The sequence below is a fragment of the Heterodontus francisci genome, chromosome 38 (assembly GCF_036365525.1).
Source record: "Heterodontus francisci isolate sHetFra1 chromosome 38, sHetFra1.hap1, whole genome shotgun sequence".
NCBI classification, from domain to species: domain Eukaryota; kingdom Metazoa; phylum Chordata; class Chondrichthyes; order Heterodontiformes; family Heterodontidae; genus Heterodontus; species Heterodontus francisci.
Window position 1 is genome coordinate 25,918,209 of NC_090408.1, and position 122,762 is coordinate 26,040,970.

A 122,762-nucleotide genomic window follows, 5' to 3' on the forward strand; every position below is an offset into this window, starting at 1 on the left:
AGCAATGAGGTTTCAGTAGCGACATAGGTCGGCCATGTCTGGGAACAGGATATAAGCAGTCTTGGCATTGAACTAGATGTAGAATTTGAAATTCAACTAAAGGTCCAACGGAACACAGAGATATTACATCATTGGGTTCAGTCTGAGCAAGCAGGCAAGGAGAAAGATGAATTTTTGGAAGCTGAGGTACAGAGTTTCTAACAGGAGCTAATCAGAATGGTAAAAGCAAAATACTGCGGATGCTGGAAATCTGAAACAAAAACAAGAAATGCTGGAATCACTCAGCAGGTCTGGCAGCATCTGTGGAAAGAGAAGCAGAGTTAACGTTTCGGGCGTCTGTCTTGATGATGTTGAACTGAAAAACATTCTGGCTCATTCAGGATTCAGTGTCAAATAGGTAGTCAGAAGATACAGTAACAGTGTGGATTCAAAGGTGGAGGGAAAGAAGCAGTTTTGGGCTGGGACTCATTGTCATAGAGTCATAAGCACAGAAACAGGCCCTTCGGCCCATCGTGTCTATGCTGGCCATCAAGCACCTAACTATTCTAATCCCATTTTCCAGCACTTGGCCCATAGCCTTGTATGCTATGGCGTTTCAAGTGCTCATCTAAATACTTCTTTAAATGTTGTGAGGGTTCCTGCCTCTACCATCTCTTCAGGCAGTGCGTGCCAGATTCCAACCACCCTCTGGGTGAAAACATTTCTCCTCAAATCCCCTCTAAACCTCCTGTCCCTTTCCTTAAATCTATGCCCCCTGTTTATTGACCCCTCCGCTAAGGGAAAAAGTTTCTTCCTATCTAAACTATCAATGCCCCTCATAATTTTGGATACCTCAATCATATCTCCCCTCAGCCTTCTCTGCTCCAAGGAAAACAACCCTAGCCTTTTCAGTCTCTCTTCATAGCTGAAATGCTATTCTAGAAATGTAGAAATATGCCTAGAAATGTATTCTAGGTACAGAGTAAACTAGATTGGGTACACGTTAGTTACTTTGCAAAGTAAACTGGGAATATTTTAGGTATATTGCAAGGTAGACCGAGTACACTCTAGCAGTGACTTTAATAAGAAGCTTTAGTTTTCTAGAGTTTCTACATAGCCTCCTACCTACACCCCAGCCAGAACCAACAGCAGACCAGCCATTGCAGGCACAGAGACAGTCGCATGAGCCTAGTTCTACTAATAAGCTCTACAACTGGACACAATTATTTCCCCTTACACGCCTTTGCAACCAAACTATCAGAAACAGACGGATGGCGCCTCATTTTAATTCCTTCTCTAAAGAAGAGCAGCCCTGACAATGCAATACTCCTTCAGTACGCTACTAGATTATCATTGTAATTAGTGGGGCTTGAACCCACAGCTACTGACTCAGATGTGAGAGGGTTACCAAGTGAGCAGGCTGATGAGTAAGTTATACATGTTTTATTGTCTAATAATATCCTGAGGATCTCTGATAATTCCAAACAAAGCAGATGGGAATGTCTATGCTGGTCACTAACTTTTGTCATCTATTCGACTGCATCATTAAAACAGTGGCCCTATTATAAGAGTGAAGCCTGTTAATAATGGACAACTATGATGGGTCTCTGTAGTCATGTGAACATAGTTTCACCACAGATAGCCTTCCAGAAAGATTATCCATTCAAAAAAATCTAAATACTGAAGTCATGATCGACCAGAAGTTTCATAGTTTCCATTGTTTTTGCCAGGATGTCAAAAAAACCTTGGGGTACAATCACTGCTCCCCCTTTCCCCCTTGGTCACCAGAGAATGACAAGTCATGAGATTCAGCAAGCAGTGGAGCGGCTGCACAGTGGCAGAGGAGCTAGAGCACCACCCTGTGGATACCAGCAGCACAACAGGTTGATCAAAGCAGAATCAGCACAAAAGCACAAGGCACTCAGCCCAGAAAGGCTGAAGCAACTGCTAGACCGACTGAGCTACAAGGCAGCAGAAAAAGCCAGCGACCAATGTCGGGTTCCACAGGGGAAACTCAGAGACATGGGCATCCTCAATTCATATGCATGGAAGGGATGGAACTAAAACATGGTTTGCACAGAGATTAATTGCATGTGCATTGATATGGATTGTCTCCCGCGATAAGAGCCAAATATCCTATAGAGTAAAAATGAAGCAAAATGTTAAAAATAAAATCATTCTGTATGTTTAAAATAAATTTGAAACGAAAATATTAAGTGTTTGGCTGTGACTGGAGTAGCCAATACTTGTCATGATGTCCAACTGCAACTATTACAACAATGGGCCAGATGTTGCACCCAGCTGCACTGTTCCTTACAGCTACACTGGAATTTGCTGCGATTAGAGAGTCCTTTCAGTGCAGCCCCCTCTACAGTGGATCTAGGATCTGAGTGATCAGGGCAAGCAACTGTATCTCCTCAACCAATCAGGTTGAAGAATCCTTACTGAGACACGCAGAGTCTGAACCAGGAAGTGTCAGTTAGAATAATTAATTCAATGACAAATCATGTATAGAAAGCAAATTAAAGGGAAGGAAAGAAAGATGGGATTAAGAGAGATAAGAGACCGAAAGAAAAAGTTAAAAAAAAAAGTTTGTTCCATTGTAAAATCCCGCCAATGTCTGAGATGTCTTTTGTTTGCTTTTCCCATTTTGCTATTTATCTGTGTGAGATACTCCGACCCTTACTAGCTCACCAGAAGCCCATATTTCAGGGTCAGCAGTGCCCACTTAGTTAACATGATGCTCTTGATAAGAATTCACCAGGAAGGCAGAACGATTCCCTTATGACATGTGCCGCAGCATAGTTCAGCAGTGTACTATAATGCAGGTGGAAAGGACAGAGCACATGATGCATTGAATGGAAACCGTGGCCACAGAACCTGTCAAAAATGTTTTTAAAAAATTAATAAAATCATTTTTACAGTGTCAAATGCATGGAAACAAGATTTTAAAGTCACATAAATGTGAACAGAATAGAAATTTGAACAAAAATTTTTTAAAAGCCAGATAAATGAGTAGAATCATTTTAAAAAGTCAGAAGTTTAACATTAAATTTTTAAAAGTCAGATAAATTATATCAGAATCATGCTAAAAAGTAATATATGTTTTTTTTCTTTTTTTTTCCTTTGGCCTCCTTATCTCGAGAGACAATGGATAAGCGCCTGGAGGTGGTCAGTGGTTTGTGAAGCAGCGCCTGGAGTGGCTATAAAGGCCAATTCTAGAGTGACAGACTCTTCCACAGGTGCTGCAGATAAAATTTGTTTGTCGGGGCTGTTACACAGTTGGCTCTCCCCTTGCGCCTCTGTCTTTTTTCCTGCCAACTGCTAAGTCTTAAAAAGTCAGATAAATATTCAGGATCATGTTAGCAAGTCATATAACTGTAATTTTAATAGGCAGATAAATGATATCAAAATTATGTTGAAAGGCCTTGTACATTTAATCATTTAAAAAGTCATAGAAATATTCAGAATCATGTCAGGAAGATAAATAAATTTAAGGAAAGTTGAATCATTTCATTGCACAGCCGTTATGAAAATTAAATCATCCTTCTGGTATCAATGTCCTCATTAAATACTCACAAACTGACCGAGAAAGCTCCTTCCATCTCAAAACACCAGTCCTAAAATGTTGTGATGAGTAAAGTTCATTATAAGGGGGCAATTAGCCCTAATTCACGCCAGTACCATTTTTTCCTGTTAATGTTAATCTTGCAGAGTTAAAGGGTGAACCCTCCACAGCAGCGCAGAATAGCCCATCACAACTTTGGGATGCGTGCGCTACAGTGCACAGCTCTCCTGCAGCTGCTGGCACTTTCACTGATGTAACAATGGCGAGTGCTTCACCATTCTGATGAAATTCCGTATTGTTAGTATGCTATAAAGCTATGTAGTCAATGCATAAGTGACTGCACACACAGGGAATTTAGATTCAATAGGTATAACAGAGATTAACAGATACATGTTCTGGTTGTAACTAGAGGCCCTTCTACCTTACTCCTGATGTCTTGTGTCATTGGGTAGATGAAAATAGGTACATCTGAAATATCTGGTACTTTAATGTTGCAATAAAGGTTACAACATTTTTAAAAGAAAGGCAAAGGCCTCTCTCTCAGTTCAATCACTATCCTGACGGAACTCAGAAGCTATGGTGGAGATTTTCCTCTTCGTCAGTTACATCTGAAGGAAAGCCATCAACATCAGAATTGTTGTCGGTTAGTGAAGCTGTGAGTTTGTTTTGGGATGCCTGCCTTTAGTGTGGACATTGACATTCGCCTGCAGCTGTCAATAGTACTGAATGGGGAAAGTTGTTCAGGTGGGAGCTGAGTGACATTTTGGAGATTTTCCTGGAGAATAGTAGTGGCAGCATTCGACATTTTGTGTCTTTGGAGTTTTGGTCAGTCGGAGTTTCATCTCCTCCCCTGTTCTTTGGGCATATTGGACTTGGCCTATATGTGAGCTCACAGTCAACATTCACCATGGAGCACTAACAGGCAGCCTTGGAATAAAGCAAGGTCTAACTTTGTCGTATTCACTGTATAATGTATAATTCACATTGACTTTGATTTGACCGTTAAATTAAAATACAATACTAAGATGAAACATTGCTTGTCAACTTTTCATTGTGGGTGTTTGGCGAAAGCTATTGTTTTGTTTGGTTGATCCCAAAGTGGATCGTAACACCTTCATGACCACCGCAAAATCCAGCCCGGAATGTTTATTTCAATCAGATATTTAACCTGGAATTTCAAGGCGCTATGAGGTTAAATTTTATATGAAATGACTGTAAACCTGTTACAAAATCCCAATAATTAATTTAAAGTCTTCAATATTAGTGTATACAAAAATAAATGAAAACATATCTTCTCGTTCATAATTATCCATCATTATTCATGCTAAATATTTTAACATAAGCCTGGAAGTTACTCTGAATGATATCATTGTATCAAGTTCCTCTCTCTGTTATTTTAACCCATCTGAAATAAATGGTTAATGCTTTTATTGGCAGTGCTCCAAAGATAGAAGGGCAGTCAAAACTCTGCAAAGATCAAAGCTTAGAACCTCACTGAGATCCTGAGCAAAGACTAAGTTCCTGGTACAAAGACATCTAGGGTCACCCCGGGTGGAGAATGCATCAAACAACTGTAATAACTCAATGGTTCCTGATCTTGCCATTGGCCATTCCCTCTGTGATTCATCACCCAACTCTCTCCATAGTATCAGCCTAAGTTCAAAACTTTACATAACGCTTGACGGCGCCTGTGCAATTAAGCCAGCTCAATTCCATTTTTGTCGCTCTCACAAAATTAAGATCTACAACTCAATTTTAAAGTAGAATTTTGCCTGCAGTTTTAGACAGTGCGATACAGTAAACTGCAAATGTACGATGCATGTGTAGTGTAAAATCGGGTGGTGTGGGGCAGAATAATAGAATGCAGTGTAGTAGCGGGAAGCATTTGGGCGAGGCACTACATCCCAATGGGTTTTCTAATTGATGGCATGTAATTATGACATGGAAAATATTCGCTGCTGGAATTAATTTTGTATGGATAGAAATTGGATTGCCCCACTGCCGTCTTATTGCTTGAGAAGATTGGTCACTGTGCTGATTCTCCGTGATTACTTGAAATTTGTCATGTTTAATAAAAGCCTCGTCAGCCCTCCTCTGCTGCTGCTAAGATGCAGTGCAGCTGTTTTTCTTTTACAGTCACCAGTGAACATTAAAAAATATATTGCCAATGGCAATGAAACACAGCGAAGTGTCAAATGAAACACTGGTGACCTTCAGCTGTGGCAACACTGAGGGGGAAAAAAATCACATCCGCGGTCTGGAGATATTATTTGTGCTGACCTAATTGGTCAGAAATGACCAAGATCAGGAATGAGTCACGGCCATGATCCGTTCGGCATAAGTCTGCATTAAGCTGCATGTATGAATGTATAATGATGCCCTTTCTATTAATTATCCTCTCATGTTCCATGGAGATGATGGTGCAATTGTGAACACAAGACAATGTGAAAAGACACATTTGCCAACAACATCTTACAGCATTTCAACGTACTTGATAGTATTAGAAGTCTTTTGGGATGTTTCTGAGAGATGTAGTAAGGCACTATGTTACTTCATCCCTTTCTGAACCCCTCCCCCTCATCCAGTCCACAACCTACATGTCAACATATGTCGTGGTTAAAATGATTAGGGTGGAGTTTCCTTTCCCTGCTCCTAAAGTTATGGGATGGCCTGAGCACAGCAAATACGGGACGATCAGATGAAGAGGGGCACATGTCCCAAATGGGGAGCAGCAACCACCCCCAACAGGGCCTTATATTCCATACCTTCAGTTAAATGGATGGTCAAACAAGCTGGATTGGGTTCCTCTGCCCCGTTCGATTTCCTCTAGTCACTGACCAAGAACAAGAAGATCTGCATCAGTATTTCTAATTAATTTTAACCCTCATCTTTAATTACTGAAATAAAAACAGAAAATGCTGGAAATTATGGATTACTGATACGGGATAGAAACACAATACGTGATGAGGAACTATCTTGGCACAAATCATTACTCACCTGTAATTTTTAGCGCTTGTGATTAACAGTCCTGCTTATTTATGAGATAAAAATGGCTTTGCACCACATACCCTCTATTTATTTAAAATATAAATGCTATATCAATCGACTGCTGCCAGAACAATGTATGTGTAGTACACTTGTACAAAATAACACATCTGTGAAAGGTTTTTTTTAAATCATCCATTCCCTTTTGATTTCCTTCATTTGTATTTTTCAATGTGCTGTGGTTAAGCAGAAAGCAAACAATTATTTTTTTTTTTAAATATCAAGCATTGCCCACACTCTCGTTCTCAGGTCCAAGGCTGTTACATTGCACTCTTTTGCTCGGCTATGCTCCAAACCAGCCTCTGCGTCTATTCACATTCTCCAAATGTCACTGCAGCTATTAAAAATCACCAACACATGTTCTACATCACACTTGGAGAGTCAGTGATGTTATAGTATGATCAATCATAATGCAGAAGCAACAGTTATTTCCCTAGAAACACTCAGGAACAAGCAGAGAAGTTGGCTCCAAGTGGTATAGATTCCTGACAAGGGGAAATCGGGCTTACAATTTTGGAATATAAGAACAGGAGGAGTCCGTCCAGCCCCTCAAGCCTGTTCCACCAATGAGATTCTAGCTGATCTGCGACCTAATTCCAGATACCCACCTTTGTCCGATATCCATTAATACCTTTGGATAACAATAAACTATCGATCTCAGATTTAAAATTAACAATTGACCCAGCATCAACCGCCATTTGTGGAAGAGAGTTCCAAACTTCTACCACCCTTTGCGTGTAGAAGTGTTTTCAAACTTCACTCCTGAAAGCCCCAGCTCTAATTTTTAGGCTATGTCCCCTAGTCCGCGTCTTCCCAACCAGCAGAAATAGTTTCTGCCTATCTACCCTATCAGTTCCCTTTAATATCTTGCAAACTTTGACCAAATTACCCCTTAACCTTCTAAATTCCAGTTTGTTACAGGCCTAGTTTGTGTCATCTTTCCTTGTAATTTAACTCTTGGAGTCCAGGTATCATTCCGGTAAATGTACGCTGCATTCCCTCCATGGTCAATATAAGGTTTGGTGCCCAGTCCTGAACACAGTACCCCAGGTGTGGTCTAACTAGGGCTTTGTAGAGGGCTTTAGCACTGATGCTCACTTAAGAGCTAAGTGCAACAGATACAGTGTTTTGGACTTATGACCAATTGTTGAGGTTGTGGCCATTACTGAACTGTATGAACTGAAACCCACTTTGACCAGCTTTGATCCAGAACCCTGTCAATCAAGCAAGGAGCAATCAGAACTACCACTTGATTACAGCTGACCAATGAGATTTCTGGAAGCTAACACTATGACTGGAAATTTTCTCAGAACTGCTTCCAGTCCCCTCACTAACTTGACTGTGTGCAGTGGAAACACTGTTTACCAGTTTAAAGGGATTTCTGCCACACTTTTAATGAAGTTTCAATGGCAATTTTGAGGAAACTCCTAGTTTATACTCATTAGGAAGCAACACCGCAGTCATAATATTACTATTGATTAATAGCTGGTTCAAAACAAGCACAAGCTTTAACAGATACTGGTTAATTACCCATAATATTGAAATGGAAAGAAAACTTCATACAACATTTGCTGAAATGATGGTAGAGACTGGGGAGATTTGAACCAAGGCGCACATGGAATTCAGTCCCCATTTTAAAGTCGCACATTCTGGCCTTATTTTTCCATTTCCATTACAATTTCCTATGTTCACATTTATAATGCAAATGGCCTATGTAAACATTTCATTTTTGTAATGCTTCCATACTTTGCAGGTAGCAGATACAATTTCCTATGTTCACATTTATAATGCAAATGGCCTATGTAAACATTTCATTTTTGTAATGCTTCCATACTTTGCAGGTAGCAGATACAATTTCCTATGTTCACATTTATAATGCAAATGGCCTATGTAAACATTTCATTTTTGTAATGCTTCCATACTTTGCAGGTAGCAGATACTATTTGCTGTGTGTAGACCTTCCCTAGGCGACCAATGCATGGAGAACCCATGTAGAAACTTCAGGATGTGGTAACCCCTCTTTAAATACCTGTCACGTTTACAGTACACGACAACAAAGCTTAAACAGACTTTCTGTCAGACACTTAACACGTGCCTTGTAATTATCACATCGTAAGTTAAAAACTTCTATTTTTCTTTAATATTCTTGTGCCTTGCTACTTATTGCACTCAATAGACAACAGTCTTGTTATCTCTTCGGTTGCTAAGTAACAGGAGCTCAGTGGAGGAAACGTTTTTGTCAGCTATTGTTTGTCGCTATGGCACGAACTACATATTTTCTTTCAAATTGAATCCTTCAGGGTCTCGAGGACCTTTTTTGCAGCACTTTTTGGTATTTTGTTCAAGTACATCTGGATGTATTGGCGCATATTCCATGTTTCTCCACATTATGTTCAGTAATCTCCAGAAAATTACATAATGGAGACTATCATTTAAAATAATAAAATAGGATGAAATAATGTTCAGAAGTTCTAAAAGTTTCTAGCCATGCTTTTGGTCACACAAAATACATCAGCGATTTAAAAAGATTTTCATATCTGACAACCTCAGCATTTAAAGACATAACTCTTTACATTTATCGGCTTTTTTCGCCTTCAGTTTCCTGAAATGGCAATAATATTTCATTCCACATAAAAAATATCAATCAAAGGGAGGGTTGATACCTCAATGGCAACGGAATGCATGACATTTATGACTGCCAGTTATCACCAAGCACTCCCATCTTTTGGATCTCATCTTTCGGATCAAACACTAAACTGAGGCCCTGTCGGTGCTGTTAGGCGGATGCAAAAGATTCCATGGCACGAATTTGAAGAGCAGGGGCAGTTATCTCCAGTCTCCGAGCTAATATTTACCCTTCAACCAACATCACTAAAAACAGATTATCTGGGCGTTATTAAATTGCTATTTGTGGGAGCTTGCTATGAGCAAATTGGCTCCCTGGTTTCCTATATTACAACAGTGGCTATGCTTCAAAAGTATTTCATTGGCTGTAAAGCAATTGGAGATGTCTTGTAGTTATGAAAGGCATTATACAAATACACATCCTTCTTACTTTAGTTTCTCAGGTTGGGTATATTGAAATATGTAGATGCTAAAGTAACCTTCCTTTGCTTTGCTCCAACAACATGCATCAACCCCAACCTTCGAAAAGGACCAGTGTAATTTTTATTTTCATTTTCCCAACTCCATTCCTCACTGAGTAAAATTGACTATTTTGTGTCAAATTAGAGGCAGTTCTGCACTGCGGGATTACTAAAATCTGAATTGAGACTGCCAACCCTCACTTCACACAGAAACCTTACAACCATCTGATTTCCATCCCATCATTCCAGGTTGATCCTAGCAGGGAAAGCCCTTGGGTAGAAATTCTGTGGCTTTGGTGAGCCAAAATCCAACTCAAGTAGGCCGAAGGGTAGAAATGTAAGGCCTTCTCGGTTGCGTTTCCACCTCTTCCTGGCTTTTTTTTTAGGGAGGCAGGTGCTTCTGTTGCCCATCCCCTCCATTGTGACATCACTTTTGGGGTGGTACAGAGAGGATCCTGAGCTGCCCTAATTCCCAGTTCCCCTTTCCTGTAAGACCAGCTGCAAGTACACCGACATCTCATTAGTCATATAGTGTCATCTCTGGGCCTCAAAATGTCGTACCCAATCAGCAAGTCATCCAAGTGAGATTGATTGCCATTTCGACAAAGCTAGGCCAGTGCGGGAGCACCGTTTGAGGAGAATTTTCCTAAGTGTCGGCTGTGGCTCTGTTGGTAGCGCTTGCCTGAGTCAGAAGGTTGCGGCTTTGAGACACACTCCAGAGATTTCAGCATAAAATCTCGGCTGACACTTCAATATTTGCTGCACATTTCCTCACCTCTTTCATCATCTTTTCTGCTGAAAGGCTTGTGACACTAAATCCATTGTACGTCAATGTACTGTCTCAATTTGAATGGATTCAAACAAAAGATCCATACAGGTCCATTTTGGAAAATGAAGCAATTTATAACATCCTTTTGCAGATAATAGACTGAGTGTGAATTCTCGGAGTTCTCTGTAATGGGAAATTTGCGTGGCAGTGGTTCGAGGATTCCTGGCAGGATGTAATTTGGAGGGGGGAGGAATGTGATGTAGCACATGCTGCACACTTCTTTCACATGGCCATCCCCGCTTGAAATTCATTATGAATGATTTTTTAAATATATATATATTCCAGGCGTGCTCACTTTCTTCCCCACAGAGGGTTGCCTGGGGCAGGAAGTAAACAGGAAGTGTAAAATGCAGCAGTCACGTGAAGGCTTTTTTAAAATGCGGATTAAAGCAGCACACAATTGCAGTGCAATGGAGACTCCCAAATCCCACACAGGCAATGTTCCCTCTAACCTCAGTTTGCAGTGCGCAGCCTGCTCGTTGCTCTGCACGGTCCCTTTTAAATTGGCATGTGGCCGTGCATTCACTCATCTTAAAGGAATTTAGTTTGTGTGCAAGCCTGTTTGTTCCCTGTGAGGTATATTACTGATCGCCGCACACCCGCACAGCTTAGAGACAACATTGCATACAGGCACACTTAGAGATGAGACAAAGAAGGATTAGCCTGGTTTGCATTCAAGGGCACCCGGACCAGGGAAGGATCATCAAAAATGCTCTGGCAGGACATAGCTGACAGGATAATTACTCTCTACAACAACCAAGAGTTCAAGCTGCAAATGTGGAAGAAGATGGCTGAGCTGAGCAGCCCCACAGTTTTCCATCTACTAATTTAAACGTGTGGAGAATCAGGGCACCTGGGTTCACAATTTCTTGACTAGTGCCAGCTCACTGGTGGCACTTGCGTCTCTTAAGTCAGATCACAGGAACAAGGCCCAGTCCAGAAATTTGAGCACGAAATCTAGGCTGATACGTCTGCGGAGCACAGCGTTGTCCTTTTGTTGAGACATCAAACCAAGTTGCCAATTGCCTGTCAAGTTGAGCATAAACGATTCCAACTTTATCCCTTGACCAATGTCACTAAAACAATCTACCCGGGTAATTATCTCATTGCTGCTTGTGCGTAAATTGCCTCCAATGTTTATCTACATTACAACAGTGTCTACATTTTGCTCATCATTCTTTGGCTGTAAAGCTCTTTGGGATGTTGGGAAGATGTAAAGGTGCAATATAAAACTTTCTTTATTCTTTCAGTCCTCCCTACCAGTGCTGCTTCTCACATTAATCAAGAGTCCAGTCAAGGAATAGGTCCTATTAGACGCTCAGTAAAGATGCAGCACCTCAATATTACTTTCTGTTTCCAGGTCGAGGGGTCATATTAATAAAAGGGAACAAACCTGAAATGGAAGTGAATCCAATTTTCAAACCTCTGACTCATCAAGAAGCCATCCTAGACTTTGGGGTAACAGTGATTCAGCAGAAGTGTTAAACTCTCCCATCCCACCTCACTGTGGCATTGAGACACTACTTACTTCTGCAGAGAGAGCACAAAGGAAAAGTAACCAATAGCCTACATAGTTGAATGAATTGACTGTCACAACAATGCTGTTAATGTGGGAGAAGCACTACATGTATTTGAATGTTATATATACCTCTGATTGGCTGGCAGCTCTCCAAGGGCGGGACTTCTGGCAATGGGGTCCTTGTTGCTGCAGAAGCCTCACTGCTGTCCACTTAAGTGCCTGATTTTTTTTATTCATTCCTGGTATATGAGCATCGCTAACAAGACCAGCATTTATTACTCATCCCTAATTGCTCTTGAGAAGATGGTGGTGAGCCACATTCTTGAACCGCTGCAGTCCATGTGGTGTATGTACACCAACAGTGCTGTTAGGAAGAGAGTTCCAGGATTTTAACCCAATGCCAGTGAAGGAACAGCGATAAATTTCCAAGTCCAGATGGTGTGTGACTTGGAGGGGAACTTGCAGGTGGTGGTGTCCCCTTGCGCCTGCTGCCCTTCTCCTTCTAGATGGTTCGAGGTCATGGGTTTGGAAGGTGCTGTCAAAAAAGCCTTGACGAGTTGCTGCAATGCATCTTGTAGATGGCACACATTGCTGCCACTGTGTGTTGTCTGTGGTGGATGGAGTAAATGTCTAAGGTGGTGGGTGGGATGCCGATCAAGCGGACTGCTTTGTTCTGAATGGTGTGGAGCTTCTTGAGTGTTGTTGGATTTGAACTCATCCAAGAAAGTGGAGAGTATTCCATCACACTTCTGACTTGTGCCTTGTAGATGGTGGACAGGCTTTGGGGATTTAGGAAATAAGTTACTCAATGCAGAATTCCCAGCCTCTGACCTGCTCTTGTAGCCACAGTATTTATATGGCTGGTCCAGTTAAGTTTATGGTAAATGGCAACCACTAGGATGTTGATAGTGGAAGATTCAACGATGGTACTGCCATTGAATAAGGGGCAATGGTTAGATTCTCTCTTGTTGGAGATGGCCATTGCCTGGCACTTGTGTGACGTGAATGTTACTTGCCACTTATCATGCCCAAACCTGAATGTTGTCCAGATCTTGCTGCATGCCAACACAGACTGCTTCAGTATTTGAGGAGTTGCAAATGGTACTGTACATAATTGGTTCACAATTAGGTACCTCTTTGTGCTGGGCAACCTCCATCTTTGGAGAGCCAACTCTAGAGAGCATTCTGATCCAATAAATCTAAAACCGTGCTGCTCCCATGGTTGCAGGGGTGTGTCCATGAAACAGCCCATAGCTGAACTAGAATACATGCCAGCAATACTTGTCCAAATCCTAACAACTCGCTGTGTAAAAAATGCTCTCATCGCCCTTCTGATTCTTTTGCCAACTGTCTTGAATCTGTGTCATCTGATTACCAACCCACCAGCTAGTAGAAACAGTTTCTCCTTGCTTACTCCATCATCGTTTTGAATAACTTTATTAAATCTTCCCTTAACCTTCTCTGCTCTATGGAGACCAATTCCAGATTCTCTGATCTCTGCACAGAATATTGCTCATCCCTGGTATAATTTTGGTAAATTTTCTCTGCGTCCACTCCAATGAAATTATAGAATCATAGAACAGTGCAGCACAGAAGGAGGCCATTCGACCCATCTAGTCTGCACCAGCTCTTTTGAAGAACAATCCAATTAGTCCCATGCTCTTTCCCCCAAATCTGCAGTTTTTTTCACCTTCAAGTATTTATCCAATTCTCTTTTGAAGGTTACTATTGCATCTGTACCCCTGTTCTTAGTCAAATAGAGGAGTCAGATTGCTTACATCTACCTGAGAGGGAAGACATTGATTAATGTCTCATCCAAGAGTGGGGGGCAGCTCCAGCAGTGCAGTGCTCCCTCAGTACTGCACTGAAGTGTCAGCTCTGGAGCGGGGGCTTGAACCCACAATCTCTGACTCTGACTACTGAGCCAAGGCTGACACCTAATCTGCAAGGTTGCTGGATTTATTCTGTGGAGGAGAACAGAGGAGATGTTTTAGATTAGAGATACAGCACTGAAACAGGCCCTTCGGCCCACCGAGTCTGTGCCGAACATCAACCACCCATTTATACTAATCCTATATTCCTACCAAACATCCCCACCTGTCCCTATAATGCCCTACCACCTACCTATACTAGTGACAATTTATAATAGCCAATTTACCTATCAACCTGCAAGTCTTGTGGGAGGAAACCGGAGCACCCGGAGAAAACCCACGCAGACACAGGGAGAACTTGCAAACTCCACACAGGCAGTACCCGGAATCGAACCCGGGTCCCTGGAGCTGTGAGGCTGCGGTGCTAACCACTGCGCCACTGTGCCGCCCTTCTCAAATATTAAATGGGTTAAGTATGTTAAGAGTGAAATGCAACTGTTTTGTGGAGCAAAAGTCGCCCAAATGACCTTGCCTTTTCCATGTTTTTTAAACGTTCCTGATCAAAACCAAATTTCAAGTGATTTAAGGAGAGTTTGAAATAAAATGAACACTGCGTGATAATCACTGAAATTCTAAGCTCCCTTATTATGCTCTGATATGAATAAACTCTAGCAGGTTAATAAAGTGCTCACATTCTCTCTGTGAAAGTGGGAGTTCCAGCAGTGGACAGTCAGGTCAGGAAACGTGCACATTAGTGGCAGTAAGCTAGTGAGCTCTTCCACCAGCTTGCATTTCTCTTCTTAGATGTTGCTTGACGCATTGGCTGTCACACTTTGAACAACCACAAGGTGTCACTTCAGCTACCAGAGCTGATCTTGAGAGATTGAAGAGTTAAATTCCCCACTCCCTCTTTCCACTGTGAGGTACAGACATGCTCGATTACAGAGTGTCGCTTCTGCTTTCAACTCTTGCTCCTCTCCTTCAGTGGATCCTTTGATTCAAAGCTGCAGGGCAGTAACAACCTCAGGCCCTGCATTTATCTGAAGAGTCTATCAGTGCAAGTCTTCCTTAGATCTTTTTCAGCTTCCTAACCAGATTACAGTGCTTTCCTGTTCTATACGGCACAGCCCAGAGACTACAATCAAACACGCCATTTATTTTCTTAGTTCAAAGGCCAAGTATGGCAGAAACTCTTCAGACTTACATTTATATAGCACCCTTAATGACCTCAAGCCATTGCACAGTGCTCACAGCTGAAAAGCAGATTTACTGTTCAGAATCTAAATCTAACCAACCTCTCTAGCATTGTATACAAATGAAAAGAGGTTGTGAGTGTTATGGAATTAGCAGGTTTACAGCAATCACACAGCCAGCCAGTCAGATTGCCCTGTATCCGTCTAAATAAAAGTTGATGTGTGAAGGGGTATATTTTCCAGTTGCTGCACTGAGTTGCCTCCATGTAATGAATATAAAGAATTGAGCAGGGAGGATTGCAGACTCCTAATGGAGCCCACACAGCTTTCCATTGTTAATTTAAATGGACGGAAACTTGATGGGCTGCGTTAGGGGAATGTGCTGTTCCCTCCCTATCTAATTTCCCTGTATTCACTGCACTGTGTTGATCCAGTACATCCAAATCTATCTCTTCATATATTAGTTTGTAAAACCTTGCTGAAGAAGATTGTAGAGCATATTTCCAAATATCACAAAGTCAAAGCCAACTTGCGTTTTGTGGTGGATTTGGGAGTGGAGAGGTGGGCACTGCCATTTTATTCAGCAGTAAATCTGACAGGATTGGCTTGGCCTCCATTTTTACACCCTGCCTGGTCTCACTGCTCTATGGACTACAACCCAGCGGAAAATCGCAAGGGGTGTAAAACGGGCAGAAAAGCCGAATCCACCCGCCGAATTAGGTTAAAATGACCCATCGCCCCACTTTAATCTTGCGATAATGCTCCGATTTCAGTCCCATTTTCAAAAGGCATGGCTGCACCAATATCAGAGACCTGTGACATTTTACAGACAGGCACAGAGGCACATTGCCTGCTGCCAGTCTAACTCCCTCGGCTTTGTTGGCGAGAGGCCTCTGATGGGTGGTAGTGCTGTTCCTGAAGCCAGTACAAGGCAATTTTGGGAAGTCTCTGGTAAAGGTCCACCATCCAAGCTCAGTGAGTTGAGGCTGCTGCGACCTGTCAACTTGGCAGAACTCCCTGTGCAACATACCAATGGGGAGAGGGACAGATTGTAAATATTATGCTCTCACAGCACTTAGGCCATCATCTGTTTCACGTCGAAAAGTCTTTTGCAAAATGGATATTACAAGAGATTAGCAAAATTGCACGCTTTAAACAAAAGTCACAGCAAAGGAGAGTCTCACCTGTACTGTACCTTTGTGGGATAAAACATTGGGTCCCGAGTGCTCAAATATTTGCAAACATTGCTGTCTGGCACCATTTGTAAACACAGATTTCCATTACTTACACATAGAGTCCTGGGCAGTAATTGAGTGGCCAAGAGCGAGAATGGTCTGAAATTCCCCCACCCTCACAAAGATGCACCTACTGTCTGCACCAATGCACACAGGATCAGGGATAATGGACGTGCCCAACTCAACAGGCAAGCTCTCCATTTACATATGTATTTTGGGGCACGAATGGCCTGTTTACCATTTCTCGTCATCATAATTTGCAGAATGTCCAGTGTAAATGACTACCCTGTGAAATGAATATCCAGATTTGCTGGGCAGGTGTAAGTATCCTGGTGATCATGGAAAGGAGGCGATAATATAAAGTCAAGTATATTTTCACCAATTCTTCATTGGTTTTCTTTCCCTTAGTCTCTCACAGGGCTTGTGTGCCAGTTGTTGTAAATTACATTTTCTCCCCGAGAATCCAATATCTGTGGATTTTCCAATGTGCCTTGTGCTCTCCTCCCTTCCTTTCTGCTCGCAATGCAACAGCTCAAAACTCAAATTGTCTTTGCCAGGATTCCCAGGAGGTATTTGCAGCTTGATGTGAAAGAGGGCCAAGGACCAATATTGGGTTAGTTCTCTGTGCCCAGCTCACTCCAGCAGGCATCTGTGCATTATGTTCCCTGAAGTGGTGAAGTAAAGGACACTCTTCACTTTCCTCAAGTCTTCAAGGTCCCAGAACTGTGGAAACAAAGCCACTTATTTCCATATTCACAAGATCTCAAGAAACCGCTGCATAGCTTGCACCCTCATGAGAAACAAGGGTTATAAACAAAATACCACCTTGAAGATTTGTGTGATGAACATTGCCCTTTGAGGATAACTGTAGCTAACTCAACACTGTTTTCATTTATTAAGATGACAGTCTTCAGCCAATCCGATTCAATCCACATGATATCAAAAACAGTTGAAGGCACTGGATACTGCAAAGACAATGGGCCCTGACAATATTCTGGCAACAGTACTGAAGACCTGTGCTCCAGAACTTGCTGCACCTCTAGCCAAGCTGGTCCAGTACAGCTACAACACTGGCATCTACCCAGAAATGTGGAAAATTGCCCGGGTATGTCCTGTACACAAAAAGCAGGACAAATCCAACACGGCCAATGACCGCCCGATTAGTCTACTTTCGGTCATCAGTAAAATGATGGAAGAAGTTGTCGACAGTGATATCAAGAGGCACTCACTCAGCAAACACCTGCTCACTGATGCTCAGTTTGGGTTCTGCCAGGGTCACTCAGCTCCTGACCTCATTATAGCCTTGGTCCAAACATGGACAAAAGAGCTGAATTCCAGAGGTGAGGTGAGAGTGACTGCCCTTGACATCAAGGCAGCATTTGACCGAGTATGGCATCATGGAGCCCTAGTAAAACTGAAGTCAATGGGAGTCAGGGGGAAAACTCTCCGCTGGTTGGAGTCATACCTAGCACTAAGGAAGATGGTTGTGGTTGTTGGAGGTCAATCATCTCAGTCTCAGGACATCACTGCAGGAGTTGACCAGGGAAGTGTCCCGGGCCCAACCATCTTCAGCTGCTTCATCAATGACCTTCCCTCCATCATAAGGTCAGAAGTGGTGATTGCACAATGTTCAGCACCATTCGCGACTCCTCAGATAATGAAGCAGTCTGTGTCCAGATACAGCAAGACCTGGACAACATCCGGGCTTGGGCTGATAAGTGGCAAGTAACATTTGTGCCACAAAAGTGCCAAGCAATGATCATCTCAAACAAGAGAGAATCTAACCATCTCCCCTTGATGTTCAATGGCATTATCATCACTGAATACCCCATGATCAACATCCTGGGGGTTTACCATTGACCAGAAACCGAACTGGACCAGCCACATAAATACTGTGGCTACAAGAGCAGGTCAGAGGCTAGGAATTCTGCGGCAAGTAACTCACCTCCTGACTCCCCAATGCCTGTCCACCATCTACAAGACACAAGTCAGGAGTGTGATGGAATACTCTCCACTTGCCTGGATGAGTGCAGCTCCAACAACACTCAAGACGCTCGACACCATCCAGGACAAAGCAGCCCACTTCATTGGCACCTCTTCCACCACCTTCAACATTCATTCCTTACACCACCAACACACAGTGGCAGCAGTGTGTACCATCTGCAAGATGCACCAAGGCTCCTTCGACAGCACCTTCCAAACCAACGATCTCTATGATCTAGAAGGACAAGGGCAGCAGATGCATGGGAACACCACCACCTGCAAGTTCTCCTCCAAGCCACACACCATCCTGACTTGGAACTATATCGCCATTCCTTCACTGTCACTGGGTCAAAATCCTGGAACTGCCTTCCTAACAGCACTATTGGTATACCCACACCCCAAGGACTGCAGCAGTTCAAGAAGGCAGCTCAACACCATCTTCTCAAGGGCAATTAGGGATGGGCAGTAAGTGCTGGCCTTGCCAGCAATGCCCACATCCCATGAACGGATTTTTAAAAAGCACAGGAGGCTATGAGTAATCAGCCTTTGGACAGGTTTGTGCCTCTTTGAAAGCACAGGGTCTAAAGTTTGGGTGACTGTGAAGAAAGGAGTAATGTTTAACTTTGAACAAATATTAAAGTGTATTGATTATCTCAGCACTCAAGGTTATTTTACACCAATCTTTAAGTTTCTGAAATTGATCTGTGTCCCATTTTTGTCAAGATATTACTGCATTATGGATGCAGCTCGTGTGAGCTTGAGTTGAATAGCAGGTGACAGGAAGAGTCTAGCCACAATCCTGAACTCACCACCTGCAGAATTCACAGATGTGGATCTATGTTAACCAGAAGCACTCACCCATTTGTGATTTCTCAGCGGCCCTGCAAATCTGATGGGTTAAGTGCCTGCCCTCCCCTTCCATTTACAGATTATTTTAATGCAAATGAGCAATCTGAGAGTTGGAGAAAAAGACATTCGCAATTCCTCTGGAAATAGGATGGCAATTCCCTTATCTGCCCCACCTTCTGCTCACTTTGCCTTGTTGGTGCATGAATACCACCGTGCCAGTGCACCATTCTCAAACACAATTCTGACAGAAAGTGTCAGCTTGATTCTATCTCAAGTGAGCTGTAGTTGCCAAGCTTGAAACCAGCATGGGGAGACCCCTAAATAGTTCCAGGCTCGCACATACCCTCGCTGAGTCATAAATCTTTCTCACAAGGGTGGTTTCCCTTTGCTCCAAAGATTTACATTGAAACAAGATTTGTAGAATCGTCATGATTTGGCAACAGAAAATTTGGAAGCCTTGTTATGGTTTAATAAAGCCTGTTTCCCACCACCAAGTCACGCTGACATAGAAACATATTACTTATAAATGATGTCTGATGGCCCGAGATTATTAATCCTGAATCTGAAATTTTGCAGTGAGGTGGCAACAGCTGAACAGGTTAGTGCCTCACCTAAAAATCAGAGAGAAGACTTGATGTGTGAGAGTTCATATGTTGATATGCTGTAATGTAATTTCAGGGGAATCATGTCTAAATACTTTCTGATCGTGCTGTGCAATGAGCACAGATTGGGGTTTGCTTTATATCATTTAGAAACTGTTGCTTGACTTTACAAAAATGTTATTTCATTCCTATTCTTTATCCATGCCAACGAATAGTTTAAATAATTAATGAAAGGCCTCTTCTTTTATCTCGGAGGACTGGATGGCCTGTGACACAACTAACTTCATGGCTTGTAGGAAGCTCACATGATTGCTAATATTTCTCCCCTATCTAAGACACAGTATCCAGGCATCACTGCTGAACCAGTGAGTAGATGAGGAAAGGTTAAAGTTCAACTCCTGGCCTGTGCTGAGTTAGTGGATGTTACAGGAAGCAGCAGCAGGGTACTACACTTGCCTCAGTGCTCCTAGTCTGGGAGGGGAAATTCAGCCAGAATTCAGGCTCTTGACCTGCTTATGGTATATATGTAGATGGCAGGTGTGAACAACATCAGGCTCAGCTGGAGAGGCCATTAAAGTCAAATGGTCCTACTGAGACTCACAATCTAGGCTCATATACCAATGAATGAAGTCTCAAGGAACACCGGTGCCTGTGGAAAGTCAACAAGGTGAAGAGTAGGAATAAAAATAATTTTTTAAACCCTTGTAAAATTAAGCATATTTGTACAATTCTTAATACTGTTTAAAATAACTATATTTAGTTTTAAACTATTACATTTTGAAAATAGTTAACAATAAAATTGAGCACAAATACTATTGAAGAGATGTGTTGGAAGAATGACTACCTTGTGTTCAGTAATAAAGGTGGAGGTTTTATATCATTGTTGAGAGATTAAATGAACAATAGCATTATTATTCTAACTACCCAAATAATGATCGAGCTCACTGCCATCAAACTCCAACACTATTTGCATTGCTTGGTCTGCATTGTATTCCTCTGGCAATGTAATAATATGTAAATGAGAGAGATTGCAATCATTAGGATAATGGATTCGTGTTGTAGAATCATAGAATGGCTACAGCATAGGAGGAGGCTATTCGGCCCATCGTGTCTGTGCCGCTCTCTGCAAGAGCAACTCACCTAGTTCCACTCCCCCCTTCCTTTTCCCCTAGCCTTGCAAATTTTTTCTCTTCAGGTAGTTATCCAATTCTCTTTTGAAAGCCTCAATTGAATCTGCACTCTCAGGCAGTGCATTCCACTTAACCACTCGTTGCAAAAAGATGGGCTGATGGCAGTGTGTGTAATGTAATTCATTTACTGTAAAAGATACATGTAGCTGACAAAAAATGGGCTATAGCTTTAACAAATGAAAGGATACATTTTAATCGCCATTTTGTGATATAATAAATCATTATTTCACTGTCTGAAAAGATAATTATTTATGAATGTTCAGACATTCACATCCAGGAATATGGTCAACCACAGCCACATGATAAGCACCTAGTTACAGACTCCAATTAATTGTTCGCATAATTGAATGAAGGTCACCATGTGCTCAGCCCTTGAACTGACTGGCTTGAGATAGAACAGGAATGGAAGATTAATTGGCCTGGATGTTGTGGCAGTAACGCTGGCGAAACTGTCAGTGTTCGCTGCCATTAACTCCATTGAAACCAACAGCAACTTCTGAAGTTTGCACATGCGCAGAATAACGCAGAATTGCAGATGTTGCTGTCAGTGATTCTAAGCTTCCACATAGTGTGTGCTGTTGAAATCCCCCGAGATTGCAAACAATGGAAATTAATTGAATTGATGGGAACCTCCATGCTTACAATATTTGTCTCACTGCAAAAACCCTTGAAAAAGTTACACCTTGTTGAACGAAGTGTAACAGGGATTTTAACTGCATACTAACTGCGCAATTACTGTTGAACACCCTCACTAGCCCTGAAAAGCTAATTTTATATTTGTGGATGTCAAATTTCTCCATTATGATACAAAAATCCACATATTTTTAGAACTTTTTTTGAATGTTTGTTTATCTTTATTTTAGTTTTTATATTAAAACCAATCACAATCATTTATTTTGCTATCTGAACATTTATATTAAGAGCAGATTAAATGCTTTTAAGTTCCAGGTTTGCTGTATGTGAATACTTCAACATGATTGGCTGCTTACCTGCTTGCAGACATCACTAGTACTGCACACCAAGCTCTCCCTTTGACTTGAGGCCAGGTTTAAATCACCATCGGGAAAGAGAAAACCACATCACAGGGATCATTAGATCTTGGTGGGCCATTGCTTTCTTCGAGGTTGGCACAAGAGCCCTTACTTCGCTGCTGACTGCAAAATTTGGACCAATATGAGTGGGTTCCTCTGTGCACTAAATGCAGTGGAGATTCTATTATTCTATAGGCCCCCGTCTTACTTCAGTTGATGGTGACCAAGCATTAATGTGAGATGTGTCTCTCTGCAAGTAGAGGGCACCAATATCAAAGTCACAAGAGAGGACAAAACACTGCAGCTTATCACACAGCGCTGAAGGAAGCCATTTGGCCCATCATGCCTCTGATGGTTCTTTGAAAGAGCTATTCAATTATAACCCTGCTCCTTCCCCATAGCCCTGAAAAATTCAGCTATATATTGGAAGAAATATTGGCTTAACATTGTGTAAAAAGTACATGATTTTTAACTTTGATTTTAACTTTCAACCTTAGTTGAGTGCACATTTTGAATAAACTGAGGTACTGGAAAACCAAAGTGCAGCACTCCAGAGTCACAAATCCTCCAATTTCCACCACTGTGAATGACAAAACGATAGAGATAGTTAGTGTATTGTGCTCCTTGAGAGCTCCAGCGTCTCTGAAGTAGAGATAGCTTGATGAATAAAGATCACTGGATGTGTTCTGCAATCTCTTGACAATGTCAAGATTCCAACTAACAACCAAACTCATTCTCACTCAATTCTGATGTATAAAAGAAAAAGACATGTATTTATATGGTGTCTTTCATGATCTCAGGATATCTCAAAGTATTTTACAGCCAATGAAATACTTTTAAAGTGTAGTCCCCTTATTAATGTAATGTAATCCTGACATGTGGAGCAGACTCATGGGCTCCTACAGTTTGTCACCAATCAAAACTGGATGCCTTTGACCAAAGGTGTCGCAAGGAATACTTGAAATCTTCTCATAGAACCATCTGAGGAACGTGGAGATCAGAAGTCACACTCTCTGAAAACATCCATCCATATGGATCAGCCAGATGTGAACGTTGGTGTGGTGTAAAGCCCTGCAGGTAGCCCAGTTAAGGTCCCTCCAGATTGGGATTGACTTCAAATCTGACCAAGATCCACTTGGACCCATGCAGTCACTGAGGTCCTAAAATAGCTCCCCTTTAGCTTCGCCACTGCATGGTAGTGATTGTTGGCCGTCGGCTGGCTGTGGGGTGGGTGGTGGGGTGGCCACACAATACAGACAAAATATTGCAAAAGCACTTCCTCGCTCCCATTGGTGGAGTAGGTGATCTGTAGTAGTAGAATGACTGGTTGCAAATTGCCATTATGTGCTTCCTCCCTAACTTTATTATTTTCTGCCATCACTGGTTATTCCATCTAAGCCTATCATTCTCCAACTCTTAGAAATTTGGTTGTGCAGCATCCATTTTTCAGGCACTATATGGCCTACTAAACTTCTAATATGGTGGGCAGGAAGCATATGCACATTTCTAGTGGGACTGCTCCTTCCGCCATATTGGATAAGGTAGTGGGGCTGACATCAGGAGCGAAGTTCGGGAACATTCAAAGGTGGCAATATTTTATTTCAGTTAGGGTCTTGTGCTTCTTGCATGATTCATTCTTGAAGCCACAGCACTTGACATGAGCAAGCCCAGCACAATGTGGACTTGACATACTTTCCTGAGTGTGGAGTCGGAAGAAGCAGGAATATTCTTCGCAACCCCATATCTTAGGATCCTAGCATTCTAGGTTTCATTAATAGGGGCATAGAGTACAAAGCAAGGAAGTTATGTTAAACTTATATAGAACACTGATTCGTCTCAACTGGAGTTTTGTGTCCAGTTCTGGGAACCAAACTTTAGGAAAGATGTGAAGGCTTTGAGGACAGTGCAGAAAAGATTCATGAGAGTGGTTCCAGGGATGAGGAACTTCAGTTATGTGGATAGATTGGAGAAGTTGGGACTGTTTTCCTTGGTGAGGAGAAGGTTGAAAGGAAATTTAATAGAAGTGTTCAAAATCATGAGGGTTCTGGACAGGGTAGATAGGGAAAAACTGTTTCCATTGGTGGAGGGATGAAGAACAAGAGGGCACAGATTTAAGGTAATTGGCAAAAGAAGTAATAGCAACATGAGGAAAAACATTTTCACACAGCATGTGGTTAGGATCTGGAATGCATTGCCTGAGAGTGTGGTGGAGGCAGGTTCAGTCGAGGCATTCAAGAGGGAATTAGACTGTTATCTGAAAAGAAAGAATGCGCAGGGCTATGGGGAGAAGGCGGGGGAATGGCACTGAGTGAATTGCTCTTTCGGAGAGCCAGCATAGACATGATGGGCCAAATGGCCTCCTTCTGTACTGTAACAATTCTGTGATTCTGTGATTAAAAAAACACAGGCCTCTCCCACAATACTGCACCCCCTCCCCCACCCATCGTGGCCACCAGTCCCCCACCGATCCTGCCATCGATGCCTCTCCCCTTCAACCCAAAGCCCAATCACTCACTCCAGACTACCAATCACCCATCTTCTCCCTGACCAACAATCAATCACCCACCCCACAGCCAGCCGACGGCCAACAATCACTACCCCAGCTAGCGAAACCTTCCTCACTTATCTGAGGGCCATTGCAATGCTAGCTGTGGCCTAATCTTCAGTGATGCTTCATTGGGTGAGCTGTCTCTTCATGGAAATTAGGTGTAGTGCTCAAATCAGGGGTGCCTCAGGCCTCACCATTCAGGCTCAGGGACTGAACCAAAAATGGGCATTCCCAAATTTCTAGGCATTAGTCTTGCCAATTCTTCTCTTGTACGCCCCCGTTACTTTATCTGTACCTCACTTTTTCAATTGATTTCTTTCTCTTCAAGTACCTAACCCCATCTGTATAACTGTTTCCTGCACATCTTCAAAATTCCCATGAAAAGCATCATTGGAAAAAAGGAGCCCCTCTAGATCTCATAGCATAGGGAATATTAACATACATCAGCCCATCGCTTTCCTTATCATTGATCAATATAAGTTGGAAAAAAATTATGTGGAGCCATGTGGCTGGCAAACATAGAAACATAGAAAATAGGAGCAGGAATAGGCCATTCGGCCCTTTGAGCCTGCTCCGCCATTCATTATGATCATGGCTGATCATCCAACTCAGTAACCTGTTCCCGTTTTTGCCCCATACCCCTTGATCCCTTTAGACCCAAGAACTAGATCTAACTCCTTCTTGAAAACATACAATGTTTTGGCCTCAACTGCTTTCTGTGGTAGTGAATTCCACAGGCTCACCACTCTCTGGGTGAAGAAATTTCTCCTCATCACAGTCCTGAAAGGTTTACCCCGTATCCTTAGACTATGACCCCTGGTTCTGGACTTCCCCACCATCGGGAACACCCTTCCTACATCTACCCTGTCAAGTCCTGTTAAAATTTTATAGGTTTCTATGTGATCTCCCTCACTCTTCTGAACTCCAGCGAATATAATCCTAACCGACTCAATCTCTCCTCATACGTTAGTCCCGCCATCCCAGGAATCAGTCTGGTAAACCTTTGCTGCACTCCCTCTATAGCAAGAACATCCTTCCTCAGATAAGGAGACCAAAACTGCACACAATATTCCAGGTGTGGCCTCACCAAGGCCCTGTATAATTGCAGCAAGACATCCCTGCTCCTGTACTCGAATCCTCTCACTATGAAGGCCAACATACCATTTGCCTTTTTTACCACCTGTTGGATCTGCATGCTTACCTTCAGCGACTGGTGTACGAGAACACCCAGGTCTTGCTGCATATTCCCCTCTCTCAGTTTATAGCCATTCAGATAATAATCTGCCTTCCTGTCTTTGCTACCAAAGTGGATAACCTCACATTTATCCACATTATACTGCATCTGCCATGCATTTGCCCACGCACTCAACTTGTCCAAATCACCCTGAAGCCTCTCTGCATCCTCCTCACAACTCACCCTCCCATCCAGTTTTGTGTCATCTGCAAATTTGGAGATATTACATTTAGTTCCCTCATCTATATCATTAATGTATATTGTGAATAGCTGGGGTCCTAGCATCAATCCTTGCGATACCCATTAGTCACTGCCTGCCATTCGGGAAAAAAAAACATTTATCCCTACTCCTTCTTTCCTGTCTGCCAACCAATTTTCTATCCATCACAATACACTACCCCCAATCCCATGCGCTTTAATTTTACATGCTAATCTCTTATGTGGGACTTTGTCGAAAGCCTTCTGAAAGTCCAAATAAACCACATCCACTGGCTCCCCCTCATCAACTCTACTAGTTACATCCTCGAAGAATTCTAGTAGATTTGTCAAGCATGATTTCCCTTTCATAAATCCACGCTGACTCTGTCCGATTCTACCACTGTTCTCCAAGTGCTCTGCTATAAAATCTTTGATAATGGATTCTAGAATTTTCCCCACTACCGATGTCAGGCTGACTGGTCTATAATTCCCTGCTTTCTCTCTACCTCCCTTTTTGAATAGTGGGGTTACATTAGCTACCCTCCAATCTGTAGGAACTATTCCAGAGTCTATAGAATCTTGAAAGATGACCACCAATGCATCCACTATTTCTAGGGCCACTTCCTCACGTTCTCTGAGATGCATACCATCGGGCCCTGGGGATTTATCGGCCTTCAATCCCATCAATTTCCCCAACACGATTTCTCTACTAATACTGATTTTCTTCAGTTCCTCTCTCTCACTAAGCCCTGTGTTCCCCAACATTTCTGGTATGATATTTGTGTCCTCCTTTGTGAAGACAGAACCAAAGTATGCATTGTTCAGCCATTTCTTTGTTCCCCATAATAAATGCCCCTGTTTCTGACTGTAAGGGACCTACATTTGTCTTGACCAATACCTTCACATACCTATAGAAACTTTTACAGTCAGTTTTTATGTTCCCCGCAAGCTTGCTCTCATACTCTATTTTCACCTTCTTAATCAATCCCTTGGTCCTCCTTTGCTGAATTCTAAACTGCTCCCAATCCTCAGGTCTGTTGTTTTTTCTGGCGAATTTATATGCCTCTTCCTTGGATCTAATGCTATCTCTAATTTCCCTTGTAAGTCATGGTTTGGCTACCTTTCCGATTTTACTTTTGCGCCAGACGGGGATAAACAATTGTTGCAGTTCATCCATGCACTCTTTAAATGTTTGCCATTGCCTATCCACTGTCATCCCTTTAAGTAACATTTCCCAATCCGTCATAGCCAACTCGCGCCTCATACCTTTGTAGTTTCCTTTACTAAAATTCAGGACCCTAATCTCAGAATCAACTACGTCACTCCATCTTGATGAAGAATTCTATCATATTATGGTCGCTCATCCCCAAGGAGTCTCGTACCACTAGATTGTCAATTATTCCTCTCTCATTACACATGGCCTGTTCTCTAGTTGGCAAGAGAGAGTTCAACATGGAAAGAAAATGAAATGGAAAACTGAGAGCTAAAAGAAGAAGTAATTATATTCTTTAAGCTTAAAGTGACAGGAATTTTTAAAAGAATCTGAGACTGAATGCTGGATTATCTGCGAGGTAGGAAGCGGTGGGTACTTGGGAGGAGAGTGTACTGATCTTCTGCCGAGTCGAGTTACAATAACAACCTGCAAACTGGCCAAATTCACAGTGATGCCAAAGTTGGGAGGAGGAAGTGAGGTGGGGAAAGGAGGGGAACATCTGAACCTTGAAAGTCACCAAGAAACTATAAAGTAGGTAATTGGACAAATCAATGGTAGATGAAATGCAATAGGGATAAGTGTGAAGTATTGTACATTGGAAGGAAAATGGATGCCATAAGCAGTTTTTATACATTCTGTAGATGCTGTAGCTCTGGTTTCCCCACAGCTGGATGCCAAATGAAGGTCAAACTTCTATCTTTATTAGTCCGGCAGACAGGAAGATCCATTTTACCTGGAGTCTATCATTAGTCTAAATTAGCCTATTAATAACTACCATTACCACTGACAGTTTTTTTTATTCTTTCATGGAATGTGGGCACCACTAGCAAGGCCAGCATTTGTTGCTCATCCCTAATTTCCATTGACAACTGAATGGTTTGCTAGGCCATTTAAGAGTCAACCACATTTCTGTGGGTCTGGTGTCACATGTAGGCCAGACCAGGTAAGGACAGCAGATTTCCTTCCATAAACAGCATTAGTGAACCAGATGGGTTTTTAAATGACAATCTTCATGGCACCATTACAGAGAATTTTAGAATTGTATTAATTAATTGAATTTAAATTCCACCAGCTGCTGCCATGGTGGGATTTAAACTCATGTCCCCAAGGCATTAGCTAGATCACTGGGTTACTAGCTCAATGATATTACACTACACCACCATTTCCCCCAAGTATGATGAAAGTAAATTGCCTTGACTCTTCTTTAAAAAAAATTGCTCATATCAAATGTCTGCCCTTTTAACAGTGGCATGAACCTAGGAATCTAAATGATTTAATGTTTCTGCTAGGGTAGTGGAGAGAGGAATTTAATACAAGTAAACAAGTGTTCATAAAATAACATCACTTCATAAAGACTGAGAGCGGAGATAAAAGCAGAGTCGGACAGATAGCAAAGAAAAAATAGAACAGAAAAAAAGCTGTAAAAGAAACAGGAAGAGAGCAAAAGATAAAAGCAAGACTCTCCATTAAAGCACCATAAGGAGCAGAGGCTGTTCATTCAGCACAGGTGTGTCCTCTGGTACATGGTCTGTGCTGCATTTCCCATCAGCCACATCTACGGATCAAAGCATTCAACAGCTTGGCTTCCACAGGATATTATGTTTCTATCAAAGGTAGAAACCTGTAGTTTAATGGAAATTAATTCTTGCTGTCCTCCGTTAACAGCAAGATCCATGTTTGACTCCCAGTTTCATCTTTCCCACTTCCTTATGCTTATTTATTGCAGTTGATTTAGCCTGGATTAAGCTGCAGTACCTGCTTCCACTACCTGCGGTCACCAGGTAGTGGTTTTGATTCAGAACATCTCTTTCAAGATACCATAGCATGACCATTCTTAGGAGATTCCTGGAAATCTGCATGTCTCTAGGTGATTGTTTCAACTGTTGTGATACATACGGCATGTACCTGACACACTGCGGATTTGTAACATTACAAAGCTATGATTTAAATAGTAATTTGCCATTGGCTCTTGAGAAATGAATTGTTACCGATCCTTGTTGGGTAAGATTGAATAAAAAATTTCAGGTCAATGGTGTTTTAAATATAAATGCAATTAGAAATTATATTAAATAAGCCTGGGGCACATTTGTCATAAGGAAGTATCTGACCATCAGGATTCTATTTGAGAATCAACACATGAAATTTTAACATTCTTTTGTTTAGTTCTAAGGCAGGTGCAATGGGGAAGAGACCGTCGTTGGCCTCCTTTTGGAATGCGCCTTTGCAAAGAGGGTCCGGAAAAAGATCCAGTGGTTTTTGTCGAGGTTCATCCCGAGCAGCTCCACAGGACTCTGTGCTCTACGAGCTGTTCCCAGGGATGCATACCGAGATAAACATCAACTGCTGCTGGAAGACCATCAAATCGCTGAAAGACGCTCTTCGGTCTGCCCAAAACTTGCTGGTCTTCCAGTGCAAAGAGTTGTCCATGACCGAGTGTTGCAGACTGGCACATTCCAAGGTCCAGGACTATGTGCTGAGGGACGCACTAAAGCTTGGGGCAGCCGCCGCAAAGGCTCAATGGGGAAAGATCGCAGTATAAGGTCCCCCACCAAGCTGAACTGAGGGGCTGGAACCTGTGTAAAACCCCTCGGGCTGTATATACCAGAGAAGGTTTGACATGAAATGTATACTGTAAGTATAACCAGTAATTGTAAATGTAGTGAGGCACCTCAGAGTGGTGCATCTTGTGTTGAAAGAAATTGAACTGTATTGCACTTTATGTAATGTCAAATTTGAACTGTTATGTCACGTACTTTACAAATTTTATGAATAAAGGTTTCTTTTGAAAAAGAAGAGTTAATCTTTTTGAATGCTCTTGTTTAAAGAGTGGGCACTGATGAAACAGTTCCTCAGACTTAGTCATTAAACCAAAGGTACTTCATTACTGACTAGGTATGTTAAATCAGCTCCCATCACACTGTCTGCTTCCTCAACCCTTGCAGCTAACACTCAGGGATTGATTCTATCTTTGAGCGGGTTTTAGGCTAGTATGTTCGGGCCTCATCCACCTCTGTTCCTGAAAATTCTCCCCATGGTATTTATAGCTGGGTTCAGCAGTACCAGTGTAGAATGCTTGTGGGCACGGGGAATCACACGAAGAATCATTTTTGCCAGAACCCTGCCAGATTTGCACAGCTTACCATCTCCCAGCTGGCCATTTAGGCGATCGGAAACTGCTGTTGTCCAAAATGTGCGAAAATTTCATTTTAATCTTTCCTATGGATTCATGTACATGCTGATGAGTCCTTCCCCGACTCCCTGGTTTTCATACAGGGAATGCACTGTGCCCCTCAACCACCTTTTAAAAATGGGTGATGAGCTCCAGAGACATTCTGGCCCCACAGCAAATATGTGAAGTGGCTAGTTTCTCAGTGGGAGCCTCTTGGGATTGTGATAGGCCTGTTCCTCCTTGTACTGTGCCATGAGATAGCTCTGTAGCTGCTTCCACTGAACGCCTGGGCCTATCTGCTTTCTGGCAAAGGTACAGCGATTTGAGCTGCAGGGAGGGAGCTGGTTGATTCACATATAACATCAGCCCAAAAGACCTCCGTTTAGTCTGAGTCGACCCCAGTTATATTTCTGCTGCTGAGGACTCCCTCGACTTGTCCAATAATTTGTAATGGAGCAGACCTCTGGGCAGTTATGGGGGCAAAGTCCTGAATCTCCATCTGATCCCCTATCATCTTGAAACCAGAGTTTGAAGCCCAAGACCTCCACGAAAACAATGAGAACGTTCCCAAGAGAGGATGCCACTGTCTGAATGACCTCTATCACTTGAGGCTTTACAATAGAAGCCCTTCAAGTCACCACACAATCCACAGTGGGTGCAGTTCAGGGAAGCAGTCATGCATATGGGGGTAGTGATTTCCTTCACACTCACCATAGGGTGTTTGACAACTTTCTCAAATGGCTGCATAAAATGTTACAGCTCAGAACCCAGGCCTAAATCCCAGAGCTCTGGAGCTGAGACAACAGCCAGCAGTTTCCAGCTCCCCCTTTGCCATTACCGCATGCATGTGCTCCTTTGAGCTCAGTGATTTATTCAGAGCATTCTCCCCGAACTAACAACCTGAATTTCCTGGACTAGTGGTTGTGACAGTTGGAGCACTGACACATGATGCTGTAAGGCATTGAGTAGTTACCCAGTTGGAATGGTTCTTGCAGACTGTTTATAGAAACAGAAGAGAAGCATATGTTGTAATGATGGTTTCAAGCTACCCCTTCAAACAGTGCTTACATGGCTATATGGTACCAGCAACACAATGTCAGTCATAGCTCAGCTGGTAGCACTTTCACCTACCAGTCAGCAGGTTCCAAGTTTAAGTCCCACTCCAGGGCTTGAGTGAAAAAATCAAGGTTGGCACTCCAGTGCAGTACTGAGGGAGTGCTGCACTGTCGGAGGCGACATCTTTCAGATGAGATGTGAAACTGAGGCTTCATCTGCCCTCTCAGGTGGACATAACATGGAGAGATAATATAAAATAAAGGGTATAATTCTAAAGGGGGTGCAGGAGAAGAGGAACCTGGGTGTATATGTGCATTAGTCATTGAATGTGACAGGACAGGTGGTTAATATAGCATACAGTATCCTGGGCTTTATTAATAGGGGCATAAAGTACAAGAGCAAGAAGTTATGTTGAACTTGTATAAGATACTAGTTCAGCCTCAGCTGGAGCATTGCGTCCAATTCCGGGCACCGCACTTTAGGAAAGACATGAGGGCATTGGAGAGAGTACAGAAAAGATTCACGAGAATCCAGGGATGAGGAATTTCAGTTATGAAGATAGATTGGAGAAGTTAGGACTGTTTTCCTTGGAGAAGAGAAAGTTGAGAGGTGATTTGATAGAGGTATTCAAAATCATGAGGGGTCTGGACAGAGTAGATCGAGAGAAACTGTTCCCACTTGTGAAAGGATCGAGAACGAGAGGGCACAGATTTAAAGTATTTGGTAAGAGAAGCAAAAGTGACATGAGGAAAAACTTTTTCACGCAGCGAGTCGTTAAGAGCTGGAGTGCGCTGCCTGAGAACGTGGTGGAGGCAGGTTCAATTGAAGCATTCAAAAGAGAATTAGACAATTATATGAAAAGGAAGAATGTGCAGGGCTGTGGGGAGAAGGCAGGGAAATGGAACTGAGGGTGTTGCTCTTTCAGAGAGCCAGTGTGGACACGATGGGCCGAATGGCCTGTTTCTGTGCTGTAACAATACTGCGATTCTGTTTAAAAAGCAGAGGACCATAGAAGTCTACAATACAAAAGGATTCAGCCCATTGTACCTGTGTTGGTCATAGCATCCCACTGTAAAGGCCTGCTACCCGACCCGAGCCCAACGGGACCCGATGACATGTGTCGGGCTCGGCTCGGGTTGGGTCGCGCTCCCGGATCCGGCATTTGGGCTCAGGCCGGACACGCTCTATCACATGTAAATGGCTCCAATGTTAATTTAATTTTTGGACTAGAGAGGTGGTTTCGTTACAGTTATTTTAAGCTTGTGCAGCTCAGCAACAAAGTGAAAAATGGAAGGTAAGTTAACTGATGATCGTGTCGGGTGCAGGAAAAAAATGGAAGGACTTGGGCCGGGTCGGGTTTGGGTCAGGTTTTTTTTTACAGACCCGAGCAGGCCTTTATCCCACTCCCTTCTCTGATAGCCTTACTATTTTAAAGTCTTGATTTTGAGATCAGCATACTGTGGCTTGTCTCTTTCTGGCAACAAAGTCTTGTAGCTATAAATAAGGACATCCTGAGGTATATTAGGCACATACTCTTACGCATATCCTGTGGCAAATTAGAGCGTATTTTCTCTTCCTACAGAAATATCTCTGAAACCAACAGGAAATGACTATGATTCCTGAAGGAGTGTTTGTTTTAACTGAAAGGTAAGAAAACAGTTGGATGAACTTCATGTGTGTGTCTGTGTGTATGTCTGAGCCTCGTGTTCTTGGAACAACACTGACAGAAACAAACTAGTAAAATGCCTGAATACAACTGATCCTTGTATTTCCCTCCAAAAAATTAAGAACTACTTCAAAGTAAGCTAGGAAAGTAGGGTTTAATAATATATATTTTACGAGTGAAGAGTAAATTTCAATCATCAGGCTAGAAATACTCACCAGGTCTGGCAGCATCTGTGGCGAGAGAAACAGAATTAATGTTAAAGGTTGATGACCTTTCATCAGAACAGTTCTGCTGAGTATTTTCAGCATTATCTGTTTTTATTTCAGATTTCCAGCATCCACAGTATTTTGCTTTTGCAGCAAATGCAGGAAACACTCAGCGAATCAGGCAGTCTCTGGGATGGTATCAGGCAGGTTACAGGTTTGGGTGCAGACCTCGCTTTCAAACACATTTTGCAAAAAAAAATCAAAGCTGAAACATTAACCTGTTTGTTCTCTTCACAGAAGCTGACTGGCCTGCTGAGTGTTTCCAGCAACTTTCTGTTTGATGGTTTGATGGGAATGTAGTTCACTCGCAAGATGCATTTTCATGGGACCTTTTCTCATTCTTGACTTTTCTTATGATGCCTTTTTGAAGCCTTTTCTTTTATAAATGTGTGAGTAGAATATGGGACAAAAGTGCAAAAAGTGAAGTACAATGAGCAGATCTCAAAACTTACCGCGCAATAGATACGGACCTCCCGTGGCGTTGCTCACAGTCAGCCAGAGGAGGTGTGTTTTTTTTGTGAGGGGATTTTTTAAAAATTCATTCGTGGGATGTGGGTGTCGCTGGCTAGGCCAGTATTTATTGTTCATCCCTAATTGCCCTTGTGATGAGCTGCCTTCTTGAACCACTGCAGTCCATGTGAGGTAGGTACACCCACAGTGCTGTTAGGAAGGGAGTTCCAGGATTTTGACCCAGCGACAGTGAAGGAACAGTGATATAGTTCCAAGTCAGGATGGTGTGTGACTTGGAGGGGAACTTGCAGGTTGTGGTGTTCCCATGCATTTGCTGCCCTTGTCCTTCTAGTTGGTAGAGGTTGCAGGTTTGGAAGGTGTTGTCTAAGGAGCCTTGGTACGTTGCTGCAGTGCATCTTGTAAACGGTACACACTGCTGCCACTGTGCGTCGGTGGTGGAGGGAGTGAATGTTTGTAGATGGTGTGCCAATCAAGTGGGCTGCTTTGTCCTGGATGGTGTCGAGCCTCATGACTGTTGTTGGAGCTGCACCCATCAACTATTGGCTCCTTTTGTGGTAAACAAAACTAATTTCAGTGTTTTTATTTCTGTTCCCAATTGAAAAATGATTAAATAAAAGCTCGAAGTAATCAGCTCCAGAGAAGTACTGCAGGGTCTTAAGCTGGCATCAAATGAAACCCCAAACTATAACTTGGTGATTTATGGCACTATACAATTCGCAGTCATGAATTGTACGGTGAAGAATTAGTTGGCGTTGGAAATTAAGGAGGTGAAGTTTGGATCTGTAGCACCGCTGGAGGAGACAATTTACAAAAACTTCTGCTATTTCAAAATCTCAGGAAGTACTGTGCAGTGTTTTTGGAAGTTTTGTGATGATGTGCTGGATTTGGCAAGGAGTGTGGCTGCATTTTCACAGGGAGGGCAGAAGATCTGGTGACCTGTCCACACAAAGGCTGCAACCGGCGTGTTGCAGTGCGTCTGAGTCTGTAGCACGGCAGGGAGATGGAGTAGAAGCTGCAGAAAGGGCAAGCTCTGAATGATGCCCTCTGCTAAGTTGGATCTGGACTCCTCAATGCATCTTGACAGTGGCAGGCGGCTGTCTGACAGACCAACCAATGCACCCAGCATCTCGGTGCTCATCCTCATCAGCGCTCTCATGTATGCTGCTCCATTGAGGTCCTCATCCGAGTCCCCTGTAGCAGAACCCATCTGTGACCTCACCCTCTGGTGAGCAGGTCACAATCTATCCTTTCTCCCTGGCCTGGCTGCAAGCCACTCATGCCTGGTGATTCAACACGTGCAGATCGAAACTCTATACTTGGCTCTAAGGTATGTGTAGTGGCTTGGAGGTAGCTGGAGGCAGAGTGTCCTTTACTTGGAGAGCTCCCAGCTTCCATAGTGCTGCCTCCAGCAGAGCTACTGATCCAAGTGAGCTGGTGGCTGCAAGTGTTGGATCACGTGACAGCAGCTCTTCATCAGTGCTGTGCTATTGCTCTCTCTCGCCTCTTCCTGTGGTTTCTGTGGTTGAGCATGTGGCAGTTGTTGAGTGACTGAGAGCAGGAAGTTAGAAAGGGGAAGGTTGGGGTGAGGGAAGAGGGCTGGGCTGGAAAGCAGGAGGTCCATGGTCACATTGTCTGCAGCTTGCTCATCATGCCAAATAGCAGGATGAGCGTGAGCTGGGAGTAACAAACCATCATCCTCAATGTTCACAGCGACACCGGATGCCACGGGCTCTGGCACAGCCAGCACCATGACAGGGGGAACCAACCCCTCTGTAGGGCTCAGGAGATGCATACGTCCCTGTCCCCAACTGGTTCTGCTCTACTGCATTCTATTATGGGACATCTTGTCCTGAAAGAAAGAGGGAAGAATGTCAATGCTTGTGTTGCACTGTGTTTGGGTGGTGCACCTTCCACAGCTGAATAGATGGAGGTAGGTGGAAGCAGTGGAAGCTGTTGTGTGAGACTGGCATCACTGGAATGTGTGTGAGGGTGAGGTGGAGTATCTGGATATTAAGCCTGAGTCCTGAGTTCAGAGACTGCTGATGGGTGAGTGATGGTGGTGTGGAGCATTGAGCAGCATGAGAGGTCGGTGGTGCAGAGGGTAGGAGATGTGATGTGAAGATGAATTCACTGACCTTGACCTGTGTAAGGTTATTACTTCTTGTGACACTGCTTCCAGGTCCTTGGGGCCAAACTCTGGTAACTGACCTCCCTGGTTACCTGCTCCTTTTCCCTTCTGAGGTTGGTCCTTGAGGACCTTCTGGCCACCCACAGAAACATGGCCTCTCTCCTCCTGCCCACCTCCACCACTAAGGCCTCCAGCACTTCATTCATGAACCTGGGAGCCCTTTCTCTGCCCTTATGCTCCATTTTCCTTGTTTAGAATGGCAGCAATAACATTCAGTAGCAAAGTCCTGTGATTCAGGTTGGCTTCCCTTTGGGAGGGACAGACTGCCTTTAAGACGAGTAGGCCATCTCTACCATGTGCTCTTTGCAACCTCTGCTCTGTCCCCTGCTGAGCACTCAGGGCAGCCTGCAGCACAAGCCCTACTCTGGCTGATGTTACAATCATTTAAATGAGGAGGCAGCAGGAAATTTGTGTGCTGCCTACCACCATGGCAACAGGTATTGGCAGGTCGTGAATCGCAATCCCCTTGCTTTAAAAAACCATGCAGACCAATTTCTGCCCCTAACGGTCCATCCTTCCTCATTCTGTTAGCAGTGGTGAGTTTATTAGGATGCAGTCAGTTCCCATTAACTGTAAGGAGTCGGTGACAGATAAAGGCAGGTTTGCACTCTCATGAAGGCCAATTTTAACACGGGGCGGGATTCAGGAGTCCGTGGGCCAAAATTGGGGTAAACCATCTGTCAACCCTCCCTGGCCTCATTAGCATTTCCCAACTCTGACTGCTGCCTGATACTGGCAGGAATTATGTCACTGCCAGTGGGTGGGAGTTAAAATTGACAATGGAAGAGGGCCAGGTGCCATAGGGGACCCAGAGGAATGATCGCTGGCAAAGTAAGTAAGCATGTGAAGTGGGGTATTTGGGGCTGTGGGAAAGTCTGCAATCGGGAGGGGACGAAACCCAGGGCAAGGGAAGCTTAGGGTATCTTTATGAGGCGAGAAGGAGCACTCCTATTTCTTTTGACCCACAAGAAACGTTTCAAGCTTTATTTTTAAATCACAAACAAAATCGACCGTGCAACAGCGCATTGCTAAAACCGGCCATTTATATTTTTGAGTAATTGACTCTGTTGCCACAAATTGAGGTTCCAAGCAATTTCAGATCAACGTTTTTTTCAACAGCAAAATGATTTTGATTGACTCTGTTCCCTGGCGTTAAGCTCTTGTCATGTTCCAGCTCTCCATATCTTTTGCAATCCTTTCGCAATGTGTTCCTACTCCAGCCAGAGCGAATCACAGACGCCTGAGCAGTTTGTTCACGACCTTCAGGTATCAATAAAAAAACCTAACCAGCATCCAGTATCACTGGCATCCCTTAGTCTCAGACAATCACCACAGACAGAGCTTCGTGCAAAAGACCAGTCCAATTTATTTGTATAAAAGCCCTTTCTTTGCAGCCATGTTTTAAGTTATTAATCAGTAAAGTAAGGGGAGTTGATTTGCTTTTATTTTATTTTGCAGCCGGTTCAAGGGGTACAACTTGCAGTCTGTAAAGGGTAAAGGCCTTATGCTGAAAATGAACAACTGGGCAAAAGTATCTCTCCTCCTCTTCATTTGTGTCACCCTTAATGCCCGAAGTGGTAGAACCAAGGAAAAAGGTAAGGACACAGAGCCATGCTTCTATTCACAGTAATTTGAGCGTTTGCAAAGGCATTGAGCAGCTGGATTGCAAGAAGAATAACCAAAGGATTGATTCCTTTGGGTGAAATTTCGGTAAAAATACAACTATTTCTGGGCGCATTTTCTATTGTACTATTTGGTACGGAGGGCATAGATAGTGGATTTCTAGAGTGATAATTGAAGCACTCTCTGCATTCTTTAGCTCACAGGACCATTGGTTCTGATAAAGGGTCTTGCAAGACATTTTACTATTGGATTTTTAATCGAGTTTCAGCATAATACAACAAGACAGTTAAACTCAGTTATCTTTGCAGTTTTTGTATAAATGTACTGATTACATTATTTAGTGATACAGAAACAAAATTAATAGTGGAGTGATACATAACCAGAGATTATTTTGTCCATTTACCATTTCTCTTTGCCAATTATTGGGATCTTTCAGTCCATTAGACTAAAACGGATTTCCTGTGTGCATCGATATTTAAGCCATTGTGTTTGCCTGCTTCATGAATTGTGGCTGTTCACTTCTTACATTCATTAATAATATTAACACCATTAGTGAATCTCGTATTGCTTATTGAATATCTTTTAATTTGCTGTCCATGTTAGTATCATCCAGGAAGGCCTTGATATTTGAATCTTGCATTACACTGGAGAGTATTCTTGAAAGAATGCAGCCCTTATCTCAATCGACTATTTTAAAATGATTGGCTAGGTCACTATTCATGTGGAAGGTTTTGCGTACCCACCAGAATTGTTTTGATTATTTTCTGACCAAGTTGATAGTCTCATGACATCATCCAAAATTATTCTCCAAATGCCATTGAAAGCTGGAGTAAGATTAATAAAAGTTGCAATCAACAAGTATAGTCTTTCAGGCTATTTTTCAGATAATTTCTTGAACCCGTTCAGTTTTTCATCTAGAAGTGAATCAGCTTTGGGGGGAGGATTTCCTTTGATTGTCCAGGGTGGAGGAATAGCCGATAGTGGCCCACTGTCAATATGGTGGGTGCGCGCTGTTGGGAAATGGGGAGGTTTGAACATAGCAAATTCATTCCAATAGATGGTCAGGACTCAACCAATGAGCAACTAAGTAGCTATGGGCATGAGCATTTGTTTTAGCCGCTGACTAGGCAAAAACATCTTTAATTCAATTCTGCATCATGCAAAATCCTGTAGCGGCTTTAGGTCCAAGACGCTGCATCTGCTTCACTCATGAGGTCCTGAAGTCTCTCATGGGCAGCATCATGGTCAAATGGCACTTTCTCATCGTCAATTCACCAATGATGGTAAGGAGGCAGGGAGCAAGTGGGGCCAGTGGGGGTGGGGGAATGTGGGCTGCAGGGTCGCTGATAAATGGCAACTCTGCCCATAACCTCCCAGATTTGCAAAGATGCCTGAAGAGAGGGTTGTGATCTCTTTTTAAAAAAGGTCAAAAATAAGTCTGACCCCACCAGTGTAATATGTAAATAATCTAAATGTACATACACCAACGATTACAATTGCCAACTGTCAGCAGGAGGGAAAAGATGGGATGCTCTGAAAGATGGCCAGCACAAGTGCTTCAGAAAGTGTCAATTGTGGCGCATTCCAGCAGCAATGCTACAGTTATGCATGAAGATTGTTTATAATTGGACAGCTAGCATGGTCCATGAGGACCAAAATACGAACTTACTACCCCCACATCTGCATCATCGCATTAAATTCTAAGAACAAAGGAACAGGAACAGGTCCTTCAGCCCCTCAAACCTGTTTGACCATTTTTGTATTCTTTCATGGGATGTGGGCATCACTGGCAAGGCCAGCATTTGTTGCCCAACCCTAATTGCCCTTGGAAATTGAGTGGCTAGCTAGGCCATTTCAGAGGGCAATTAAGAGTCAACCACATTGCTGTGGGTCTGGAGTCACATGAAGGCCAGACCAGGTAAGGATGGCAGATTTCCTTCCCTAAAGGACATTAGTGAACCAGATGGGTTTTTATGACAATTGATGATAGCTTCATGGCATCATTAATGAGACTAGCTTTCAATTCCAGATTTTTTATGGTGAAATTTGAACCCACGTCCCCAGGGCATTAGCCTGGGCCTCTGTATTATTAGCGGAGTGACATTACCACTTTGCCACATTCTCCCCCTAGACTTGCATTCCTATAACATCTTTCAGGGCATCAAGATGTCCTAAAGTCTCGACAGCAAATAAAGTACTTTTGAAGTGTAGTTACTGTCGTAATGGGGGAAATGCAGCAGCCAGTATGTGCACAGCAAGCTCCCACAAACAGCAATGATAATGACCAGATAATCTGTATAGTGATGTTGTTTGAGGGATAAATGTTGGCCAGGACGCCGGGGATAATTCCCCTTCTCCTTCAAAATCGTGCCATGGAATCTTTTACGCCCACCTGAAAAAATAGACAGGGCCTCGATTTAACATCTCATCCAATAGACGATACCTCTGACAATGCAGCACTGCACTGGAGTGTCAGCCTAGATTTTTGTGCTCAGGTCAGAGTGGGAACCTTCTGACTCAGAGACAAAGGAGCTACCAACTGAGACACAGCTGACACTAGAAATGCCCGATCTGTACCTTGTCTCCATATAACTGCCCTTGATACCCTTAACTAAATCTTTCAATCTTAGTCTTGAAAATTTCAATTGACCCAGCATCCATTGCCTTTTGAGAGATCCAGATTTCTACTACCCTGTGTGTGAAAAAAATGCTTGCTGATTTTTCTCTGAATGCCCTGGCTCTAATTTGTTTAATAGGTTCTTTCCTGCTGGTAATAGCACATACAGGATGAAAGTCAGTTACTTTCAGCTAATCTTTGAATATACGTTACTCTCTGGCTGACGTATACACCTCAGAACAAGCCCTTGATATAAGTCAGTTGATTGTCGCTGTTGCCCATGGATGGGGACCTGGTCAAAGTGGTTGGAATTACCTTTCAGTACAATCTTTCCAAATCCTTATCAAAAATAATTGGTTTGATTGACAGCTACATCTGTACTGAAGTAGGTTTGAGAGATGAGTGGGGTCCAGATTCCTCGCAGACCCTTTGACCTCAGAAGCTGCAGCTTTCAGGTTTATAGTTGGTTCCCTGCACGATTCAATCTGAAGCTTGTCAGCCTAATTAGACCACTCTGTGGTTGTGAGTATCCATGTTAGAAGTAAGCAAGCATGTTGTGAGTGGCTGTCTGATGCTGAGGGTTTGCGCAGGGAATGTTTTGATATTCTGAAGAGATTAGTGTAAGTTTGAAATGAATGTAAATGCTGGAGATGATTTTCCTCTCAGATTGCTGATGGGGGCACTGTACCTGTGAGGAAAGGAGAGCCTCAATAGTCTTGGCCCAGGCGATTTGCATGGCCCTGGTAAACTCCCATTACACACCCGGCCTGCTTTATGCTGGGATGGAGGGTGCAATTTGGAAACAAGAGTCTAGCTGCAAACCTATGAGGCTGGAGAGCAGCAGGCAGAAGATCCTGAGGCTCAGAGAACAAAGTGGGGATGGTGGATGGGTGGGCGGGGGAACATCAGTAAATAACAATCTGTCGTGGAGTCGCCTTTCTGTGGGCATAATACAGCAAAGGAAATAATATCCTTTCCTGCTTGTGTTGGCCATTGGACCTATCATGGATGTACAAATAGCAACATGTGTGTAGTCTATGAGAGCCTAAACCCTGGGGAAGTCAGTAACTTGATCCAAATAGCTTTTCCTCAGCTGTAATTGGATTATGTCAATGTAAATAAATGTCCAAAATTGCACATTATCTCTGGACATCATTGTAACCGGCCTGTGAGTGCCAGGAATCTACCAGTCACAAAAGAATTCTGAATTGTTGGTATCTTTACTGCCACAGATGAAGCTGTGTAGAATCTTGTCAGGCAGGCATATCTCAATGAGAGGTTGCCGATGCAGTGCTGTCAGGACCAGACAGCTTCTCCAGGTGATCTTCTAATCAGTCTGGCACACCTTCTATACTTTTAACCCTCAACAGCATCCCTCTCTTCCTCCTGTTGCTCCGGAAACCACATTCCAGGAATGGTACTAACTCCTGAGTTATGATACCCTCACCCTGTAGCCACACTCGGCAATTACTCACCTGGCATTATGACCAGACTCGCTTAGATCTCAGTAGCAGCAGTTCATGTTGCTACTGCTTCAGTTGCAGAAGGAACATAGTTAAGGTTAAACAGGAAGTAAAGTTGCCTGACACTGTTTTCTTATAAAGCATCACTAGCACCATTTAAACACATTGGAACAGTGGTAAAAATGAACACTTTGCTGGGTATTTACTCTCTGATTTCCACTGTTACTAACCATTACATTCTATAATTTGTACTGAGATGAAATCTTCCTCCCTTGTTATTAACTCAGTTGGTAAGGATCGCAGTGATACTCAGAAGTCTAATGCTAAGGTATCTCTTGCATTCAAACAGCCTACAAAGTAATTAATGTTGACAACCGTGCTATGCTGCTTGCATTTTACATCTAGATTCAGCACACGATATAAACTGCCCTGAACTCTTAGTGTGAAGAGCGTAGGTTTCATGCAGCTGAGAGTAAGCTCCATGGGAACTGTAATGTAAACAAGACTAGAATTGGGATTGCGATGTTTGTGTCCCAGAATGTTAGCAAATCATCAGTGATTTAAAACATGCAGATGTAGAATGATATTGTGCCTTACCAATAACGGCACAAGGTTATGTGAACATGGGAGAGATGGCCTGTTAGATGTCTTCAATATAAATTGGCCATTCAAATAGGAATAACAAGAAATAATTTCAAGACAGGCTGGATCACCAGAACTGGTTTTAACTGCCTTGCTGAAACTATCTTTCAAAATACTCTTAAAATTTCCTTTTTGATGCCTGTCAGTCAGAATACATTACAAATAATGTTCTGCTTAACTAGCAAGTTGTGGTACCTTAACATCTGTAATGACTGTATTTGAGCAGAAATACTTGAAAAGGTATGATCAGCATGTTAGCTGGTATATACGCCAATCTGCTTCTTTATTGAATTAAACACTCATGTTCACTCCATGTTCGGGCGGCACAGTGGTGCAGTGGTTAGCACTGCAGCCTCACAGCTCCAGGGACCCGGGTTCGATTCTGGGTACTGCCTGTGTGGAGTTTGCAAGTTCTGCCTGTGTCTGCGTGGGTTTTCTCCGGGTGCTCCGGTTTCCTCCCACAAGCCAAAAGACTTGCAGGTTGGTAGGTAAATTGGCCATTATAAATTGTCACTAGTATAAGTAGGTGGTAGGGAAAGATAGGGACAGGTGGGGATGTTTGGTAGGAATATGGGATTAGTGTAGGATTAGTATAAATGGGTGGTTGATGGTCGGCACAGACTCGGTGGGCCGAAGGGCCTGTTTCAGTGCTGTATCTCTAATCTAAAAAAAAACTTATCCCAGTGGAATGTAACCGTGTCTGGTTAAAGTGAAGCGTTATCTAGGCTGCAAATCTACTTTGCATATAAATGCTTTACTGCCAATTATTAATATGGAGGGCCACTTGCTGTTATCAGCTGATCAGTGTTACTTCTATTCCATTCTTTTATTAGAAACTTTTCAACTTTTTTTTTCATCAAAGCTTAAGAGTTCCCCTTATTTTAAGGTGTTTTCTTCCCATTCCTCCTTCTTTTGATCCTTCTGCATCATGCAAGGCTTATAGCAGAGGACAAACACTCCCAACCCCCCTATTCTATGACCGGTTGCAAAGAGACAGGACATGACTCTTTCTCTAGCTTTCTTTCACCATCTTGTACCGAAATGCTTTTTTCTGCTTAACATCTCTCTGTGAAAGCATGACTATACTAGAATCTCAGTACACCGACGTCTAAGACCTAAACCCACATCTTACCTCTCCGTGACATAAAATACCTCAACTTCAAAATAAAGTGGGTGTAGTCTGAGAGCCTAACTGAAATAAAAGCAGAAGTTATTGAAGTGAAGGGACTCTAAAGGTTCACTTGCATTATAACGGTAATTCCAGTGCACTGCAGCTTCACTGAATGTCTTGTGTAAATACTGCATGAGTCAGAGCCTGACTTGTCACCAGGAAGAAGTCTCACTCCAAGTTGTTTCAAAGGTAGGTCAACCCATTAACAAGCAAATTACATTATACAAATTTCGTGTTAGTGTGAAGCCAAAACTGGTTCACACTGATACTAAACTTGTAGTTTAAACGCATCCAAAGGAGGAAGAGCAGGCTGCTCTAGAAATGATCCAACATTAAAAAGACAACCTAATGTGTGTTCTTCTGTGAGTTTATTCTTGTGGAGGAACATCATTCCCCTGCCCCTAAACAGTACCTAGTGACTGACGATAATTGGTAAATGGTACAAGGTCCCATTGTGAAGTGATACTGTTCACCTCTGTGAAATTAAGTTTCCTGAAATACTTTGGGCTTAATGATTAATCCTATTAGGACCTGAGAGAAAGGAGTATTGAGCGACTTTCCTCAGCAGGTTTTCAGTAATGACGATATTGACAAAACATCAGTTACCTGAACTGGCGGGGAATGGGAATGATCACCAAATTTACTTAATCCAGTAATGAACATGCGAGTCAGGGTAATGTGATGTATTGTGGACGGACTGGATGAAGATTTCCCCTAGTCTCTTTGTGTTAGCAACATTGTAAAGATAGTGGGAAGATTTCCCTATGTTTGTTCTTTCTTGCAATATCGTAGATGCTTCTAAACTTTTAGCAGAGTCACAAAGAGATGTATGTGGGAGTGGCCGCAGGCAACTCCTCTGGTTTTCCTCTCTTCCATGTGTTGAAATGCCTAATTTCCTATCCTGTTAAAGGACTTCATGTCAGGGATCAGAGATACAATCTCCCTCTGTATTAAGCAAGTTGAGGTATTGCATTGACAGTGTTATCTTCCCTCTGTAGGGCACCAATAGTGTGTGGTCTCTCCAAGAACTGTATTGTCTGCAGCCACACATTTCCATTTTATGCTAATCATGGCTTTCTGAGTGAAGTTGCCAGTTTGTCTCACTTTATAGAAAGGCTTTCTGCTGTGGGTCAGTGCTCAATGGGAACCAGGCTGTTTAGAATCATTGCACTTGATAGAAAGAAAATAAACCTTCATCACTTTGGGCCAGATTCAAACTTAAATCTCAGAAGCAAAAGGGCAATATTAAAAATCACTGTCTCTCACTCCCCACACACCTTCAGTTGTATTATTTCCTATTTCTCCATTCTTGTCACCTATTTCCTTCCCAATATCCTGAAATGATTCCATGTCTTAACGAAAGATTTGGAGAGGATAGTTTATTATTTGGAAAGTACAGTTTTAAATCACTTAAAACAAAGCAATCTAGAAACAACTGTTTGCAATTTTAACATTGAGACACTTAACAACTTTATATGACATTCTTCTCTCTGCTGTTTTAACAGAAACATCAACTCATTTAAAATAAAATGGGTTGGTACCTCAGTTGAAATAGTGCACGAAGGAACGTCACCTGAAAGCTTGAAGTATCTGTATGCTAATATTGCAAACATAATTTTTTTAACTTGTTGTTTTAAGAATGATTGAAGTGGCTTCTGCTGGTATATACTCATGGTATATGATAGCAGCATCCAGTTTGCAGCAACATTGAATAATACATTGGGATCAATGATTTTTTTAATACTGATTGCAAAGATAATCCAGTTTCTCTCAATCACCACAGTTCAAAAGTATTTTGGGACATCCTGAGGCTGGGAAAGGAACAATATAAATAAGTTCTTTCCAGAATTTCTGGAGTGACTATTTACAGCTGTACATCTGAATGGCACCAGTCAATATGATAATTATTCATTATTACAGAAAAATCCAGGCCATAGTTTCCTATACTCTATCCATCTCTCCTACACCTCATTATTTCTAACCCCTAAAATCTAAATTAGATTCTGGCATGCACACTCAAGTTATGCATTGCTCCCTTAGGCATTTGTTCTTCAAAGTGAAAAACATCCATCTCATATCTGAAATACCTTCACTGCACCTAATTTGCAATTCATTATTTTCGATTATGTATGTATATATTTATTACTAGGTTACTTTCTTCATTCTTCAATGCAGTATGTCCTTTGATTTTAGGCAAGGAAGATTCTATTTACTAAATGATGTTCTGAGCTCCAACCTCACTCTTGCACTAGTTTGTAGCAAGTAAACGTTCTTGCAAATAAAAGTTATGCCAAATAATTTGAGCGCATTTAATATAAGAAGGCATCTCAACAGCAGGGTGCTTTTCAATAGCTACAGGGAATTATGAATAACATTTTCTTTATTTCTGTCCAATACCTTTTGAATATTTTACACTGTTGGAGTCAGCAGATTTAGAAATTTCAGGAATATCCCATTGTACAAATACTTGGACATGAGAAATAAAAAGAAAAACTTCATTTATATAGAGCCTTAGGACATTCCAAAGTGGCTTACAGCCAGTGAAGCACTTTTTGAAGTGTCATCGCTGTTGTAATGTAAGAAATACAGCAGCTAATTTGCACACAGCAAGCTCCCACAAACAGCAGTATGATAATGACCAGATAATCTGCTTTTTGTGATGTTGATTGAGGGATACATATGGACCAGGCCATTGGAGATAACTCCCCTGCTCTTCTTCAAATTAGTGCCATGGGATCTTTGATGTCCACTTTAGAAAGCAGGCGGGCCTTGGTTTAATGTCTCATCCAAAAGACAGCATCTCTGACAGTGCAGCATTCTCACAGCACTGGAGTGACAGCTTAGAATTTTGTGCTCAGTTCTCAGGCAGTCAACTTGAACCCACAACCTTGTGACTCAGAGGAGCGATTGACAACAGTACCATAATTATTATTATCACTGTTATTGCTGAGGCTATTAGCACTCACTGTTATTATGGGGTAAATCAAATAGCAACTTCTGACATTCACACATGCACAGTTAAACTGTTGTCAGAGATACCCAGCTCCTCCACTAGTTGCACTCTTGCAGTCCTCACTGACAGACTTGGCACTGAAATGACTGGAACAGTGTGAACTTGCTGTACTTACTCACTAGCTCTGCACTAAAAATGGCTGGAAAAGTTAGGGTTGATGCATTCTGGAGTAAATGAGATATTAACTGTGTGATTAAATGGTAATTATTGGTGAACGACCTCTCTGACCCTGAAAAATTAATTTTGCAAGGGTGACGTCTCATTCCCTTAGATGAAAATTAGTGTTGGAGACTTGTAAAAAAGATTTTTTTTAAAAACTTTTTTGTGTATCTGTTATATCTCTCTCCTTTAATCCCATCTGTATTTCCTAGTCTTTCTTTTGCTTCCTATACATCATTTCAATCTAATTTATATTTCCTTCTTTATACTCCTCGGTTTGGACTCTGCATAATTTGATTGGTTGAAGAGCCTCGCTGTTGCTTGCCCTGTTCACAGACTCCCACTGATCCCCTCTAGAGGGCGGTGTGCTGGAAAACACACCCGATAACAGGTAGGGCTGAATTTTCCCAGCCTCACGGAGCTAGATTTGTGGGGGGGTGGGGGGGGGGGGGGGGTGGTGGTGGGGGGGAACGGGGATAGAAATGTATATGGAATCATGTTGGGCCAACTCTGCTATATGTTCCCACCTCCATGTGCTATTCTCAGAGGCAGGTTCCCAGCAGTGACAACTACCTACTTGGCAGCAGTGGGTAGACAACTAGGGTACTTAAAAGAGCAATCAATCCCTATTCCAGCAATGGTTTGAAATATTCCCAATGGCACACAGGCCCCTCCCACTGTATCAGAGCCCAGCAATGCAGAGGAGGTTCAAGATGTGCAACACTTGAGTCCTTTTGGTAATTTGCCAGCAGTAAATCGCAATGCTCAGGTCTCCCCAAGCAGAAGGCATGCCATTGCAGCCACATCAAGGTGACTGAAGTCTCCGCTAATGTTGTACCCGCTGCAATGGCTCCACTGACGCACCTACTGCTGGCCCCTCAGCTGCGCCCACACTGCGAAGGAGGCCGGCAGCCCAACCCAACCCAACCCACAGGCCACAATGAACAGACCTCCTGATGCTGGAACCCGGTCTCGTCCCTAATTGGACGAGGATCCTGGAGGCAGCTTTCTTAATTGGCCACCTCCGGAGAGATCGTGTCCTGCCCGGAATTGAGGCCGATGTCAGGATCATAACTCAACCGGGAAAATTCAGCCCAGAGTTTCTGCTCTGAAGCTGGCGAAATCTTTGTGGGCAGCTGCCAGTGAGGTGAATGGCGAGCCCCTTCATCACTGACCACAAAACCTGGGCCTATTGTACACATATATAGCTCTGTAACACAGCACCATTTCTGAAATTCAAGTAACTTACTGCTTATACCACACTATGGTCTGGTAGCTGTTAGACAAGTTTTATATTGACATGTTTGCAAGCCAGGAAAACATTGATTTCTCTCCAAATTATATTTTAACCATTTGGCATCAACAAGATGTCTTTGCCAGTGGTGAGATATGAAGAGTATTCCCGTTTACGAGACTAACAATAATTCTTTCTCGAATTTATTACTTGTGATATGAACTCTTAGCCTCACTTGTGGAGTTATTTATCGTATCTCAAGGCTATCCCATGGCATGTCTTCTATTTATCACATTTTTCTCATTAGTGCATTTGGGAGGTTTGTGTGGAAGACCATGAGTCCTGAGAGCACTGGAAACCAATAACTTTTGATTTATAAAAGTTATTAACAGCACATATTAGGATCCTGTGAGAACAGCAGTTTATGAGGTATTGAAATGATTGCACATGATTACAGGATACTGTATTTGGGCACACAAATAATAAGACTGAGTTTCTTTTAAGGCCTAGGGTCTGATTTCACCCACTCCCCCCTATTTCATTTTTCTGGTGTAACAAACTGTTAGCCTTTAATGTTTTATATTCGCTACACTATATTCCAGAAATCTAAGGTTCTTAGCTCTGGTGTGTGAAGTGTATAATTCTTAACTGTAATAAAGTTTCCTTTCATTTGTAACATCCCTGTAATATACGGGTAGACTTTGAAGCTTCCCCGCCAGCAGACGCAGACAGTAGTGTCTCAAAAATTGCGGTAGGAATTTACTGCCTCATTTACACCGTCGCTGAGGTCATCACCATTTTGCCAGTGTCCTCAGAATAGGCTGCCTAGCCAGCCGCCTAAAGCAAGCACACAGCTTTCAGGCAACAACTGGACAGAGCACGGGCAGCACACACTCTGCCTAGTATAAGATGGCAGTCCAGCTAAAGAGGGGCCCAAAGGTAAGTTCTTATTTATTTTGGCGGGCCCAGGAGGAGCAGGAGTGCTTTCCGGCGTCCACAAAAACGACCTGAGTCACTGCCGCACCAGGCCATCTCCCCAGCAATAGTAAAAGTCCCACACACCCACATTTTGCTAGGTTTGGGACTGGCAAGACAACCTGATGTTGTAGCAACCTAGAGCTGGTGAACTGTCCCCAGACACTCGTTTTGCACCCACAGCTCACCAGTGTCAAAGAGGTGGGTTTTAAGAAAGGTCTCAAAGGATGAGAGTGAAATGGAGAAGCAAACGGATTTAGAGATGGAATTCCAAATCATGGGGCCACCAGTGGTGGGATGAATGGAGTAGGAAGATGCCCAATAGATAGGAATACATCAATGTTACAGCATGGACACAGGCCATTTGACCCAATCAGTCCATGTTATTATTTATGATCCACACAAGCAAATAGTCCTAATCACATTTACCTGCCATTTTCCAATAGTCCTTTATCCTCTTTTCCTACCCATACAATGTAACCCTTAAAATTAATTCTACACCCACGCAAAGCGAGGGCAACCCTGGAGGAACTGGAGGAGAAATGTTGGAGCTACCCTTGAGCCGGGTTTCCCTCAAAACCAGGATGTCATGCAATTGTTCACAATGGGGTAGTGATGGTAAGGGCCTTTGTTCATCAGTAAACGGGTATTTCTGAGGGAAATAGAGAAAGGGGCGAAGGTCCCTGGAGATGTTGGGGAACAGTGTGGCTGCCTGGACGCAGCCTCCAGGTGGAAGACAAGGGGGCCAGCACTCCATGCAGGCTTAGGGGCCCTCCCTGCCTGCCTGGCTTCAGCTACAACCCCAGGCCAACCCCCAATGGTGGCCCTGCCACTGAGACCATTTTTTATTTTAAATTTTAAAATGTTAGAGAGAGGGCGCCTCCATATTGAAGAGCCCTCTCCCTCACTTATCTGTCATGGCAGCCAGCTGCTGCTTCCAAGCTGGAGAACCTCCTATTGACCCTCTAGCTTCAAGAGGGCTGTCCTTAATTGGATGCGACCCCGTCTTCTTGCCACTAATTGGCCAATTCGGGGAACATCACAGATGAGTGACTGCTCCCCACCAGTGCCACCTCCATTTGAGCCTGACTGCGGAGTCTTGAAGCCTGCAGGGAAAATCCTGCCCTTTTCAGGCCTGGACATTGCACGCCAATTTTCTGGCCTATACCAATATGGCTGGTAACAAACTTACAGCTAATAATAAGTGTCACTTCCTGTCCACCATATTGGAGATTTAGGGGGCAATATAGCACTAGAAAAATGTACGGCTGAATCTATGTCTGTATCTTTGAAGATTTGAAAGAAACTAAATTTTTATTATCCTATCAAAGGATGTAGGTGAGACTGAGATTGAAATTGAGTCATGGGTCATGCATATACTAAGGGTGCATGATTTTTTTTATTCTTACATGGGATGTGGGTGTCACTGGCAAGACCAGCTTGCCTATCCCTAATTGCCCTTAACAATTTGCTAGGCCATTTCAGTGGGCAGTTAAGAGTCAACCAATTTGTTGTGGATTTGGAGTCACATGTAGGCCAGGCCAGGTAAGGAGCATAAGGACGTAGGAGCAGGATTAGGCCACTCAGCCCTTCGCGCCTGCTCCGCCATTCAATAAGATCATGGCTGATCTGATTGTAACCTCAACTCCACATTCCCACTGACCCCCAATAACCTTTCACCCCCTTTCTTATCAAAAATCTATCTACCTCTGCCGTAAAAATATTCAAAGGCTCTGCTTTCACCACCTTTTGAGGAAGAGTTCCAAAGACTCACGACCCACTGAGAGAAAAAAATTCTCCTCATCTCTGTCTTAATTGGGTGACCCCTTATTTTTAAACAGTGACCCGTAGAATGGCAGATTTCCTTCCTTATATACTACAGGATGCTCCCATCTTGGCAGAGCTTGCACTAATTTATAGTTCAGCATTAATTATGCAGATATGAATTCCTGCTAAGACCATAATGATATTTAGTAAATCTTACTAGTGTTTAAGAAGAGGAGGCTGTGCTCTCAAGTGTACGGTCAGTATTAACACAGCTGCCCATCACAAGCCAGCAGGATCAGTTTCCCTCATGAGAAGCTATTTTGAAGTTTAGTCAGTGAGCTGGAAGGAGCAGTTCTTCTCTAATGTTTTAAACTAGTTTGGGAGTATTTGCCAGTGTCAGCTGATGGAGTATCCAAGTGACTAACTATTCTGAGGAGATTTTGTTCCCATTTGAAAGCTTTGCTGCCACAATTGGGATCGGGGACAGAGCAAAACATCAAAGTCAAGGCAAACAAATAGCCAACGACCCAACCATGGTTAGGCAACACCTGGTTTGAATTAGACATTTTCATTGGGCTTCAGGCACTTTGCATAAAAGTCAGTCCCTGTTCATTGTAACCTCAATGACTGGGTATCCAAGTACTGAGCAGGATAATAACCTTTGATACAGCAAACACTGTCACGCCACTTGGTTTACAAAACAAAAATCAGAGCTCTGCACACACTAACTACTGGGAAGCTCAAACTAGGTGGCAGTGACATTCCCACCCACCGATCAATAAGCATACTTCACAAAGTTATGGGCAGTAAGGTGAATTCCAGTTTTAACCCAATGGCTGCTCAAATTAAGGATAAAATCACCTGAGATCTGATTAATAACCCTGCAGTTTCATTGAAATCAGAGATCAATAAGCAGCTGTCTCGCATGAGCTTCATCTCAAACACACCATATTTAGAAGAGATTCTCCCAGTTAGAGGGTGTTGCAGCTATATTTGGCAATCTGGGCAAAGGAAGTGCAGCTTTTTCAAACTCTTCACAGCATGGACAGTCCTTCTACGATTCAATCATAATACTGCAGACTGATGTTGGGGAAAGCAGTAAATAGATTTTAGGATGCACAGCAAATTTTTGGCAGGAATATCGGTGTTTATCAGTGCTGACAGGGAGCAGATAAAAGTCCTTTGAACCTTCACCAGCCTTGGATATAGAATGTAGCGGTTTACAAACTCATTTTATGCCTCATACCATGAGATAATGGTGCTACAGCATGTCTGATGGGTTCTAGTTTGCAGCCACAGTCCCCTTGGTAGTGAGTCTTCAATCTCAATTATGCCACCAAGGTCAGGTGGTGTTCCTGCCTTTTCTCATGTAGAATGATGGAAGGGACATCAGCAGTCACTGCGGGTTGCTGTAATGCAGCTTCAACTCCCCCATTCTCCCACACAACCTCCAGGTTACATCGACACATAAACAACAACAAAAAAAACTTGCATTTATATAGCCTTTAACATTGCAAAGCATGCCGAGGCACTTCACAATGAACTCATCACACAACAAACACGCAAGGGCCAATTTTCCAGATGCGCAGGGTCGAATGTTTGTTCTGGGGTTGGGACCCCGATGTCGGGTGCATTTCTGGGTTCCACCCCCGCGTCCCGTCGACGACTGGCACAATTTTTGACAATCTATTAGTGGCCAGGGTGTGCACTCACCATCTAATTAAGAACAGTGGGTGGGCTCCCAAGGCTGGATGACCAGTAGCAGGCCCTCCGGCACTGACAGATCTGCAGCCCCACTGTCAGAGGTTGGCGCTGCCACATGTAGGTAGGAGAGAGAGAGGGCGCCTCAAGATGGCGGCACCGTCTGAAGTGATTTAAAAAATTGTTCACAGTAAAAATGGCCACAACTGCCAGGCAGCTCCTCCACTGGATGGCCAGTGGCTGCAGCCATAGCCCAAAGGCTATGGGAGGTGCGGGGAGGTTTGCTAGCAGGATGGAGCTCTGGCTCTCCCACCCCAGTATGCTGCTGGGAGGCTGCCTCCATCCCTTCGCTGTGTATCAGCCTGTGGGGGACCTGCATCCAGACCGGAAGATTCCAGTTGGCCTTTGGAGATTGGCCTAATAGGCTACCAGCCACCTGCGGGGGGGAAGCCGTCAACCCCACCTTCACACCCAATCCTCGGGGAACGCAAATGGTCTGGAGGTGGGACCATGTTTGGAGACCAGCCCACTGGCCAGTGGCGGGAAATTGCAGGCCCGTCCGCCTCCAATCCACCTACATGGCCATCAAAAACTTCAGTCCGCAGTGTGGTTTTACTGCCAGCTGGCTTTGCATATCAGGAAATTGTGAGCATACAAACTTTATGTTTGGGACGTACCCCTGGTACAGACTTCTATTCTGATTCCATTCGGGCCCCATAGTGTCGTGGTGGCAATGGATGTTCCAGCCATTGTTCCATTCAAACCCCTCCATGGTCTAAGAGTACTGCTAGCTCTGTGCTTGTTACTTGCATGTCTCATTAGGGAATGATAATCTCCAGTCTACCTGGCTTATCCAGATCAACCTTTCTTGTGAGTTTTACAAATATCCAAGTTTTTAAATCTCACAAACTGAAACCAGGTGCTTAACCCTGAACCACCTGCCCAATAGGGACAAAATTACAACATGTATCAAATGAATGATTGGCATTAATATTTCTCATCGACATGCACATGTGCTTATCACGTTTGCTCTTTTTAGGACTAGAGGATCCTAACTTCCTTTTTATTTATGATTGTTCCATTTCCACCATCACAATGAGTTGACTTCAGGAATGGACATTCACTGAAGGATGCAAGATTTCAGGAACAAAGTGTATCCTGATCCCTTTCATCTCCTCTGAAACACAGGGGACTCCCTAAGCCAATTGGATCATTGTTGATCAAAAAGTCTCCAATTCTAGTGTAAAATATAATTCAGAATAATGAAAGTTGACACATTCCAGCAAAGATAGTAAGAGTTACTATTTGCATTGGAAAATATTTTACTTTATAAAATCACTGATCTAAGTGACAGACCAAATGCAGCAAATTAGGGTCAGTGCACGAGAATTGAGGCCACATAGTTTTATATTGACATTTTTGTTGGAACTTGTTGAAATGAAGAGTACACCCACAATGGCAGCAGAATGACCAGTTGGCACCCATGTTATAGCTATCGTACATTTCAGAGAAATGTCAGAACAAAGATCAAAATCTGTTTTAAGGTGATCAACCCTCCAAGTATTCAGGAGATAAGTCAATCTGAATAAATTAACATGTGAAGAGCAAATGAAACAAACTGGACGTCAGTGCAGCTCGACAGTCATGTACTTTCTGGAGTTACTGTCAGTCACCTGGATCAGACACAAACAGCTATCAGAAAATATTTGGACAGTCTTGTCAACACAGAGGGGTCAGGAGGTTTAGCTAATTCCCTTTGGCTCAGCTGTATGCAAAATGATTTTCAAATTATGTGTTCAGGCAGAAAAGCCAACAAAATGTTGCAAAATAAGCAACTTCTTTCATTTAAAAAAAAAGTGCTGATGGAAGTCAGAAATGAATTTTGGGATGGATAATTGTGTAATTGTGTGTCTCGGACACAACTGCACATTGAGACAGCCACATGATCAGGGAGTGCTGTGATTATGGTGGGATGCACATAGTGCTGGTGCTCCAAGATGTGGCTAACTCCACTTTCCACAGTTTCTGTTTATAGATATTACTCATTTCTCTGAATTGGGAGAATAACTGGAACCTTAGAATTATACCAGCATGGTTGCTGCTGTTTTTCCACTTAAGCAACGGAATAGTTCTTTGTGTGAGATCTTTCCTCTTCTTTACATTTATTTTCCCTCCTCATTTTGTTTAGGTTATTTCTCTCCAGATCATGGGTATTAAATCTTTCCTTCATCAGGGAAAGCAAGACAGCCGACCATCAACTGCCTTGTGTAGACCTCCAGGAGAACCAACCATTGACTCCTCTATGAGCCCTCCAGGATTCCTATTCCACTCAACAGGACAGTTAGGAGAAGGATTCAAATTATTTTTCTGACATGAGTTTCCTCTTGACATAGCAGAAAGCTAAATAATCTCAGTGAAAACTGGCTGAGCAGCACCGCATGTACACTGGGTAGACTCAAATCTCAGATATTGCTGTACCGCAAGCCCAATGTGTGATACCATTAGGGTCTCTGGTAATTCAGGTTTAGCAGTTTGTTGTCATGGCCACAGAGGAGGCACAGTGGTGCATAGCACAGTATGGGGGGACTGACAGTTCGAGGCCCACCCATTGGTAAATCTATAAATAATTATCAATAGTGAAGGTAAATAATGAAGGCTATGTTAGGCACATCCAAACCAGATGCTTGAAGAAAAATGTACTTGCAGTGTACTGTTTGGCTCCTAGAGTGGAGCAACACATCACATGATGCACGTGCATACCCACTGACAACAGAACCTCAAGCCATCCATCAACACACCTGCTATAAATAATGGACACCAACATCAAACATCTTTCTTCCCCCTCTTCTTATATCTTGCAGTCCTTCCCTCCCTTTTGCTATCAATTTCCTCTGTATCACCTCCATCAGTCTATTTCTGCCACCTTTCCAACAAATCCTCAGTCACCAAGTTCCATCTGTTTCATTAAAACTGTCCCCTGGTAATTTCACCCTGTTCCACAACACACAGACAGCCAACCTGCTTCAACAGCCAACTCACTGATTGCCATGTGACCATACCACACAGAACACATAGGCATTCTGTGATGTTCAAATCCCTGCAAAATAAATCCTATGCTAATTAATTTTTTGAAATAAGCTGAATTAAATTCTTGGACTGAACAACTGCATGGTAACGGGAAACAAGAGGGCATGATGAGACCCAGTGATTTATGAAAAAAATAAACTCTCAGTAAATCAGACCTTCAGGTTCATGAATTGCTCAGTGGTTTATATTCTGGCAAGCCTTTGGACCCTGTCATATATCATCTATGCATGCATCGTAAAGTTAATTATCTTGGTATGAGCCTCCCACTATAACAGTGTCTGTGTACTTCCAAGAGTCTCCCTTGAACTCCCTGATTGCAATCTGTCTGTTTACATCTTATCCACATGCAACTAGCATGTTTATCTCTCCAGTCTAGCCTTCTTTTCAACTACTATCTCTCAATCTACCTCTGCTTATCCATCCTCGGCTGTGACTAGACATTCTCAATTGTGTCCCTTTACCTCTTTGCTTGCCAACTTGTTCCATTTTCCCAATATTGTTTTCCTTTTTTTACTATTTTCCTCCCCAATTGGGCTCTGTCTCTGCCAGCCTGAGCCTCTCCCACTATCGCTGCTGTTCTGACCCAGTCCATCACATGATATTGCTCCCCGATCATTCTTTTGAATTCTCAGAAGCAGAGGAGGTTATTTTAGTCAGAAATTAGGCCTTTGTTGCTCTCATGTTCTAGCTCTCCAGCTGCCTAATAACGTTTGTCCCAAATAGGAGAGTTGCTTTATTCTTTTGAAAACGGCACTAAACTCGCACTATTAAAACATAAATCAAATAAGCAATAAAGTGATAACAAAGAAATAAACTACCTCCTGACACCAACGTGGCATCACCCTTTGCTATTTCTGTACCCCCCTCCTGCCCTGCACTACTCCAAGAGCTCTGCATTTTTCCGACTCTGGGCTCTTGTGTACCCTGCACGCCCCTCGCCCCAACTATTGGCAGCTGTGCCTTCGGCACTCTAGGCCCTAAGTTCTGAAATTCCCTCCAATACCTCTACCTCTCCGCCTCTCTCTCTCCTTTGTTAAGAGCCTTCTTAAAATATACTTCTTTGATCAAGCTTTTCGTCACCCTCTTATTATCTCCTCCAGCTCACTGTCATTTTTTGCCTGATTACTGTTTTGTGAAGACCTTTGGGATGTTTCTCTATATTAAAGCCCACCAAAGTACATGACTGGGCCTGGCAGACTGCTGGGTTTTGAGACAGAATGGGGGAGAAAGTTGACTTCCGCCCATAATGGGCACAAAGTTTGTTGTGCAGATGCTCCGTTCCCCCTTCCCCCACCACTACCATGATGCCTGATCCAAATTTGGGATCAAGGTTCATTTAAATGGCGCTGGTAAACTGTACGTGCCAAACGGACACCTTGATGCAACTCACCAGCCCAAAATCAGGCAATCTGGAGGCCAGACCAGCCAACTGGAAGGTAGGCCCAGTGCCAATGGTGGGGGAGGGGGTAGGGAGATCCAGGGCAAAGAACAAAGAACAAAGAACAAAGAAAATTACAGCACAGGAACAGGCCCTTCGGCCCTCCAAGCGTGCGCCGATCCATATCCTCTATCTAAACATGTCGCCTTTTTTCTAAGTGTCTGTATCTGCAGCTGCAGTCCACAGCATTCCTGTGTAATTTTCAACTGCCAGCTTCCTATTTTTCAGGCCTAATCAGCCAGCAGTGAGTTGAATTTCTCTCCATGCATCGCCTTGTGGTTTATTTGAGTGGCATTGAACAGGACTGCTGAGCATTGAGATAATAAGCACCTTGTTGAAACGGAATTAACAACAACTTGTATTTATATAACGCCTTTAAGGGAGTAAAAAACCCATAGCACTCCATTGGAGCATTATCAAACAAAGCTTGACACCAAGCCTTAGGGGCTGGATTTTGAAAGGGCCGTGGGGTCGGGAGCTGGTGCAGACACAATGTAAAAATCGCGATCCCGGAGGCTGTCTCCAAAACCCGACACCTCCAGGACAGTCCGCAATTTTTAATGTGAGGGCGGGGGGAGAGGGAATGGGGAAGCTGCTAACTTCCAATTAAGGAGCCATTAATCTCCTTTAGGAGGAGTTCGTTAAGGGGATGAGGGAGGGGGGTCGGAATCGCACTGCGATTTTCAAAAAGGAATCCGGCCAGCCTGACCAGTCTGGTGCACGATACTGTACAGCTGTCAAGCTCAGGGCAGACGGGGGTGCTAACTTTGTTGTTTGAAGAAGAAATGTTTTCGGTCCAAGGGGATCTTGTACCAGGCCCAGGACAGGACATTTTTTTTTCGGTTTGTAAATGCTGCCTCACCTGTTCATTCTGCTGGTCCTCTGAGGAACTGTCTGCTCTCTTCGTCGAAGCAGCAGCCGGCCACATCGTGACTGTCGCTTGCCTTCGCCTTGGCACCAGGCAGGCAGCTCCCACCTCCTGCAGATGCTCAGCGCCACTAATTGGGCACCAAGCTCACTTCTTGCCCAATTAGGGCATTACCATTTGAAGATTGCGTCACGTTGGCAATGCAGCTGAGGCGAAGGGTCAGGACCCGAAAATCATCTGGGTGTCGGGTTCCTCATCCCACTTTGAAAATCCAGTCCCAGGAGAAGTGACCAAAAGTTTGGACAAAGAGTAGGCTTTAAGGAGTGTCTTAAAAGAGGAAAGAATGGTAAGGGAGGTGGAGGTATGGGGAGGGAATTCCAGAGCTTACGCCTAGACAGCTGAAGGTAAGGCTGCCAGTGATGGGTCGAAGGAAGTAAGGGATGCACAGGAGGCCAGTGTTGGAGGAATGCAGAGATATCAGAATTTTGGAGGACTGGAGCAGATTACAGGAGATAGGGAGGGGCAAGGCCGTGAATAATTGACCAGACTGCAGGCAGGGTTGCATATCTACACATTGAAACTATTTGTACTGAGTGAAGCCGAGAACTTCATGTGCAACTTTACAAATTAGTAGTAAGGATATCTGTTTCCGTTTTGTTCGCCTTGTTCAATTTGTACCGGAAGTTGGGAAGAGCCATGAATAAATTAATTAGAAAGTTGTACGCTGGTCGACACTGATAACATTTGTCTGAAAAGACTATTTCTGAAGGTAGCAGCTCTCAAGTATTTAGAGAGGAATTAAATAAAGATTAGGAGAAATAATCTCATCAAAGAGTTTGTAAACAGTGTGAGCCATTTAATGTCGTCTCAATCCTGAACTGAGATGATTTCATTGTAGTCACAAGCGTTCATTGTTATTTTTGGAAAGCACGGTAGTGAGTTTTTGCTTCTATGGAAGGGTTTTGTTTAGATGTGTGTGTATTTCAGACGCTATAATTGACCGCAATGTGCCTTCAAGTAGATGAGTGATAATGTCCCTCAGTCACAATTAAGTTTGCAACCTAATAACTGCAAGGATTTCAAAAACATGTTTAATTTTTCATGGGTCTCTGATTTTGCCGTCCGTGGACGATCACCTTCCCCAACATGACTAAATCAACGTCAGTGTGAAGCTTTTGTATTTGGTGCTGGGCTCCGGGATATTAACAGCCTACGCCAATTCCCCAGATCTTCATTATTATACCTGACTGCCAGAATGGGTGCTGCATAAAGTATCTTGCTACTGGGTTATTTTGAGGAGGAGCAGGAAAAGTATATACTGGCAAGTCGGAGCTCGTAGAGGAAGACAGAGACGTCTCAGCAGTGTCCAAAGCAGTGACTATCAACCAGGCACAGCTTCCTGGACCTCACCAAGGATCAGCATCTGAGGCAGCTACAGCTGATCAGAGAGGAAGTTGTTAATGTGTGCCATCTGCCTGAAGCAAACTGATAGTCGCAGAGTAATACCAGTGGCAGTTAAAGTGACCTCAAGATTTATTAAGCAGCATTATCCCAGACTGCAGTTGGTCACCTGCCTAGCATCAGCCAGTTTACTGTTCAATGCTGCATAGGGAACACAGCTCTCTCTCTCTGGTATTGTCTTTGAGGAGATAGACCAGCTGTCACATATGCAGTGGTTATGAAATAACCCGGATGTAATACCAGCATGAGAGCCAACCGTCTGTTGCTGGGATGTAGGGTGCATGTCAGCACTAAGACAAAGTCCTTCGAGCAGCTGCCCTTGTGGATGCTCAAAGTCATTCCTGGAGAGACAGGAAGTCAGCCATGACTGCTTCCTAAAGGGTTTTAACCCTATGTCAGTAGTTTTAACATTTATAAGAGATTCTCCCCACTGGCCACAACTGCAATGGCTGTGCTAGACCATGATCCATGCTAGGCTTGCAGTGCGCCAAACTGTTTATTAATGATTCTACAAATGACTCTGATAGTGGAGTCCTCTGCAGCCACCTCTAGATATTGCTGGTGTTTTCCATTGACACAAAAGACTGACAACATCCTCCTTTTCTGAGCAGGCTTAGATCTGAAATTTGAGTCAATGCAGCTTGACCAGCAAATCTGCTGCAGCTCGATACAACATCGGTTTGACTTTCTGGTGCCAATAACACTTCCCCTTTCTCACCTTTTACTCCATGTCTCATTTTGTATGTTCTCTGCTCTACATGAGAACTATGACAGTTGTGTGTGTGTGTCTCTGTGTCGGCCCTGGAATGAGTGTCAGTGAGACACAGGTTGTTGTGCTGTGGGTGGTAGATGGGGAGCGTCTGGCTTCAGGCTTCGCCTTTTGAGTACGTGGGCTCAGCAAATCCCTATTGCAGCACAGGCAGAACATACCATTCCCTGTCATATTGTGCTATTACTGTGCGTGCCCTGAGTAATGTTCCACTTACTGGAAATGTTGCACAAGCTGAGCATTGTAGCACAAACCTTGACTTGGTAACAACTCCTCTTGCTTCAACATTCCCTCCATGTCTGCCAGCCTATGATGTCATCCTTGAAGTAGTTTTGTTTCTAAGTTTAGCTTGTCCATATCACAGTTGCAGAATGCCAGCTCCACCAAGAGAAAGAAAGAAATTTTTACATTTATATTTTTACATTTATGCCCTTCATGACCTGAGGATATCCCAAAGTATTTTACTGCCAATTAAGTACTTTTGAAGTTTAGCCACTGTTGCAATTTAGGAAAAGAGCAAAAGAACAAAAGAGAAAGAGTACAGTGTCCATTTTTAACAGGGCACGTTGCATTGACAATGTAAGTGCATTACTGAGTCCCTCAAACATTGTATATAGTAGTGGAGGTAGATTAGCATTTCCATGCTAGCATCACATACTAAACATTATGGAATACAATGACTGTCAGCTGTGGATTGCCTGCCTGATTTTACAACCGCAGCTTTTGGTTAGCTGTGTGCTTGTATAGGAGTGCAGTCCCACATCAACACAATCTTTATAGTTAAATTCCTTTCTGTTCTCATTTGAGCAGTTGACTTATTCTCTTGTATACAAGAACTTTCACTGAGATGCTGAACAAATAAAGCAGCTTCATTTGTCCAGAAGCATAGTATGCCATGTTTTTGTTAGCGATGTTAATATTCATTACTTGCTGTTGTGGCTATCTTCAGATCAAACATCTATTCCCCTAGGTTGCTTCCATGTCTGCTAGTGTGATCTTGTGTTAAGATGGTGAGTGCTAAGACTTGCACATGCAACACTAACCTTCATTGCCACAGCTCCTTTTTTAAAAATTCATTCATGAGATGTGGGCGTCGCCGGCCAGGCCAGCATTTATTGCCCATCCCTAATTGCCCTTGAGAAGGTGGTGTTGAGCTGCCTTCTTGAGCCACTGCAGTCCATGTGGGGTAGGTACACCCATACAGCTGTTAGGAAGGGAGTTCCAGGATTTTGACCCAGCAACAGTGAAGGAACAGGAATAGAGTTCCAAGTCAGGATGGTGTGTGACTTGGATGGGAACTTGCAGGTGGTGGTGTTCCCACGCATTTGCTGCCCTTGTCCATCTAGTTGGTAGAGGTCATGGGTTTGGAAGGTGCTGTCTAAGGAGCCTTGGTGCATTGCTGTAGTGCATCTTGTAGATGGTACACACTGCTGCCACTGTGAATCGGTGGTGGAGGGAGTGAATGTTTGCAGGTGGGGTGCCAATCAAGCGGGCTGCTTTGTCCTGGATGGTGTCGAACTTCTTGAGTGTTGTTGAAGCTGCACCCATCCAGGCAAGTGGAGAGTATTCCATCACACTCCTGACTTCTGCCTTGTAGATGGTGGACAGGATTTGGGGAGTCAGGAGGTGAGTTACTCACCACAGGATTCCTAGCCTCTGACCTGCTCTTGTAGCCATGGTATTTATATGGCTACTCCAGTTCAGTTTCTGGTCAATGGTAGCCCCTAGGATGTTGATAGTGGGGGATTCGGCGATGGTAATGCCATTGAATGTCAAGGGAAGATGGTTAGATTCTCTTTTGTTGGGGATGGTTATTGCCTGGCACTTGTGTGGCACGAATGTTATTTGCCATTTATCAGCCCAAGCCTGGATATTGTCCAGGTCTTGCTGCATTTCTACACGGACTGCTTCAGTATCTGAGGAGTCACGAATGGTGCTGAACATTGTGCAATCATCAGCGAACATCCCCACTTCTGACCTTATGATTGAAGGAAGGTAATTGATTAAGCAGCTGAAGATGGTTGGGCCTAGGACACTACCCTGAGGAACTCCTGCAGCGATGTCCTGGAGCTCAGATGATTGACCTCCAACAACCACAACCATCTTCCTTTGCGCTAAATATGACTGCAGCCAGCAGAGGGTTTTCCCCCGATTTCCATTGACCTCAATTTTGCTCGGGTTCCTTGATGCCATACTCGGTCAAATGCTGCCTTGATGTCAAGGGCAGTCACTCTCACCTTGCCTCTTGAGTTCAGCCCTTTTGTCTATGTTTGAACCAAGGCTGTAATGAGGTCAGGAGCTGAGTGGCCCTGGCAGAACCCAAACTGAGCATTACTGAGCAGGGTATTGCTAAGCAAGTGCTGCTTGATGGCATTATTGATGACACCTTCAAATACTTTACTGAAGATTGAGAGTAGGCTGATGGGGCGGTAATTGGCCGGGTTGGACTTGACCTGCTTTTTGTTTGACAGGACATACCTGGGCAATTTTCCACACTGCAAGGTAGATGCCAGTGTTGTAGCTGTACTGGAACAGCTTGGCTAGGGGCGTGGCAAGTTCTGGAGCACAGGTCTTCAGTACTATTGCTGGAATATTGTTAGGGCCCATAGCCTTTGCAGTATCCAGTGCCTTCAGTCATTTCTTGATATCACGCGGAGTCAATCGAATTGGCTGAAGTCTGGTATCTGTGATGCTGGGGACTTCAGGAGGAGGCCGAGATGGATCATCAACTTGGCACTCGTGGCTGAAGATTGTTGCAAATGCTTCAACCTTATCTTTTGCACTGATGTGCTGGGCTCCCCCATCATTGAGGATGCAGATATTTGTGGAGCCACCTCCTCCAGTTAGTTGTTTAATTGTCCATCACCATTCACGGCTGGATGTGGCAGGACTGCAGAGCTTAGATCAGATTCATTCTTTATGGGATCGCTTAGCTCTGTCTATCGCATGCTGATTACGCAGTTTGGCATGCAGATAGTCCTGTGTTGTAGCTTCACCAGGTTGACACCTCACTTTGAGGTATGCCTGGTGCTGCTCTTGGCATGCCCTCTTGCACTCTTCATTGAACCAGGGTTGGTCTCCTGGTTTGATGGTAATGGTAGAGTGGGGGATTTGCTGGGCCATGAGGTTACAGATATTGGTTGAGTACATTTCTGCTGCTGTTGTTGGCCCACAGCGCCTCATGGATGCCCAGTTTTGCATTGCCAGATCTGTTCAAAATCTATCCCATTTAGCACGGTGATAGTGCCACACAACACGAAGGAGGGTATCCTCAATGTGAAGGCGGGACTTCGTCTCCACAATGACTATGCGGTGGTCACTCCTATCAATACTGTCACGGACAGATGCATCTGCAGCAGGCAGATTGGTGAGGATGAGGCCAAGTATGTTTTCCCCTCTTGTGGTTCCCTCACCACCTCCCCCAAACACAGTCTAGCAGATATGTCCTTTAGGACTCGGCCAGCTCGGTCAGTAGTGGTGCTACCGAGCCACTCTTGGTGATGGACATTGAAGTCCCCCACCCAGAGTACATTCTGTTACCTTTCCACCCTCAGTGCTTCCTCCAAGTGCTGTTCAACATGGAGGAGTACTGACGCATCAGCTGAGGGAGGGCAGTAGGTGGTAATCAGCAGGAGGTTTCCTCGTCCATGTTTGACCTGATGCCATGAGAGTTCATGGGGTCCAGAGTCGATGTTGAGGACTCCCAGGGCAACTCCCTCCCTACTGTATAGCACTGTGCCACCACCTCTGCTGGGTCTGTCCTTCCGGTGGGACAGGACATACCCGGGGATGGTGATGGCAGTATCTGGGACATTGTCCGTGAGTAGGACTATGTCAGGCTGTTGCTTGACTAATTTGTGGGACAGCTCTCCCAACTTTGGCACAAGCCCCCAGATGTTAGTAAGGAGGACTTCGCAGGGACGACAGGGCTGGGTTTGCCATTGTCGTTTCCGGTGCCTAGGTCGATGCCGGGTGGTCTGTCCGCTTTCATTCCTTTTTATTGACTTCGTAGCGGTTAGATACAAAGTTAGATCCTCAAAGTTAATCCGGTTAGATCCTCACTGCTTATTCCATATTGAAATGTGGAGGAACAAGCCTCCAACCAAAGTGTGTCTACTCTTTAAATCCAATAAATTACCAATTAAACTTAATAAAATGATGGTGGCTAATCTCTTCTATGAAAAAGATAGACACACTGAATGATATCAAGATACTATGTGGGAGCTTGCTGTGCGCAAATTGGCTGCTGCGTTTCTACATTACAACAGTGATTGCATTTCAAACCTACTTCATTGGCTGTAAAGCACTTTGAGACGTCCAGTTGCCATAAAAAACACTATATAAATGCAAGTCTTTTTTAACTACTTCAGATCCATTCTAATCCTAGGAAATGAAAACTTATTAGGTATTCATGACAATAACAAAAGCCCCTCCTTGGCAAGGACATTTCCTGTGATAAATTGAGCAGCACCATCTTTAATCCTGGCAGATGCCTGAATGTCGCAGACACTGACGTTCCAGTTGAAGAGCCTGCATTTGCACATGTGCAAGTACTGCGCCACCTAGTGGTTGCGTTGTCAGCAAACGCAGCCCCTTATTATATACGGAATACCTGATAATAATGAAATCACAATCTCCAGCCCTCCCACCACAGGATCACAATTTCACATGTGCATCGACTGAGGCAGCAATTTCTAGCATTTCCTGGCGATCTAATTTAATAATCTGTCATTAAATGCTTTAATTTGCACATTATTATGAAATATATATGGTTACATTTTGCAGTCTGGTTTGCAACCGTTTCTGGCTATGCCTGCCTAATATCCATTTAATCATAGCTGGAAAGTATAGTATTTTGATAGACTAAATTGATTAAGGCCAGTGGGTGCTGATGAAGGAACTTCTTGTCTGATGTTGTCAACTATGACAGGGTAGCAGCCAATAAATAAATCAATAACACTATATCTTGAGTTAGGGTTGAAAGATTGTCTGTGATTTTGAAAACACTTTGAAAGCATAAAGTGTGGATGTGACAATAAAGGGTGGATTTTGTCTAAAGACAAAATTTAAGCTTCCCTTCTTGTTGGTTAGCATTATTGGTTACTATTTTTTGACAGAGAGATGTGTGTACCAAAAGTGAAAAACTCTATTGTTCTGAACTACATCTATTCAGTCTTCTTAATAATTTCATGTAATTTGGAAGTTTGTAAAAGATCTTGGTAAATTATTTTTTGATAAGCCCCTTTGGAAAATCCTGACCTGGTCATGATGCTTGAGGCCTGGCCATTCCTCTCTTAATGGTTCTTGAAGTAATTCCTTTGACAATGTTAGTACCTCACATGACTGCAAAATCCTTGGAGTCCACCCTCATGATGTCGTTAAGCAAAACAAAAGGGGAGGAAGATTATTATACTGGGCATGTCATGAGTGCTACACAACCACTGGACGGTGGTGGCATGAGGTCCACCTGGGAAAGAGCACACTGACGACCAAAACAAAGAAGGATTTAATACAGGAAGATCAGAATACAATGAGAAGGTAAGAGTAGGAACTGGAAGAGGGAAAACACAAAAGCTTTTGTGAGATTTAGTCTACCCTCACAGAGACTTTAGCCCCAATTTTAACCTAATCTACCCCAGGAGCCCAGGCATGTTCATTCGAGTCAATGGAGCCTAATCGGACAGAGTGTAAATTAGACATCTGACCAGTCAGGTTAGGTTAACGTCAGGGCTTTCATGTACACAACTCTATGTGGGTTGTGATGTAACATAACTAAAGAACTCTGGTGCAATCTGACATTAGATGTAGATTCCATAGAATCCTAGAATGGTTACAGCACAGAAGGAGGACATTCAGCACATTGGGTTCATGCCAGCTTTCTTTAAGAGCAACTCAGCTGGTCCCATTCCCCTGCCTTTTCCCCATAGCCCTGCAAATTTTCTCTTCAGATAATTATTGAATTCCTTTTGAAAGCCACGATTGAATCTGCCTCCACCACACTCTCAGGCAATGCATTCCAGATCCTAACCACTCGCTGTATAAAAACGTTTTTCTTTATGCTGCCTCTGGTTCTTTTGTCTTTTGCCTTAAATCAGTGTCCTCTGGTTTTCAACCCTTCTGCCAATGGGAACAGTTGCTCCCTATCTTCTCTGTTCAGAGCCCTTATGATTTTGAACACCTCTATCAAATCTCCTCTCAACCTTTTCTTTAAGGAGAACAGCCCCATCTTTGCCAATCTATCTAGGTAACTGAAGTCTCTAATCCCCAAACCATTCTGTATATCTTTTATGCACCCTCTCCGATGCCTTCACATCCTTTCTAAAGTGTGGTACCCAGAATTGGACACTATACACCGATTGAGGCCGTACCAGTGTTCTATAAAGATTCACCATAACTTCCTTGGCATCCCATTGGAAATTAAATCTTGGACAAAGGAAATCAAAAAAGCCTCTTTCACAATTAAATAAAGCTGTCACTTATCTATAGGATTCAAGTCTTAGTTTACCTGCTCTTCTGAACGCCCTCATTCTCGTGAGCTAGCAGATAGGTTGATAGGTAAATTGGCCATTATAAATTGTCACTAGTATAGGTAGGTGGTAGGGAAATATAGGGACAGGTGGGGATGTTTGGTAGGAATATGGGATTAGTGTAGGATTAGTATAAATGGGTGGTTGATGTTCGGCACAGACTCGGTGGGCCGAAGGGCCTGTTTCAGTGCTGTATCTCTAATCTAAAAAAAAAACAAAGCCAACTATTTTTAACACCTGGATACACTCTTAAGCCTTCTTCTTTGCTGACCAAATACCTTACTTGACTAGTTTCAGAATGAAGTGACCTACTTTCCATTTAGTGTTTAGATGTATATTCCATTTACAATTAACATATAAAAATGTTGAAAACTGAGTGTATTTTTCCATTATATATAAAGTTGTATCATATCAAGTTCTATGACAGTACATAGGATAGATTCTGATCTGTCACAACGTTCATTGTATTTGGTCTTGTCGGTACCAATTGCTTCACAAAGGTGATGGCAAATCACTTGTTGAAATCATCCATAAGCTTGTCTGCTCAAAGACCTTTAGCTACTGTATTGTCAAGCTAAGTACAGAGTTGTTAGTTTATCATATCACTGATCATAGTTTGTGCGTACACAATAGTAGCTAAGCCCTTTGCCCTGTAATAGCAGTCACATTTCAGTAGATTTCCAATGCCAGGGAGTGCCATTTCTAGCTCCAACATGTCGGTTGTCCCTCATTCGCAACATTATTACTTAGTGCACCAAAGTCCCCAACAGAGTATGCCATTCATCACCATCCTATCCTCAGGGCAAAAGTCACCTGGATGATCCTGAAATGTGCTTATGTCACACACAGCAGATAAATGTTCCATCTCTATGGCTGGCAACTATAATTGTGAATAATTTACCAGCGGTGGTATGCTGGTCCAACTAATGGGAGCAAACAATATTTGAGGCCTTTATTTAGCCCCCATCCTGTAGCGAATAAGCAGTGCAATCCTGACTTGGACTGCTCAGTTATCCATGATGTAACAGAATGGCACTGCTCTTTCCAATATTGAGCAACCAGGGTCCTGCGTTTGTGTTCCCAGCTATGATTATCGGTGGCACAACATTTATTGATCCGCCACTAAAATTTCACTTTAGGACTTCACACCTTCAAGCCACCAAAGTGAGAATAGTTTATGCTAAACCATCTTCGCACTCTTGTCCTTCATAGAGAGATGGCTAATGATAAGATACAGTCTGCGGCTGCTGATTATTACACAGGTATTTGAGTGCTGCTACTCCTGCTCTTGGTGTGATTGTGGTTTAATTGGATCAGTCCTGTATTTTGACCTTTGCATATCACAGATACTGTACCAATGTCTTCAATTGTTGGTCTATCAGACTCCACTGCCAAATCTAACACTAGGCTACATTTACTCATAAAGCACAGGGGGAGCCTAGAAATTTGTTCAGCTGTTTGACCTGAGTTCATGCTGGTGAAAATGTGGAAAACAATTCCAACTGTTGCAGCTTACACTTCTGGTGTAAACACATTTGATTTGCATGTGCATGGATATTACCTATCACACTGAAAGACTTAAAAACCTTCTGTTTTAGTGCAATATTACTGTAATATTGCACCAAGAAAAGTGCCATTCCATATCGTCATTGTTTGATAATATTTGCTTAAGTTTGTTTAAAAGTATTACAATTTAGTACAATAAACTCAATACACTCGAAAACAACTGGTCTTGGCATAAGGCATAGAAATGCAAATAAAAAAAAGTACAAGGAATGTTTGAAGTTCTACATGCTATAGTTGGGTTTTTGAGTGCACAATGTCCAAGGTTATTTTGATGGTTACAATGTCCTGGATCACTTGACATCTGGGTCAAGGACATGGTGTGGCAACATCTTACTTGTAAGCAAAAGGTAACTATGCTTTCTATTAGCCCATAGCTCCTTTGGTTGCATTTCTATAATCACTGTCACATAAATGTCTGAAAATTATTTGTGTTTGACTATACATATGCAACGGTCTCACTTATTCAGCAGTAAAGACAATCCAGCAGAATTTTCCACCAGCAAATACAGATTAGTGGTCTAGAAATTGGTTGGCACCTGACTTTGGGCACAAACCCAATGGTAGACCTGAGCTGCTGTGTCAGAACCACTGCACAAGCAGATGCCATGAAATTAATCCTGTTGTGCCATCAGGACATGGCTGGTATGCTGGATATGTGAGTCAGTGCTTGTTCTCTAAGAGAAAATCAGTTAGCCCTACTCCCCCACCCTCTGCCCATAGCCCTGCTATGTTTTTTCTGTTCAGATAATTATCCAATTGAATCTGCCACTACCACACTCTCAGGCAGTGCATTCCAAATTCTAACTACACGCTGCATGAGAAAGTTTTTCCTCATGTCGCCTTTGGCTTTTTTGCCAGTCACCTTAAATTGGTGTCCACTGGTTCTCACCCCTTCTGCCAACCGGAACAGTTTCTCCCTATCTACTCTGTCCAGACCCCTTATGATTTTGAACACCTCTATCAAATCTCCTCTCACCTTCTCTTCTCTAAGGAGAACAGCCCCAACTTCTCCAATCTACCCACATAACTGAAGTCCCTCATCCCTTATGAATCTTTTCTGACCCTCTGTATTGCCTTCACATCCTTCCTAACATGTGGTGCCCAGAATTGGACACAATACTCCATTTGAGGCTGAAACAGTATTTTGTAAAGGTTCACCACAATTTCCTTGCTTTTGTACTCTTGCCCCTATTTATAAAGCTCAGGATCCCATATGCCTTATTAACCACTTTCTCAACTTGCCCTGTCACCTCAATGATTTGTGCATATATAACCCCCTAGGTCCCTCTGTTCCTGCACCCCCTTTAGAATTGTATCAATTATTTTATATTGCCTTTCCTCATTCTTCCTATCAAAATGTGTCACTTCACACTTCTCTGTATTAAATTTCATTTGCCACGTGTCCGTTCATTCCACTGGCCTGTCTATGTCCTCTTGAAGTCTATCACTATCTTCCTCACAGTTCACAATACTTTGAAGTTTCGTGTCATCTGCAAATTTTAAATTGTGTCCTGTACACCCAAGTTAACGTCAAGAAAAGCAGTGGTCCTAGTACTGACCCCCGGTGCACCCCTGTGTATACCCTTCTCCAGTCTGAAAAACAACTGTTCACCATTACTTTCTGTTTTCTGTCATTCAGCCAACTTTGTATCCAAGCTGCCACTGTCCCTTTTATTCCATGGGCTTTAATTTTGCTGACAAGCCTGTTATGTGACACTTTATCAAACGCCTTTTGGAAGTGCTTGTACGCCACATCAACTGCATTACCCTCAAATATTTAACCTACGTCGCCTCCAGTCCAGAACCAAGGCCACTCCAACCTCTGTCATCGAGCTGCAGTATGCTGACGATGCTTGTGTATGCGCACACTCGGAGGCCGGACTTTAAACCCTCGTCGATGCATTCATGGAGGTGTATGAAAGAATGGGCCTTAAGCTAAAGTTCCTGAAGACAAAGGTCCTCTACCAGCCTGCTCCCGCAGCGCAACACTGCCCCCCGACTATCAAGATCCATGGTGAACCACTGGACAATTTGGATCACTTCTCATACCTTGGGAGCCGCCTCTCAGCCAGGGCAGACATCGACGATGAAACTCAGCATCATCTTCAGTGTGCCAGCGCAGCCTTCGGTCATCTGAAGAAAAGTGTGTTTGACGACAAAGACCTCAAAGCTGGCATCAAGCTCATGGTCTACAGGCCCGCAGTGTTACCTGCCCTCCTGTATGCATCGGAAGCATAGAAACAGCAGACATCTCAAAGCCCTGGAGAGATATCACCAGCGATGCCTCCGCAAGATCCTGCAAATTCAGTGGCAGGACAGGCACTCCAATATCAGTGTCCTCTCTTAGATCAACATCCCTAGCATTACCTGCTGGGTGGGCCACATCGTCCACATGCCTGACACGAGACTCCCAAAACAAGCTTTCTGCTCTGAGCTCCATCACAGCAAGAGGCTACCAGGAGGACAGAGGAAACGCGACAAGGATGTCTTTAAATTCTCCCTGACAAAATGTGACATCTCCACTGATTCGTGGGAATCTCTTGCCCGAGACCGCCCAAAATGGAGAAGAAGCATCCGCAAAGGTGCCAGCCAGTTCGAACAACGTCAACATGCCCAGGCAGCAACCAAGAGCAAACAGCGGAAGGAGTGTTCGGAAATTCAAGCATCCCATTCACTCACTTCGCCAAACACCACCTGCCCCACATGTGGCAGAGTGTGCAGATCCAGAATTGACCTATTCTGTCACCTAAGGACCCACAACCCTGGAATGGAAGAACATCATCCTCGTTCCTGAGGGACTGCCTAAGATTACCCTCATCAACCCATCAACCCTCATCAAAAAACTCAATCAAGTTAGTTAATCATGATTTGCTTTTCACAAATCCATGCTACCTTTCCCTAATAAATCCACACTTGTCCAAGTACTTGTTAATTTTGTCCGGGATTAACGTTTCTAAAAGCTTGTCCACCACCAAGGTTAAACTGGCTGGCCTGTAGTTGCTGGGCTTATCTAACACCCTGTTTTGAACAAGGGTGTAACATTTGCAATTCTCCAGTCCTCTGGCGCCACCCCTGTATCTAAGGAGAATTGAAAGGTTACGGGCAGTGCCTCTGCAATTTCCAACCAAACTTCCCTCAGTATCCTCGAATGCATTTAGAAAAAATATTTGTTCTTGGGAAATGAGTATTGCTGGCTAGGCCAGCATTTATTGCCCATCCCTAATTGCCCTAGAGAAGGTGGTGGTGAGCTGCCTTCTTGAACCACTGCAGTCCATGTGGTGTAGGTACATCCACAGTGCTGATAGGGAGGGAGTTCCAGGATTTTGAACCAGCAACAGTGATATAGTTCCAAATCAGTACAATGTGTATCTTGGAAGGGAACTTGCAGGTGGCAGTGTTTCCATGCGTCTGCTGTCCTTGTCCTTCCAGGTGAAAGTGGTCGCAGGTTTGGAAGGTGCTCTGAAAGGAGCCTTGGTGAGTTCCTGCGATGCATTCTGTAGATGGTGCACGATAAACTGCAGCAACTCGTCAAAGTTCCTACTACAGCATTTCATTCGGTCCTGGTGACTTATCAACTTTAAGTACAACCAACCTTTCTAATATCTCCTCTTTTATCAATTGTTAGCCTATCTAGTATCTCAACTACCTCCTCTTTCACTTTGACTTTTACCACATCTTCTTTCTTGGTAAAGACAGATGCGAAGTACTCATTTAGTGCCTCAGCCGTGCCCGCTACCTCTATGCATAAATCCCCTTTTCAGTCCCTAACTGGATCCACCCCATCTTTTACTACCCTTTTACTATTTATATGCCTATAGAAAACTTTTAGATTCTCTGTCAGCTGCCAGTATCTTCTCATTCTCCCTCTTTGCTGCCCTTACTTCTTTTTTCATTTCTCCTCTATATTCAGCCTGGTTCTCACTTATATCAACCTGACATTTGTCATACGTACCCTCTTTCTGTTTCATCTTACTTTCTATCTCTTTTGTCATCCAGAGAGCTCTGTCCACTTTCCTTTCCCCTTCATGGGAATGTTTCTCTACTGCACCCAAACCACCTACTCTTTCAAGGCAGCCCATTGTTCCATTATAGTTTTGCCTGCCAATCTTTGATTCAGTTTACTTGGGCCAGTTGTGTTTTCACCCCATTGAAATTGGCCCTCCTCCAATTGATTATTTTTTACTCTGGATTCCTGTTTATCCTTTTTCCATAGCTAACCTAAACCTTATGATACAATGGACACTGTCCCCTAAATGTTCCCCTACCGACACTTGACCTTATTCCCCAAAACCCGATCCAGCAATGCCTCCTTCCTCAGGTTGTAAACATACTGATCTGGAAAATTGTCCTGAACACACTTCAGAAACTCTTCTCCCTCTCTGCCCTTTACACTATTACTATTCCAGTCTATATTAGGATAATTAAAGTCCCCCATTATAACTACTCTATAGTTTGCAGCTCTCTGTAATTTCTCTGCAAATTTGTTCTTCTTTACTTTTCCCACAAGTTGGTGGCCTATGGAATACACCCAGTGGTGTGAATGTGCCTCAATTGTTTCTTAGCTATAACCAAATAGATTCTGTCCTTGACCCCTCTAGGGCATACTCTCTCCAGTACTGTAATATTATCCTTAATCAATACTGCCACCCCTCCTCCTTTCTTTTCTTCCCTATCTTTTCTGAACACCTTTTATCCAGGAATATTTAGTACCCAGTCCTGCCATTTTTGAGCCAGCTCTCCATTATTGCCAGGACATCATATTTTCACATGGTTATCTGCACCTGCAGCTCACTAACCTTATTTACCATGCTCCATGTGTTTACTTACATGCACTGTAAATCTAATTTAGATGTTATTGCATTCCTTCTTACTCTGACCCCACCTAATACCTTACTATTTCTTACTCTAGTGCTATTTGTTTCTCCCAATCCTCCGTGCACTTTTTTCCCCCCTTTTTAATGTTACATCCCATCCCCCTGCTAAGTTAGTTTAAACCCCCCCCCAATAGCACTAGCAAACTGCCCCACAAGGACATTGGTCCTGGCCCTGTTGAAATGCAACCCATCCGGGCTGTACAGGTCCCACCTTCCCCAGAAGTAGCACCCCATGAGGCAATGATTTGGATGAAAGTCAGCTGGCAGGAAGCCCAGCACTGGACTCATGGTGAATCTGTGATGGGACAGGGGGGGCGGGGGCGGGCGACGACAGGAGGAAATCAGGCATTGGTGCGAGCAGGGCCAGCAGAGGCCTGCACTCCTACTCCTCGGCTCCACATTCAGATAAGTAAAACATATGAGTTCATTTGATATAATTGGAGAAAGCTGCACAGGGCTCGCGGTGCTGCCTGTCCCCGTGGAATTGACGTGGTCTGTGTAACTCCGCTTCTGCAAACAGATTTCTCTCCCATAGTATTTCTGAATTCAAATCAGTCACAGCTGTTAATGGAAAAGTCAAGTAGGTCAAACATTGCCAGTATGTAAACCTGACCAGCAGAAATGGGTCCAAAACTGGTGGGGAATTACTTCCTGCCCCTTTCCCACCATTGCTATGAACAAAGAACAAAGAACAGTACAGCACAGGAACAGGCCATTCGGCCCTCCAACTCCGTCGTTCCAGTGAAAACAATCCGAGTTTATCCAACGTCTCCTCATAGCTAATGCCCTCCAGACCAGGCAACATCCTGGTAAACCTCTTCTGTACCCTCTCCAAAGCCTCCACGTCCTTCTGGTAGTGTGGTGACCATGGTTATGGCGAACTATGGTTACCGCAATAACCCTCCAGGGTTGCTGTTGAGCCCGCTTGACTCAGGCAGTAGACCTGGTATCCTGGCCAATATTCCTCCATCAAAGACAAAGTTAACCAGCCATGCGTCTCATTTTCTCTTTGTGGTACTTGCTATGCATTTTTGGCTACTGTGCATGTCTGCAAAACAACAGCGACTGCACTTCAAATGTTTTGAACAGCTGTGATCAGCAGAATCCCTGGGGATCAGGGATCAGGTCATTTGCAATATTCATAAATAATCTGGCAGAATCTACTCAAAGTAAACACTTGGTAAGTTGAGGCCTGATACAAGCCAAAAGACTTGCAGGTTGGTAGGTAAATTGGCCATTATAAATTGCCACTAGTAGAGGTAGGTGGTAGGGAAATATAGGGACAGGTGGGGATGTGGTAGGAATATGGGATAAGTGTAGGATTAGTATAAATGGGTGGTTGATGGTCGGCACAGACTCGGTGGGCCGAAGGGCCTGTTTCAGTGCTGTATCTCTAAACTAAACTAAACTAAACAAATTGTTAGGCTGCTCTACATCACAGAATGTGACATACAGCTGAACAGTTATCATCAAACCCACTTAATTCAATCAATAAAACTTGTCTTTGCATAATAGTACAAAATAATGAATATGTTACACATTCCCATATTATTGGATCATCTTGCTTCACTTAAGCAACGTATCTTCTAACTACCCTCTTGCATGCTAAACTTCTGAGCCTGGTGAAAGATTGTCCTTATAGAAATCGGTTTAAAAACCTGACTGACGGTGACTACTTTGTCTCTTTTCTTGCACCACTAGGGCTGTAGGCCTACAGCAGGTAGCCCCTGCTGAATTGCGATGACCAGGGACCTCTCAGCATATTGGAGCCGGAATTTTCTCCACAAAAAATTTGCGGCAGCTGGGACCGTTTGCGGGTCCCAACCTTGCACATTTCCGTAGCGTGCCCACTGGCTTAACTTTACAGGAGGCAGCCAATTAACAGGCTGCCTCTGTGTTTTCCGTCCAATTAGGGACGGCAGGTGGGCTAAGGAGGCAGAAGGCCCAATCAGGCATGTGAGGGAGGAAGGCAGCCTTGACTGTGGCTGCATTGGGAGTGCAGCTACAGTGACTGGGGCACAAAAGGGAGCACTGCACTCCAATGAAAGGGAGGTGAGAAGTAAGCGGCCGAAATGATGTTCATCAGCCCCAGCAGTCTTAGTGGCAGCAGGCTACATGAGAGACTGCTGCAATTGCAGGTCTATGCCTGCCCTTGACTGCAGGTTTCCCGATTTTCGCCAATTATTCACCGATCTCATATACAGCTGAAGCCACTGGGTCTTCCTGCTGCGCACCTGCCTCCTGTGAGTTGGCGACTCATGCACATTATGGTGGTGCCAGTCACCTTCAGGAAAATTGGAATGGTGTGGAAAATGCAGCCTAATTACCTAATCAACTGGCTACCCACCACTGCCGGGCAAGTTGCCATTCCCGCTGTGATTCTGCTTGTGGGAAACTTGCGCAAAGGCGGGAATACATCGGGGAGCCGGCCCACGCTTCCATTTCTGAATTTCCCAGCTCTCACCAGCACACCTGGGTTGGGAAAATTCCGGCCTGGGTGTCAGTAACTGAACCGGACTAATGACCTCTTATTAATTGCAACATTTAGAGAAACAATTTCAAAAGCTTAGCTCATTAGCATTTAAACCACTCTATACCTCAGTGTATTTTTTTTTTTAACTTATATGAACGCAATTTAGGCGGTATTTAGTGAAGGCAACAGGAGTCTCGCACGCAACCTGAAGAGCCAGCGAGTGCCCTCTGTTGCCTCTTTTCAGGAAAGCCCACCGTATTACGTACCAATCAGGCACGTAACTGAGCAACGGTGGGCCTTCCCCAGGATTGAGCACGCTGGGGCAGAAGTCCCGCACACTGAGGGCTGCCAGCCAATCAGATGCCGGCAGCTCTTACTCAGCAGCGCTACCACGGAGCTGGTGGCTGCTGCTGGAAATGCACCCACCCGAGGCTTAGGTTCCTCGACGGACCCAAGCCACAGGTGAGTGATGGCAGGTGGAGTTTCGCAGGGTGGGGGTTGTGGGGGATTGGAGGTGGGGGGGTGGGGGGGGGGTCAGCAGCAAGGACTGGGGGGCAGCTCTCAGCGGGCCCCCCCTTCCCAATGCTGAATCACTTGATCAAACGCTAAGTGCCTGTGAACGAGGGACACCCCACCCCCCTTCCCCGCCCCACCCTGGAAGCCGCCAAGCAACCCTGCACGGGTTTAGTTGTCATGTGTGACAACAGGCCAGCCCGCCATTGGGCTAGTACCAGTGGCAGCAGGAAGAGGCCCTTAATTGGCTATTCATTATTAAGGGCCTCAATTAATGGTGGGGTGGGAAGGCTGTCCACGAGCCTTCCTGTCACGGACTTAATTGGGGTGGAGACGGGAAGGTGGCGGGGTCCCCACACATCACCACCTCGCCTGATTAAATCCTCTCCCGGCCTTCAAACCTGCCACAGAGGAAAACGTTAAATCCAGCCCCCTGTTTTAAAATACAAACGCTTACATGTATATTTTTTTCACAAAGCTTTGGCGAATTAATGAGGCCCCAATACTTTGAGGGAGTAAAATTTGTGTCATTCGAGATATAGTCATTAATATGGCAGTAGCTTTATGTTCAACTGCCGAGTTACATTCCCTCAGTCCAAACAAAAATCAAAATTTAAACACAAGTATACGTGGACTAAAGGAATATTAAAGCATCTTTATAACCGCTCATTTTAAAGGTACATTGGTGAAGCTTAAGACTATCCTTGTTGTTAATATTTGTGATAAATCTATAATGACCCTGATATCGTTTCATACATAACAGAAGGAACCTCTGTTGACAGAAGAACAGCACATGCAGCAGCCATCAAGTTTTGCCTTTACAAGGGACAAGTGTCCATTAGCGAGACCTGCAACATCATCCCTCACCAGACTGTTACATTGGAGACCTGCGGTTTCAACACTTCACACCCTTTGGTGATGATTATTCACGGATGGACGGTATTCCTGCCTCTTCCCATTATGGTTATAGAAAAGAGTTTTTTGTTGTACAGTAATAATCTTCTCTGTGGGAGAAATGAAATTAGTAGCAGCCTGGATATGAGGTGAAAGCACAAAATATGATCACAGCACAAATGTGGTTTAAAGCGACAGCCTCCCGTAGAAAGAGCAGGTCCTAGAATGCACAAAGCACCTCAAACCCTTACATCTTCAAACTGAAAGTGGCCACCAATGTATGTTCCGACCACCAAATAATCATTAACGTATCATTTAAGTATAAGATTGGTTTGCATTAGAGAAGAAAATAATAAATTTGGGCAACAGTTTGGCTTTCACAATGAAAATATATTAATTTTATGTAAGAAAAATACACAGCTTGTTGTTTGATCCAGATTAGCTTGTCTAATAAATACATTTATGATTATGCTTAACCATTTAAAAGATTTGATTAATGTAGTTTTCTACTCCTGGTCTGTAAATGAACATGCTGATGAGAGACAAATGATACCTACATAATGGAGAAGGGAATAAAAGGATATGCTGATAGTGTGAGATGAAGTAGGGTGGGAGGAGGTTTGTGTGGAGTGTAAATATTGGCATATACAAGTTTTTTAAATTTATTCTTTCATGGGATATGGGTGTCACTGCTAAGGCCTGCATTTGTTGCCCATCCCTAATTGCCCTTGACAACTGAATGGCTTGCTAGGCCATTTCAGATGACAGTTCAGAGTCAACCACATTGCTGTCGGTCTGGAGTCACATGTAGGCCAGACCAGGTAAGGATGGCAGATTTCCTTCCCTAAAGGACATTTGTGAACCAGATGGGTTTTTAATGACAGTCACGATCGTTTCTTGGCACCATTACTGAGACTAGCTTTCCATTCCATTTGTTTAAACTAATTAATTGCATTTATTAAGTAATTGAATTTGGATTCCACCAGCTGCCATGGTGGGATTTGAACCCATGTACCCAGGGCATTAGCCTGGGTCTCTGGATTACTAGTCCAGTGACATTACACAACGCCACCATCTCCCGAATGGCCTGTGTCTGTGCTGTAAATTCTATATAATGTAATGTAATATGCAGCATCTGCAAAGAGCAAAGGTAAGATGGACGGAGCAGTGGCAAATGGAATTTAATCCTGAGAAGTGTGAGGTGATGCATTTTGGGAGGACTAGCAAGGCAAGGTAATATACAATGGATGGTAGGATCCTAGGAAGTACAGAGGGTCAGAGGGACCTTGGTGTACTTGTCCATAGATCATTGAAGGCAGCAGCACAGGTAGATAAGGTGGTTAGGAAGGCATATGGGATATTTGCCTTTATTAGCTGAGGCATAGAATATAAGAGCAGGGAGGTTATAGTGGAGCTGTATAAAACACTAGTTAGGCCACAGCTGGAGTACTGTGTACAGTTCTGGTCACCACACTATAGGAAGGATGTGGTTGCACTGGAGAGGGTGCAGAGGAGATTCACCAGGATGTAGCCTGGGCTGGAGCATTTCAGCTATGAAGAAAGATTGGATAGGCTAGGTTTGTTTTCCTTGGAGCAGAGAAGGCTGAGGGGGGACCTGATTGAGGTATACAAAATTATGAGGGACATATAAAGGGTGGATAGGAAGAAATTTTTTTCCCTTAGCGGAGGTGTCAATAACCAGGGGGCATAGATTTAAGGTAAGGGGCAGGAGGTTTAGAGGGGATTTGAGGAAAACTTTTTTCATCCGGAGGGTGGTTGGAATCTGGAACACACTGCCTGAAGAGGTGGTAGAGGTAGGAACACTCACAACATTTAAGAAGTATTTAGATGAGCACTTGAAACGCCATAGCATACAAGGCGACGGGCCAAGTGCTAGAAAATGGGATTAGAATAGTTAGGTACTTGATGGCCGGATGGACACAATGAGCCAAAGGGCCTGTTTCTGTGCTGTATAACTCTATGACTCTAAGAGAACTTTCATCTTGGTATAATTAACAGGACAATTGATGAGGGAAGATACTGCACAAAGGGGATTCACATTTTTCCTTACACTCTTTGTCTTTTCAGGTTGATGGAATGTACGAAAATTGGATCTGGAAGATGGGGACTGCACTGAAAGTCAAACTAAAAGATATTAATGTGATCGTGGTTGATTGGCTGTTACTAGCACATCAACATTATCCAGTTGCAGCAAAGAACACACGAATAGTTGGACATGAGATTGCAAATTTGTTAGACTGGCTGGAGGTAAATCTATGAAATTGAGGTCTTCTAACAGTTTTTGCCACAGTTGTTGTTTATTTTTGATGTGACATTCGTTACCCTGTGCTCAAGGCGATACATTAGGTGCTCAAGGCGATACATTAGGTCCTCACCGAGTGGTTGTAGAATTCAGTTGTGTAAAACAAAACAAATTCAACGCAATAAATATTGTCCAATTAAAGACATGCAAACAGCAGCCACAAATCCCAAAACCACTTAGATTTTCACAGGCTGGAGAAGGAAAGACACATAATGAAATAGGATCAACCTTTTTCAGGTCAGTTAATCCAATTACTAGTTATTGTGGAGCTTTTCAATTTGATGCTCCCTGCCAATTTAAAGGCTCCAGTTTCATCTTGATCACCCCTGAAATCAGGGGGATTGTTCAACAATCAATCAAGACCTAAAGAAAGAATTGAGTTTCCAGTGTCAATGAATCTTCAGGCCAAGAGGTTTCTGGTGGGATTCAAACTTCCAGCCAATATGAATTATGGGGAAATGTATTTACTGTAGTGCAGAGAGCAATGAATTGATATTACAGACTGAGGCATGAGAACTGGAAAATCTCACTCAAACTAAAGAGAAGTGAATATTTGCTAATGGCCTCAAATGGTTACTCTGCCTTGTTCTTCTGACTATCTTTTTCCTCTTTCTTGCCTCTCCTGTCTATATGAAATGCCTTTCCATTTATTTAACTATCTTTCTCTTAATCCCTTTATTTTTTCTTCTCTTTGGTGGCTTATCTCAATTCTGTTCCCATTAAAGTTTTGCTTTTATTCTTCCTTTAATATACAAATGTTTCATCCATTTCTTTTTTGAATCTTGCTTATTACTTCATTTCCTTCTGTGGTTTTTGGCTTCAGCTTTTCATTATTCTGTTTTGTCTTATCCATTTTCCATCCTTTACTCTAGTTTTTTTTTCCCCCATCAGTCCTTTTCTCTGTATTTTCTGAGTTTCCTACATTACAGCAGTCACAACACTTAAAAAGTACTTCATTTGCTGTAAAGTGCTTTGGGATGTCCTGGTGTTGTGAAAGACGTGATGTAAATGCAAGTCTTCTTTCATTTTATTTGTCAGTTTGTAATTTCCAGTTTAAAAGATTTAAAAAATGTTTTCCATGTCCTGTGCTCTGTCTGAATTTCCTTTCTTGAGGCTGATTTCCATATCCTCTTTTCTCCTGTTCCCAATGATGTTGTACACCTGCATTCCACTTACACACAATGTGCGCCTGCTTCTAACCACAAGTGTGATTTGCCTACGGGAGCATTACAATTGGTTTCCATGCTAGTTTTAAATTAAAGCAGCATTGTTTTCTCAGCTGCACTGGAAGGAAAGGTAGTTGTAAAACTCAAGTTAGAGTCCAATGATTTGCTGGATATTCTTAACTCATTGGAAATAACAATATTTATTTTTTTAGAGATACAACACTGAACTGAGTCTGTGCCGACCAAGAACCACCCATTTTTATACTAACCCTACAGTAATCCCATATTCCCTACACTAGGGGCAATTTACAATGGCCAATTTACCTATTACCTGCAAGTCTTTGGCGGTGGGAGGAAACCGGAGCACCTGGAGAAAACCCACGTGGTCACAGGGAGAACTTGCAAACTCCGCACAGGCAGTACCCAGAATTGAACCCGGGTCCCTGGAGCTGTGAGGCTGCGGTGCTAACCACTGCGCCACTGTGCTGCCCATTATGGTAGCAATCGTCTGTTACATCAGGGAAGTTGGCGAGAGTGAGCTTTCACGACTTGGGGTTTATACTGAATGACTATCAGAGTTTTTAATGTGGTCTTTCTTTTATATTCAAGTCAAAACGGTTCTAATCTTACTCAAGAAAGGGTGTAACGGCAGTCTTAATAACTACAGGCCGGTTAGTTTAACATCAGTGGTGAATGAGTTTTTAGGAACAATAATCAGGGGGAAAAAATCAACAGTCACTTGGAGAGGTTTGAGCTAATTAAGGAGATGCAGCACGGATTTGTAAAAGGAAGATCATGCTAGACTAATCTAATTGAAATTTTTGATGAAGTAACAGATAAAGGGAATGCGGCGGATGTTGTCGATGCAGATTTTAAGAAAGCATTTTATAAAGTAACACATAAAAGGCTGGTTAACAAAATTGAGGCTCATGGGATAGGAGGGTTAGTGTTTGATTGGACAGAAAACAGCAATTCTCGGTAAATAGAGGATGGTAGACAGTGGTGTTCCCCAAGGATTAGTGCTGGACCACGTTTTTTTTTTGCTCTAAATAAATGACTTGTATCTTGGAATACACAGTAGAATTTCAAAATTTGCCGAACTTGGTGTGGCAAACAATGTGGATGATATGAACAGCCTGCAATAGGACATAGATAGGCTAGCAGATTGGGCAGACAGGTGGCAGATGGAATTTAATACTGACACGTGTGAGGTGATGCATTTTGGCAGAAGAAATAGGGAGAGGCAATATATACTTAATGACACATTTCTAGAAACAGAGGGACCTGTGGGTGCATGTGCATCAATGGCAGGACAGATTGAGAGTGGTTAACAAAACATATGGGATCTTGGGCTTTATAAAAAGAGGCATTGAGTACAAAAGCAGGGAAGTTATGCTGAACCTTTATAAAGCTCAATTTGTGTCCCGACATGAGTAATGCATCCAGTTCTGGTCACCGCAATTTAGGAAGGGCGTGAGGGTTCCTGAGAGGGTGCAGAGGAGATTTACCAGAAAGGTTCCAGGGATGGAGGATATTAGTACAAGTTAGGTTGGAAAAGCTGGGGTTCTTCTCCCTGGCGCAAAGGAGATTGAGGGGAAATTTAATAGAAGTGTACAAGATTATGATGGGCATAGATAAGTTAGACAAGGAAAAACTGTTCTCATTAACTAATGGTACAAGAACTGGGGGACACAGATTGAAGGTTTTGGGCAAGAGATTCAGGGAGTGTGTAAGGAAGAACCTTTTTTACACAGCGAGTGGTAATGACCTGGAACTCACTGCCCACAAGGGTGGTGGAAACAGAGACAATCAATGGTTTTAAAAGGAAATTGGATGGGCACTTGAAGAAATAAACTTGCAGGGAATACAGGGATTGAGTGGAGGAGTGGGACTGACTGGATTGCTCCGTGGCGAGCCAGCATGGACTTGATGGACTGATTGGCCTCTTTGTGTGCCGTAATGACTTTATGACAGTAAGTAGATTTTTGTTTACCTTGGGTGGTAATGCTGTGGAATCTGCCCCACTTACACCCTTGGTAGAATCCATAGCAAGGATAGCAACAGATAAGCAACTGTAGTTTCTTAACCTGAACCCCTTTGCCAAAAACAAGAATTTATTGGCATGTTGATTGTTCAGCTACCCAGGGTGGACAGCACTACCGACAGAACAGGGAGAAGACATCTCTTATAGATGGTTCTCTGCACCATTACCAGGAGTAGAGATGCCTCATTTACCGTACAGTAGTGCCACTGACATCAGAACTACTTCTGATGACTATATTGTAGAATGAGGGGAGCTATAGAAACTGTCTAAACTATACATTGCGTTCTGGTTCAGGCCACTTCCATCATGAAGCAAAATGTGGAGGAACTTGTACTGTACGGCCAAGAACCAAAATAAAGTCAATGATGACATCAGCCTGTGTTCAGGGGTGTTTTCACAGTGTGGATTGACGCTGCCATTAAAAAAGGGCTGTTTCAAAATGGGAAAACAAATTCAAATACGGCTGAAAAGTGGAAACAAACCTTTAAAATATTGGGACTGGGAATCTATAAATACTTCCTCAAAAACCAAATTATCTACCCTAGAAATCAAAATCAATTTCTCTAAGTGTCACCCAACCCATTAAAATAAGGCTTGTAGGGGATAGATATCTTGAAAGGACAACCTGCAGTTCTTTTCGTAACTTGGTTTTAAAGTTGTGAAGCTTCAGGTATGCTGACATTAGCATTTTTAAAGGAACGTATAATTCCTTGTTGTAAGCTATATTTGCTTAAATATTTCTGGGTGGCTCACTAACTGTGGCTTAGAAGGTAAGAAGGCAACCTTCCCAGGCCCCCTACTCTGTCGCTTTGTGCTGGTTACTCTGAGGTCCAGCTCCAGGGACTCCTCTCCTACCAACATAGAGTGTGGAACCTCCCACACATTGATCAGGCTGAAATGAGGAATCAGCAATGATTTAGCCTTATGGGGCTATTCAGACCAGTCAGCTAAACCTCGATGGTGGGAAAAATATTGGAAAACTTCTGAGGGACTGGAGAAATCTTCATTTAGAAAGACTTGGATTAGTTAAAGACAATCAGCACCAATTTGTTAAGGGAATGTTTTTCTCTGACTAACATGATTGAATTTTTTTGAAGAGATAACAAGGAGGGTTGATGAGGGTAGTACATTTGATGGATTTTATGGATATGGATTTTAGCAAGGTTTTTGATAAGGTCCCACATGGTCACAAAAATAAAAGCTCATGGGATCCAAGGAAAAGTGACAAGTTGGATCCAAGATTGGCTCAGGGAGGAAGCAAAGGGTAATGGTCGATGAGTGTTTTTATGACTAGAAGGCTGTTTTCAGTGGGGTTCCACAGGGCTCGGTATTAGGTCCCTTGCTTTTTGTGGTATATATCAATGACTTGGACTTGAATGTAAGGCGTATGCTGAAGAAGTTTGTAGATGATACAAAAATTGGCTGTGTGGTTGATAATGAAGAAGAAAGCTGTAGACTGCTGGAAGATATCAATGGACTGGTCAGGTGGGCAGAACAGTGGCAAATGGAATTCCATCCAGAGAAGCGTGAGGTAATGTATTCGGGGAAGGCTAACAAAGCAAGGCTATACACAATAAATGGCAGGATACGGAATTGTGTAGAGGAACAGAAGGGCCTTGGAGTGCATGTCCACAGACAGGTAGATAAGGTGGTCAAGAAGGCATATGGGATACTTGCTTTTATTAGCTGAGGCATAGAATATAAGCGCTGAGGGGTTTTACTGGAACTGTATAAAACACTGGTTAGACCACAGCTGGAGTACTGCATGCAATTCTGTTCATCTCACTATTGCAAAGATGTGATTGCACTAGAGAGAGTGCAGAGAAGATTTAAGAGGATGTTGCCTGTGCTGGAGAATTTTAGTTATGCGGAAAGATTGGATAGATTAGAGTTGTTTTCTTTGTAACAGGGGAGGCTGAGGGGAGCCCTAATTGAAGTGTATAAAATTATGAGGGGTCTATAGAGAGTGGATAGGAAGGTTTATTCCCCTTGGTTGAGGGGTCCATAACCAGGAGGCATAGATTTAGGGTAAGAGGTAGGAGGTTTAGAGGGAGTTTGAGGGGAAATGTTTTCACTCAGAGGGTAGTGGGGATCTGGAACTGAATGCCTGAAAGGGTGGTAGAGGCAGAAACACTCATAACATCTAAAAAGTACTTGGATATGCACTCGAAGTGCCATAACCTACAAGGCTACAGACCAAGAGCTGGAAAGTAGGATCAGGCTGGGTGGCAATTTGTCGGCCAGCACAGTCACGATGGGCCGAATGGTCTCCTTCCACGCTTTAATTTTCCGTGCTTGTATTCCATTTCTTGGGGTTCCAATATTGTGGCACATGCAGTATCATGAGTCAACAGCACAAAGGGCAAGCTGTTCTCTTGTCTGTGTCACAGTTGCTTAAGTATCACAACTTAATTCAAGTACCGAGTGTTGCCTTCTGCGCTAGAAAATAACTCGATATCCTGCATCATGTAGGTTAGAGGGGTCCTTGACCACATTCTCCAAAATGTCCCTTGTATATGGATGTGGTTTTGGTTGTTGGAGGCCAATCATCTCAGTCACATATCACTGCAGGAGTTCCTCAGGGTAATGTCCTAGGCCCAACTATCTTCAGCTGCTTCATCAATGACCTTCTCTTCATCATTAGTTCAGAAGTGAGGAGGCTCACCGATGATCGCACAATGTTCAGCACCATTTGCGACTCCTCAGATACTGAAGCAGTCCGTGTCCATATGCAGCAAGACCTGGACGACGTTCAGGCTTGGGCTGATAAGTGGCAGTTTATATTTGCACCACACAAGTGCCAGGCAATGAACATCTCAAACAAGAGAGAATCCAACCACCTCCCCTTGACCATCAATGACATTATCATCGCTGAAGCCCCCACTATCAACATCCTGGGGGTTACCATTGACCAGAAACTAAACTGGACCAGCCATATAAATACTATGGCTACAAGAACAGGTCAGAGGCTAGGAATTCAGCAGCGAGTAACTTACCTCCTGACTCCCCAAAGCCTGCCCACCATCTACAAGGCGCAAGTCAGGAGTGTGATGGAATACTCTCCACTTGCCTGGATAACTGCAGCTCCAACAACATTCAAGAAGCTCGACACCATCCAGGACAAAGCAGCCTGCTTGATTAGTACCCCATCCACCACCTTCAGCATTCACTCCCTCCATCACCAACGCACAGTAGCAGTAGTGTGTACCATCTACAAGATGCACTACAGCAACTCACCAAGGATCCTTCGACAGCACCTTCCAAACCCGTGACCTTTACCACCTAGAATGACAAGAGCAGCAGATGCATGGGAACACCACCAACTGCAAGTTCCCCTCCAAGCCACACACCATCCTGACTTGGAACTATATCGCCATTCCTTCACTGCCTCTGGGTCAAAACCCTGGAACTCCCTTCCTAACAGTACTGCGAGTGTACATACCCCACATGGACTGCAGAAGTTCAAGAAGGCAGCTCACCACCACCTTCTCAAGGGCAATTAGGGATGGGCAATAAATGCTGGCCTAGACAGCAACGCCCACATCCCGTGGAAGAAGATAAAACAAGGTTTTCATTGCAGCCTAACTTACTGAACCCCTTTAAATCACAGTAGAAGGAAATTGAGAGTTGTAGTTAGAGAGTTTGGGCATTGCAGACATTTCAATGGGGAACAGTATGGTTTATTTTGCAAAACTGAAAGCAGGTATAAAACAAATTATTAAATATTAAGATGACTTAGGATTTAACCTTTACTCATTCAAGAAAATATGAATTGTGGAATCCTTAATATATTCCATAATTCCTGAAGTCAATGCAGGTTAATATTCAAAAGCTAAATAGTGTGAATGCTAGAAGTTGGCCCATTATAAGCAGAGCCTGATCTTTAATTTCATTGACTGTAATGGAACTGAATATCTGTGTAGAACAGGTCGCCAATCTGATATTGCCAGTTTTACACCTCTGCCCAAGACGAATGTTTATCCCTTAAACTTTGCAATACATCCTTATTTTAAACCATTTACGAATAACTTGGACAAATATATTCAGAAACTACTGTTTCCATGTTTAAATTTGTTGAATACCCAGAGTTGGGATAAAACACTTTGGGTGAGATCTTGCCAGAAGGGGAGAGGTCCTGATGTTGGGGAGTTTTTCAGGTGGCCATCACACTGGGACAGGAGGCAGGACTCCCCGCGATATTGCCAGGATGAGGCGATCAAGAGCCGGTAGGCGGGGAAGGCGGCCAATTAAAGACAGTGGGCAGGCCTTCTCCATGCTGTTGGCCCAGAGGGCTGGCAACTGTGCAACCTTGACAGTGCCACCAAGAGAGGTGGGCGCTGCAGGGGCAGCAAGGGAAACGAGAGGGCGCCTCTATTTTGAGGCACCCTCGCAGAGGTGGCAGAGAGCCTTTGTTTTGCTGGAGCCAAGCAAGCAGGCCCGGCGATCGGAAGGGTAACCTGTCCAGTGAGGGCAACCTTTGCCACTGGTGGCTCCCTCCTTGGCCTTCTGCTCCAATGGCCCCATGGCCGCAACCCCTCCACCCCAGGAAGCTGCAGGGAGGCCACCTCCTTGCAGCCGACAGCCTCCACACGTGGCAGGGGACAGCTCCATCACTGGCAAAATGCCAGCAGCCAGGGAAAATAGCCCTTCATTGGGTCTTTAATTGTCTGAATTGGTCACCCGCCGTCGGTGGACAAGCAGTTGAGCCGCTGCCATTCCTGCCATTGGGCAATTTTCCTAGTGGCGGGACTGCGTTGGGGAGCTGTCCCAACATGGCTCCCAGCATTTTACCCGCCCTCCTCCACCTCCTTGCTCGCCATTCGGGAGCTGATAAAATTCCACCCTTTAACTATGAACATTAGACTGACATTATCAACACTTAGTTGAATTGTTCTACTTTGTGGGAAGCAAGAAGGATCTTGTCATACCAATCTAGGGTAGATGGCTACACCACCTTCTGATACATCCAGGAACTCTAGCCAACTTCAGAAAAGAAGTAAATAGAGAAAGTGCTGGAGAAACTCAACAGGTCTGGCAGCATTTGTGGAGAGAGAAGCAGAGTTAACATTTCAGGTCAGTGACCTTCCATCAGACCGTTCTGAGAAAGGTCACTGACCTGAAACGTTAACTCTGCTTCTCTCTCCACAGATGCTGACAGACCTGCTGAGTTTCTCCAGTACTTTCTGTTTTTATTTCAGATTTCCAGCATCCGCGGTATTTTGGTTTTATTTCAGAAAAGAAGTATCGCATCCATGAATCATTACAATGTATCCAAACCATTCCCATTCTTTTTCACTGTACAGAATTCCTGCCCTCTATAACTAAGTGTAAAACTTTGATTCCAGCAGAAAATATTACTTCATTATGCGTGCAATTCTCGAACACAATAAACCATTTTTTCCTCTTTCACGGGGTGTGAGCATCACTGGCTAGGCCAGCATTTGTTGCCCATCCCTAATTGCTCGAGAAGGTGGTGGCAAATGGCAAATTAAATAGCAATTTTAAGGTAGTAATGTCCCAAGACATGCCACACAGGGGAAACGGATACTCAGCAATTGAAGAATTAGGAGAGATGACAACAGGTTTGGCCATAAAGGTTTTTGAAGAAACATTTAAAGGTGGAGAGTGAAGTGGTCAAAGTAAAGGGAATAAAAGAGGGCATTCCAGAGAGTATGGTTGAGATGGCAGAAGACTCTGCCACAGATGGTGCAGTGGAGAAGGAGGAATGCTTAAGAGAATAGAGCTGAAGGAATGAAAGGCATTGCCTGGGACACAGAGCTGGAAAATGTTGCAGAGGTAGGTGAGGCAAGGTGAGGACATGGAAGGATTTGTAAAAGAGGACAATTGCATTGGGATAGGGAGCCATTGGAGGTCAACAAACACAAGGGTGATGGGCAGGACTTAGGACAGGACAGGATGTGCAGAGTTCTAGACAACTTGGGAGTTATCGTAGGAATGAGCGTGGGATGTCAACAAAGACGTGCTGGTGTGTTGAGTGTCGAGATAAAATTGTGGATAACAATTGGAGTTTTTTTTTAAGGGATGGGTTAGGTGATTTGCAGAGATGGAGGGAACTTTAGTGATGTTTAAGAAATGGTCTTGAAGCTCAGCTCAGAGTCAAATAGGACTCAAAGAGGTTATGCAACATCTGACTGAGTAACTACGGGGTGCGTATGGAGTTTATCATAAGCTGAATCAGATGCCCCGTCATCAAATTGCTGCAGGATCCAAGTTTACCATTTTTGGTAGGTAAGCTGTGTGCACCTCAGAGTTGAGCTTTACATTTTGCTGGAGCTGGATTCATTAATATCTGGTTGACTTACATTTGGGTGAAGCTTTTCAAAATTCTACTGGAATTTGGGTCAAATACATGATATAAATACTTGATATAAATTTCACAATGAAAAATCTCCAGATGGAACTGATTAGTGCAGGTACAAGAGCAAGTTGTTAGACTGTCCTTGAACTACTGCTGAGTATCATTTTATATAGATCATTCTTCCAGCGCTTTCCCATTCTCCGTTGTCTGTAGGTTTAGGAATTTTATCCACTGATCTATTAGAATACTACAGTGGGGAAGAATCCTCAACACTGTTACTATGCTGACCAAAAGACTGTTTCTTGTATACTAGACCTGAGCCACTCAACTAGCACAAGTGTAACTTGTAATAAAACAAAAGCACGAGTGCATAAAAGATTTCAGTTTCAAAGTGAACTCTAATTTTGTATACATTTCAAAGATTAATTCCTTGGATGGAAACTCCAGAAAAAGAAATGCATTTATACAGTACCTTTCACAACCTGGGGTCATGCCAAAGCACTTTACAGCCAATGTACTTTTAAAGTGTAGTCATTGTTGTAATGTAGGTAGCCAATTTACGCATAGTAAGCTCCCACAAATAGCAATGAGATAAATGAGATCATCTGTTTCAGTGATGTTGGTTTTAATTTAACATTTGATTATTTCATGTTTTTGGTTGAGAGCTATTATTTTATTTGAGTCAATGCGCATCCGGCCACTCACCTTTGCTGAGTCCTTATTTATTGGCTACAGGTGACAACGCAGGGCTATTATCTTTCTACCTGTACAAGTTTTCCATTAGCCAGTTGAAGATTACCAAAATGCTTCTGATGTAAGTGTGAATCTTATACATTTTCAGGAATCCTTTGGGTTTCCAAAAGGAAAAGTTCATCTGATTGGATACAGTCTTGGGGCTCATGTTTCGGGATTTGCTGGAAGTTATGTCACTGGACCAAAACAAATTGGAAGAATAACAGGTAATATTGAAAATGTAAAGAACGTATGAGGCTTAGTGATACTGCCTGGGATTTGTGTCAAATTCTCATGGAGTAAAGCACATTCTCAGCAATGGCACAAAAAAATCAAACCAAAGTGCAACACCACTTTTAAGTTTAAAAAAAATATATAATTCTAAATTCTATCATTCAGCATTGTTCAGAATCTACTTCCTATTTTTAAAGGATTCTGAACTCAAGGCATCTTAAATAAAGGAAATCTGAGTGATGACCAGAACAAATCAGATAATTGAAAACACGTTAAAGATGTTTTCTCTGTAAAAATGAATAGATCTCAGCTCATAAGATGACATGCCTGATTTTTGTAGGACTGTTTCATTCTATATTAAACATGACGGTGTGTTCACTGTTTAAACTATTTCAGTTGTCTCCTCTTTACCTATATAGTAAGAGAAAATTTGTGTGCTAAACAACTTTGGAAACGTGTAAGTAGGAGTAGGCCAGTCATCCCCTTGAGCACGCTCTGCCATTCAATTAGATCAAGGCTGATCTGTACCTCAACTCCATTTACCCATCCTAGCTCCATACTTTGTACCCTTAACTGACAAAAGTCAATTGATTCCAATCTTGAAAGCTCCAATTTTCCTAGCATCTATAGCTTTTTAGGGAAGAGAATTACAGATTTCTACTATCCTTTGTGTGAAAAATGCTTCCTGATTTCCCTCCTAAATGGCCTAGCTGTAATTTTACGATTATGTCTCAGATGAAACGATTTCTCTGCATCTACCCTATCAAATCCTTTTTAACATTTTAAACATCTCAATCAGAACATCCTTCAGTCTTTTATAACCACAGGAATACAAGCCAGCTTTCCCTTGGCAAAATGTTGGATTTTTTTTTTTATTCTTTGGGATGCGGGTGTCACTGGCAAGGCCAGCATCTGTTGCCCATCCCGCAATGCCCTTGAACTGAGTGCTTGCTAGGTTATTTCAGAGGGCAGTTAAGAGTCAACCCATTGTTGTAGGTCAGGGGTCACATGCAGGCCAGACCAGGTAATGACAGCAGATTTCCTTCCCTAAAGGACATTAGTGAAACAGATTTTTTTTAATGACAATCAATGATAGTTTCATGGCACCATTACTGAGCATAGCTTTCAATCCCAGATTTTTTTTTTTTTATCAATTAATTGAATTTAAATTCCACTGGCTGCCATGTGGGATTTGAACCCATATACACTGGGCACTAGCCTGGACCTCTGGATTATTAGTCCAGTGACATTACCACCACACCACCATCTCCTGTGGCTGTGGTGATGAGGGAACGAGCATTCAGATTCTCTCATGATACCAAAAATCCAGTCTGACTGGCTGTAAGCACTGTATCAAATCTGTAAAGTAACCACACACATATAGACATAGTGTATTGCCACCTGAACCTTCCCATCGAGGTCCACCCCATGTAGATAAGGGCAAACTTTTGGGTTTCCTCCTAAAACAACCTGACAGTGGTGGAAGGGGAATTGCACCATCCAGTCAATATGCAGCACCATGGAAAACAGCCCAGTACAAAAAGGGAAATGGGAAAACTGCCATTGTTGGGAATCTGAAATGAAAACAAAAAAGTGCTCAGCAGGTCAGTTAGCATCTGTAAAGAGAAAAGACAGGTTAGGATGCTTCAGGTGTGCACCCTTCATCAGACTCAAAATATAATGTGCTTGCCGGGGCTAAACAAGGAGAGTTTTTCTCCTAAATCTGGTTTCCATTCTTAGTTTATTTTCAAAGGCAGGTTAGCACAGGAACAACATCCCACATAGTCCAGGCAACACACACGAGAGGCAAACACAAACCTACTTATAGAATCATACAGCACAGAAGGAAACCATTCGGCCCTTTAGGCCTGTGCCATCTCTTTGAAAGAGCTATCCAATTAGTCCCCCTCCCCTTCTCTTTCCCCATAGTACTGCAATTTTTGCCCTTCAAGTATTTAAACAATCCTCTTTTGCAAGTTACCATTGAATTTGCTTCCACCACAACATGTTCTGCTTGACATAAAATCAAGCCATAACAATGCAGTCAAAAACAGACATCAACATTGCTGCAACAAGCAGTCACAGCAGTAAATGGTAGAGCCATACCTCAGAACCAGACTCCACACCTATCTGTAAACTGCTATGTAAGACTCGTTCATCACTCAATATCTCTCTTTTATGTATTCTGAACCATATACACTGCATATTACACCAAACATGTAGCACTGTATATTGTGACTAAAGACCATTGCATTGAGAAGAAATGTTCCCTTAGCAACTGCACTGTGATCAATGAAAAGGAACCTTAAACTAATTAAAATCCATAGCCATGGCAACAATGACAGAAGCAATAATTTTGTTTGCTGCCAGCATCACCTGATATCACTGTGTGCACACATTTATTACCCTTTTCTGACCTGTTCTAGGCTTGAATTAATGTTTCTTCTACTCCAATGTCATAAACAGGAATCACTCGGTGGACCATTTGGATATGTCACGTATCCAAGTAACAGATGCAACGTCAGAATGCGCTCCTCACTCAGTTTGCATATTGTTCAGTTACAGTTTCACTGCCAATTTGAACAGGTCTACAAACTGCACACTTCTTTCTAACTGATAGCATTGTATATAGATTCATCTCTTTCATAAAGCAGTTAATCAATCTTAAATTCTTGACGTTTCATCTCTTAATCCTTACCCTTTCGCAGTCACACAGGAAAGCGATGAGGACTCAAGGTAAAACCTGAGAATGAGGTTCCCTCCCCTCCCCCCTCGCCCCCAGTTGCAATCTGCAACAGTACAGTTTGCAAATGCAACCATGTTAAAAATTGATCAAAACTGAGATTCAAACTTAGGTCTGCAGTGAGAATGCATTGCTCCAATCTCTGGCTACCAGACTGTTGAGGAATTTTCAGTCTTCGCCTAAGATGCCTATTGTAACAATCTGACCAAGAAATAAAAACATTTTTATAGCAGAAATAAGATTTACATTACTTCACCATAGCATCATCATGCTATCCAATTAATAATCATATATTGATTCAATGTTATATTTTAATTCTATATGGGATCAGGTAAGGTCCTGGATTGATCTTAAACAAGTATCTGAATATGCCTCATGTTTCTATTGGGCTTTATCCATTTTTCACTTTATCCCATGTGTTGTTTTTCATATTATACTGGAAACCATACAGAAATTAAATATAAGGAGTGCACTTTCAGTGTTATTGTCCACGTTTTTTTAAATGCTTATTTTTTAGTCATTTAAAAAACAGTTTTCTCCCTTTAGGTTTTCCTTTGCTACACTCCATTCCTCAGCCAGTGGATAAACAAGCTATTTCTGTGTCTTTCCTGCTCTACAATTGGGAATCATACAATGCAGGAAATTGTGGATGTCAATCACGCACCATTACTACCTTGTGCAATGTGTTAAAAGATTAAATCAGTTGACTGTTTCATAGCATTGTTGAATAAGATATGTTACAGCAAATGGCTTGAATTAAGATTTTTTTCAAACTATTTAACTACATGGCTTTGAAGCTTTTCACGAAAAAGGCATCATTATAACATGGTTTCACTTAATACAATATCCTTGAAGTAGTGTAAGCTCTGCTTCAGGAGTGCAATATCAAACTGTTTGACTGATGCCTCAAGTATCAATGTGTGGAATCTTTAGACGAGCATATATGCTGAAAATAGGGTACACATAATGCATTATCCACTTGAACCCACAGCTATTACAGAAGTTGGGTATAAGAGACTTCAGCACAAATCTATGCTTATACTTCAGTGCCATACTGAAGTGAGTGCTACAGTGTTGAAGGTGACACTTTCTGATGAGATGTTAAACTGAGGACCCCATTCTGCCCCCTCAGGTGGTACAAAAGATGCCTCGGAACTATTTGAGCAAGAGCAAGGGAGTTCCGACAATGTTTTGGCTAATATTTATCCCTGAACAAAAAACTAAAAACTGATAATCTTGTCATTTACTTTATCACTTTTTGTAGGATCTTGCTATGTAAAAATTGGTGCCACTTTGCCTCAATTACAATAATGATCACACTGCAAAGAAAGGACTTAATTGGTTGTAAAGTGTTTTGCTCCATCCTGAAGTCATCAAATGTGTTAAACAAATGCATGTCTTTCTTTTACAAAAGCACTCTGTTCATTGTTTATTGCACAGGTCTCGATCCAGCTGGACCGCTGTTTGAAGGCATGTCATCAACGGAACGATTATCTCCTGATGATGCAAATTTTGTTGATGCTCTACACACATTTACTCAGGAACATATGGGACTAAGTGTTGGAATCAATCAACCTGTCGCCCATTACGATTTCTATCCAAATGGTGGCACCTTTCAACCTGGCTGCCACCTCAAACACATGTACAATCATATTGCCCAATATGGAATTCTAGGTATGACTTGACCATGGACAAAATGTTTGTAAACATTTCAGTGTATGAGAAAAATAGGTTACGCTAAAAGCCATATTGACAATGATATGTTTAGTGATTCAATTAATGTTAATGATGAAGGGATTTGGAAAAGGACATGAAATGTGGAATTAAGCAGTGGGCATGTCCAAGACGCTTGTTGAGTACAGCAGGAAGGAGAATTCATAGAGTGATGTATATCATTGTACAAAGACATTCCCTAATTTTTGAATAACTTTTCAGAAGGCTAATTCAAAACTAAAAGATAACGCGGGCATGACATGGCCCATTAGTCGAGCATCTATCAGGCCGTCAGTTTGAGTTGCAGGAATGGCCATCAGCAGAATCTTCTTGGCTCAGTTGTGCAAATGGTTGTCAGTTCAAAGCCCGAGTTACAGGATCAAGCGTTGGGGAGGCAACAAGATGTATCATCTTTTTTATGGGGCTGGGTGGGGTGGGGGGGGTGGGGGGGGGTGGTGTGGAAGAGGGGAAAGTACAGATTTCACATCCTGCAGACATGGAAAAGTCCATGGTATAAACTATCCCCTCTGTCTGGAGTTGGATGCGTAATGAAAGCAGCAAAATAGGCATTAAAAACATATGCAGTTCATTTATTAGTATTTATCTCCATTACTACACCATATAAAGTAATGTTCAATAAATGGAAAACCTCACTGGCATACTAACCTTGACTTCCCTATGTGCATGAGTCATCTGTGCATTTCTTCATTAGTGTTATCCCAATGGTTTACTGCTGGATTTAAAATGACACCAATCAGGGACTCTAGACTACGTAGAATCATAGAAAGTTTAAGGCACAGAAAGAGGCCACTTGGCCCACCATGTCTGTGCCAGCCGAAAAACGATCCATCTATTCTAATCCCACCTTCCAGCATTTTGTCCGTAGTGCTGCAGCTTACGACACTTGAGGTGCATATCCAGACTCCTTTCGAATGAGTTGAGGATCTTTGCCTCAACTACCCTTTCAGGCAGTTAGTTCCAGACCATCGCCTCCTTCTGGGTGAAAAAGTTTTTATCATCTCCCTTCTAATTTTTCTACCAATCACTTTAAATCTATGCCCCTTCGTCACTGACCTCTCTGCTAAAGTGAATAGACCCTTCACCTCCACTCTATCCGGGCCCCTCAAAATTTCATACATTTCAATCAGATCTCCCCTCAGCCTTCTCTGTTCCAAGGAGAACAATCCCAGCCTATCCAATCTTTCTTCATAGCTGCATTTTTCCAGTCCTGGCAACATCCTCGTAAATGTCTTCTGTACCCTCTCGAGTGCAATTACATCCTTTCTGTAATGAGGTGACCAGAACTGCACATGGTACTTAAGTTATGGCCTAACCAATGAGTTATACAGTTCCAGCATAACCTCCCTGCTCTTGTACTATTTACCTCGACTAATAAAGGAAAGGATTCCATATGCCTTCTTAACCACCTTAGCGACCTCTCCTGCTACCTTCCGAGATCTGTGGACATTCACTCCAAGGTCCCTCACTTCCTCTACACTTCTTAGTATTTTCCCATTAATCGTGTACTCCTTTGCCTTGTTTGACCTCCCCAAATGCATCACCTCACACTTCACCAACTTGAATTCCATTTGCCAATTTTCTGTCCATCTGACCAGACCATCAATATCTTCCTGCAGCCTACAGCTATCCACCTCGCTATCTACCACACGGCCAATCTTTGTGTCGTCCGCAAACTTCTTGATCATGCCCCCTACATTTACGTCCAAATTGTTAATATGCACCACAAAAAGCAGGGAACCCAGTACTGAGCCCTGCAGAATGCCACCGGAAACAGCCCTCCAGTCGCTAAAACAGCCATCAACAATCACCCTTTGTTTCCTGCCACTGAGCCAATTTTGTATCCACCTTGCTGTATTTACCTGGATCCCATGGGATGTTATTTTTTAACCAGTCTGCCATGTGGAACCTTGTCAAAAGCCTTGCTAAAATCCATGTAGACCTTATCAACTGCACTACCCTCATCTATTTTCCTTGTTACCTCTTCATAGTATTCGATCAAGTTGGTCAAACAAGATCTTCCCTTAACAATCCATGCTCACAATCCTTGATTAACCTGTGCCTTTCTAAGTGACTGTTTAGCTTGTCTCTCAGAATATATTACAATAATTGCCCAATACTGAGGTTAGACTCACTGGCCTGTAATTATTTGGTCTTTCCTTCGCTCTCTTTTTAAACAGAGGTACATTATCAATTCTCCAATCCTCCGGCACCACACCTGTATCCAGTGAGGACTGGAAAATGATGGTCAGACCCTCTGCTATTTCCTCTCTTGCTTCTTTTAACAGCCTAGGATACATTTCATCTGGCCCTGGTAATTTATCAACTTTCAAGGATTCTAATCCCTTTAATACTTCCTCTCTCCCTATATTTATCACATCCAATACTTCACACTCTTCCTCCTTAACTACAATATCTGTATCGTCCCCCTCTTTTGTGAAGACAGACGCAAAGTATTCATTAAGAACCATATCAGTATCTTCCGCTCCTACACATAGGTTACCTTTTTGGTCTTTTATGGGCCCTACTCTCGCCTTAGTTATCCTTTCACTCTTAATGTATTGATAAAATATCTTTGGGTTCACCTTGGTTTTGCTTTCATGCCCTCTCTTTTTGCTATCCTAATTTCCTTTTTGATTTCACCCCTCCACTTTCTATACTCCTCTCAGCTTTCTGTAGTATTGCTCAATCAATTTCTAAGCATAATCAGTGAATTAACAAATTTACTTTAGGATTATAGCATACATGTGGGCAGAATCTCAATCTAATATAACAGGTATGCATTCCTATATAATCATATTACATATTTGGGTAATGGTGAATACTAGTTATTGCTCAAAATAGCATCTCCAGAAGGTCAGTGATTGCCTTTGTTACTGCTTTGTGTTAACCTTCAGGCATTGTTGCATCATACGTCACCCCAGCATCGAAAGGTGCCAATTATTTTACATTAACTAATGTTTTCAAACTGTAGTCTCAAGGTTATCATAGCAACGGCTCATTTCTTTCATGGTCTCGCAGGTATTACAGAAACTGTGAAGTGCGCACATGAGCGATCTGTGCACTTGTTCATTGATTCTTTGCTGAATGAAGACAAGCAAATTGTTGCATATTGGTGCAATGATCTGAGCACATTCAACAAAGGAGTTTGTCTGAGCTGCAGGAAGAATCGATGCAACACATTGGGTTATAACATTAAAAAAGTCCGTACTCAAAGAAGCAAGAAAATGTACTTCAAAACCCGTGCTAATATGCCCTACAAAGGTAATGTGCCCAATTGTTTCCATTGCTTGCTTTGCAAAATAAAATGTAGATTATTCAGATGAAATACTAAATATTAAAATGAATCCCTTCCTGCATTTGAACCTGTCTTTCCCTTCTTAGCTGATCTTAGCTGATGCAGCAGTAAGATTGCCAAGGCTGCAGAGGAGATATGTCAGCTCAGGCTCCCACTTCTAACTGCATTCAGTAGAGACTATGCTTGTGTGGACATCAGGTGAGGACAAGACTGCACCTAGCTATGATGTTCCATGGTTAAACAGCCTGCCAGCACTTATCATAAAGAATGGACCCATGGCAAGGCTTAAGAGGTCACTAGGTGACCATTTAAATGTACCCCATCAACAGTCAACATGTTCAGGAAAGGGAAGAAGAAAGATTGGAGGCGAAAAAGACCCCAAGATTATTAGAGTAGTAGCTTTTTGAATTATATGTATTTCATTGTAATAAAATGAATATCATCTTAATGCAATTTTTTCAGTTTATCATTACCAGTTCAAGATTCGCTTCATCAACCAGACAGAACACAATAAACTGGAACCTTCTCTCAAGGTTTCCTTGTTTGGAACGCAAGGTGAAGCTGAAAATCTACCAATGAAATTGTGAGTACTGTACTGTCTAAGGGTGTATGAATAACAAAGTTTCCACGTTAATGAATTCTGCAACACACAGAAGTGCGTAAAAAAAAATTGATCTAATTTGTGCTGTTTTCAAAGAGAGAAAATCTCAAAACTTTATGTTAATATGGGCGTCAATGTAGACCCATTCCCAGAAGAGGCTTTCCCTGTACACCACAGGTTCCCTTTGTAAACTTATAATCCATGTGGATACAGGTAAATATGAGGGATGGTCAGTTAATGCTTGCCTTACTAGCAATGCCCACGTCCCGTGAACAAATAAAAACAAATTTAAAAAATACTGTAGGGATGTAATCACAGAAAATACTATAGTAACTTGTGTTTTTATGATATACGCGGGGAGCCATTAAACCTTTCTGCAATGGTAAAACATCAGCTTTTTCTTGTACAGACTTTGCTTCCTTTGACTGATCCTCCAGTTGCATATTTTGCCATTGAAGAACCTTGTTTTTTTTTCATGGGATGTGGGCGTCGCTGGCTCAGGCCAGCATTTATTGCCCATCCCTACTTGCTCGAGAAGGTAGTGGTGAGCCGCCTTCTTGAACCGCTGCAGTCCATGCGACGTAGGTACGCCTACAATTCTGTTCAGAAGGGAGTTCCAGGATTTTGTCCCAGCAAAGAAATTATTCACTTTTTGAAAAAGGAAATGTTGAATTTCCCTATTTTGTATTATTTATATGAGCTAAAACACAGAATCTGCTCACTAGATTAAAGACAATTTCTTATATGAAACACAGACAATGACACTAATATGTTTAGAGATATGAAGCACCAAACATTTGGCAAATATGCTGTGAAATGGTTAAATAATTTCCATTAAAAATGTATTTCTCAATAAACCAATTTTTATTTTTAAGGACAATATTCTGGGTTACTGACAAGGTGAGTTCAATCCTTCAGTTTTGTTTTTGTGACACCTTGAGTACCAATTGCTTTAAGTAGGCAATGAGTGTCTGTCCAACATCAGGTGGCATAAGGACTCCAGTACTTTGTCAGTGTTCTGTTTTTAATCTTGTTGGTATTAGGACCAAATTTTGATCACTGCATTTTCTGGGTCAAACCATGGCTCATGCTTTCTAAAGAGTTTGGAGAAGGTCCATGGATGATTTACTAAGCAGTGATATTAGATTCAAATAGTGCAATTGCTACATAAAAAGGTGCAAACATTCATAAACAAACGAGATGCTAAATACAATTAATTTTACCAGGAATTTCCCTTTTGATGCATTAATAGTCATTTAATATACAAGTTTTGCAACATTCACAGTGGATAAACCTTCAGCTTGTCCAGCTCACAGAAAACTCCAACAATTTATATTGATAAAGCCAATCAAAAACAAAACTTGACCTTTAATCAAAGTATCCACTTCAACAGAGATCAGTGAATATTGTATTTTTGGTCCTATCATAGCCTCCTTCTTGGGCATTTTTTACTACTACACAAAAGTCCGCACTTTGTTAATTTTTTTAAAAGTCACAAGACAGGTTATAACAGCATTAAAATTCTAATATGCAATACTAAGTTACTGTGGACAGACTGATTTGGTAGTAGAACTCTTTAACTTAAAATGCCCAGCAGCTATGGTTGATCTTATCCTGCACTTGGGTTATGTCGAGATGGAGCATCTATGGGGAGATTACTGATCTGTCATTGTTGGTAGCAGCAATTTGAGATAATGGATTAAGAAAACTTAACAACCAACAACTGCCTAACATAAATTACATTTTATTTGTGCTTTTACAGCATGTTTCTACAATACACTAAATAATGACAACACTGATGTAAAGTTGGGTTTGCATTCATTCAAATATACAATGCTTTTAGTGCCAGCACAAAAGCTTTTGTGTAAATAAACAAAGAGTGAAGATGAACAAATGGCAAGGGGAACTCTCACATTTCATTAATATCAGTAGTCGTGAACTAAGCCATTATCTGTACTTGTTCATCATCTGGGCAAACCACCAAGTCTTGCCATTTCAAACCAATATATCTCAGTGTAATACACATCTTTATGGTGGGTTTACTAGATAGTCTGTCTTGCAATTGTAGTAATGCCATTAGTACGTTCATTCAAAGCAAATGGCAGCAAATAATTAGATACAAGAGTAATGTACTGCCATTGCATTCATTCACTTAGTACCAGGCAGTTTTGCATTTCCGCCCCGCCCCTAACATGTACAGCTGAGCTCCTCTCATTTAACTTTCTTCTATTATAATTTTCAAGTTTTAAGACTGATTTGACATAATGTAGTAAATTGCAGCAGCATGAGTTTCAGCAATGTTTGTTGACCGTGGAGGTTTCCTGTGTTCAGTTTTGGTCACAATGCAAAAAACATGTACTGCATTAGCGATGAAACAGCAAAGGGCATCAAGACCAATCCCGAGTATAAAAGGAATGAACTATGAATAATTAAAGAAGCGTCATCTTTACAATCTATAGAGAAGACAGTTATGTGGGAAGAGCTTTTGGAAGTATGTAAAATATTATATGGTATAGACAAGGTAAATCCACATATTGGGCCAGGATTTACTTTAAAAATAACAGTGAGGCTAACGGTGCTCACTGTTGTTATGCACAAGTCGGACAGCAATTTCAAGTGAGGACAGATATGTGGTTAAATCGCAAAAATCCAGAAGTTACCAGCTGAGATCCACGGCTTCTTTCTATAAGGTACATGAAAACAGTATTTTGCTATCTAGCTTCCCATTCACATGTACCAAACAGTGTCAAGTTCCTGAACTGGCATCATAAAGACAGACTAAACTCGCCACAGAAAGTTAGAGCTTATCCACTTCCGTCTAAGTACTCTTATTAGCAGAATTATAAGTCTTAATTACTGCCAATCTCTCTGGCACTGAAAAATAACTTTTACAAGCATGAGGTCCCATTTCTTCAGCTTTTAATTGTTAATGATTTAAAATATATATTTTTTTAAAACTTTTTTTTCACTTTTAATCCAATCTTTTTGCTCTCTGTACCTAATTCAAACTTGTACTTCCTGGTTCAGACTGCACTGGATAAACGATTCTTCAATCTGCTTGGTTAACTTTTGCTTGCCCTGTAGAGGGCAAGGTTGTTTCAGTCGCCCATTAGCAGCAACTTGGCGTGCAAAATTTCCTTCGAGTGTTTAGGATTATTTATGAATATTTACAGATACGCACTTACATTGTTACTGAATGGACTGCCAATTATATCCAGTAAGAGAACCCAAGCCCCTTCTAGCTGTGTTGTTTCATCTTAACAGGTAGCACTTGAATTGAATTAATTAATTAATCGGAATAGTGTTGCAAAAAACACCCAAATCCCCTTTAATTAAAGCTCAAAAGACTTGTTTCTGCAAATTTGGGAAAATGTTTACTTGAAAAGAATACAATTTTACTCTGTTATCCAGGATCTTCCTAACATCCGGGTAATTGGATTAGAGGTGCAGGTCAGCAATGATCTAATTGACTGGAGGAACAGGCTCAGGGGCTCCATAGTCTAATACTCTTCCTACTTTCCTATGTTCCTAACAACCCTTTTGACTCATCTGTTCTCTCAGTGAGAAGGTAATTCATACATGCGTCTGAGTTTAATGCAGTCAGTTTTTGGGGGGCACTTTCTGCATTTGCAGATGAAAACCACACAGCTCCAGGGATCTACCCCACCTTCAGCTGAAGTGGCATTCAGGAGATTTTACTATCTGCTGCTGTTACTATTTCTGCAAAGCTAAGAATTCTTCAGTTTAGGTATTCTAGGTCATTAATTAAAGGGAACAGTGATGGTCCCAGTATAGATCCCTCTTGATCTTGTAACCAGATTCATTACCGATCTACTGCCAGAGTTATAACAGTCAGTGACCAGTCCAATGTAATAGCTGTCCTATAGTGCCATAGGGTCTATGTTTTCCTTTTATCCATGCATGTGGTACTTGATTAGAGGGTTTTTTTTTCAAATAGCAACTGACAGATCTTCACCCAGCATCTGGACAATTCTTCACAAAAACTTAATTGAGTTAGTAAAGCAGGATCTAAGTTTCATAAAATCATGTTGATTATGCACAATAACCACCAAATTCTCCCAAGGTCATTATTAATCACATTCTATATAAATGCTTTCCAACCATTTCCCCACTACTAATGCCAAACTCATGGACCAGGATCAAATTTTCTGAAATAAAGGGACCACTTGAGTATAACCTTTTCATCCATGGCAACCAACCAAGACCTCAACGAGTTACTGAACAGGTAAGCTCGTGACAGCCAAATGACCTTCAACATTACCTTTAGTATTCCGGGATTTATGGTACTGGGTCCTGCAGCACTATCAATTTTAAGTGAATTGATCTTAGCTAAAAACATTTCTGCAATTATTTCTAATGAAGCAATTTTACCTTAACAGCTATTCTATTGTACTGGAACCATGGCATAGTCTCCTAAGTATTTAGCTCATCAGACAAGTCTTTAACTTAATACATAACTTGCTCTGATAATCTCTGAAAAGACCTAGGCAACTCTTGACTGTTCTGACTTCTAATTTTAAAAAAGCCTTGGCGTCGACACTGAAATTGTCCACAATAACTTTTATCTAATCCCATTCTTGTATTCCTGATACTACCTTTAGTTAACTTAAAAAAACAAGAGGGTGCTGGAAACACAATAGCTTCCATTTCTCTTTGGCAGGAAGTCCTTGTAGTAAGAACAAAGGAAAGATAAATTCTATGATGTCCGAGTAATCTCTGACCTGTATTTTATTTCCTCTCCTACACAGTGGAATTCAGTTCTTTAATGGTTTCTCCATTATTTGCACCCTCTGGTGTTAGAAATAACAATGACAATTTTCATAATCATGTTCACCTATGCTAACATACATACAATAGAATAAGGGTTTCATCTTTCATGCACATACTTAAATGAACTAAAATTGAGATATTCTTTTGAAGATGAATATGACTAAAAAGCAAACTTGTTTGAATATCAAATCTCAGTTTTCCTTATCTGTAAAGACAAAAAAAAATGCATATATATTACTCCTTTCCTCAAGACATCCCAGCACTTCACAAAACAATGATGTACTTTTGAAGTGTAGTCACTATTGCAATAGAGAAATGAGGTAGCAAACATGCACATGGCAAGTTTCCATAATCAACAATGAGATAAATGACCAGATAGTGATGTTGGTTGAGGCATAGATGCTGACCAGAACACCAGGAGAAACTCCCCCTTTTTTTTGTTAATATGGGATCTTTTACATCCACCTGAAAGGGGCTCAGTTTAATGTCTCGTCTAAAAGGCAGCACCTCTGACACACTAAAGTATTAACCTCAATTATTTACTCTGGTTTCTGGAGTGGGGCTTGAACCCCATTACCTTCTAGCCCAGAGATGAGAGTCCGACTATTGAGCCAAGACAGACACCAAATTTAGTATGTCAGTGACTTTCCCACACGCAGGGTGCAATTTTGTGTTGGCGGCGGGGATCTCGACATTGGGGGAAACTGCGCAGAGATCCCCGCATTGGCTCTTGTACAGAAGGCTCGCTGAATTTAGTGCCAATCAGGCACTTAACTGGACAGCGACAGGCCTTCCGCATGATTTAGGACCCCGATGCTGGAAATCTCTGTCTTGCAGAGCTGCCGACCAATCAAAGGCCGGCAGCTGCAGCGCCACTGCAGTTGGAAGGCATTAACCACAGGCCAGGACATGCAATCATGTGTTCACATATTCAGGGGCTAGTGACTACTTCGATTGGTAGCTGCAGCTGCCAGACAGCAAGGAGCAGCGCTGGAACCAGGATCATGGTAGGTCAGGGCGGGAGGGGTCTTACAGGTGTGGGTGTTGCGGGGGAAGGGTGGTGAGGGGTGTCAACAGCAAGAGTTGGGGGGGGGTTGGGCCCCCTTCCCGATGCAGGGTCCCTCATTCAAGTGCTGTGCCGCAGGAGAGAGCATAAAATTCCACTCACAGTATTTTCATTGAAATACACTAGGAAGTGCTGCTTTACACCTTTTCTCTTTGCCACATGGTAGATTCTAAAGCAGTTAAACCAACATCACTGCAATTTAAACAAATCTTAATCTGTTAAGGTGACTTTCTGCCCAATAAGTTACATCATTTTTTTTGAATGCTGCACATAGTTTAGAATGATATAAAATATTTCACTGTAGGTATTTTACTGCAGGTAGGACAGATCTGGAATCTAAGCCAAAAAGCACAAAACCAGAAAGTAGCTAAAGATCAAATACTTTCACATCCTAAGAATAGCTCCAAGCCAAATTTAGGTCAGTTTGTGCCTCCTGCTACTTGTAAATTGTTGCTTCTTTCAGTTTTTGAATGAAATGTTAATCTGAAGCACTGTCTGCCTGCTCAAGGTGGATGTGAAAGATCGCATGACAATATTTGAAGAAGAGCAGGGGAATTCTCCTTGTGCTGCAGCCAACTAGGACTGTTGTAATGTAGGCAAACACAGCAATGAATTTGCACACAGCATTGACTACGTTTCAAAGGTACTTCATTGGCTGTGATGATGCACTTTGTGACATCCTGAGGATGTGAAAGGTGCTGTATATAAGTGCAAGTTCTTTCTTTTTTGCACGAGGTAACAGTAGTTTACCCACACATCTGTTAAAAATCCTAGTATAGTTGTTCACTGTACTAAAGCCCTTTACATCAGAATCTGGACCAGTAGCTGATGAGGAGCAAGATTGCTGTGTGGTATTGCATTTAGATGCATTAAGGTAGCTGGCACATCTGGGCAGTCACACTTGGAACAAAAACAGTTGGAAGGTGTTAACCGCAGGCCATACCATCATATGTTCACATATTCAAGGGCTGGTGACTACTTTGATTGGGTTAGAGAGGGGTAAGTAGATCTTATTGAAGGTCTGTGCCTCTAACTGGTAGAAGTACTATTCCATGAGGTATCTGGTGTGTTCATGCCATCGTAGAATGGTGGAAATCCACTACTTTTATGGCACTTTGTGCCACTCGATAGGATTTTCTAATACATAGTGTCCACCTAGTGAGGAGTCAAACCTACACTTGTCAGTTTTCTAATGATTCCTTTGAGTGACAAGAAGATAAGCTTTGGATTCTTATATTGCTGTACAGGCACATTGTGTGGTTATAGCAGATTAATTCTCATGAATAGTCTATATGTAATTGAGGAACGCTCAGTCTTGGCTTCAGTCGACCTGTACCTGAGTTCTCAGAGCTTATGTTACTGGAGTATGTTTATACAGAAGGAGTGCACATTTCACATCCGGCAAACTGAACCTCTTTTTAAGTTTGGCTTAGAGGATTTTAAGGATGCAGAGGGACTTTTACACACTCCAGATTGTCAGCTGACCAAAAAATGTTGTTCGAACAAAACATGTCAACAAATTTAGCTGAGAGTCCAATCTCCAGTCTGGTTTCTATAGGGAGAATGTGACCAACGTGAAAGAACAGGGATAGATCTGAAATACATGCCACCTGTTGTCCTTTTGTAAGACAGAGAAGATGCAACTGAAAAGCTTATACATGTTTCACCCAACCCCTTCCATATCTGGGAATACATCTCTTCCATAAGTCATTGAGTATATTCAAGACAAGAGATTACAATAGATTTCTAGATATTAAAGCTATCAAGGGATATGGGGATAGTACAGCAAAATGGTGTTGAGGTAGATCAGCCATGATCTAGATGAATGGCGGAGCAGGTTCAAGGGGCCGAATGGCCTACTGTTCCTATTTCCCTGTGACAGATGGACAAGTTGGGGTGAATACAATTACCTCTGGCTTTTCTCAGAAATTCTAGGACAAAGGTCACAGTTCATTCCACAATTATGGAAGGAAACAAAGCTAATAACCAACAGGCTTTAAAAAAAGTTAGTCTCTAAATAGAGCGATTCTGCATGTTACTGACACCCATAGTAAGGAGTGGATGCCTTCTACAGAAGGGTGTCCTTTGCTTATATCACTTCAGCATTCCCGCTACAGACTATGCCTTTTTTCCCCAAACAAAAAGTACGTCCATACTTGGGGCTCCTCAGTGGAATCTTGTTAGCCTCCTTTTCAAGTAATTAAAAAAAAAGGTGGAAATGAACAACGGATACTTACTGTGCGTGTTAGTGCCTTCTGTTTTAAGAATCCCCATCAGAGTAGGAAACAGCTGTGCTATACTGCTTGGAACAGCCCTAATCATAATAAATAGCTTTTGGAAATTACACTGGCATTTGATGATATAGTGTGGGAACTTTGATTTTATTTCAGAGTTGAAAGCATCACGACCAACAAAACTTATTCATTTCTAATTCACACTGACGTTAACATTGGAGAATTGATGATGCTCAAGTTCAAATGGGAAAACTCTGTTGCTTGGACAAACCTTTGGAAAACTGTTCAAACATATTTTCCATGGAGACAGAATAATCTAAATCCAGAGCTTATTGTGAGAAAAATACGAGTCAAAGCTGGAGAAACACAACATAAGTAAGTAATAAAAAAGATTGCATCTGTTTGTCAGATTACTTTTAATATCATCTCTGTAAGCAAATCCATTCTCTCAAATCCTTAAAGTGCACAAGTTCAAATTATGCTTTTCTGCATAAGGACACTACAATCAAAGAATAAAATGTGCGTTCCTAGGGCCAATAGAAAACCTTGCTTCTCTATTCAAATTGATAACAGATTCTCTACAGAACAGAGCTATTCCCAAAGTTTACATTAACATATATTCTTAGATTCTATGCATCAGACAGGTCTGCCAATCATCCACATTGGCCGATTGGCAACTGTACTCGTTATTGATGTCGGCCACTATTTGTACAAATCTGTCAATCTAAAAAGCACAAGGTGACAGTGATCTAATTACTTGGCCATAATCAGGGATAGGCACTGACATGATGCACCACAGAAATTTGACATGGTTATTGACTCAGCTACAGACATGGGGACAATTAATCTGTATATAAAGTGTATAGCCAATCTAATGTCATCAAAACACAGTCTGATTTAAAACACTTTTCTCCCTATAAATAAAGTAGCTAAGTATACAAACATCAATGAAGAGCAGCACAACTGTATTAGCTAACTAGCAAGCAAAATAGTATGTAATGCCAATGCGAATTACTTTTGTTGACAGAATAGAGCTAGCTACACCATGTCACGGGGTGGTAGTTGGACCTTATCGGATGACCTCTGTGGATTCACACTGTGTCAGGAGTTCAAATTCATCCAATAAACCATGAAACTCAAGGAGAGGATTGTTATTGTGGTTACTGAAGTGAGGCAGTAGAAAAATCAGCAATGGACCATTTCTCACACTACTATTGTCCCTAGACAATTTAACCCGTGGTGGTAAATGTTTGTGAAACTTCTCTACCTGCTTGTAATACGTGTTTGAGGACAAGACAGCCCACAAAAGGACAGTGATCTCCAAATCAGGAGAATCTTATAGGATGAAGCAGATAGTACTTCAGAAGAGTCATGTAAAACAGAAAAGCAGAGTGGGACAGGAAGGGACAGAGAGATTAACAGTAGGTAGTCAAGACTCGTTTATTCATCTAGACAGGCTGTCAAACTAGGTCCTGGATTCTAAAATACAGAAACAACAAAATCTCTCATGGACAAAATGCCATTTACTCACGAAAGCTAGTGACAAAATTAGATAAACACAATTACAAATAAAGAGCACCCTTCAGTTCCTCCAATAAAGCGATTTGCTTAAATTCACTTATGTCTATATCTCGTCTATTCTGATTCAGCTCTGACAAGATAATTATTAACAAAAAGCTTTCCTGCAAAAGGTTGAGTGGTTGATACTGCATGTATTATTCAGTTATGAAATGTTTAGTTACCATCTGTAAGATTGTCGGCCAGACTAACCAATTTATGTTCAAGCCAAATCTCTTACCTGTTAGCAAAGGTGCGCTTTTAACGTGATGTATTTATATGATACCAACAACTTCCAAATGACATTGGTCACTCAGGTTGTCTGGTCTCAAACTGGATAGTAAATTATGCACATTGCAGTTACTGATCTTTGATATACTTCTAAAATCTGTCCTTTAATCCAATTCGCAGCAACAACAAAAAAATCAGTTAATGAATGTTTCTAACATGGTCAGTTAAACCTAATAAATTTTTACTATGTCTTCCCCGACAGTTTTTAAAACTGCAAATGCAGCATGGATCATGTTAAGGAATCATAGACAGTTCATCATAGATTAAAGTTTATTAAAGCTATCCATTACATTGTATTTACTAACTATTGTATATGGGTCAGCAACATCCTTTTTTTTTAACCAATATCACTCAATCCCATTGCAATTTTTTATTCATGAGGAACTTACAGTGCTACCTTCTGGAGATTCCTTGGATTTTCTTGCCCATTTTCCCCTGAAAGCAAGTTCTGGAACAACATAATTTCAAATGGATAGCCGCAGAATTGCAACATTTATATGGAAGTAAAAGTCCAGCAACTTTCAACATGTCACTGAGTTTGTGTCCCAAGTGAAAGTAATGTGTGCCAGAGTGCAGTAATTGAGATATTCCCCAAGTGACTTTTGCCATTTTAAAAAGTGTTTACATAACACAATCATTTGAACTTGTGTTTTAAAATAACCTAGCTGATAGGTTATTTTAAAACACAAAGTTAAAGGCTTGGAGCAGGGGCGGACAACCTTTTCACATAGGGAGCCACATTACAACTTCTGTCTTGCATAGGGAGCTGATGAGACAATTTCAGAAAAATAAAAACATTAAAAATTTATCTTACTATTAATCAAAACAACAAATTAGCATTTTTGTGAAGAACCTTTAAATACAAAGACGAATTTATTGACTTATTTTCTCATCACTATGTTGGACACTAATTTAATGAGATACTTGGCATTTTTTTTGCTTGCACGAGTAATCAATGTCAACACATTTGTATTCCAGATATTTTCCATCTGTCAGGAGTGATCTTGATCACTCTCTCCCGTGTCTCTCCTTCTCCCCCATGTCTCTCCCTCTCCCCCGTGTTGTCCCCCCTTCTCTGTGCATTTCACCCTCTGTCGCCTCTCTCTCTCTGACCCCTCTATCTCTTTCCCCTTTCTCCCTCTTACCCTCTCTCTGTCTCTGACCCCCTCTCTGTCTTTCCCTGCCCTCTCTCTCTCTCTGCCCACCATCCTCCTCCACCCCCCAAAGATTGTTGAGAGCAGGAACAGCAGTTTCCGAACTATGGACAGATTTGAGGTTTTCTGGCGGGCTTCATAAAAGAAGAAATCAGAAAACCCTGAATCTGTCCGAAGTTTGGAAACCGCTGCTCCTGCTACCAGAACCTGTCAACTATGAAACGAACACTTGCAATATTTTTTTAAAAAGCTGTTCTGAAGAAGCCAATGGTAACTGTCTCATCCCTGAAATTACAGATCACGGACCTCAATTTTTTTTTTTTACTATGGACACTGGTGTCCTTGTAAAGACACGTTGCTGACCCCGGCCATAATTTCCTCAGTAAACACATCAAGGATGAATCAACACAGATCAGGACAATTATGATTTGAACTTTTTTTCCCAAAAATATGCTTTATTCATAAAAATCTGTTTAAAAAAATACATTTCAAAACAGCACCAGGTTGACATTCCAAAAAGTGCAAAGGAGATCAGTTTTCTTCAATACAGGAGTGAGTTGCCTCACAACCCTTCCATTCCATTTTACAAGCCATGTACATTTTACAGCTAAACCATATTCGATGTATACAGCCCGAGGGGTTTTCCATGGGTCCAGCCCCTCAGTTCACTATGACGGGAAGACCTTACACAGTGGTCTTTCCCCACTGAGCCTTTGCTGCGGCTGCCCCAAGCTTTAGTGCGTCCCTCAGCACATAGTCCTGGACCTTGGAATGTGCCAATCTGTAACACTCTGTCGTGGACAACCTCGACAAAGACCACTGCATCTCTGTCCACATCTGCTTTGCAAAGGCACATTCCAGAAGGAGGTGGCCAACAGTTGCTTCCCCACCACAGTCACCTCAAGGGCAGCATATGGAGGGGGTGAGACTCCGGGTCTGCAGGAAGGATCTGATGGGGACGGCCCTTCTCACCACCAGCCAAGCTACATCTTGGTGCTTGTTTGAAAGTTCTGGTGATGAGGCATTCCGCCAAATGACTTTGGCGGTCTGCTCAGGGAACCATCCGACAGGATCCACCGTCTCCTTTTCCCGTAGGGCCCTTGAGGACATTCCATGCAGACCACTGCCTGATGAATTTTTCCGCACAAACATTTCCACGAAGGATAGGTGGTACGGCACGGTCCAACTGGATGGAGCATTCTGTGGCAATGTGGCCAGACCCAACCTTCTCAACACCGAGGACAGATAGAACCTCAGCACTTGGTGTTTGCATACTGGGGCTCTACACTGAGCTTGATGCAGCCACACAGGAAGGTGGTCATCAGGATGAGAGCGACGTTGGGTACATTTATACCACCCTTATCCAGAGGTTTTAACATCGTGTCCCTCTGGACTCGGTCCATTTTGCATCTCCAGATAAAGCAGAAAATGGCTCAGGTGACTGTCACTGCGCAGGAGTGGGGTATGGGCCAGACCTGCGTCACATACAGCAACGTGAGCGCCTCGCACCTGATGACCAGGCTCTTACCCACAATGAATTGAGATCACTGCTCCCACACACTCAGTTTATGATGTACCTTGGCTACTCGAGCCTTCCAGGTTTTGGCGCACACCCCCGCCCTCCTGAACCATATCCCCAGCACCTTCAGGTAGTCTGACCTGACAGTGAACGGGACAAAGGATCGGTCAGCCCAGTTTGCAAAGAACATGGCCTCGCTCTTGCCACGGTTTACTTTGGCTCCCGAGGCCAGTTTGAACTGGTCGCAGATGCTCATCAGCCTGCAAATGGACAGCAGATCCGAGCAGACAACAGCAATGTCATCCATGTACAGGGAGGCTTTGACCTGAGTGTCCCCCCTGCCTGGGATTGTCACCCCTCTAACGCCCGCACCCTTCCTAATGGACTCAGCAAAAGGTTCAATACGGCAAACAAACAAGATGAGGGAGAGAGGACAGCCCTGTCTGACTCCAGATTTGATTGGAAAACTTTCTGATTCCCACCCACTGATTGAGACTCCACTACTGATGTTTATGTAGAGCAGTTGGACTTAATTGCAGATTCCATCCCCAAACCCCATTTTGGAAAGCACGTCCATTACGTATGTGTGCAATATCCTTTCAAAGGCCGTCTCCTGGTCCAAGCTGATGAGGCAGGTGTCGCCCGCCCCCCCCCGTCCCGTACATAGGCAATCGTATCCCTGAGTAGCACGAGGCTATCAGAGATCTTCCTGCCGGGTACAGTACAGGTCTGATCGGTGTGAATCACCAACTCCAGAACAGACTTGACCCGACTGGCGATGACTTTGGACAGAATTTTGTAGTCTACATTTTGCAGTGAGACGGGCTGGCAATTTCTAAATTCCGCCCTCTCCCCTTTCCACTTGTAGATGAGGGTGATGATGCCTTTCCTCATGGATTCTGATATGCTGCCAGCCAGAAGCATACTCTCATATACTTCCAGCAGGTCTGGGCTAATCCAGTCCCACAGAGTTGAATATAACTCAACCGGTAAGCCGTCGCTTCCGGGAGTTTACTTGTCTCGAAGGACCTGACGCCCTTTGTCAGCTTGTCCAGAGTTAGCGGTGTGTCCAGACTCTTCCACATATTGTTATCCAAGACCTCTGAGATAGATGACAGGAAGGACTGGGAGGCCACGCTGTTCGTGGGCTTCATGTCATACAGCCCAGCATAAAAGGATTTGCTGATTCGGTATGTCAGACTGTGATGATGTGACTGAGCTGTCCTCTTCCTTCAGGCTGCTGATCACAGAGCTCTCTCTAACGCGAGCACATCTCATCCTGCTCAATGGAGCGGACTCTGGACCGGAAGATGATCTCGGAAGCCTCCGTGGCAAAGAGTGAGGCCTGCTGGCTCTTCACCTCTTGGAGAACCTCTTGGAGACCTCGATCCTCATCGACTGCAGCCGCAGCAGATTCTGCATTCTTTTCTGGAGTCGGGACATTTCTCTGTCTCTCTCTCACCCTCTGAACACCTTTGAGGATAAAGAACCTCGTGATGTTCTCCTTGATCGCTGCCCACCAGTGCACCGGAGACTCAAAGATGGATTTCATGGTTCTCCAACCTTTGTCATCCCTTTTGAGTTCCTCAACATTCTCTGGAGTTAGCTGTATACCATTGAACTTCCATGTCCCCCTGCTAACCCGCTGGCCATCCTATAAGTGACAGTCGGCCAGTAAGAGGCAATGGTTGGAGAAGAACACCGGCTTGACGTCGGTGGATCCAACCGTGACGGCATGGGACACAAACAGGAAGTCAATCCTGGAACGGGCAGACCCGTCACGTCTTGACCAGGTGTATCTGCGCTGCGCTCTGTCGGCAGGACTGCTGAAGATGTTGAGCAGCTTGGCATCTTTTACTGTTTCCGTTAGGAATCTGGGCGTAGCTTCCAGTTTGTTGTCGTCACTGCCAGATTGTCCAGTTGCATCGATGATGCAGTTGAAGTCACAGCCAAGAATGACCGGCCTAGACATCGCAAGCAGCAGTGGGAGCTGCTGGAAGACGGTCAGTCGCTCGCTGCATTGATCCGGGGCGTACACGTTGATCAACCGGAGCGGAGCATTGTTGTACATTACATCTGCTACGAGGAGGCGACCGCCACCACCTCCTTAACTTCACAGATGGTAAAGTTACCTCCCCGCAGCAGAATACCCAGGCCGGAGGAACGGGAATCATTTACCCCAACCAGATCGGTGGCCCATGCGACCACCATCGTGACCATTGCCTGTAGGTGCTGAGGTGTGGTATTCCACATTCCTGCAGAAACAGCAGGTCGGCTTTGACCTTGGTGAGGTAGACCAAGGTCTAAACACATCGCGTAGTGGATTTAAGGTAACTCACGTTAATCGAAACGATCTTTATACCCATTTTAAAGTTGGGTGTTGCTTCCCACACCAGGTGTCCTTGCTAGTCCTAGTCCTTGGGTACGTTCCTGCATACCCATAGTGTATACAAGCTGTTTCACATTCGTTAGGCTCAGAAACCCCTCCTGGTTACGCATGGGGGGGGGGGGGGTGGTTTGTTCTGCTGGGGTGACATCAGGGGGGATCTTGTAGGCAGCAAGGTTTGGGCTGCCCTCCGCTGTTGGTGTCTTTCCCCTCTGTTCCTCCTCGAAGCCATCACTGCTCCTGGCTTCCTGGAGCAGGAGTGCACCAGACGCTTCGTTGCCCTCGGTGTCCCGGAGCTGGGGTGCGCTGGGCTTGGCACTTTGGATTTGGAGCGCGCAGCACTCATCACAGCTTCCAGTGCCCCAGAGCTGGGGGTTTTTATCTTCCAGCTCTTTTGAGTTCTGCCACTTCTTTTTCAGGTGCTGTCGTTCCTGCCCTTCCTCATCCAATGAGGAGGAGCTGCCATAGTCTGTCTCAGACGGTTGCCTCCTCTTGCCACTGGTTTGGGTGGTGGCCTGTTCCTTTTTTGGAGTTTTCTTCTTTGTGGTTTTCCTTTGTACCACTTGCCACTGACCATCTGCTGCCTCCTCCTCCATTGATTCTGTCTGTAGAGGAGGGATTTCTGGGTACAGGGTAGGTGTTGGGTCGCTGGGTTCAGCTGCCTCCCCTTTCTTCTCCTTCTCAAATAGACTTTCCTCGCTGCGGAGAGGGTTGCTTGACTCCTTCTCAGCACCAGACACATTCACCGTTCCTCCTCCCGGCCTTTCCTTGGACCTTGCTGCCTGAGCATAACTGAGGCAGCGTTTGGGATAGGTTTTGTGATTTTGACGGTCTGCTCGGGGAACCATCCGACAGGATCCACCGTCTCCTTTTCCCGTAGGGCTTTGAGGACATTCCGTGCAGACCACTGCCTGATGGACCGGTGGTCAAAGGTGTTTTCCTGCAGAAACTGCTCCACGAAGGATAGGTGGTATGGCATGGTCCAACTGCATGGAGCGTTCCGCAGCAATGTGGCCAAGCCCATCCTTCGCAACACCCTGCCAGGTAAAGCAAGATTATTATTTTTTTTTTATTTCCAAAATATACTTTATTCATAAAAATCTGTAAAAATTACATTGCCAAACAGTTTCCAAACAGCACCAAAAAATACAAACATTGCAAGGGAGGTCAGTTTCCTTCAATACTGTCATGAGTTTCTTCCCAACCCTTCCGTTTCACAATTGTCATGTCAATTACAGTTTTACATTTACAGCAATTGAGAATATTAACGATACAGTTCGAGGCGTTTCCCATGGATCCAGCCCCTCAGTTCAGCTTGGTGGGGGAACCTTACACTGTGGTCTTTCCCCATTGAGCCTTTGCTGCGGCTGCCCCAAGCTTTAGTGCGTCCCTCAGCACGTAGTCCTGGACCTTGGAATGTGCCAGTCTGCAACATTCGGTGGTGGATAACTCTTTGCGCTGGAAGACCAGCAAGTTTCGGGCAGACCAAAGGGCGTCTTTCACCGAATTGATAGTCCTCCAGCAGCAGTTGATGTTTGTCTCGGTGTGCGTCCCTGGGAACAGCCCGTAGAGCACAGACTCCTGTGTTACAGAGCTGCTTGGGGTGAACCTTGACAAAAACCACTGCATCTCTTTCCACACCTGCTTTGCAAAGGCACATTCCAGGAGGAGGTGGGCGACCGTCTCTTCCCCACCACAGCCAACGCGGGGGCACTGTGCGGAGGGGGCGAGACTTCGGGTGTGCATGAAGGATCTGATGGGGAGGGCCCTTCTCACCACCAGCCAAGCTACGTCTTGGTGCTTGTTTGAAAGTTCTGGTGATGAGGCATTCCGCCAAATGACTTTGACGGTCTGCTTGGGGAACCATCCGACATGATCCACCGTTTCCTTTTCCCATAGGGCCTTGAGGACATTCCGTGCAGACCACTGCCTGATGGACCGGTGGCCAAAGGTGTTTTCCCGCAGAAACTGCATGATTAAATGGTTCTAAGCCAGCCAATTACAATGATTAAATAGTTCACAAACTGTTCAACATAATGCCAGCAGCATGTCAGAATCCATGAGGAAAGGCATCATCACTCTCATCTGCACGGCTGTGTTTGCTGACAATGCAACCACTAGGTGGCGCTGTACTTGCACATGCACAAATGCAGCCTCTTCCATTGGAATGTCAGTGTCTGCGATGTTCAGGCAGCTGCCAGGATTAAAGATGGCGCTGCTCAGTTTATCACAGGAAATGTTTATGGCTAGATTGTTCTAGCAAACTAACCTTACATTAAGTTGGATGGAAGCCCAATGATATGCTATGTAGTTATAGGACACTAACTGTAATCCTCAGATCCATTTAATATTCCAGTAATCCTATTAAATACAAAAGGAATTTTATGATGGAATTTCCATTGGAAGGTTGAGAATTGTCACCCCGATCGAAAATTGGACAGAGTATAAAAGGGGAAAGGAAATTATGATACGATTAGGCAAGATTTAGGATGCGTAGGATGGGGAAGGAAACTGCAGGGGATGGGCACAATCGAAATGTGGAGCTTATTCAAGGAGCAGCTACTGCGTGTCCTTGATAAGTATGTACCTGTCAGGCAGGGAGGAAGTTGTCGAGCGAGGGAGCCGTGGTTTACTAAAGAAGTTGAAGCGCTTGTTAAGAGGAAGAAGAAGGCTTATGTTAGGATGAGACGTGAAGGCTCAGTTAGGGCGCTTGAGAGTTACAAGCTAGCCAGGAAGGATCTAAAGGGAGAGCTAAGAAGAGCGAGGAGAGGACACGAGAAGTCATTGGCGGATAGGATCAAGGAAAACCCTAAGGCTTTCTATAGGTATATCAGGAATAAAAGAATGACTAGAGTTAGATTAGAGCCAATCAAGGATAGTAGTGGGAAGTTGTGTGTGGAATCAGAGGAGATAGGGGAAGCGTTAAATGAATATTTTTCGTCAGTATTTACAGTAGAGAAAGAAAATGTTGTCGAGGAGAATACTGAGATTGAGACTACTAGGCTAGATGGGATTGAGGTTCACAAGGAGGAGGTGTTAGCAATTTTGGAAAGTGTGAAAATAGATAAGTCCCCTGGGCCAGATGGGATTTATTCTAGGATTCTCTGGGAAGCTAGGGAGGAGATTGCAGAGCCTTTGTCCTTGATCTTTATGTCGTCATTGTCGACAGGAATAGTGCCGGAAGACTGGAGGATAGCAAATGTTGTCCCCTTGTTCAAGAAGGGGAGTAGAGACAGCCCTGGTAATTATAGACCTGTGAGCCTTACTTCGGTTGTGGGTAAAATGTTGGAAAAGGTTATGAGATAGGATTTATAATCATCTTGAAAAGAATAAGTTCATTAGCGATAGTCAGCACGGTTTTGTGAAGGGTAGGTCGTGCCTCATAAACCTTATTGAGTTTTTCGAGAAGGTGACCAAACAGGTGGATGAGGGTAAAGCAGTGGATGCGGTGTATATGGATTTCAGTAAGGCGTTTGATAAGGTTCCCCACGGTAGGCTATTGCAGAAAATACGGAAGTATGGGGTTGAAGGTGATTTAGAGCTTTGGATCAGAAATTGGCTCGCTGAAAGAAGACAGAGGGTGGTGGTTGATGGCAAATGTTCATCCTGGAGTTTAGTTACTAGTGGTGTACCGCAAGGATCTGTTTTGGGGCCACTGCTGTTTGTCATTTTTATAAATGAGCTGGAAGAGGGTGTAGAAGGGTGGGTTAGTAAATTTGCGGATGACACGAAGGTCGGTGGAGTTGTGGATAGTGCCGAAGGATGTTGTAGGGTACAGAGGGACATAGATAGGCTGCAGAGCTGGGCTGAGAGATGGCAAATGGAGTTTAATGCGGAAAAGTGTGAGGTGATTCACTTTGGAAGGAGTAACAGGAATGCAGAGTACTGGGCTAATGGGAAGATTCTTGGTAGTGTAGATGAGCAGAGAGATCTTGGTGTCCAGGTACATAAATCCCTGAAAGTTGCCACCCAGGTTAATAGGGCTGTTAAGAAGGCATATGGTCTGTTAGCTTTTATTAGTAGGGGGATCGAGTTTCGGAGCCACGAGGTTATGCTGCAGCTGTACAAAACTCTGGTGAGGCCGCACCTGGAGTATTGCGTGCAGTTCTGGTCACCGCATTATAGGAAGGATGTGGAAGCTTTGGAAAGGGTGCAGAGGAGATTTACTAGGATGTTGCCTGGTATGGAGGGAAGGTCTTACGAGGAAAGGCTGAGGGACTTGAGGTTGTTTTCGTTGGAGAGAAGGAGGAGGAGAGGTGACTTAATGGAGACATATAAGATAATCAGAGGGTTAGATAGGGTGGATAGTGAGAGTCTTTTTCCTCGGATGGTGATGGCAAACACGAGGGGACAGAGCTTTAAGTTGAGGGGTGATAGATATAGGACAGATGTTAGAGGTAGTTTCTTTACTCAGAGAGTAGTAGGGGCATGGAACGCCCTGCCTGCAACAGTAGTAGACTCGCCAACCTTAAGGGCATTTAAGTGGTCATTGGATAGACATATGGATGAAAATGGAATAGTGTAGGTCAGATGGTTTCACAGGTCGGCGCAACATCGAGGGCCGAAGGGCCTGTACTGCGCTGTAATGTTCTAATACTGCCAATTTATTATTGTGATTCATTTATATGACTGACCAGAATGGATTTCATCCGAATGCAGCTACTAGCTTCCCACCCCACTGGCTGCTCTTCCCCCATCGGCATCTCTCTTTCTCCCCATTCTCCCCACTGGCCGCTTCAATCTCCCTTCCCCTCCCCTCAGCCACTTGCTCCAGACCTCGCTGCTCCCCCCCACTCCCCTGGCCGATTGTTCCCCGCTCGTGCCACCCTGTTCTCCGGTCGCGATCGCTCCCCGCCAACACCCCTCCAGCCCTGCAGCCACTCCCCACTCCCACGTTTGATTGTTCTCCACTCGCTGCCCGAAGAAGCAAGGTGGGCCGCAAGGGGTGACGTAGGAGCGAGTAGCCGAGAGGAGGGAAGCGGCAGAGCCTAGAGCTAGCGGTTGGAAGGGGGGGGGGGGGGGGGGGGGAAACGAGAGTGAGTGGCCGGAAAGCGAGGTGGCGCAAAGCAAGGAACAATCAGCCAGCGGAATGGGGGGGAGCAACGAGGTCTGGAGTGAACGGTTGAGAGAAGGAAGTGTCGAGGTCTGGAGCGAGTTGCCAAGCGGGGAGAGTGGCTAGTGGGGCGGGAGCGAGTGACGGGGGTCGAGCTCCAGCCTCAAAGTCTCCCCTACAGCTGAATGGGGGGCTGGAAAACCAATGATGCTTTGCGCATCCGTGATAAAGATGGACCAGGCGCGGATACGCGCTGACGTGTGCGCAGCTTGGCGCACTCTGATGACATCAGCAGGCCGCTGAATTGTCAGGAATCACTTTGCATCTACAGGTGGAAGGGGGAGAAGGTGGAAATTAGAAATTGGCAGCTCATCTCACTGCTTAATGTAGATGACAAGATTCTGTCCAAAGTTATTGTCAGTCTGTCAAATCTGCTCTGGAGTTGGTGATTCACCCTGACCAGACCCGTACTGTATCCGACAGGAAGATCTCTGATAGTCTCGCGCTACTCAGGGATACGATCACCTATGTACAAGACAGGGGGGTGGACACCTCCACACACATACATAATGGACGTGCTCTCCAAAATGGGGTTTGGGGACGGAATCTGCAATTGGATCAAACTGCTCCACACAAACATCAGTAGTGCAGTCTCAGGCAATGGGTGGGAATCAGAAGGTTTCCCGATCCAATCTGGAGTCAGACAGGGCTGTCTTCTCTCCCTCATCTTGTTTGTTTGCTGTATCGAACCTTTTGCTGAGTCCATTAGGAAGGATGCGGGCATAAGAGGAGTGACAATCTTAGACAGTGGGGACACTCCGGTCAAAGCCTCTCTGTATATGAACGACATTGCCGTCTTCTGCTCAGATCTGCTGTCCGTTCGCAGGCTGATGAGCCTGTGACCAATTCGAACTGGCTTCGTGAGTCAAAGTAAATAGTGGCAAGAGCGAGGCCATGTTCTTTGGGAACTGGGTTGACTGATCCCTTGTCCCCTTCACCATCAGGTCAGACTACCTGATGGTGCTAGGGATGTGGTTTGGAAGGGCCAGGGCTTGCACCAAAACCTGGAAGGAGCGAGTAGCCAGGGTACACCATAAACTGAGCATGTGGGAGCAGCGATCTCTCTCCATTGTGGGTAAGAACCTGGTCATCAGGTGCGAGGCGCTGACGTTGTTACTGTATGTGGCGCAGGTCTGGCCCATACCCCACTCCTGCGCCGTGGCGGTCACCTGAGCCATTTTCCGCTTTATCTGGAGATGCAAAATGGACCGCGTCTGGAGGGACACGACGTTCAAACCTCTGGATAAAGGTGGAAAAAAACTTACCCAACGTCACCCTCATCCTGATGATCATGTTCGTGTGCGGCCACATCAAGCTGTGTGTAGAGTCCCAGTACACAAACACTAAGTGTCACTATGTGCTGAGGTTCTATCTGTCCCCGTGTTGCGAAGGATGGGTCTGGCCACATTGCCGCGGAACGCTCCATTCAGTTGGACCATGCCGTACCACCTATCCTTCATGGAAAAATTTTAAACACACCTTTGACCACCAATCCATCAGGCAGTGGTCTGCACAGAATGTCCTCAAGGCCCTACGGGAAAAGGAGATGGTGGATTCTGTCGGATGGTTCCCCGAGCAGACTGCCAAAGACATTCTCCTCCTTCTGGAATGTGCCTTTGTAAAGCAGGTGTGGAAAGATGCAGTGGTTTTTGTCAATATTCATCACAAGTAGCTCTGTAACACAGGAGTCTGTGTTCTACAGGCTGTTCCCAGGGACACACACCGAGATGAACAGCAACTGCTGCTGGAGGAACATCAATTCAGTGAAAGACACGCTTTGGTCTGCCCGAAACTTGCTGGTCTTCCAGCGCAAAGAGTTGTCCACGACTGAGCGTTGCAGACTTGCACATTCGAAGGTCCAGGACTACGTGCTGAGGGACGCACTAAAACTTGGGACAGCCGCCGCAAAGGCTCAATGGGCAAAGACCACTGTGTAATGTCCTCTCACCATAGTGAACTGAGGGGCTGGACCCATGGGAAACCCCTTGGGCTGTATACACCAACTATGGGTTTGCTGTAAAATGTACATGGCTTGTAAAATGGAATGGAAGGGTTGTGAGGCAACTCACTTCTGTATTGAAGAAAACTGATTTCCTTTGCACTTTCTGAAATGTTAACTTGGTGCCATTTTGAACGGTTTTGTAATGTATTCTTTTTTTTAAAAACAGATTTTTATGAATAAAGTATGTTTTTTGGGGGAAAAAAAGGGTATGATCACAAGTGACAAAAATTCCATTGCATCATTGCCGGTGATTGTTTAAGATTGACTAGAATTAACTTTTTTTTTTCAAAAATCTTTCCAGAGTCACCTTCTGTTCCTTAAACACCATCAATATGCATCTTCAACCAGCTCAAGAGAAAACCTTTGTTAAGTGCATAGGTGACAGAAGCAGAAGACGTCTCAGGAGACTGCAGCACAGAATATCAACATAAGGCAAGCTGAACCCAAGATCACCAGTTCACAGAATTCATTCAAAAATCAGAAACATGTTCTAATAGGCAACTTATATACTTTACAACTGAAGGAAAGTGTAAATATATTAACCACAACTGCAATAAAAAGAATCCCAGATCTATACAGATGGATAAAGAACATTTTTTATAGAACAATAAATACTTATTGTAAAAGCAGCTCAGTAAGAAGTTCCTAACAATACATTAAAAGCAAGGGATAACAGAATTCTCAACACTGTGTCAAAGAGGGTTTATTGTGCATAATTATACTTCATTCTAAAATTAACATCCTAATGAGATTCTCTTAGCATAAATGTTCCTCTTTAGAAATATAGGCCTGACTTATGAAAGTGGTTGATATAAAAAGTTGATGCCGTCATTAAAAAAACTAGAATAATTACCGAAGGATATAGATAGATACTGAAAGCATGAAATTTAATTTGGGATTGTGACTTTCTGAAATTCAGCACTTCTGTGACTGTAATAATATATGCCAGTTATCTGCAGAGACAAGTGATTTAGCACAACTGGTTACAGAGTCAATACTAAAAATAGGACTGTGGCTAAAACAGGAAGAGTGGTAACAATACAGTTAAGATACATTTCTGAATGTGTTCAAACATACATACAATTTATTTATTTTTTTTAAAAAGGGACATTCAGAAACATTTTCCTTGGGCAAATCTCTCAAAACCTTTCAATGACAAATAATTTGTCTCCTTCACTCATTGCATCGTACTGAATTTTAACCAATACTCCCTGTATTTTCTAAACATCCAATCATAACAAACTGATGACTACTTCTTACTGCCAAAGTATTCTCACTTTGCAACAGAAGTCATAAAATTTTAATTTTCTATTTGGAAGGATCCCAAAAGACTTAAATGTGAAGCATTTCTAAACTGTCACAAATAGAAGTTATTCGAATGGAACACAATAATGACACAAGATGTGAACAGGGTTCTTAATGAGTTTTTTGTCTCTGTCTTCACAGAGAGGGTTGATTCAGACATTGGAGTTAAAGAGAAGTGTGAAATATTAGATAAGCCTAATGAGAGAGGAAGTGCTCGAGGGTCTGATATCCCTGAAAGTGGATAAATCACCAGGACTGGATATTTTGCATCCCAGGCTGTTGAAGGAAGCCAGAGAGGAAATAGTGGATGCACTGAGGATCATCTTCAGATCCTCACTAGATACAGGCGAGGTACTAGATGATTGGAGGTCTGTGAATGTTGTACCATTGTTTAAAAAGGGTGTGAGGGATAAGCCAGGTAATTATAGGCCAGTCAATCTGATCTCGGTGGTGGGTAAATTGTTAGAATCTATTCTGAGGGATAGGATAAACGGTCACGTAGAAAGGCACAGAATGATCAGTGATAGTCAGCATGGATTTGTTAAGGGAAGGTCATGTCTTACTAACTTGATTTGAGTTTTTTGAGGAAGCGACAAGAAGGATTGATGATGGTAGTGCAGTGGATGTAGTTTACATGGATTTTAGTAAGACATTTGACAAGGTCCTGCATGGCACACTGGTCAGTAAAATGAAAGCCCATGGGATACAGGTGGAAAGCAGCAGGTTGGATCCAGAATTGGCTCCAGGTGACAGGAAACAAAGGGTTGTAGTTGACAGATGTTTTTGTGAATGGAAAGCCATTTCCAGTGGTATTCCACAGGGCTGAGTGCTGAGGTCCCTTGCTGTTTGTGGTATATATTAATGATTTGGACTTAAATATGGGAGGCATGATTGGGAAATTTGCTGATGACACAAAAATTGGACGTATAGTTAATAGTGAGGAGGAGAGTTGTGGACTCCAGAATGATAACAATGGTTTGGTTGAGTGGGCAGAAAAGTGGCAAATGGAATTCAATTCTGAGAAGTGTGAGGTGATGCATTTGGGGAGGGGAAATAAAAGGAGGGAATATACAATAAATGGGAGGATATTGAGAGGGGTAGAAAAAGTGAGACCCCTTGGAGTGCATGTCCACAGGTCCCTGAAGGTGGCAGGACAGGTAGATATAGAGTGGTGAAGGCGGCATATGGATTGCTTTCCTTTATTGGCTGAGGTATAGAGTACAAAAGCAGGGATGTGATGCTGGAGCTGTATAGAGCGCTGGTTAGGCCGCAGCTGGAGTATTGTGTGCAGTTCTAGTCAACACATTACAGAAAGGACATAAGTGCTCT

At 43.1% G+C, this 122,762-nt stretch overlaps 1 protein-coding gene across 3 annotated transcripts; it reads left to right on the plus strand.

The window, feature by feature from the left end:
• Positions 1–37,259: 37,259 nt before the first annotated feature.
• On the plus strand, positions 37,260–120,704 carry lipca (lipase, hepatic a). Of its 3 annotated transcripts, XM_068017897.1 has the most exons (11): positions 37,260–37,360; positions 37,448–37,584; positions 76,694–76,869; positions 78,913–79,092; positions 89,518–89,635; positions 93,826–94,059; positions 97,138–97,380; positions 97,877–97,997; positions 106,263–106,481; positions 113,894–114,057; positions 120,430–120,570. In XM_068017897.1, the coding sequence occupies exons 2-11, from the start codon at positions 37,494–37,496 to the stop codon at positions 120,447–120,449; spliced, it is 1,566 nt and encodes a 521-aa protein (XP_067873998.1). In that variant the 5' UTR covers positions 37,260–37,360; positions 37,448–37,493; the 3' UTR covers positions 120,450–120,570. The 3 variants fall into 3 exon arrangements, with proteins under 3 accessions (XP_067873998.1, XP_067873997.1, XP_067873999.1); XM_068017896.1 differs by having other exon boundaries at positions 37,282–37,584; XM_068017898.1 differs by lacking the exon at positions 113,894–114,057 and having other exon boundaries at positions 37,284–37,584; positions 120,430–120,704.
• The last annotated feature ends 2,058 nt before the right edge of the window (positions 120,705–122,762 follow it).

Bases quoted from the DNA above. Each gene is read 5' to 3' on its own strand.
- lipca (XM_068017897.1), top strand. From the start codon at position 37,494: ATGCTGAAAATGAACAACTGGGCAAAAGTATCTCTCCTCCTCTTCATT. The intron at 106,482-113,893 runs GTAAGTAATAAA...CTTTTCCCGTAG, and splicing joins GCTGGAGAAACACAACATAA to GGCTTTGAGGACATTCCGTG. The intron at 114,058-120,429 runs GTAAAGCAAGAT...AAATCTTTCCAG, and splicing joins CCTTCGCAACACCCTGCCAG to AGTCACCTTCTGTTCCTTAA.